This window comes from Humulus lupulus, chromosome 1 (assembly GCF_963169125.1).
Source record: "Humulus lupulus chromosome 1, drHumLupu1.1, whole genome shotgun sequence".
In the NCBI taxonomy this organism is placed as follows: domain Eukaryota; kingdom Viridiplantae; phylum Streptophyta; class Magnoliopsida; order Rosales; family Cannabaceae; genus Humulus; species Humulus lupulus.
Genome location: NC_084793.1, coordinates 222,381,186 through 222,525,364, shown reverse-complemented (window position 1 = coordinate 222,525,364; position 144,179 = coordinate 222,381,186). Strand labels below are relative to the sequence as shown.

The window sequence follows — 144,179 nt, the reverse complement described above, 5'->3', positions numbered from 1 at the left end:
AGCTTGGCTTTTTATAGTAGTTTGCGGCACGTATAGTATCTCAAATTGGCTGAGCACGATAGCCCATTTCAACAGACGCCCCGATGCTTCAGGTTTCTGCAAAACCTGCCTTAAAGGCTGATCGGTTATGACGTGTATTGAATGGGACTGGAAATATGGCCTGAGCTTTCGGGAGGTCGTAATAAGGCAGAAAACCATCTTTTCCATCAACGGGTATCGGGATTCAGCTCCGAGAAGCCTCTTGCTGATGTAATAGACTAGCTTCTGAGACCGGTCTTCTTCCCGGACCAGTACGGCGCTAGCCACATCTTCCGTGACAGCTAGGTAAAGGAAAAGAGGCTCTCCTGCTGTTGGTTTGGACAATACAGGTGGCTCAGCCAAATGTGCTTTTAGGTCAAGGAAGGCACGTTCGCACTCTTCGGTCCACTCGAATTTTTTATTTCCCCAAAGCAGGTTGTAGAATGGAAAACACTTGTTGGTAGATTTGGAAATGAACCGATTAAGGGCTGCCACCCTTCCTGTCAGACTTTGAACATATTTTCGCGACCGGGGGGATTGCATCTCAAGTAGCGACCTGATCTTATCGGGGTTTGCCTCTATTCTCCTAGAATGAAACCCATAAATTTCCCTGACGCAACCCCGAAAGTACACTTTTGGGGGTTTAGCCTCATGCCGTATTCTCTTAAAATCTTAAAGCATTCCTTCAGATTGGAGACATGGTTATCGGCATTTTTTGACTTGACCAACATGTCGTCAACATACACTTCCATATTTTTCCCGATCTGATTGGTAAACATCCTATTTACCAACCTCTGGTACGTAGCTCCTGCGTTTTTCAGCCCGAAAGGCATGACCTTATAGCAATAAACGTCAGTTGGGGTCATGAAGCTAGTGTGCTCTTGGTCTGCCGGATTCATGGCGATCTGGTTATAGCCCAAGTATGCACCCATAAAAGACATGAGCTAGTGCCCCGCCGTGGCATCCACCAATTGGTCAATCCTTGGCAAAGGGAAGCAATCTTTGGGGCAGGCTTTATTTAGATCGGAAAAGTCGATGCAGGTCTGCCACTTCCCATTGGGCTTCGGGACTAAAACGGGATTGGCGATCCAGATCGGGTACTTTGCCTCGCGGATAAAGCCGCACTTTAAGAGTTGGGCTACTTCCTCCTCTAGGGCCTCAGCTCGGGTCATACCCAGGTGCCTTTGTTTCTGGGACTTCGCAGGCACGTTCTTGTCCAAGTTGAGGGTGTGCATGATGATGCTCAGGCTGATCCCTACCATGTCTCCATGAGACCAGGCGAACACATCTAGATTTTCTTGTAGAAACCTAATCAGCTCTACCTTCCTTTTGCTACATGGGTTTTTCCCATGGTTTACCACCTTCGAGGAGTCTTGTGGGTCGATATTCACCACCTCGAGCTCTTCGATGGCCTGGAGCACGGATCTATCCTCGCCTATTCTGGGGTCGATATCTGTACGCCCTGATTTTCCCACGGGCTGATTAGCAAGCTGAGCTGCGGCCTAATCATGATTATCTCGTGGACCTCCCCAAAACCGGAGCTTCCGTCATAAGGTCGTACCTCCTTAGCTCGGGGCAACCCAAGGGTTCGCCAAGATTGCCTAAGACTTGAGCCTGGACTCTGAAGGCCGAAGGTCGAGTGAAGTATCCAGCTCGTGGTACGAGCAGAATATGGAGGCTATGACCCTTTGTAAAGTCAACGCACGCAAGGTAAACGTGCATATATCAGACATCACGTGTCTGATATGCCCCTGACTTCTCGGACACGCAGCAGGAACGTGCGTATTCAGACACCCACGACTGGGTTGGGCCGTGCGGCCCATTATCTCCTTACCTATTGATTTGACCACACTTATGTGTCAGGTTTAGGAATTAATCATGAATGTCACAAAGTTGACATGATAGGTAAGAAGGTCACGGGATGACCTTCTTACTAACTTCCAGATGCCTTCTCCTATAAATATGGGGACCCTGGGAGTTGATAGGGGTTGGATGATCTCTGGTAAGAAATATCCTGTAATCATATACCCAGAATAGAGCAATAATATTGACTAGTGGAGTAGAAGGATTTTAACCTTTGAACCACTTAAAAACTGTGTCTCGAGTCACCCTGTCATTTCGAAGATCATATATCTGTTTCGGTTCATTACTAGCACTAATCTCTTTCTCTTCTTTTCTTAAATTACCTATTGGTAAAGAACCGCGTCAACGGTTTGGTGCTTTCATTGAGAGCAAGTTCGATTAGTGCTGTCGCAAACACCCCCAACCATGGTGACTACTCGATCCAGGCACGGTAACGAGACAGAGCAACATGATGGGCAGGAGGCTCATCATACTGTCATCCCTGGTGAACAAATTCCTGAAGCCCCGTAGCGGCCAGGAAAGCAGCTGGTGGGCCAAGATGACACCGGAAGTTCGACCCCCCGGCCACCTAATCCAAACCCGTGTTATTACACGGCGGTGGAGATGGAGAACGCTCAGCTGAGGAGCCAGCTAGCAATAGCTAACCAGCAGATCAAGGATGTGCTGGCCTGACTACCCCCTCTCACAACCAACTTTAACGTCGGAGAGAGGCAAGGTGAGGCTCCTAAGTCTCGCTGGGGTAACCGGTCTAGGCATAGCCGATCAGATAGATTTCCGACAGCCGACTCCACTCCTTCATCACATCACCGAGAGGCAAACTTCGAAGTAATGCCTGAAGCCAGACAACAGCAATACAGTTGTTCGGTCAGAACGTCAACTCCTAGCTCCCAACCATCCTCGAGAGCGCCCAGGGGAGCTCGAGGAAGTTCCCGAAGGAGATCCGGGGAGGGATCGCAGCATCAGCCCGTCCCCAACAACCGTCCTGCGCCTCGTCCAGATTGTCAGGCGCGGGACCAGCAGGTTGGTAGGGCCGAAAGGCCGCCACCAAACTTTATTCGTCCTGATGGAACTAGGATCGCCTCTCCAGTCAGGCATCCTCCTTCTCCAATCAAGTATCCGTCTCCTCCCCGGCCCGTCCAAGCTATCCCAGCCTATGGGAGTAGTAGGAGAAACCCGCCATCAGTTGGACCTTCCCGGTGTAGCAGGGCGCCAAGGGAAAGCTCAGATCCTCACCACCAAAGGCGGACTCCAAGCCTATTCAGCAGGAGCCACTGGACCGGCAGTCGCCGGAGTGATCTCTCTGGGGGAGACCTACGTCAGCGTTTGAGTTCGACACAAAGTCATCAAACCACCCGGGGAGGCAACCTGCGAGATCGCCTCAACTCTCATAGAGGAGAACAGGCAGGAGGAGATGGCCATGCTCGCTCGGGGGGGGCTCTGTCCGAAGTGCGTAACGGAGGGAATGCCCCAGATAACCTATCTCAAGATAGAAGGGGCAATAACCCACCAAATATGTACAATGGATCCGGAGCTGTTGAACAGCCCCGGAATAACCAAGGACATTAGGACCAAACCCTCGAGCACCTGACTCAGATGGAGGAGCTGATGAGGAAGCTCCTGTCAGAAAAAGAAAAAGATGAATATGATTCAGGGGACGAGATGGAACTCTTCGCCCCCAGTATAGCAGCAACGGCATACCCATCTGGTTTCCGTATGCCTCACTTGTCAAAGTTCAATGGGGACGGAGACCTATCGGACCATCTAGGGATGTTCAACACCCTCATGATGGCCCACAACATTGGCCCCGAGCTGAGATGTTTAATCTTCCCTTCCACCCTAACTGGACCTGCCAGGCAGTGGTTCAAGCAAAGTAAAAGACAGTCAATCAGCTCCTGGAAGACTTTCTCGGTAGAATTCAAAAGGGCATTCCGAGCCTCCCAGGCCGCCCGTGTTCAGGCCGACTCCCTGGCTAACGTGAGGCAGCAGCACGGTGAGACTCTGAAGGCCTACCTGAGCAGATTTGCGAACGTCGCTACTCGAGCCAGAGACACAGATGATAGCTCCAAGCTCATGGCCATGAGAACTGGAATCCTCATTGGAGGAGATCTCTGGAAGGATATACAAAGGAAGGGAGTCAGCTCGGTTAACGAATTCCTTAACAGGGCCCAAGAATGGGTTAACTTGGAGGAGGGCGAAGCCTCAGTTGCGGGAACCAGCCAGGCCCCCGAACAGCTTGTGGGGACGGAGGTCATGGCAGCGACCCAAAATGTCACACAGAACAACCAGCCTAGTGGAGGCAAAAGAAAGGGAAATGGCGAAAACAGTCAGCACGGCCAAAAGAAGAATAGGTCCGTAGACAAAGTCAATCCCATCTTCGCGACTTATATAGAGCTCACCCAGTCTAGGGAGAATATCTTCCTAGCTAAATCTACTCGAGTCCCCTGGAAGAGGCCGGAGCCATTAAAGCACCACAAGGGGAAGAGAGACACCTCCAAGTTTTGCCGTTTTCATAACGATGTTGGCCACAATACCGACGATTGTAGGCATTTAAAAGACGAGATCGAGACTCTCATCAGAGCCGGACCCTTGGCTCAATACGCATGGAACAGGGTTCCAACAAGTCGACCTGCTCCAGAAGTCCCGGCCAGTCAGCCCGGGCCTCGGGTAGATCAGGACGTCCCTCCTCCCATGGTTGGAGGAGAGATATCCACCATCTCTGGAGGTCCGCATATGGCCGGCACGAGCATAGGCCCCCAGAAGAGATATGTGAACGAACTAAAGGCTCATAACGGAGTAGAATTCATCCCGGAGCAGCGTCAGTCAAAGCAGCAGCGATTGGAGAGGCAACCGATCATTTTCACGGAGGAAGATGCGAGCCATGTCCAGTTCCCTCACAATGAACCTTTGGTCGTGGTAGTTCAGCTCGCCAATCGGAGGGTGAGGAGGGTACTGATAGACAACGGGAGCTCGGTGAACCTCCTGTTCCGATTCACGTTGGAAAAGATGGGTTTGACCGTCGCTGAGCTAAAGGCGACCTCCATGATGTTGTATGGTTTTTCGGGAGAGGGGATCAGCAGCAATAGGGACGATCGAGCTGGTGATCACCCTAGGAGAAGGATCTCGAACAATCTCCAAACTTCTCAAGTTCGTGGGCATTGACTGCTCCGCTGCCTACAACGCCATTTTGGGACGACCTACGCTCATAGCTTTTGAGGCCGTCACTTCCATTCGCCACCTCGCGATGAAATTCCCTACTTCCACGGGAATCTGTACTGTTTATGGCGATCAGCTCACTGCCAAGGAATGCTACAGCATTTCCCTGAAGGGAAAGTCTAAACCCGGGCAGCTGGCAATGGCCATTCAAGATGGTGAAGAGAAATCTCAGGAACCCTTAGCTGATTCTGGGATTGAAAAACTTCAAAGTGCCGAAGGGGAAAATGTCGTCTTAAGTGAGGACATTGACCCCCAAGTAGGCGAAGACAGATCCGAGCTCCAGGTGATTGAGGAGCTCGAGGAAGTGAACATTGATCTGCAGAATCCATCACGGATGGTCAAGCTCGGGAAAAACCTCTGTAACAAAAGGAAGGCAAAGCTGACCAAGTTTCTGCGAGATAACCTGGGCGTGTTTGCATGGTCCCATGAGGACATGGTGGGAATCAGCCCGAGTGTCATCATGCATACACTTCATATGGATAAAAGCATTCCCGTCAAGTCCCAGAAGCAAAGACGCCTAGGAACAGCTCTAGCTGAAGCCTTGAAGGAAGAGGTGGCCCGGCTCAAGAAATGCGGCTTTATCCGCGAGGCCAAGTTTCCAATATGGGTCGCCAACCCCGTGCTAGTTCCAAAGCCTAACGGGAAATGGCGGACCTGAATCGACCTCTCCGACCTGAATAAGGCCTGCCCCAAGGATTGCTTTCCATTGCCAAGGATTGATCAGTTGGTGGATGCCACGGTGGGGCACGAGCTCATGTCATTTATGGACGCGTACTCAGGCTACAATCAGATCGCGATGAATCCGGCGGACCAGGAACACACCAGCTTCATGACCCCAACTAACGTCTATTGTTACAAGGTCATGCCGTTCGGGCTGAAGAATGCCGGAGCTACCTACCAAAGGTTAGTAAATAGAATGTTCGCGGAACAGATCGGAAAAACACATGGAAGTGTACGTTGATGACATGCTAGTCAAGTCAAAGACTGCCGATAACCATGTTTCCGACCTAGAAGAATGTTTTAAGATACTGCGGGAATATGGCATGAGGCTCAATCCACAGAAATGCACTTTTGGAGTCGCGTCAGGGAAATTCCTGGGGTTCATAGTCAATACCCGAGGAATCGAAGAAAACCCCGACAAGATCAGATCGCTGCTCGAGCTTCCCTCGCCCAGGTCGCGAAAAGATGTCCAAGGCGAAGAGTGGCAGCCCTCAATCGGTTTATTTCAAAGTCCACCGATAAGTATTTTCCATTCTACAACCTGCTCCGAGGAAACAAGAAGTTTGAATGGACAGTGGAGTGCGAGAGCGCATTCCTCGACCTGAAGGCACATCTAGCCGAGCCGCCCGTACTATCCAAACCCAAGGCAGGAGAGCCTCTTTTTCTCTACCTGGCTGTCACTGAGGACGCAGCTAGTGCCGTATTGGTACGAGAAGAGGACCGAGTTCAGAAGCCAGTCTACTACATCAGCAAGAGACTTCTCGGGACTGAATCCCGATACCCATTGATGGAGAAATTGGCGTTCTGCCTTATCACGGCTTCGCGAAAGCTCAGACCTTACTTCCAGTCCCACTCGATTCACGTCATGACCGATCAACCTTTAAGGCAGGTTTTGCAAAAACCTAAAGCATTAAAATGGGCGATCGAACTCAGTCAGTTCGAGATTTTTTACACTCCGCGAACCGCTATAAAAAGTCAGGCCTTGGCCGATTTTATGGCAGAATGTACGGGATTCCAGGAGGATCCCGCAGAAGACTCACCCCAAATAAGCTCACCCCAGGCTTCGGGGAGGATCTTTGTAGACGGTTTGTCCAACGGGAACGGCTCCGGAGCTGGAATCACTTTGATATCCCCCGAGGGACATAGATTCCACTCGGCGCTGAGATTCGAATTCAAAGCCTCCAACAACGAGGCCGAATACGAAGCTTTGCTGGCCGGGCTGAGGGTAGCTCGGGAGTTGAAGGCGAGCTCCGTCCAATGCTTCAGTGACTCCTAGCTCGTGGTAAACCAGGTTCTGGGCGAATATCAAGCACGGGGACCCAAGATGGCCGCTTATCTAGCAAAGGTAAAAGCTGAGCTGTCCGCGTTTGAGCGAGGATCGATCGAGCAGATACCTCGGGAGCAGAATGCTAATGCAGATGCTCTCGCCAAGCTCGCCACCTCTGGAGAGACGGAGACCTTGGGGTTAGTACCAATAGAATTCTTGGAAAAACCAAGTATAGAAGAAGTCAGGATGGAGGTTGAGATGATCGATGTCGGGCCGACCTGGATGACCCCCATCCTTGAATATCTCGTCGAGGGCAAGTTGCCTGAAGGGCGTAATGATGCACGACGAGTACTCTATCAAGCTCCCAGGTATACTATAGTCGATGGTGTGTTGTACCAACGTGGGCACTCCATACCTCTCCTCCGATGTGTTCTTCCAGGCGAAGTAAAGGCCGTCCTGCAGGAAGTTCACGAGGGATTCTGCGGAGACCACACCGGGGGGCAGAGCTTGGCCTTAAAAGTCCTAAGGCAAGGGTACTACTGGCCAACTCTGTCCAAAGACTCGCTCTCATACGTGAAGAAGTGCGACAAATGCCAGCGGTTCGCCGCAGTTGCCCGAGCTCCTCCAGTCGAGCTGAGGATGATCTCGTCCCCATGGCCGTTTGTTGTTTGGGGGATAGACTTGGTTGGCGCCCTCCCTACTGGAAAAGGCGGGGTCCGTTACGCTGTGGTAGCCATCGACTACTTTACGAAGTGGGCTAAAGCAGAACCTTTGGCAACGATAACGTCCAAAAAAGTGCTTGACTTCGTGGTTAAAAGCATTATCTGTCGGTTCGACCTGCCCAAGAAGATCGTTTCCGATAACGGCACTCAGTTCGATAGCGACCTGTTCACCGAGTTTTGTGAAAGGTACGGAATTGTAAAAAGTTTCTCCTCCATGGCCTATCCTCGGGCTAATGGCCAGGTCGAAGCTGTCAACAAGACTCTAAAGGCGAGCCTCAAGAAGAGATTAGATGAAGCGAAGGGGGTCTGGCCAGAACAACTCCCCCAGGTCCTATGGGCATACCAGACCTTGCATCGGACTCCTACGGGTCATACTCCTTTTTCCTTGACCTTCGGGAGTGAGGCAGTCCTCCCTGTGGAAATTAAGGTGCTTTCGCATAGGGTCTAGTCTTACGACTAGGACCACAACCATGAGCTACTGTGCAATTCCCTTGACCTAGTTGATGAAAGGCGAGAAGATTCGCAGCTCCAGCTCGCCCTTTATCAGCAAAGGATCACTCGCTATTTCAACTCCAAAGTCAAAAAGCGCGCCTTTCGCATTGGCGACTTGGTCCTAAGGAGAGTATTCTTAGCCGGTAAGGATCCCAAAGATGGAGTCTTGGGACCGAACTGGGAGGGACCATATCAGGTCATCGAGGTCATTAAAGAGGGAACTTATAAGTTAGCTCGGCTTGATGGAGGGGCAGTCCCACGAACTTGGAATGCCATCCACTTAAAGAAATATTATCAATGATTCACTTGTAAGGCCTAGGAGAGCCATTTTTTTATGTATTAATGAGAATCAGCTTTTTGTACATGTTTGTAAGTGTAATCTAAAGTAACCACGAAAGACCCTTTCCCAGTTACTTGAGGGGCATATGGTACCTGGATATAACCAGGTCTCCTTAATGACTTAGAAGTTGATTCATATCGATTGACCGTTGTTTTTCTTAAAAAACACGAGATGTTGATAAGAGTTAACACGAACTAAGTTTTCAAATTAAGTTCCTGGTCCTAACCGGGTCATAAAACTTAGAAGTTGATTTAAATCTATTGATCGTTGTTCTTCCTAAAGAGCTCGAGATATGGATAAAAGTTAACACAAACTAAGTTTTCAAATTAAGTTCCTGGTCCTAACCGGGTCATAAAACTTAGAAGTTGATTTAAATCTATTGATCGTTGTTCTTCCTAAAGAGCTCGAGATATGGATAAAAGTTAACACGAACTAAGTTTTCAAATTAAGTTCCTGGTCCTAACCGGGTCATAAAACTTAGAAGTTGATTTAAATCTATTGATCGTTGTTCTTCCTAAAGAGCTCGAGATATGGATAAAAGTTAACACGAACTAAGTTTTCAAATTAAGTTCCTGGTCATAACTGGGTCATAAAACTTAGAAGTTGATTTAAATCTATTGATCGTTGTTCTTCCTAAAGAGCTCGAGATATGGATAAAAGTTAACACGAACTAAGTTTTCAAATTAAGTTCATGGTCCTAACCGGGTCATAAAACTTAGAAGTTGATTTAAATCTATTGATCGTTGTTCTTCCTAAAGAGCTCGAGATATGGATAAAGGTTAACACGAACTAAGTTTTCAAATTAAGTTCCTGGTCCTAACCGGGTCATAAAACTTAGAAGTTGATTTAAATCTATTGATCGTTGTTCTTCCTAAAGAGCTCGAGATATGGATAAAAGTTAACACGAACTAAGTTTTCAAATTAAGTTCCTGGTCCTAACCGGGTCATAAAACTTAGAAGTTGATTTAAATCTATTGATCATTGTTCTTCCTAAAGAGCTCGAGATATGGATAAAAGTTAACACGAACTAAGTTGTAACGCCCTGGATAGCCAAGACCGTTACACTGTGTGTTTATAAAGTGCCAGACTTGCTAATCAAGTCATTTAAGTAAAAGCGTGTTACTGAAATAGTAGCGGAACTAGGGTTAAAAGTGTTTTGGTCTCAAAAGTACGTTCTCATTACTAAACATTGTTTACGAACATGGGATCCCAAAATTGACAGTTTAAAAGCCATTTACAAAAGTTACAACGTTTAGATACATCGACTGGCCATACTAAGGCAAAAGCGAGCTATTAGGTAATCTCTGTCCTGACACACTCCTCGACCTTGGTGATCGAACGGCTGGCTATGTACATTTCACCTCGGAGCTCTCCACCTCAGGCCTGGTCCAACTTGCCCTTGCCCTTACCTGCACCACGAAGCACCCGTGAGCCAAGGCCCAGCAAGAAAACACAGAAACAATAGAGCATGAACAACTAGCAACAAATCAATTACACATATAGCATCTCATCAACTCAAGTATATCATCAATCAAGTATTTCGTATACTAAGCATCTCAGCTCAAGCACATAATGCATAGACGATAACCAGGGCTAGCGCTCACAGGCAGCTCCCTCTGTTATCCTATTATTTCCGGCACTCAATAGCCAATTCGCGCCCCGTGCGCTAAACTCATGAACGGTACTCTTAGACCGCTTATACGTGTCCCTTGGCATAATACCAACGATGACACAATACAACTTTCGGGAGCACTTAGTCCCATTCACAACCATACATTCGGGTGCAGTTTTCTTACCTTTCAATTCAATAGCTTTAATCCCTCGACACCTTGAGCACGATCCCACTCGAGCCCTAGCGCTCACCTAAACACAATCATGGCCAAAGTCAACATCAACCCTTAAGTTCAAAACCTAGCCCCGGGGCCAAACCCGAGCCCCCCGGGATGTCCTAGTTCCACCAAACAAGGTGGTGGAACCAAACCCCAAACCTTAGGTCAAAAACCCTTGCAAATTACCCTAAAATCCCCTTCAGAAGGCAGGGTAGCGCTACAGCGCTCTTGGGAGGGCGCTATAGCGCTACAGACAGAACCCAAAAACCCTTCAGCAAGATAGCCTAGCGCTACAGCGCCCAAAGGCTAGCGCTAGTCACAGACAGCCCAACACCAAATTTTCCCCTTGTGCGATTTTCTCGAGCCAACCCCAACCAAACCTCTTCCAACTCTTACCCAAACCCAAAAACAACCTCATGACCACACTCCACTCATCCCAAGCACCCTAAACATCTAAAACCCAAGCACATGCACTCACAAACCCAAAATTCACCATAGCCACCTCCAAACTCTAAAACCCAACATAAACCAGCTGAACATCAGAATTAGAACTTAGAATTCATACCTTTGATAGAATTTTGCCCACAAGCTATCCCTAGGCTCCCTTGGCTTGCTACTCCTCAGCCTTAAGCCTGAATTCCCCAAAGTTCCATTCAATTCAGCTCAAGTACCACAACTTAAAAACCAGAAACAGAAATGGATGAACTCTAGAACCTTACCTCAAGTGTTGGTGAAACCCTGCTAAACCTCTGTCAATTCCTTAGTCTTAGGTCAAGATCCTTGATGTTTAGTTATCCCAGCTCTCCTCTAAGCTTTACTCCAGAAATTCTCAAGAAACAGATGAAGGAAAGTGTAAACCGACTTTAGAGAAACTCCCTCTGTTTTCCCTCTTCCTTTTCCCTTCTTTTTCAGACTTCCTTGATATTCTATAAATTCCACTAACTTAAAACCTCAGTAATACCCATCCTTAAGAGTCAAATGACCTTTATTCCCTCCCAATTAACTCTAATCCTTTAGTCCACTTAAGGGTATTTTAGTCATTTTGCCTAATTCCCGCTATTTCCTCGAATGTCTCTATTATTTCCCGCTTAGTTCCCGATACCTTACTAATCACCAATAGCATTCCTCAATGTCATAATAATCTCCAGCTTATCCACTAAATTCCCATTTACACCCCTGAGCTCACCCCGAGCCGGGTATAAATCCCCGCTATGACTTTTCCACTACTTTGCTCACTAGGATCGTCTCGAGTCACTGATCGCGAATATATATATATATATATATCCACATAATAATGTGGTCTCAACAATTATCACATATATCAAAGCAGTTATGCTCATAATGGCCAAAATTACGATTATGCCCTTCTAACCTAATCTGGGCCTATATGCATACAAACACGCATAGTCATGCATCTCAAGTGCTCAAGTAATCATATAACATGCTTTAAATCATAATTATACATCTAAATCACTAAAATCACACGTAATCTCCATTATGCCCTCCAGGCATACTAATCAAGGCCTTTAAGCCTTATTAGTGAATTTGGGTCGTTACAACTATCCCCTCCTAATAAGAATTTCGTCCTCGAAATTTACCTGAACAACTCGGGATACTGATCCCGCATCGCTGTCTCAAGCTCCCAGGTCGCCTCCTCGACCTTAGTATTCCTCCATAGTATTTTAACCAGAGGGATCGTCTTATTCCGCAATACTTTATCTTTCCGATCCAAGATCTGTACCGGTTGCTCTTCATAAGCCAAATCTGCCTGTAACTCCAAATCTTCATGCCTCAACACATGAGTCACATCTGAGACATACTTCCGAAGCATGGAGACATGGAACACGTCATGAACTCCAGACAATGATGGCGGCAAAGCTAATCTGTAAGCCACCTGACCAATCCTTTCCAGGATCTCGAATGGTCCAATGAACCTAGGGCTTAGCTTGCCCTTCTTACCAAACCTCCTCACCCCTCGCAGAGGTGAAACTCGAAGAAAGACGTGATCACTAACCTGAAACTCCACATCCCTACGCTTAGGATCAGCGTAGCTTTTCTGCCTACTCTGAGATGCGAGCATCCTAGCCCGGATCTTCTCTATAGCCTCACCTGTCCTCTGAACCATATCTGGCCCCAAATATCTCCTCTCACCCATCTCATCCCAATGAATGGGTGATCTACATCTTCTTCCATATAACATCTCGTAGGGAGCCACTCCAATTGTTGACTGATAATTATTATTGTATGAGAACTCAATCAACGGAAGGTACTTACTCCATGAACCCTCAAAATCAATTACACAGACTCTGAGCATATCCTCCAATACCTGAATCGTCCTCTCAGACTGTCCATCAGTCTGAGGATGAAAAGCTGTACTAAACTTCAACTGAGTCCCCAAAGCTTTCTGCAGACCTCCCCAAAACTTGGAAGTGAAGATAGGATCTCGGTCTGACACAATCGACTTAGGAACCCCATGGAGACGTACGATCTCTTTCACGTACAACTCAGCGTACTGATCCACAGTATAAGTTGACCTCACTGGAAGGAAATGGGCTAACTTGGTGTATCTATCCACTATAACCCATATTGAGTCATGAAACCCTACCGTCCTGGGTAGACCTCCTATAAAATCCATAGTAATATCCTCCCATTTCCACTCAGGAATACCCAAAGGCTGAAGCAACCCTGCCGGTCGCTGATGCTCAACTTTCACCTGTTGACAGGTTAAGCATCTGGCAACGTACTCTACTACATCCCTCTTCATCCCGGGCCACCAATACAAAGTTCGTAGATCCTGATACATCTTCGTGGTACCCGGATGAAGCGAGTACGGCGTCGTATGAGCCTCATCCAATATTTCTCGTCTGATCCCCTCATCAACTGGAACACAAATTCGTCCCTGATACCGAAGTAAACCAACCTCAGAAACAGAATAGTCCTTAGCTACCCCCGCCAAGACATCACCTCTAATCCCCTGTAACAGAGTGTCTACCAACTGCCCTTCTCTGATCCGCTCTAGCAGGGTCGACTGCAGAGTAATGTTGGCCAACTGGCCCACTACCAATTCTATCCCCGCTCTAACCATCTCATCAGCTAACTTCCTTGAGATCTGAACAGAGCTATACAACTGACCTGGACCTCGGCGGCTCAATGCATCAGCCACCACATTGGCTTTCCCCGGATGATAGAGAATATCACAATCATAGTCCTTTACCAACTCTAGCCAACGCCTCTGTCTCATGTTCAGGTCCTTCTGTGTAAAGAAATACTTCAGGCTCTTATGGTCAGTGTATACCTCGCACTTCTCCCCATAAAGATAATGCCGCCAAATCTTCAAGGCAAAAACCACTGCCGCCAGCTCCAGGTCATGAGTAGGATACCGCTGCTCATACTCCTTCAGCTGTCGCGATGCATAAGCTATCACTTTCTCATTCTGCATCAGCACGCAGCCTAAGCCCAATCTCGATGCATCACAATAAACAACAAACTTTCCTTCCCCTGAAGGAAGACTCAACACTGGCGCTGTAATAAGTCGTCACTTCAACTCCTGAAAACTGTCTTCACACTTATCCGACCAGATAAACTTCAAGTTCTTTCTTGTCAATTCTGTCATCGGTGCTGCTATCTTCGAGAAGCCCTCTACAAACCGCCTGTAGTAGCCTGCCAAGCCAAGAAAACTCCGCACTTCTGAGGCGTTCCTTGGCCTCGGCCAATCTCTAACTGCTTCTATTTTAGACGGATCCACTTTAATCCCATCTGCACCTACAATGTGTCCAAGGAATGTCACTTCAGGTAACCAAAACTCACACTTCTTAAACTTAGCATATAACTGATGCTCCCTCAACCTCTGAAGAACCAATCGAAGATGAAACTCGTGTTCTGCCTCTGAACTGGAATACACCAGGATGTCATCAATGAAAACTATAACAAACTGGTCCAGAAAATCTTTGAATACCCTGTTCATTAAATCCATAAAAGCTGCTGGGGCATTGGTCAAACCAAAAGACATGACCAAGAACTCATAGTGCCCATACCGCGTCCGAAAGGCCGTCTTAGGTATGTCCTCATCCTTGATCCTCAGCTGGTGATAACCAGATCGAAGGTCAATCTTTGAGAACACCGTCTTACCCTGCAGCTGATCGAACAAGTCATCAATCCTCGGTAGGGGATACTTATTCTTAATAGTTAACTTGTTCAATTCCCGATAGTCAATACACATTCTCAGAGTCCCATCCTTCTTCTTAACAAATAAAACTGGAGCACCCCATGGCGAATAGCTAGGTCTGATGAACCCTATATCCAGAATTTCCTGCAGTTGTATCTTTAACTCTTTCAGTTCCGCTGGTTCCATCCTGTACGGTGCCCTCGACACTGGCTCTGTCCCTGGTGCTAACTCAATAACAAACTCAATCTCCCTACGCGGCGGCAACCCAGGCAAATCCTCAGGAAACACGTCCAGAAACTCACAAACCAGTCTGGTCTCCTCCGGTCCAACTGGTAAAACTTTGGTGGTATCCACCACACTAGCCAAAAAGCCTATACATCCACCCTGTAGCAAATCTCTGGCTCTCAACATAGAAATCCTGGGTACGCAAGGTCCACGCATCGCTCCCACAAAAACGAAGGGATCCTCACCCTCAGGCTCAAAAGTCACCATTTTCTTTCTACAGTCAATAGTAGCTCCATATCTAACCAACCAGTCCATACCTAAGATCATGTCAAAGTCCTCCATACTCAACTCAATCAAGTCCACTGACAACTCTCTACCATCAACTAACACTGGCAGTGCCCTAACCCATCTCCTAGACACTACCAGCTCTCCCGTAGGCAATATTGTCCCAAACCCTGAAGCTCTAACCTCACTAGGTCTACACAACCTATCAATCACCCTATCAGAAACAAATGAATGCGTAGCACCAGAATCAATCAAAACAGTAAAAGAAGTGCCAACACTAGAAAGCTGACCTGTCACTACCGAGGGACTAGCCTCAGCCTCTGCCTGCGTCAAAGTGAACACTCGAGCTGGAGTCAAGCTGTCCACCTTTCCTGCCTCGCCCTTCTTCACTGTTGGGCAATCTTTCCTGAGGTGTCCCACCACCCCGCATACATAACAGGCCTTAGCCTGACACTCGCCCAGATGACGTCTCCTGCACCTCGGGCATTCTGGGTAAGTCCTCCATGAATCACCGCCTCCCCGACGGCCACCCTGAGTACCCCGACCTCCTCTATCAAACCTAGGAGCAATTGGGGCATCAGGAGCCTTCCTCTTCAAATCACTGACACCTCCACCTCTACTAGAACCCGAATATGGAGGCACTGGCCTACGACCCTCCCTTCTTGCTGCACTATCCCTCCATATCCTATTCTCTGCTTCCTCAGCAGTCAAAGCCCTCTCCACAGCCTGGGCATAGGTGGTCACTCCAGGAACCGTAGTAATCCTTACATCCCGGGCTATCATGACATTTAGCCCTCTAACAAATCTGTCTAACCTGGTCGCATCGGTAGGAACAAGATCCGGTGTAAACTTTGCGAGTCTATCAAATTTCAAGGCATACTCCGTAACAGTCATACTGCCCTGAACCAATCCCACAAATTCATTCACCTTTGCTGCCCTGACGGCAACATTATAGTACTTCTGATTGAACAAATATTTAAACTCCTCCCATGTCATGGCAGCAACATTTCTAGTCTGTGACGCCACCTCCCACCAGATTAGGGCATCCTCTCTCAACATATAAGTGGCACAGGCCACCCTATCATGTCCCTCTACTTTCATATAATCAAGTATAGTGGTAATCAAGGTCATCCACTGCTCAGCTTTTAGGGGATCTGGCCCACCCTCAAAGATCGGGGGCTGCTGTTTCCTGAACCGCTCATACAACGGTTCCACTTTGTTGCCAACATCGACAGGCTGTACCACAGGTACCAGTGCCGGTGGCCCAGCAGGGGCAACACTCCCAGATGGAGCTTGCTGCAACATTCTAATCAACTCATCTTGGCTCTGAAGCCTAGCTTGCATTTCTGCCATTAACTGCTGCCAGTTCTCAGGGACTGGCGGAGGGGTTGGGCCCTGATCATCCTCTCTAAGCCCAGACCTGCCGGCTTGTCGCGTAGATTTCCTTGAACGCATATCTATTCAAGTCAATCTGCAATCAACGACTCAGCAATTAGGCTATGATGACAAGGTAATAATTCTCTCATAATCCATCTCTGGAACTCCAATCATTCACAAACAATCAAGTACAACAATTTATCCAGATATTCATCCACATGCACAGCAATGCTAATAAGCACGCCTCAATAACATCATGCAATAGTCAAGGGCCAGGCCCTATCAGAATCTCATGCTCCCTATCCATCAGACAGATACCAACATTCATATCTCACTCAAATCATTTAAACACATAATCATGCATATACAGTTACCAAACCCTGAGTTGAGCTTGTCTCCCGCAGCGAATGTACATACCCAGCCAGTCTTCAGGACCCATAAACCTAGGACGCTCTGATACCAAGTTGTAACGCCCTGGATAGCCAAGACCGTTACACTGTGTATTTATAAAGTGCCAGACTTGCTAATCAAGTCATTTAAGTAAAAGCGTGTTACTGAAATAGTAGCGGAACTAGGGTTAAAAGTGTTTTGGTCTCAAAAGTACGTTCTCATTACTAAACATTGTTTACGAACATGGGATCCCAAAATTGACAGTTTAAAAGCCATTTACAAAAGTTACAACGTTTAGATACATCGACTGGCCATACTAAGGCAAAAGCGAGCTATTAGGTAATCTCTGTCCTGACACACTCCTCGACCTTGGTGATCGAACGGCTGGCTATGTACATTTCACCTCGGAGCTCTCCACCTCAGGCCTGGTCCAACTTGCCCTTGCCCTTACCTGCACCACGAAGCACCCGTGAGCCAAGGCCCAGCAAGAAAACACAGAAACAATAGAGCATGAACAACTAGCAACAAATCAATTACACATATAGCATCTCATCAACTCAAGTATATCATCAATCAAGTATTTCGTATACTAAGCATCTCAGCTCAAGCACATAATGCATAGACGATAACCAGGGCTAGCGCTCACAGGCAGCTCCCTCTGTTATCCTATTATTTCCGGCACTCAATAGCCAATTCGCGCCCCGTGCGCTAAACTCATGAACGGTACTCTTAGACCGCTTATACGTGTCCCTTGGCATAATACCAACGATGACACAATACAACTTTCGGGAGCACTTAGTCCCATTCACAACCATACATTCGGGTGCAGTTTTCTTACCTTTCAATTCAATAGCTTTAATCCCTCGACACCTTGAGCACGATCCCACTCGAGCCCTAGCGCTCACCTAAACACAATCATGGCCAAAGTCAACATCAACCCTTAAGTTCAAAACCTAGCCCCGGGGCCAAACCCGAGCCCCCCGGGATGTCCTAGTTCCACCAAACAAGGTGGTGGAACCAAACCCCAAACCTTAGGTCAAAAACCCTTGCAAATTACCCTAAAATCCCCTTCAGAAGGCAGGGTAGCGCTACAGCGCTCTTGGGAGGGCGCTATAGCGCTACAGACAGAACCCAAAAACCCTTCAGCAAGATAGCCTAGCGCTACAGCGCCCAAAGGCTAGCGCTAGTCACAGACAGCCCAACACCAAATTTTCCCCTTGTGCGATTTTCTCGAGCCAACCCCAACCAAACCTCTTCCAACTCTTACCCAAACCCAAAAACAACCTCATGACCACACTCCACTCATCCCAAGCACCCTAAACATCTAAAACCCAAGCACATGCACTCACAAACCCAAAATTCACCATAGCCACCTCCAAACTCTAAAACCCAACATAAACCAGCTGAACATCAGAATTAGAACTTAGAATTCATACCTTTGATAGAATTTTGCCCACAAGCTATCCCTAGGCTCCCTTGGCTTGCTACTCCTCAGCCTTAAGCCTGAATTCCCCAAAGTTCCATTCAATTCAGCTCAAGTACCACAACTTAAAAACCAGAAACAGAAATGGATGAACTCTAGAACCTTACCTCAAGTGTTGGTGAAACCCTGCTAAACCTCTGTAAATTCCTTAGTCTTAGGTCAAGATCCTTGATGTTTAGTTATCCCAGCTCTCCTCTAAGCTTTACTCCAGAAATTCTCAAGAAACAGATGAAGGAAAGTGTAAACCGACTTTAGAGAAACTCCCTCTGTTTTCCCTCTTCCTTTTCCCTTCTTTTTCAGACTTCCTTGATATTCTATAAATTCCACTAACTTAAAACCTCAGTAATACCCATCCTTAAGAGTCAAATGACCTTTATGCCCTCCCAATTAACTCTAATCCTTTAGTCCACTTAAGGGTATTTTAGTCATTTTGCCTAATTCCCGCTATTTCCTCGAATGTCTCTATTATTTCCCGCTTAGTTCCCGATACCTTACTAATCACCAATAGCATTCCTCAATGTCATAATAATCTTCAGCTTATCCACTAAATTCCCATTTACACCCCTGAGCTCACCCCGAGCCGGGTATAAATCCCCGCTATGACTTTTCCACTACTTTGCTCACTAGGATCGTCTCGAGTCACTGATCGCGAATATATATATATATATCCACATAATAATGTGGTCTCAACAATTATCACATATATCAAAGCAGTTATGCTCATAATGGCCAAAATTACGATTATGCCCTTCTAACCTAATCTGGGCCTATATGCATACAAACACGCATAGTCATGCATCTCAAGTGCTCAAGTAATCATATAACATGCTTTAAATCATAATTATACATCTAAATCACTAAAATCACACGTAATCTCCATTATGCCCTCCAGGCATACTAATCAAGGCCTTTAAGCCTTATTAGTGAATTTGGGTCGTTACAACTAAGTTTTTCAAGAAGTTGTAACCAAAACGCGTAAAGGCAAAAAAGGAGGATCAATTGGAAGCATGGAATCAAATTGTCTCGAGGTGGAAGCACCTCATGCAAGGGTTACATATATAAAAAAAATAATAAAATATATAGTGAAGGGCACAAGAAAAGAAACGCCCTAAGCTCCGCCAGGTGGCCCCTTGGAGGTCGCCGTCTCGCCTTGCTCAGGTGCGCCAGAGCCTTCCCCGGTCTCAGAGGGCGCCTCTTTATCAAGCCGAGCTTGGAACTTCATCAGCAAGCGCTCCCAGAGGCTCGCTGACATGAAGGAGAAGTCAGCATCTGGATTGTAGGCCTAGCAATGGCAGAACAGATCTTCCATGGACTTTTCCGAAGTTGTCCGCTCGGCCTCTAGGGCAGCCTAGGCGACCTGGACCTCAGTCTTCGCGGCATCTAGGTCTGTCCGTGAGGTGGCGAGAGAGGTCTTGAGCTCTTGGACCTTCGAGCGGGTTTTTTCCAACTCGACCTGCGAGGCCGCCAAGGCATCCTTAGCCGCCTGCAGGGTAGTCTGATGCTCGCTCCTCATGTCCTCGAGCTGAGTTTTGGTCCTGACGATTCTCCGGTGGAGGGCAACGGCGCTCTGCGAAGTTGAAAAGACAATTTCCTTAGAAAAAAAAAGGGAAAGAAAAAGCAGGGCAAAGTGTAATGATAAAAACCACAAAAAATTAAGTTAGCTTACCGTCATGGGCATGCCCAATGAAGACTCCAGCACGCCCACCGGGCTCAATGTCTCGATGGCCCGGAGCTCCTTCTCGATGAACTTGTATATGTGGCTGACGGCGTAGTTCGTCGACTCATACACCGTTCCCCGGAAGGCCTCGGGGATCTTCTCCAGATCCTGGGGATTGACTGGGATGCGTACATCGGAGGGTATGATGGCGGAAGTCCCGACCTCCGTTCCTGCGTCCCGGGCGGCGGCTGGAGCTCGCGGAGCTGGTGGAGGCATGTTGCTTCCCCCTGCAGCAGGTTGAACCGCTCCCACGACCTGTGCAGCTGAGGCTTGCTCCTTCTCCTTTGCAGGAGACTTGGTGGGGGTCCCGACGACGTTCTTGGACGTCCGGAGCCTCTTCATTCTTGGCCCAGCGGCCCCAGCTGCGACGTTCCCCCCAAAGACTGCACCTCGCAGGCTCTCCTCGGGCTGAGACATCTCTTCTGTCAAAACAAAAACATGGTTAGTACGAATTAGCAGCCATACAGAGACAAAAACAAAGGGGTAAAGAGAAAGTCAAGTATATGTATACTAAGGGAATCCTACCCCCTGAGCTAGAAGACGGATCTAAGTTGATTACTTCCCGAGCGCAAGTTTTGGGTCCGAGGCTGACTCAGGGCTAGATTCCTCTACATATTGCCTAAGCCCCGGAGCTACGACACCCCTCCGGAGTGATGGCCATGTCCGAAGGTTGGTCCCATACTCCTCGAATAGGATCGACCTAAAGGCTAGGGTATTATCTACTACTACGGTACCCCTAGGCCGGCTTTCTTGGTAATCCAGCACAAGCCGGTCAACACAATGGAGCAGGGTTGTATTCAGGTCCGGATCCCTTCAGTGACGATGGACGAGCTGCCTAAGATTGAACCTAGCCAGTCGGGGGTCTACTGTGGCCCTATCTAGATTCCTAAACATGTAAGGGTTACCCTGGCCAGAAGGACCTGCGGCTGCTCCAGATTGGATCCTCTCCTCGCCCGTCCTTTGGGCAGCCTCCAAAGCCTGCTTTCTGTTCCTCACGAGCGGAACTTCGTTGTCCTCGTCCTCCTCATCTTCATCCCCCGCGACCTCCTCCACGATGATGGGTCTGGTGTCGCGGACAGGGGGAAGCCCCCGGGGCCTCTTCAGGTTCAAAGTCTGATTTGGGAAAATCAGCTTGCAGGCCACCATCGTCTCGTCCGTTACGAGCACGCGGTAATCTTTCTCGCTGGGGGGCAAGCCCGCCAGTGTCTCGTATTGGGCCCCGAGGGTCACAGATTTCTCTGTCCTCGCGAAGATAGCTGCATGATTGATCTAAGTCAGAAAGGGATACAGGAGGAGCTAAAAGGACACTTAACTTACGAGCTAAGGATAAAAAACACTTACGAGGACGATTGAAGTAGTGGAGCTCGCAGTTCCTGAACCCCGTCGACATGAAGAACTGGTCCTTGAAGTCGTTGGGGTGGCTGGGCAGCTCGATAACCGCAGCCGTATTAGGAAATCAGGTTAAGTAGTAAAACCCGTCGCCTCACCCCCGCTGATCCGGGCTGGCCTTGAGGCAGAAAAAATATAAAATGTCCGCAGGAGTGGGGACCTCTCACTCGTGCTTCTGAAATAAATATCTCAACCCTGCCAACAACTGATAAGAGTTGGGGGGGAGCTGAAATGGGGCCAACCTCACGTAATTCAGGAAGTCGGCAAAGTACTGATCCAACGGGAGGAAGGCCCCCGCCTTAAAATGCTCGCCGCTCCAGGCCGCGAACGATTCGTCGAGCGGCGCATAGCTCCGCTCGCCTTCCGCGGGGGGTCGGGCGATCACTGACGTCCTCCCCAGCGCAATGTTGTGGGAGAGGAATATCTTATTGATCTTCGTCTGGTCGGTAATCTTTGAGACGATCCTCTCCATCTCAAAAAATGCATCAGGAGCCACCTCGAGCTCCTTCTCCACTGCCGGCCCAAAGCGGGGGATCGGGGAGTCACGCACCACCGCTTTTCCTTTTTCCTGCTGGGAGGCCGAGCTGCCGACGGTCTTCTATGGGGCATTCCTCTTTGGTACCATTTGGTTGCCTAACGAAAAAAAAGAAAAGATTTTAGAAAAAGGCGACCTAAGCACGAGGAAGAATCAAAGTGTTATTTGCACGAGCTGAGGTAAGCCCAGCCCGTGGAGAGTGAGACCACGCGGTTCTATGAACACGCGACTGTGCTCCCAACAGATCCCCGATTACTCGGAATTCGTGTGTCAGGAGGGTCAGGATAGAATTTTCCTTGGGGGGAAAGTTTCAGTAAGCAAAGAAGGCAAAACCGCCTGTGAAGAATGTCCCCTAAGCTACCCGGTTTTGCACCCAAAATACCAAAACTTCTACCCAGAAATTTTCCCCAGAAAATGCATCCTACAAACCATGTTCCCAAACGTTTTCCTACGAAAAAAATACCCTAACCTAAAAGGCTTTCACCCTTCCTACCCACAAAAAACCGTAAAACCTTGCATGTGGCTACAGTAAATATTTACCTAAGCCACAGTGAAAAATATTTGCAGAACACACAAGGTCAGGAGACTTACAGTGTTTGGCTGGGAAGTGGATGAAGGTGTCGCCTAGGTGGGAGCTTCGTCGGAGTGTTTGCTTCCAAAGCTGTGAGGAAATCCCTACGTCTGAGTTTCTTAAGCAACTGAGAATGGCGGTCGCAAAGAAGAGGGTTTCTTTTTCTTCTGAAATGAAGAGAGAAGAAGGAGAGAAGTTCTGGGAAATTTCAAATGAAAGGGTGGCCCATGCGTAGGGTGGCCACCCCTTTTATATACGCAAAAGGTCACGTATAGAGGGCCGTTGGATGGCCCTGATGAGGGATCCGAGGCCCTCCACTCGAAATACGAAACGACGGATGGGCATAGGCTAGGCCATTAAATGCGGTTCTCGTAAGGCATAACGTCACCAACCACGATGTTCCACGTATCAGGCGCCTGCGTAAGATGTGGAATGTGAAGAGTTCATGGGGAAGCCTAAAAGCCCCTACTGTGGCCTTATCCGACGTGGAATACAATGAGCAGGAGCTTGGGGGGCAAGTGTACGCCCTGATTTTCCCACGGGCTGATTAGCAAGCTGAGCTGCGGCCTAATCATGATTATCTCGTGGACCTCCCCAAGACCGGAGCTTCCGTCATAAGGTCGTACCTCCTTAGCTCGGGGCAACCCTAGGGTTTGCCAAGATTGCCTAAGACTTGAGCCTGGACTCTGAAGGCCGAAGGTCGAGTGAAGTATCCAGCTCGTGGTACGAGCAGAATATGGAGGCTATGACCCTTTGTAAAGTCAACGCACGCAAGGTAAACGTGCATATATCAGACATCACATGTCTGATATGCCCCTGACTTCTCGGACACACAGCAGGAACGTGCGTATTCAGACACCCACGACTGGGTTGGGCCGTGCGGCCCATTATCTCCTTACCTATTGATTTGACCACACTTATGTGTCAGGTTTAGGAATTAATCATGAATGTCACAAAGTTGACATGATAGGTAAGAAGGTCACGGGATGACCTTCTTACCAACTCCAAGGTGCCTTCTCCTATAAATATGGGGACCCTGGGAGTTGATAGGGGTTGGATGATCTCTGGTAAGAAATATCCTGTAATCATATACCCAGAATAGAGCAATAATATTGACTAGTGGAGTAGAAGGATTTTAACCTTTGAACCACTTAAAAATTGTGTCTCGAGTCACCCTGTCATTTCGAAGATCATATATCTGTTTCGGTTCATTATTAGCACTAATCCCTTTTTCTTCTTTTCTTAAATTACCTGTTGGCGAAGAACCGCGTCAACAATATCATTATTCAAGATGATACTCTCCCCCTAGCATTTTGAGGTTTTTCTATCTCTGGAGTAAATCCTACTTCTTGAGATTCCTCGTCCTCGCCCTGGATGGTCATCGTCTGCTGCCCGAGTCATGACTTTCACTTCATGGAAATGCTATGGCATTCCCTGGCAGCGAGCTGATCACCTCGGACCGTGCATATCCCCGTGGAAGAGGGGAATTTGACTGCGAGGTGGCGGATGGAGGTTACGGCCTCAAATGCTATCAACGTAGGCCGACCCAGAATGGCGTTGTAGGCGGCGGGATAATCGATGACCACAAATTCGAGGAGTTTAGAGACAGTCCGGGGCCCCTCTCCCAAGGTAATTACCAGCTCGATTGTCCCTATCGCCGCTAATCCTTCTCCGGAAAATCCATACAGCATCATGGAGGTGGCTTTCAACTCGGTGACAGATAAACCCATCTTTTCCAGCGTAGACCGGAACAGCAGGTTCACCAAACTCCCATTATCGACCAGTATCCTCCTAACTCTCCGGTTGGCGTGCTGGGCGGTTATGACCAGAGGGTCATTATGGGGGAACTGGACGTGACTAGCATCTTCCTCGGTGAATATGATTGGTTGCCTCTCCAATCGTTGCTGTTTGGGTAGATGCTGCTCTTGGACGAACTCCACTCCGTTATGAGCCTTCAACTCATTGACATATCTCTTTTGGGCACCCCTGCTCGTGCCGGCCAGGTGGGGGCCTTTGAAGATCGTGGATATATCTCCTCCTATCACAGGAGGAGGGGTGTCCTGATTTATCCGGGGCCCGGGCTGACTCATCGAAGCTTCTGGAGCCGTTTGACTGGCGGGACTCTGTTCCGCGCATATTGAGTCTAGGGTCCAGCTCTGATGAGAGTCTCGATCTCATCCTTCAAATGCCTACAATCGTCAGTGTTGTGGCCAATGTCGTTGTGGAATCGACAAAACTTGGAGGGGTCCCTCTTGGCCTTGTGGTGCTTCAAAGGCTCCGACTTTTTCCAGGGAAGGCAGGCAGAGTTTGCTAGGAAAATGTGCTCCCTGGTGTAAGTCGCGTATACTGGCTTAAATTTTTCCACGGGCTTGTTCTTCTTTGGACCGTGCTGGCCGCCCTCGCTGCTCCCTTTTCTCTTGCCTCCACCCAAATGGTTATTCTGTGTAACGGTTTGAGTCATTTTCACAACATCCGTTTCCACTCCAACGGGCTGATTAGGGGCTTGGCTGGTTCCCGCGACCGATGCTCACGCCTCTTCCAGGTTTATCTATCCCTAGGCCTTGTTTAGGAATTCATCCACGGTGCTGACACATTTCCTCTGTATCTCTTTCCATAGTCCGCCTCCAACGAGGATCCTAGTCCTCAAGGCCATAAGATTGGAACTATCGTCCGCGTCCCTGGCTCGAGCCGCAACATTTGCGAACCTGCTCAGGTAAGCTTTCAAAGGTTCCTTGGGTTGCTGCTTCACGTTCGCCAGGGTGTCGGCTTTTACGCGGGCAACTTGAGAAGATCGAAATGCCCTCTTGAAGTCAACAGAGAAGGTCTTCCACGAGCTGATGGACTGGTTTTTATTCTGCTTGAACCATTGCTGGGCCGACTCAGTCAAGGTGGAAGGAAATATCAAACACCTTAGCTCGGGGCCGATGTTGTGGGCCATCATCAAGGTGTTGAACATACCCAAATGATCCGACGGGTCTATGTCTCCATCGAACTTGGACACGAAAACCAGGTGGATACACCGTGGCCGCTATGCTGGGGGCGAAGAGCTCGAGTTCGTCCCCCGAGTTGTATTGATCTTTTTCCTTTTCCGATAAGAGCTTCTTCATCAGCTCCTCCATCTGAGCTAAACGCTCTAGGGTCTGGTCTTTACTTCTCTAGTTGTTCTGGGGCTGTTCAACAGCTCCAGTCCCATTGTACGCGTTAGGCGGGTTATTGTCCCTCCAAGCTTGAGCTTGGTTAGGTGGGACACTCCCGCTGTCACGTACTTCCAAAAGACCATCCCCTCGGCGGGCACGATTACCATTTCTAGCCGGATCTCCTCTCTGTGAGTTGAGGCGATCTCGAAGGTCGGCCCTCGAGGTGGCCCGAGGGCTTTGAGCCGAACTCAAGCGATTGCATAGGTCCTCACCAGGCATGCCACTTCGGTGACTCCCGGTCCAGTAACTCCCGTTTGAAAAACTCAGAGCCCGCTACTGAGGGTAAGGATCCACGACTTCCCCGTGCGCTCGGCTGCGACGGGAAGGACCGGCGGAAGGAGGATTCCTCTTGTTGCTCCCATGAGCTAGAATGTCCCGAATTGGATGGGGAGGAGATGGGTATCTTACTAGCGATGGGGGATGCCTAACTGGTGACGCGATCCTAGTCCCGTCCGGGCGGATCAAGCTAGGTCACGGCCACTCCACTCTACCATTCCCCGTGTCCTGCGCTTGGCGATCTGACCGAGGTGCAGGATGGCTGGCCGGAGCAGGCTGTCTCCGCGAGCCCTCCTCGGATCTCCTCCGCGAGCTGCCTCGAGCCCTTCTGGGTGCGTTCGATGGTGGAATCGAGCTAGGAGTTGAGGTTCGGATCGATCAGCTGAATTTCTGATTGGCCCTAGGAAACTCCCCAAACACAGTTTCCTGGTGGTGGTGTGACGTGGGGGTAGAACTCGGAGTCGAGGTTCTGACTGATCGGCTGGGTCTGGACCGATTATCCCGGTGGGACTTATGAGTCCCACTATGCCTCTTTCTGACATTAGCGTCGGTTGTAAGAGGGGGTAGCCAGGCCAAGACCTCTTCGATTCGCTTGTTTGCTTTGGATATTTGACTCCTCAACTGTGCGTTCTCCATCTCTATCGCCGTGTAGAAATCCGGGTTCGAATTTGGCGGCCGGGGTGCCGAACTTCCGGTGTCGCCCTGGCCCATTGGCTGCTTTCCCGGTCGTTGTTGGAGGGGTTTTGTTCATCGGATATGGTGGCATGGTGGGCCTCCTACCCATCATGTTTATCTGCTTCATTACCATGCCTCGAACGGGTAACCACCATGGTCAGGCTTTCTGCAATAGCACCAATCTAAATCCTCTCAATGAAAGCACCAAACTATTGACGCGGTTCTTTGCCAACAGGTAATTATACGATTAAACGGGATGGATTAGTGCTAAATAGTGAACCGTACTATGAAAATGTCGTAATTCTAAACTGGCGAAATTAGTATCATGGGAAGGTTATCACCCATTTCCTTTTTAGGTGGTTCGAAGGTTAAAATCCTTCTAGTCCACCAGCCAATATTATTGATATCTCTTGAGTATTCCTTACAGAGTGTTTCTTTACCACAAAAACGCCAGCCCTTTGCAATGCCCAGGATCTTGGTATTTATAGGGAGAGGATACCTGGGCGTTGGTAAATGGGGTCATCCCGTGACCTTCTTACCCATCATGTCATCTCTGTGACACTGATGATTAATTCCTAAAACCTGACAATGAGGTGTTGTCTAATCAATAGGTAAGGGGGGATAATGGGCCGCATGGCCTAAACCAGTCGTGGGGTGCCTGAACACGCACGTTTATATTGCGTGTCCAAGAATTCAGGAATGGAATAGACACGTGATGTCTGATATGTGCACATTTACATTGCATGGTAGCCTTTACAAGGATTCGAGTGTTAGATCTATGCAGCACCTCGAGCTTGATGTAGCGCCAGCTCGTGATATCCATACTGCTGATCCACTGCCTTTGAGTAGACTGTTAACTCTCTGATCAACTCGAGCTAGGGAGGTGGAGACTCGTAACAGCAGCTCCGGGTGGGCGATTTACACGTGGCAGACTGAATTATGTCCTTTTCCAGCTCGCTAATAACTCGTGGATATTTAGGGCGTACAGTTGCCAACACGATAATCAAGAGATTCTCCCCAAATTTGTCAGGCGCGAGTAATGTGGACGCACCAGTTATAGTGAAACACGTATATGTAGCATGATGAAGTTGAAAGGTCAGGGTTCACCCAAGCATCCTTGAAGTACACGAACCCGCCTCTTGGTAAATGAACCAAGCCATTGGGATTTAATCAGGGATATTGGCACAAACACTTTTCATGCGAGTTTACATCAAGCGGTCCCCCACGAAAATGGACCTGTTTCCCGAGGAACAAACCAGGATACTGAAAATTGATCCGGGAAATGAAGCAAGCCTCCAATGCGCGAACACAGATAAAGGCTTGGGGGGTAAATGTTATCCCCATTTCCTCCCCACACACATGGCACGATACTCTAGGTCCATGGGTTATCCCGAAGGGATCCAAGGTCCAGACTGAGCCCAAGGGACGGGGAAGGAATGAATCCTGGTGGCCCAAATATCAGCAAGCCCAACATTTTCCACTAGACATCCTCGCGTCGAGGAAGCCAAGACCATGACTTGGGCACAGTTCGTCAACCCGGACCCAGTATAAGGCGTCGTCCGAGGTGAGAATAAGGAGGGTGTTCCCAAGTCTAAGAATGGATCGGGATGATAACAGATGAACCCAAGCTCTGGTAAACGAATCAGGGTCATGGTAAATGGATTGGGACGTTGGTAAATGAACCCGGATTAGGCGTCCGGGTTGGATATGATAGACTATCCCCGACACTGACATCACCTCGAGAAACATAGAGTTTTGTCTCCTCAACTAACCTGCAGAAGAGGTTACATACGGAATGTCTGCCGTTATTGAGAACAGTACTGCCACTACTCTGATAAATCCTGTCCCCAACATCTCCTTAGAAGCCCACGTGGACCAGATTGAAGCTGCGTACTATTGTCAGTCGTACAGCATGGTTATGCTCGAGGCGGCCCAATGGGCCCTAATTAGTGTATTTTATTTAATAGAACCCTTTGTATTAAGCCTCCGTTAGTGAGCAAATCCTAATTACATCCGTATTGGGCCCAGTTAGTCCAGCTCAAGTCCAGAGCATTCAACTGCCTATAAATAGGGCCAGTTGTGCACTGTAAGGGGGATCCGAGTTTTCTTTTGTAAGCACATACTCTGCTCAAACTTACAGAAAAACTCCATTGTTAAAGCTCTTTAAGCTCTAATATAATAGATTCGTGGACTAAGACTCGTTAATACCCCAACTACGTATAAACTCTTGTGTTTTTCTCTTTAAATCCTTTCTTTTTGCTCTCTTATCTTTGATAATTCTACTTTCCGAAAAACTCGATACACAGCAGTATAAAAGCTCTTTTAAAATAAATATTAAATTTATCCATGAATAAATGTTTATAATAATATATGTTTTATGTCTGAACTCATTTGAAAATCATTTGTTCTTCTGAAGAAAAAAAATCAAATTGTATACATACATATGAATTAATATTAATTAATAAATAAAAAATCAGATTGTTTTTTTCAAATAGTAAGAAAAATTGAAACTTAATTAACAAAAAAAAATATTTTTTAAATTGAATTTTTAAATATAAAAATCTAAATGTTGTTAGAAAAATAAATTCTATATATAAAACAATACCAAAAAAAAGATCTGTTGACTGTGTTTTTAGCCAACGACGTGAGAACGTCAAAAACAATATAGCCTTCAAGAGAAATAAAACGACACAGACAGTTTATGAACAAAAAGTAAATAACACAAGAGATTTTATAGTGGTTCAGCCCCGATTATCGGTAATAGCCTAATCCACCTAGAGTTGTGATTTATAGATCTGTACTCAAGATCAGATGGACTGAGCCAACTGAGTTTCTTCAGTACAGATTGCAAAAATACAAGAGTTCTTTCAAATATCAGCACTTTCTCTCTCTAGAAAGAAGAAGCAGAAGAAGCCCCTCTCTAATCCCATAAGCCATCTATTTATAGGCTTAGGGTCATACATACGGTATCCCCTAGAACCGGGATATTTTATTATATTTATTACATTTAAATTACAAAGAAACATTCAAAATTCAAAATGTAACAAACCCCCCATTTGTGGGAAGAATGAGAGATTCCCGCATATCTTGTTGAAGTTGTTTCTGGGAATCTTGACTTAGTCTCCTCTAGCTAGTTGATCCACCTCCTACTGACCACCCATGCAAGTGCTGGTCGGACATGTGCATGGTGGTAGGACATACACTTGTTGGTCGGACGTGCATGGTGGTAGGGCATGCACTTCTCTCCTCATCCTTGGGGTCTCCTAGGTCCACTCTCTTGAGTTCTCCTCGGACCAAGGTCTCTTGGGCTCTCCTCCTCGGACCTCATCCTTGGGGTCTCCTAGGATCACTCTCTTGGGGTCTCCTAGGACCACATCCTTGGGGTCTCCTAGGACCACTCTCTTGAGCTCTCCTCGGATGCACTCTCCTTAGTTCTCCTAGGATGCATGCTCCTTAGCCTCCTAGGATGCACTCTCCTTAACTTTCCTCAGACCAAGGTGCACTTGGCTTGGTTATGACATCTTTCAAGCAGTCCAAATTCTTCGTCAGTCTACCGGGTCCTTTTATCACAACTCTGAGGAGTCAATGTATTTATTGACTATTAATATATCTTTTACTGATCATGCACTGCCACTTGTCACCATTATTGCCACGTCATTGATCTCCAATTTTTGGGTATAACAAGATCAAAAATAAAAACTAAAATGAATCATACTTAGTTACTTTTTTAGAAAATCAAATAGAATATTTTTTAAGAAAAAGAAGGGAATTTACTCATTTGATACCCTATGTTTTTGCAAAGTATCATTTTGGTACTCTCTGTTTTCAATAATGCTCATATGGTACCCTGTATTTTAAAATTATACATATTTGATACCCTAGACTTAGATTTGATAAATAAAATTTTGTTGATATGATTAAACTGTCATCAGTTATATGTAATTAAGTAATTAAATTTAAATTTAGAACTTACATAATTGACAGCAGTTTGATTAAATTAGTAAAATTTTATTAATTAAATTTGAGTTTAGGGTACCAAATATGTACAATTTTAAAATACAAGGTATCATATGAGCATTATTGAAAACAGAAGGTATCAAAATGATACTTTGCAAAAACACATAGTACCAAAATGATTACTTACAAAAAAAAAAAAAAATTATACTATATAACTGTTATCTAATAAAGATATATATATATATATATTTAAAAGAGGTATTATGAAAGTTTAATTAAAACAAAAAAAATATATTCCAGAATTTTTTTTAAAAGTCTTTCCTAGAAAAGTTAGTAAGTTATTACTTCTCTAAAAAAAACTACTTTAAATAAAAAAAAAACTATTTTTATATTATATCCAAACAACCCTAAAAATAATTTAGAAAAACTATTCCAAAATCAAGCAAAATAGTACAACATAAAATGGGGAGGATCAAAATTGAATAATGATGATAATGGAGGGTCACTATTGAAATTAACCCAAAATCAAAAAATGAAAACAAAAGTGGTATTTATACCAATCTACAAAGCATTGCTGTGGTGGCACTGCCATCCTTCTTACCCATATTCCAATCCTTCTGCAAACACCACTCAGGGTTCTTCGTACTGGTACTACTATGCTTATCTCTGTCCCTCGAGCCCCTGCGTTGTGTATTTCGTTTATATTTTATTACGAACGAAAGTTTTTCAGTTTTGGATTTTGATATAATTTGTATTTATTACAAATTCATTTTCATCTCTGTGTCTGGTTTTAGGTACTGGACCTCAAATGGGTCCTTTACCACTAACCATTGAGGCCAAAAGCTCTACACTGGCATCTACAGGTAACCCATTTCTTCATTTTTTTTTCTTTGGGTGAATAATATACATGACATGATGTATTGTTTCGTTGATAGCACTAATTTTTATGTAATATAACAATGCCTAATCAAGTATGGTATCTGGGTTCAGCTTTGTTTTCTTGCTTTTTAAAAAGAATGAATGCAAATTTAGTAGTATTGTAACGTGCTTATATTTTCTTTCATAAGAGTTTAGTCAGCTCAAAGGGGCATCCCAAATGCCCAACTCTTACTTCTCAGACTTGAGGTAATGTTGCTTCATTTTTATATTCAAATATTGGACATGCCCAACTCGTAATCTCTACTTCAGTTTTTTTTTTTTTTTTGGTTGATATTCTTATGTTCCTTGGGTAAATCTACTACATTCTTATGTTTTGAACTGACCTTAAATCTCTTTTGGCATCTGAAGAAACCAAATATTTTTTACACTCCATGGCTGTTATATTGCTCCCATTTCTAGCTGGTGTTGAATGATACTTTATATTGGGGTGGTTTCTGATCTGTCAGCAACAATGATACTATGATAGAACACAAAACTATTTCAAGGATCTCCTTATCCCTTAGATTGAGATTATACTATGGTAGTTGTTGAGTTTGGCTTACTGATCTCTAACGCTCTGAGAGACTTTTTAATTTTGTTTTTCGAGAGACTCCATCTTCTCTAGTGTAGCTTTTAACAAAATAAAGGAATGAAAAACCCATTAGGAACGCCAGGTGAGAAATTAATATAGTTTGATGGCTATAGATGAATAATCTCAAGAGGACTAAAAACAGAAAATTTTATGCAGATTTAAGGAGAAGAAAAATCATCCTTTTTCCTCATTTCTTTGTTACTGGTATTTTCATCACCAAAATTCAGCTTCTAACATGGCACAGCAGAATTTCCTGAATGCATCACAAGCTCTCAAATGCAGTCTCGAGTGCTAACTATTGACTTGCGTTCCTTTCTTTTTAGTACTTTTTGTATTCTAGACATTTGCCCTTTCTTTGACCAGATGATGTGATTTTGCAGATCCATATCACAAGAGCGGGCAAAACTTGTCACTTAAAACAAAGAAGACTTTTGCGGCTGCTAGCATGGAAGCAGAAAAGCCATTTGACTTTTTCCGCACTTTATTTGGTAGGCTACAAGTACTTTGATTGAAGATCTCATACAGACTATAATTTTTGTGCTCAAATTCCTTATATATTACTCTCACGTATTAAATCGAGGTTCATGAACCTCATTCTGCTCCTGCTCTTCAAGTTGATGATCATATTGAAAAAAATTACATGAACTTTAAATGATGACATATCCAAGTTACTATTCCAAGGAAAAGATGAGGTAAATCAGTGGCTGAAATCAATCTATACAGTTTCTATCTCTGTCTTTCATGTGCAAATTTAGTTATTATATTCTTTTTGTCATTATTGTTGTTATTTTAAATGATTACAGATTCATGTAATGCAGAGTTGGATATGTATTCTTGATTGGTTGGAAAGTTAGCTACCATTAGAAATGCAACAATGAAGTTTTGCATAGCTAGAAACTGCACATTTCCAATTTACTACTCTACTTAAGCTTGTGATGATGACTTCTCTAAGTTCTTTGATGACGATTTTAGAAAGAGTTCCAATTTTGGTTGGATGTAATGAGTCCCTGGCCTCTTAACTTTTAAAAGCTGACGTCGCTTAAGGAAATTATGAATTCATTGAAGATATATATTTCTGTGCTAAAAGGAATATTTTTTTCAACTTAATGAAAGCATTTTTTTTTTAATTTTGATTTCTCTAATGAAAAATCATTTCGAGAAACCAACAAAATTTGAGGATACTGGTTAGTTTTTTTATTAGGGGAATGCCATTTAAGTCTATACCTTGTGATAATTTAATAGAGAGTACAGGGGAGTGAGCTTACATTTGTTACATTGTCGATATCTTTGAGCATGCCTATGCTTGCTTCTGACTAGTCTGGTGGATTTTGCAGAGGGGACCATAGCAGGAGGGACAGCTGGGGTTGTTGTTGAAACAGCTTTATACCCTATTGATACCATAAAAACGCGGCTGCAGGCAGGTTAAATATGAATTTCAACATTTGAAATGAAACAGGATCTGCAATGAGGGGCTGTTTGATTTAGTGAAAACTTGTACTGTCAATTTATTGAGGCAGAATTCTGCATTGTTTACTCAGACTACATTCGCTTTTTTTTTTTTTTTTTTTTTTTAAATTGCTTTTATTTTTGTTATTTGTCTCTGCAAATTTTTCATGATGACTCTCATTGTCATTAATTTTATTACAGGCTGCTCGTGGTGGAGGTAAAATAGTTTGGAAGGGTCTTTATTCTGGATTGGCTGGTAATCTTGCTGGTGTCTTACCGTAAGTACTTTGAACTGAATTCATGCACTTGGACATACTTGTTTAAGCATGTCTATTGTGTTTCATAATAATTACTGTTCTATTTTGAATATATATATGTTCCACTTATATGAAGATATAATTTCTGTATATACAGGGCTTCTGCAATATTTGTAGGTGTTTATGAACCTACAAAGCAGAAACTATTGAGGATGGTTCCTGAAAATCTTTCTGCTGTAGCCCACCTGGTAAGAGAGTTATGCTAGTACTTTGGTGAATTTAATAAAGCGTTGTATTCCGCACTATATGAGCAACATATTTATGTTCATCTATAGAGTCTAGGAGTACATTCCTCGATTGAAAATTTACTGAAATACATATTTACAAATGTATATTTAGGATCATATCTAGCTATCTAGAGATATATTGAACAATATTTTGTATAAAATATACTTTAGGACCTCGTTTGACGGGTGAGATAGGATAATTTCGGATTAGATTATGAACAATAAAATGAAAAATAAAGTAAGAATGAGTATTATTTGCAATCAATAAATGATGAGAAAAGAAGATGGATACAAAGTTGCAAATATTTGGTGTTACAATATGAAGAGGAAGAATTGTGTAGGATTTAACAATCCTAAGTTCCTCAATGAGATTAACGTATCCTATTCTAGGTGGATTAATGCTCTAATATGTTAATTTCATAACAAAAACATATGAGAAAAATTGTCCAATCTTATCCTATCATATTCTACTCTCTAAACGTGACCTAGGGCATAAACTATCTTGAGTAAAGGCTTTTTTTTTTGCGTGATTGTTGGGCTTACTGTTTCTGAGTAAAAAGCTTACGTGGTGGGCAATCTAATGCAGACAGCAGGTGCTATAGGGGGACTAGCTGCTTCCCTTATTCGTGTTCCAACAGAGGTATCTTATTTGCTTTTCATGTTTTAGAAATACAATTTTTTTTACTGACCATTTCTGCCTTCAATACAACCTAGGTTGTTAAGCAAAGGATGCAAACTGGGCAATTTGCTTCTGCCCCTAATGCTGTTCGTCTTATTGTTTCTAAGGAGGGTTTTAAAGGATTCTATGCAGTGAGTGGTTCCCCACCTTTTATGACTTTCTTTCTTTGTTTAAAAAGACAATCATTCTAATTTCTCTGGTTGGAAAGGCTGATTTTATTTTTTCATTTTTTTCGAATTTGTTTATATATTTATAGGTGGAGCTGATTTATTATTACTGTTGCTGTTATTTATATTCTTATTGTGTTGTTGCTGTTGTTGTTATTATCATCTATGTAGGAGTCATTGAACTTAACTGCTTGCCAACTTATTGTAACTTTGAGTATAATGTTATGTCCATTACTGCCACCTTTTCGGATTGTAGGGATATGGATCCTTTCTATTAAGAGATTTGCCCTTTGATGCAATTCAATTTTGCATATACGAACAGCTTCGGATTGGTTATAAAGTGGCGGTAAGCTCCTAATTATGCATCGTATGATGTTTATAGGTGTATATTGATCATCCTGGTGGTGAAATATATATTAATTATATTGTTTTCCATTAAAGTATGTAATCCTTACCCTTTTTACTATAATATATATACATACAAATCAGAAGATACACATGAATAAGATATTGGAGAATAACAATAACTTCAGAGAAATTCTAGGCTTGCTACTCACCTAAAAAAATTATAATGTGAATGCCACAGAAGCTGGAAAGCTCTAACATATTGCCGTTTTTATATGCGTCTCCTTGTTAAATCTTGATCTGTTTTTATTGGTTTTGTATGCAGGCGAAGAGAGACCTGAATGATCCTGAGAATGCATTAATTGGTGCTTTTGCTGGTAAGATGACATTTAAGTCTTGTTTTTATATGCGGCCATCTACACTTTTATTATACTAGCATTCTATTACTATGTAGAATGTTTTCTGTTACCTAAGTTTAAATGATATGAACTTTGTCAGAGTCACTGGTTCATATGGATTATAGACTAGAAGACTCTTTGTCTACCATGACAGAAATGCAAACTACATTATTCTTGTGTAACCCTAGCTACAGAGTGGATAGACTGTACTCTGGATTAGTTTCGGATTGTGGTTCATAAAGTAGGAATGCAGGGGAAGGCAATATTGGGTCAGAATATCATTGTTAGTTACTGACAATGTTGAATGAAGGCAGATAACCAGAGACACCTTTGTTGTCCTTTTTAATAATTTGATTGGATCAGAGGAAAGCTAGTTTGTAACATCCCTAACATTTTCTTGTGCAAAGACATAAATCACCACTGCAAGAATTAATTGTTGCTTTTGGGGCATTGCATTTTATTGATCTTATTTTATGGAAGTATGCTCATTGAACTCAAAATTTTAAAGATGTGTACAATTTGGGCGCATGTTCTTGTAAGATCTTATTTGTCACACTTTTATGCATAATCTGATGTAGGAAGACTAGCCTTGTTATCATAATTATGTAGCTTTATTTATTATTCACCGTTAGTGTTTTATAATTTGTCATATTCCAATTCTGCTACATTTTTTGCTTCAGTTCTCGGGGATGGATGTCAGTGTTGATTGTGTCTGACATATCTTTCTTTTTGTGTCTGTATGTGTTGTTCTTTTATTTCTGAAATTTTGTTTGCTATCAATCTCATATTATGAATTTGTATTTATTCACAGGAGCACTAACTGGAGCTGTAACCACTCCCCTTGATGTGATTAAAACAAGGCTGATGGTTCAGGTAAATGAATCTGTTTTCTGCGTTATCCAGACATAAATTTTACTTATTGTTCTAAATATATTTGCACATTTATACACATTGATAAATGGAAGCGAGCAATTATGAAGCTTTCCTTTCGTGCAATCAATACAGATACCATTCAGCTTTAAGCCATAATATTGTTTTTTGTTTTTTCATTCTAAGGGATCTGCGAACCAGTACAAGGGAATCTTAGATTGTGTTCAAACTATCGTGAGAGAAGAAGGGCCTCCGGCTCTTTTGAAGGTATATATACGTTTCTATGTTGTCCTTTTCTGAACCCTCTTTTTCAAGGGAATTCAAGATTGTAGTGCTAATGGTGTTATTTATTTTACTTCTTTTGCTGATTTTGACGGATTGCACTGCATGTTTTTATTAGTTTTTAGCCTCGTGTCTTCAACTAATTATTGAAGAGGCCTAGCTCATAGACTGGCCCATCCCATGAGGTCTGGAGTTTTGTTGCTGGTGTAGATATATCTGACAATATGCTAGAGTTTTCCTGAAACAAGAACTAGTACTAAGCACTTGTTCTAGTATGTTATGACAAAGTACATAGATTAGAGATTGGCTTGACTATTAAAATCTAGAAAGGGGTCTTTAGGTACTTGTATAGCCACTACATATTGTAATGTTTCTCTCTCTCTCTGGAAATGAAACTAACAGTGTAAGCTGTAAAATTTATGCATGCTTATGATCATACTTTTCCTGCAGGGAATTGGGCCAAGAGTTCTGTGGATAGGGATAGGTGGGTCAATCTTTTTCGGTGTTCTCGAGCGCACCAAACGGTTACTTGCTCAGAGGCAACCTGCTGTTCAACAAGACTCAAAGAAGGATTAATTAACACATAGATGAAGTAGGAGGCTTAGAAATAGATTTTTAGGTGTTTTCATTGCATTGTTTTCAGTTTTTTTTTTCAACTCTTATTCCAGGCTTACCAGCTTCGTTGGTTTATTTGGTTTTGACTCAGCAATAAATTTGATATTGAGTTCTATCATTTTCCTCTAGAAATACTAAGTTTGATTTTATTTATTTGTAATAATATTTTTCCTTTCTAATTAAAAATGCAAGAAAAAGCTTGCAGAGATTGCTAGCTACTATTCTTGTTTCATTAAAAGCAGTTCCTAGACATGTTTTTATCGTTTAGAATATTATTTACTTATTTTTCAAAAGGTTATGGCCTTATGCCAAATCAAACTTTGATTTAAATTTTAAATCACCGTCATCACTAATATATTTATGATTTTGTGTAAGAACAAATGTAACTAATCCTTGGGCCGGCTTATTAGAAGAAGAATGATGAACGTAATTACTTATATTATAGATAATAAATCAGAATTGTGGAGTTGGAAGTAGACCATATGGATTATGGAATGAATGTATTTGACTAAATAGAGATGGGGTTGCTTCTTCATTGGTTGGAGTTGACTCATAGTCAAACGTTGGGTGCCTAAATCCTAATGGATTTGTGCCTTGACAATTCAAAATGTCACATGGGAAATTAACTGATTTGAAGTATTTTGTTTGATATAGGTGTAGGAGACTCAACTGGTATACAACAATGATTTAAGAATATTTTTATAGAAAAGTCAATTTCAGTTCATTCCAAATCTATTTCTTAATCAAATCTCATGCTCCACAATCCATGCCATTGATTATTGAAAGATAACTTTATAAATGTGACTTTTATAATAAGAATCTTAGATTTACAATTAAGTTGAAATAGCCAATTTTGTATTTTATATGTATTTTTTAAGAATAACGATAGTAGAAGTATTTGTTTTTATTTATTTTAAAAAAAATTTAAATGTAGTACCTATGTTGTAATCTTAGTACTTACTCTCGTGCTTGTACTATCTATTATATATTATTAGTGTGGTGATTTTTTTTGCTTCAATGAACTATCCTAAATTATGGAAGCTCTGAAAAATACATTCCGTCTAAAAATTCTAATGATTGGCTGACATAGCAAATAACATAACTTTTTTCCTCTTAAACTATGACACTTGCAAACTCGATCATCCGTCTCAAACAATGAAAATTATTAAAAATAATTTAAAACTTTATTTTATATAAAAAAATTGGATTTTAATTAAATAAAATTAAGAGAAATCTATTTTATTTATTTATTTATGCACATATTAGGGTGTTCCTATATCTATGCACAATAAATCAATTTTTAATTAAATTAAATTGCATTTGAATTGGAATGTTTATGGGTATGATTAGTGTTATTACATACTAGGCTATTCTTATGGATGGTTGAATTACAATTATGATACAATAAAAAAAAACAGGTTTATGGGTTCCACTGGCGGTTGTGATGAAATCACTGTTTCTGAAGAGAACTTATTTTTTTGGATTGAATATTATTATTTTTTTAAAATTGAGATTCTTAGATTGAAAGTTATGATATCTAAAAGTTTGAATATTGATTTTCATCGTATTTGTTTTGGAGATTGTATGTGTGCAATGTCCATAGATAAATAAAAAAAAATTATTGTTTTTAATTTAAAAATGGGTAGATAACCATTTGACACATTATGTTTTTGTAAAGTATCGTTTTGTTACTCCGTATTTACAATTATACTTATTTGGCATCTTGTATTTTGAAATCATACATATTTGGTATCCTAAACTCAAATTTAATTAATAAAATTTTACCAATTTAATCAAACTGCTCTCAATTATATGAGTTCCAAATTCAAATTTAATTACTTAAATACATATAATATAATTTATGGCAGTTTGGTTATGTTGATAAAATTTTATTTATCAAATCTGAGTCTAGGGTACCAAATATGTATGATTTTAAATTACATGGTAATATATGAGCATTATTGAAAAAAGAGGGTACAAAAACGATATTTTGCAAAAACACAGAGTACCAAATGAGTAAATTCCCTTTAAAAATCGCAAATAACTTCAAATTTTAGTTTATATTTTTATTAATTAAATTTAATTTTTTTAATAAAAATAATGTTTCAAATTATTTTCAACAAATTTTATTGTTAGGGTGGGGGGAAGAGTCTACAAAGTGTTACCCCCCAAATTATAGCACTAATAGACTCATGCCTCCCGAAATTTTTTGCTTGGCAAAAATACTCCCGAATAATGTAAATTGTTGAAAGCATCCCATTCTATCCAATTCTGTCCAAAACTTTAATGGAATGATGACGTGACAAATAAAAATATTATTATTTTTTTAATTTTAAAGTAATCTAAGGTGGTTTGGACCACCGGTGTCAGGCTCAAAATCTGAGGTGGCTCGGACCATCGGTGTCGGGCTCAAATCTGAAGTGGCTTGACGACGTAAAACTATGAGAGAAACGACAGGGTTGTTAAGGTGTTTTAATTCAAAATAAGAAGATGATTCTAGGCTGGGTTTGATTGAGTTTTCATATGTTGATTTACCCTTTTTTTCAATGAGTAGAAAATATAAAATTATTGGGTTGGAGTGTTATTATGAGGTTTTATAAATTTTGTTGGGATTGCATAATTTGATTTGATTTGAATGGCATGTATTTGAATTTATTGTTGAACTTGAACACATTATTGATTTATATGATTTTTTTTTGGAAGATGAACAAATCTAGATTTTATGAACCTGTATGATTTTTTTTTTATTTGAGCGTAAGATTGAGTTTTGTTAATTTAAGTCAAATATCTATAACTTAAAATGAATTTAAGATTTTAAATGGATTTTGGATAAGAATTTAACATAAATATTTTTTTATTTATATATTTATTAATTTAATTTAATTTAAAAAAAAAATATTTTTAATTACTTTAAAATTAATAAAAATAATATGTTTTTTGTGCCACGTCTTCATTTTGTTAAAATTTTGGACGAAATTGGATGGAAGGAGGTGTTTTTAATAGTTTACATTGTTCGAGAGTATTTTTGTCAAGTAAAAAGACTTAAGGGATAAGAGTCTACAAATGTTATAGTTTAGGTGAAAAAAACTATTTATCCTTTTCGCAAAGATAATATGTTATTAGGTAAGAGATTCCCTAAAAGCAACACTAATGATAGGAGGGCTCCAATTAGTAGCTATCCTTAATCAACACCAACACCAAGGCATAACAAGAATTTTTTTTAGGGGAGGCATGATAAAATTAATTTTTCTCTCTTCAATAAAATGTCGTCGATGTAGAAAAAATGAATAGGCAATAAACATAAAAATAAAGAACATATATATTTTACACTGAAATCCTTTCGAGAAAAAACTACAGGTAGAGAAGAGAAAACTCATTATGTCAAAATGAACAATACAAAATGAAAGTATTACAATATGTGTTCGAATTGTACAAAATGGAAAATCAAGTTTTTGTGGTTGACAATGACCTTTTTGCATACCAATAATTTTCTAGAATGGAAAATTATGTTATTGTGGTGTAAGATTATTTATCATAATCTAGTTAAATTATTTCAACTACACTAATAACTTTCTATTAGTTTGTTGTAAGAGTTTAAATTGAGGGAGCATTACATATAATTTTACTATATTTGACAAAAAAAATTCTATCATGATAAAAAATTGAGAGTGTATATGGGGAGTGAGCTCAGTGGCAGAACCAGCTGCTCATTACGGGGGTCATTTTGCATTCTGACTTAGTTTTGATAATTTTTTGCAAAATGACATCTGTCTAAAAATTTCAACTAGCTGTTTGGAGTGTCGGAGACCATTTTGCCAAAAACTTATCATAACTAGATTATAATGCAAAATGACTTTAAAAAATAGGTCATTTTGCCAAATGACCATTATTATTAACGAACTAAAATAGTTAATGATGGGGCCTAACTTTTATACATAAAAAATTTCACTACAACAATTTTTACTTTCAACGACTCCTTATGATGTCTTGCACACATTAAAAAGTATAAGAGTTTTTTAATGTCTTATGAGTGGAATCATTGTAAGTTTTTATTAATGAGCATAATTGTAAGAAATTGAATATGATGAGAAACGTTGTAAGTATGTCGGGTGGGCCCCACATTGTATTAATTTTTTTTTGGGAGGGGGTGTTAAGTGAGCTTAGCTATCAGATTTTTCTGTTTTGTCTGTAGTTAACTAAAGTTGTTAGTCGGTTACGTATTGTTAATAGTTTGTTAGCTTTATTGTAAATAGCTTGGGACTATATATATAGGTAATCTCTTGTAGTCTCATTAACATACAGTGATCAATACAACTCGTTATTCATTTCAATTACTTTTCTTTGTTTTTCGTTGATATGGTATTGAGCCATTTTTAGTCTTTCCCTGTGAAATCTTCGTCTTCTTTCTTGTTTCTGCCATGGCCATTGCAACTCTAGCTTCCGGATCGAACAATCCAGTTCAATTCAAGCACGCCTTGTCCATTCGTCTTGATGATAACAACTTTCTTCCTTGGAAACACCAGGTTCTTACAACTGTTCGGGGTAATCGTCTCACCTCCTATTTCAGATTTGAAGCGGAGCCGCAAAAGTACGCCACCACCAACGATGAGGAGCGCCGTCGTGTTTTGTTGAACTAGCTTGACTGGGAGGCTCAGGATCAACTGCTGCTCTCTTGGCTCCTTTCCTCCATGACTGAGTCGATTCTCACGTGGATGGTCGACAACGATACTTCGGCTCAACTTTGGGAATCTCTTCAAGAGTTCTACACATCCCAAACAAAATCAAAGATAAGTCAATTTAAAACTCAACTTCGTACTACCAAAAAGAATTCGTTACCTATTAGTAAATACTTGCTCAAGATCAAAACTCTTGTTGATTTGCTTAACTCAATTGGTCATAAGGTTACAGCATCTGATCATATTGAAGCAATTTTCAATGGCTTAGGCAAATAATTCGAAGTGTTTATTACTTCTGTGAACACTCAAACTGAAGAATATACTGTATCTGAAATTGAGGCCTTACTCATGGCTCAAGAAGCTCGGAATGACACGAGTACTACTGAACTTGACATTTCTGTTGGTGAAGCCAATCTTGCTGCCCAAGCAAGTGACTCTCGACCTTCTGGAAATCATAGAGGCGACTATACTGGTGGATCTGGTAATTTTCGTGGAGGTCACAGTCATAATCAATCACCTTATCCAAATGGTCCACATCAGTATGGAGGAGGATCTCCCTTCTTCCACAACCCTCAAATTGGCTATGGAGGCTATGCTTCCAAAGGTGATCTTGATCAACGAGGAGGCTATCATCCTAGAGGTGGATCTCGTGGATATGGGAATCGTGGTGGCCGATGGAACAACTCTGGTTGGAACAGCAAGCCCCTTTGTCAAAAACCAGGTCATATGGTGCTTCAATGTTTTTACAGGTTTGATAAATCATTCACTGGTCCCAACACCTTTGCTAGTTCGAGTGCCAACATTGCTGGTCCTATGCAAGCCATGATGGCCACTCCAGATACAGTAGCTGATTCAAATTGGTACCCGGACTCAGGCACCACCAACCACCTCACTCCTGACTCTCACAATGTCTTGAATTCATCGTAATTTCATGGTCAGGATCAGATCCTTGTTGGTAATGGCTCAGGTTTGGATATTAAGCATGTTGGTCAATCTTGTTTCATTTCTCCCTTGCATTCTCAACCTCTTGTATTAAATAATCTCTTACATGTTCCTGCCATTACTAAAAATCTAATGAGTGTTTCTCAATTTGCTCAAGATAATAGTGTGTATTTTGAGTTTCATGCTAATTGTTGCTTTGTGAAGGATCAACTTACCAAGAAGACTATACTTACTGGCCAGCGTGAAAAAGGATTGTATGTCTTCAATCGAAACCAAATTCATCTACTGTCTGCTCCTTTATCTATCAACCATTCAACTCAGATTTCGTCCACCTCCAATCCAGCTTCTGTTTGTAATAACTCATCTCATGATTCCGCTGCCTTAGTTACCATAATACACTACAAAAAAAAGGTTCAATACCGAGAACATTATACCGACAACATGTCCTCGGTATAGACATTTCATATGCGCGGGACATTTTCGCGGTTCTGAATAGGTTTAGTTGCTATACCGAGGACCTATACCGAGAACATGTTCTCGGTATAGGGTTTATAAATATCACACTCAGCCGCGAAGCCCCTTCTCCTTCCTCTCTGGTTTCTCTGGGTTTTCTCCGAAACCTCCGCCTCCCTCCGCCGATTATAGTCGTTTTCCTCCATAAAAGCTCGGTTTTAAGCCCCAAAATTGTCAAGGGTGAAGGAATTTCTGTGTATTTGTTGAAGGTATGGTTTATTTATTCATTTTATATATATATATATTTATGAAATTGTATAATGATATTTTCTAATTTTTGTTTGAAGGTTGGGTATTCGGTTTTTGTTGGATTATAGGGATTGCTAGCAAGATATTGAAGGCATTGGTAAGTTTTTTTTAATTTTTCTGTATTTTTTTAATTTTTTTTTTCAATTTTTGAATAATTTATGTTTTTTTATATAAATAATATAATATTAATTTTAATAAAAATCTGAAATAATTATATTAGATAGAATGTATTTATTTTTAGGTTTTCAAAATAAGTATTAGTAAAAATGATATTAGGAATTAGAAAATTGTTAAATGATTAATTAGTATTTTTTTTAAATAAATTCTATGTTGTGTTTGGTGAATTTTATGTGTATTAAACATATTAGTAAACATATTAAATATTTGAGTGTTAATTTGAAAATTTTGGTGGTAATGTTAGTATGTTGTTGTTGTCAATTTTAATTTTTTTGCTTATGTTAGTAGTAAAAATTCAGATTTTATGAATATTGATGATTAATTTGTTGTTGTTAATTTTTAGTAGAATTTTAATATTTTGGTTAGAAAATTGAATAATTAATAAAATTTAGACTAATAATTATAAATTATATAGTTATTTAAAATGAATTTGTAATGCTCTCTGCATGATCTGGGTCTGGATATTTTTTATGTGTTATTTGCAGGATTTTAAATTTTGGGATAGATGAAAATATAGTCGTTATGCTGCCGAATTTTTTATAGAATTGTAAAATTTAGAGATATTGTGAATATTAGTAGAAGTACTCAATAAAATTTCTAATTTAATAAATAGTGAATTGATAAGTAAAATCATTTATTTTAAAATTAAGATTAAAAAAATTAACATTAACATTATGCAACTAAATTTTAATAAAAATAAACATTAATTAAATAATTTAAGTAATAATTAAATCCTAAAGTAGTTAAATAAATTTTAAACAAATCTTAGAATTTTTTTTTAAATTAATCAAACTATTCAATAAAGCATAAGTAAAATATGTAATTTAATAAATACTAAATTAATATGTAAAAAAATAATATGTGTTAGTTCTGATTAAATAAAATTAACAAATATATTATTAGAAAACCATTATTAAAATTAAAATTAAAATTAAAAAAATTAAATTTAATATTTGTTAGTTTTAATCATTATTAAAATTAAAATTAAAAAAATATGTTTTTAATATTATTTGTTAGTTGTTTTTAATTTTTCTGTATTTTTTTTAATATTTTTTTTCAATTTTTGAATAATTTATGTTTTTTATATAAATAATATATTTTAAAATTAAGAATAAAAAAAATTAACATTAACATTATGCAACTAAATTTTAATAAAAATAAAAATTAATCCTAAAGTAGTTAAATAAATTTTAAACAAATTTTAGAAATTTTGTTTAAATTAATCAAACTATTCAATAAAGCATAAGTAAAATATGTAATTTAATAAATACTAAATTAATATGTCAAATTTAAATAAGTTTAATAATATTTACACTGAAATATATTATAGTTAGATATCATAAAACAACATAATTAACTTCAAAAAGCATAAGACATTAAAAAAACATATTTAATTATATTTGCTTTTTTCTTTGGTAATAAGAAATTATTACCAAAGATATAATAGTATTATTATCACATAGTGATAATATTATATTTTTTTAGTGTTCATCACAAGAAGCCTTAGACCCGTTTAGAGAGGGTGAGTCATTGAAGACTCTTACATTTGCCTCTCTCTGAATTAGGACACACACAAATTGATTGTAAGTTTGATGATTAGTGTTCCGTGCAGTGCTACATTCATACAATGTCGATCGACAAGAGTTGGATTAATTTGACAGATCGATTATCCGATGAGTATGAGGCTGGTGTGATGGATTTTCTCCAGAGAGCCCGGCAGTGCGTTGACTCAAGGGGATTGGTGAAATGTCCGTGTAGGAGGTGTGTCAACGTTGAATTTCAGACAATTGATGTATTAGAAAATCATCTTTTTGTAAATGGTTTTCTACGGAAATATACCAATTGGCATTGGCATGGAGAGGATGAAATAATACCAATGAGAGCTCGGATAGATCAAAATGATGAAGATGAGATGATGGATGTTCTCACTGATCTTATGCAAAATGACAATGACGAACAAGCGGAGAATGAGCGCGGTCAAGAGATACCTACAACTGACTACAGGAGTGGGCAACATTATAACGATTTGTTTGCTGAGATCGAGGCTCCATTATTCCCCGGGTGTCAAAATTACACTTCATTGAATTTCCTAGTGAAGTTAATGCATTTCAAAGTGTTGGGAAAAATTCCCAACAAAATATTTGATGGAATGCTGGAGTTGTTACATGATGCATTTCCAGCCCCAAATAAGCTTCCAAAATCGCACTATGCAGCGAAAAGGTTGTTGCGGAAACTTGGATTGGGCTACGAGTCAATCCATGTCTGCAAGCATGATTGCGCACTGTTTTGGAAAGAACATGCTGGAAAAAGCAAATGTCCTGTTTGTGGAGAGGATCGATGGGTGGACAAGAACACCAAGGGAAAGAAAGTGCCTCATAAAGTGATGCGTTATTTTCCTTTAACCCCTAGGTTAATGCGAAAATATGCATCGAGGCACATTGCTCAACATATGAGATGGCATCACGAGCAACGTATAAAAGAAGATGGTGTATTGCGTCATCCTGCTGATGGGAAAGCTTGGAAGGACTTTGACCGAAATAATCCAACATTTGCAATGGAACCCAGGAATGTGCGGCTTGGATTGGCTGCAGATGGATTCAATCCCTTTGGTAATATGAGTCTGTCTTATAGTATGTGGCCAGTAGTGTTGACGACATATAACTTGCCACCATGGTTGTGCATGAGAGAAACTAATTTCATGTTGAGTTTATTAATTCCGGGACCTCATTCGCCAGGAAAAGATTTTGATGTTTTCTTAAGACCATTGATTGATGAGTTAAAAGAATTATGGGTGACTGGTGTACAGACTCGAGATGCAGTCGATGGCAGTTTCTTCACTCTTCGGGCAGCTTTGATGTGGACTATAAACGATTACCCAGCAAGGAGTAGCCTTTCTGGATGGACTGCTCAAGGTTATCATGCTTGCTCTACTTGCAATGTGGCAACACCATCTATTCGTTTACAAAAGAAGGTTGCTTTTTATGGTCATAGACATTTTTTACCAATCAGACATGTCATTAGAAGGGACAAGAAGACATATGGTGTCGTTGAAAAGAGATTACCACCACAGCCATTAACCATGCAAGAAATGTTCACACAAATGAGTTTTATACCTGATTCTCTTCCTGGTAAGCATGTCAGTTATGGCGGCCAAAAAAGAAAGCGTACAAAAGAGCAAGTTGGTTGGCGGAAAAAAAGTATATTTTTTGAGCTCCCATATTGGGCCAACATAATGCTGCGACACAATCTAGATGTTATGCATGTTGAGAAAAATGTGTGTGACAGTTTAGTAGGCACAATAGTTGGGCTGGAGAATAAGACCAAAGACACAGTTAGTGCCAGAGTAGACTTGGAGAAGATGAAGATGAGACCAGAGTTACAGCTGAGGAAGTTGAATGGTCGGATACAAAAGCCTGCGGCCAAATTCACTTTCACTGTTGAAGATCGCCAAAAGTTTTGTCGATTTCTTAAATCAGTGAAGTTTCCAGATGGTTTTGGATCTAACCTAAGGAAAAATGTGATTGACAATGACAATAAGATAACTGGTTTGAAATCGCATGATTGTCACATCATTATGCAACGCCTTTTGCCAGTTGGTGTGCATGCATTCCTAGAGAAATCAATGAGTACAACTATTATTGAGTTATGCACTTTCTTCAAGCTCATTTGTGCGAGAACTCTAAAAGTCTCAGATTTAGAAAAAGTCCAAACTTCAATTGTTGAGATTGTTTGCAAGTTAGAGAATATTTTCCCACCTGCTTTTTTCGATATCATGGTCCATCTACTAATACATTTACCGGAAGAAGCAATACTTGGAGGACCGGTTCACATGAGGTGGATGTATCCTTTTGAAAGGTATATGAAAAAATTGAAGAATTATGTCTGTAACAAAGCACGTCCAGAGGGCTCAATAGCAGAAGGATATGTGGTTGATGAGGCATTAACATTTTGCTCCATGTACTTGAAAGGTGTTGAGACAAAGTTCAATCGTCCAGACCGAAATGTAGATGTTGGTCCATCACTTAAAAAGATGTCGGTCTTTCGATCTCAGGGTCGTCCAATTGGTAAGAAATCATTGACAATTTTGGAAGATGAAGTGAAGAAAATAGCAGATTGGTATATTCTAAACAACTGCAATGAGATCTTGCCATATCTTCGGTAAGTAATTAAAGTAGTTCATCATTTCATTGCATGTTTATTATAACTCTTATTAGTAGCTCTTAAATTAGTTGTTTTTGTTTTTTGCAGAGAGCATAGGGAAATTTTACAGACTAGAGGTGTTGAAAACCTAGACCAATTACATAGAGAGGAATTTCCTAATTGGTTTTATAATAAGATTTATCATCTTCGACAAACAGGATCCTTGGAAGTAGATGAAGAATTAATCTCTTTAGCAAACGGTTCTTCAACTCGTGTTGCGTCGTACCCTGGGTGTGTTGTAAATGGAGTAAGATTTTTGTGTTATGACAGGGACAAGAATCGCAAAACTCAAAATAGTGGAGTCTCTGTAGCGGGTGTCGAAAATAGTACTTATTACGGCCAGTTGGAAGAAGTTTTAGTGATGTCTTATCTTTCTGGTTGTTCTGTTGTATTATTTAAGTGCAAATGGTTTGACACTAATCGGTCTTCAGGATTAAAGTTTGAGCAAAACATAACGAGTATCAAAACCAGTTCGGAGGCCTTCAAAGATGATAAATTTATCTTAGCAACTCAGGCTAACCAAGTTTTCTACATTGAAGACCTTAAAAATAAATCTCATTGGAAAGTCGTCCAAGAAGTGCATCACAGAAATGTGTGGGACATCCCACTAGTTGAAGAACAAGCGGAGGATGTAGAAGTAGATGTTATGCACGACACTAGTTCCTCTAATTTCCAATTATTCGTTGATCTTGGACCGTTGCCACAAATCAGCTTTGAACGTACGGGGGCTCCATTACAATTTGTTGAGATAGATAATGTTGCAATTGAGGAGGAGAGGGAGGAGGAAATGGAAGAAGAAGAGGAGGAGGAGGAAGAGGAAGTGGAGGAGGAGGAGGAGGAGGTTGAATATGAAGATGATGAAGAGGAAGATGAACACATAGAAACCGATGATGATAGTGAAGATTATTATAGTGATAATTAAGTGGTAATTTTATAATATGTTGAAGTAATTATTTTTAACAATAAATAATTTTATATTGTCATTTTTAACTGATAAATGTAATTTTAATATCGATTAATTTGACAGATATGGCTGATGTTATTGCTCAATCTCACGGGGGTGATGGTGGAGGATGCGATCCTCCACGTGGACCGGCAGATATCCCAGCTGATTGTGAACGAGGTAATATTTTACACATTGATATACTCCTTAAAATTTAACAATTAATCCATATTAATTTTAAAATATTGAATTTGCATACAATAGCGCCTCCAAGTAAACGTGGACGCCATAAGGGATTGAACACGCGGGAAAAGAGGGAACAGTTGGGGCGTCCTCTCCCTCTCGAGTGGGATGTGCGGGGGAGAACATATAAAGAGATCGGAGAGTACAGCTCAAATTTCTCAAGAGAGCTCGGATTACTTGTTCGACAGTACACAGATCCGGACTGTCCTCAATGGTCAAAAGTACCAAATGCCTCGAAAGAAAGAATACTTGCACATTTGGAAGTAAGTAGTTTATGTATTTTTATCTTAATTCTTATTTTATGTTATATATGATATTTACTAATAAATGTTTGTAAATTAGGATGATTTGTTTGATATTGGGCGTACTAGATATGGAGAAGGGCATATGCCTGGGATCTTGAGAGGCATTGATACTTCGTGTGCTAAAAAGTATTCTGACTGGAAGTACGATATTAAAGAGCACTTAACGATTAATGGGCCACAAAATCGTTATGGTGGTTGCACGGATACGCAGTGGCAAAAAGCAATTGATTTTTTCCGTCGCCCAGAAATTACGGTATTAATTTCTTGCTAAACTTAACTATCTTAATTAAATATATTACTAACGATAACTTTTTGCAGAAACGTTCTGTGGTCAACAAGGAAAATAGAAAGAAATTGAAAGAGCTTAGCTATGGAGGTTCTCAGTCAATCCCAGCCTTACGCTATAAAAAGGTTAGTTAATTAATTATTTTTTAGTTTATTTTTCTTATTTACGTTTAATTATTAATTTTATAAAAATATATGTACGTGACAGCGCAATTTAGAGACTGGGCAACTTGAGTCCATCCCGGATAGCTGGATGGATACTCACCATAAATCAGGCACAGGGTGGGTGACAGAGACAGCAAAAAATACTTGGGTACGTTAAGTTTTTTTAAACATTTTTCAAATTTTTAATTGTTTCAAAATTTTAATTACATTATACATTGTATCACAGGAGGAATTGCGTGCATACCGCGACACACAGCAGACACAGGCAACTGATACTGAGAGTTCCACACCAGTTTCGAGTGCGCCTGAAGATGAAGACATATCTTTGGTACAAAATGTCTTCGGAAAACGACGGGGCCACCAGAAAGGATATGGACGTATCCTTAACATAAGGGACCGAACTCCATTTGATTTTCGTCCTTCACAAACTAGAGATGAAGAGTTGTCTGAGATGAGAGAGCGTCTTCGACAGTTAGAGGAGCATGTCCGGACTCATTGTATCACCCCGGGATCTCAATCTGCCCCACCACCACCACCCGATGATCCTGATGTTGGAGCACCGACTCAGTAGGACTTATGTATGAATTTTATTACAATTGACTATTACATTATCATGTTTAAGACAAGTCTTTATTTTAATTCAACGAATACACTCTTATGTTTTTTTTTATATCTTTAATATAAGTGTTTTAATTTTATTCTATTTTCTTATATTTAATTCAAAATAAATAAATAAATAAGGGAATAACAAATATAAAAAAAAATTGGGGACAAGTCTATACCGAGGACATTGTCCTCGGTATATACCACCAAGATGTCGGTATGTACCAGTACGATGAGAAATTGAGGTTTGTTGTACCGAGGACATTTGTCACTTTCTACCGAGGACATTATCCTCGGTAAAACGTATACCGAGAACATTTTTAATGTCGTCGGTAGACGTTTTGTTTTTACCGACGCGGCTGTACCGACAACTTTATACCGACGACATTGTCTCGGTATAAGATATACCGAGGACATTTCGGCTTATACCGAGGACATTTGTTCTCGGTATAGGCCCTGATTTTTGTAGTGATAAGAGCATCCCTAACAACATATCTTCCATTTTTTCTTTGTAGCATAGCAGGTTAGGACACCCTTATGCTCACACTGTTAAAACTGTACTAAAAGAATGTAATATTCAATCAAGCAATAAAATTGTTTCAGATTTTTGTCATGCTTGTTGTCTTGGTAAAGCTCATAAATTTCCCTTTACTAGTTCTGAAACAATATATACAAAACCACTTCAGCTCACTCATACTGATCTTTGGGTTCCTTCCCCTAGTGTCTCATCTAGTGGTTACAAATATTACATTAGTTTTGTGGATGCTTTCAGTAGATACACCTAGATATATCTCTTGCGCACCAAATCAGAAGCTTTCCAAATTTTTAAGAAATAGGTTGAGTTACAGTTTGACCTCCCAATTAAAGCAATCCAAAGTGACAGTGGGGGAGAGTTCTGTAACGCCCTAATTTCTCATAGATTACCGAGAACATAGTGTTGGGTCATAATCGTAAATATTGCTATTTTATTTAATAAAAACTTAAAAATAAATACATGGATCCATGGTTTTATAAAAATAAAATACTTGCCTTTAATATAAAAATGAGCAACATTTAAATAAAACAAACTTTAAAATAAATAAATAAATAATTTGACTCGCTTGATCTTGCTCGACTATATGGTCCCCAACGAATACATCACAAAGCTCTTAGGTCCCACTCGCCACTGACCTTTCTATCCTTAATTTCCTGAAATAACATCATCATAAGGAGTGAGCTTCTAAACCCAGTAAGGAAAATACAAACAAGGGTTAGTCATATAATCAAACATAACATATATTCACCAAAGTCATACAAACACAACATCTAGATCATATCATATCTTAAGTCATAATTCTAAATCATACTCTAAGTCATAAGTCAGAGGTCATAAGTCATAGATCATAAATCATAACTATAGGTCATATATCATAATAATAACTAAAAATAACAAATCAGATATAATAAAAAGATAAGTGCTTATACAGGGGTGGCAATTAAGCCCCAGACAAAAGTCCGTCATACACCAGACATAGGTCCATCATAAAGTTTTGGCAACTGAGCCTATCGGACATAGTCCGTCATACATCATTGGACACCTTAGGTCCAGACACACTTGCCCCTTTATTGTACCTGAAATGTTAGGTCACACAAACATAAACTATATCATACATTACATAAACTAGATCATAATGCTAAACTATCTAATTTTTCTTACCAACACTGGGATAATTGAGAACAAATGCAGAACTTGGAACACTCCTAAAACTAGCAATAAAAATAGTGAGTATTTTTAAAGGACAAAGATGAAAGGAATAGAACTAAACCACCAAGAGGAAACTTACCGAAAAGACACCTTAAGTTCAAAGAACTTAAAATCCTAACCACAAAACCATAACAAAAGTTAGAACCTGAATGAAAACTAAAGAAACTAAGGAACCAAACAGAATGAAACTTAAGAATAAGAGTACCGCAGTTGACCTTATGGATTAGTCTAACTCCAATACCGAAACACTCTAACCTCACTTCCCAAAGTGTTTTATAAAGCTTAAGAATAGAAAAGCCTTTTCCCAACCCAAGTGTTTATCACTCTTATGGTCTCACTAGCACCTTGGAGTCTGATCACAGTTGAAGAGTAAGTGAAAGGGCTGGGGCCTAAGTCCTATTTATAGAGTTCTAGGAATAAAAATCTTCTTTTTGGCTTGAATAAAAATAATGAATTTTATTGAAGATATTTGAATATTCGTCAGTCAAAGGCTTAGAACTTGGTCAAATTGTTCAGAGAGAGGTTTAAGGAGTCAAACCTTGATTTTTAAAATTAAAAACAAAAATAATAAAAACAAATAGAATCTTAACTTCTAACTTCCTAAATCTCGTAACTCTAAACTCACATGAAGTAAAATCAACATAACTGGATCTGTAGGACTTCGATTTAGACCATCTTTATACCATTAGAAATATAATTCAATTATCTACAACTTTCTAGAAATACTATTTTTTGAAATTCATAACATAACTAGGTCAAAAATAGGTTGGAAGTTATAGTACCCTAAAGTTACGGAAAAATCTATTTAATTATCTAAATAACAACCTAATCTACAAATAAATAAAATTGTGACAAATGTCATGCTCCTAACAGATTCTGGTGAAGACTAAGTCTTATATTTCTCTTATTTTATCATTAAAATAATAATTCATTAATAATCATGCATATGACAAGTGTCATAATCCTATTGGCTCTATCTAAACCTTAGGAATAACCATGCTCATGACAAGTGTCATATTCTTATTGGGTCTATCTAAACCTTAGGTTATAAAAATTATCATATTAATAACCAGAAATATTAATCAAACCTTATGTTATAATTCATATTCTTAAACTATAGGTTAAACTTATAAAATCCATAACTATTGCTAGGAGTTTCCAACTAAGTCCAGGTTTGAACCAAAATCCACGGAATCTAAAATACTACAACTACTACTATCTAGCTAACTAAGTAAAATTCCGGGACGCTACAAGTTCAAAGCTTATGATAATTTTTTCCTAAAAAATGGCATCCTTCACAAATACTGTTGTCCCCATACTCATGAGCAAAATGGGGTTGTCGAAAGAAAGCATCTACACATTGTTGAGAGCGGTTTGTCCCTCTTAGCTCATGCTCACATGCCCCTAAAATTCTGGGATGAGGCTTTTAGGACAGCTGTATACTTGATAAATCATTTACCAACACTAGTCCTTCAAAATCATTCACCCTTTCAGACCCTTTTTCATAAACTCCCCACCTATTCTACACTTAAAGTGTTTGGGTGCACATGTTATCCCAATTTGAGAACTTATAATCACCATAAGCTTCCGTTTAGATCACAAAATGCACTTTTATTGGGTACAGTTTAGCTCACAAAGATTACAAGTGCCTTAGTACAGATGGGCGCATATATCTTTCAAGGGATGTCATCTTTGATGAACATTCTTTTCCCTTTCAAACCAGTAAAACTCCAACACATACTCTGTCCTCTCCATTCATATCTCTACCATCAGCTTCATCTCCTTTAATCCCTAAGTCACATCACACCAATATACAATCTGGCATTTCCAACACCATTCAACCTATTATATCTCACTCACCATCACATAGTCAGCCTTCTCATGCATCTGACCAGCAAGCTATAATATCTACATCTGATTCATTAATAGCAGAAACTAATCCTAATCTAACTTCTGCTGTAGTCATTGACTTATGTGCAGGTACTTCTTCAACCTCTACAGATGCAAATGTCACAACTACTTCAGCTCTTGTTGTTCCTGTCACTAGTGCTCATCCCATGTAAATTCGCTCCAAAAGTGGCATTCACAAGCCTAAGGTGTTCATAGCAGCTATTGTTCCCAACACACCCAAGGAAGCCTGACTTGATCCAAAGTGGAATTTGGCTATGCATGAAGAACTAGAGGCTCTCTACAGGAATAACACATGGACTCTTGTTTCTCTTCCTACTGGAAGACAATCTGTACGCTATAAATGGATCTTCAAAGTAAAGGAAAATTCAGATGGGTCAGTAAACAAGTATAAAGCACGCTTAGTGGCAAAAGGGTTTCATCAACAAGCTGGCTTAGACTATCAAGAAACTTTCAGTCCAGTTGTAAAGCCAGTAACTATCAGAGTAGTTCTTACTGTTGCTCTCTCAAAAGGTTGGTCAGTTCATCAACTTGATGTGAACAATGCATTTTTAAATGGTGTTCTAAGTGAAGAAGTATACATGAGTCAACCTCCGGGCTTTGAAGACAAAGATAATCCAATAGCTGTTTGTAAACTTCACAAAGCCCTATATGGACTAAAGCAAGCTCCAAGAGCCTAGTTTGAAAAACTTGTTGTTCTTCTCTCTTTTGGGTTTGTTTCTTCTCGGGCTGACACCTCAATGTTCCTAAGGCATACTCCAACTCACACCACTATCATTCTAGTGTATGTGGATGATATTCTCATCACTAGTAGTTGTTTCCATGTTATCTCTACTCTCATTTCTAATCTGAAGAGAATATTTGCTTTAAAGGATCTTGGTGAAATTAATTTTTTCCTTGGCATTGAGGTTACTCACACTACTGATGGTGTGCTCCTATCTCAGTATAAGTATATCAAAGATTTACTAGCTAGAGCAAAGATGTAGTTCGCCAAACCACAGTCCACACCAATGAATGGAGGCCTACGACTCTCAGCTTTTTGGAGTGAACCAGTAGAAAGCCCTCAATACTACAGGTCTATTGTAGGGGCTCTTCAATATCTCATTGTCACTAGACCAGAAATCGCTTACTGTGTCAACAAAGTTTGTTAGTTTATGAACTCTCCTTTGCAATCTCACTGGTGTGCAGTGAAACGAATACTTCGGTATTTATCGAGTACAGTGGATCATGGTTTACATATCAGGCAGTCCACCAATCTTGACTTAGTGGGATTCTGTGATGCTGATTGGGCGTCTGACCCGGATGACAGAAGGTCTACGAGTGGCTATTGCATTTTCTTGGATCAAATCTTGTAGCTTGGCAATCGAAGAAACAACAAACTATTTCAAGGTCCTCAACAGAGGCTGAATTTTGAAGCCTTGCCAACATTACTACTGAACTTACATGGATCAAATCTTTGCTGAAAGAACTGCAAGTATGACAGCCAAGTACCCCAGTTGTTTGGTGTGATAATTTGAGCACCATAATGTTGACTACTAACCCTGTTCTCCACGCTCGAACCAAACACATTGAGTTGGACCTATATTTTGTAAGAGAAAAGGTTATGAGTAGAGAGTTAGATGTTAGACATGTACCTGCATTTGATCAAATTGTTGACTGCTTTACAAAATCCATCTCAAGTTCCAGATTTCCAATTCTACGAGACAAATTCAAAGTTGAAGCACTTTCAACTGTGAGTTTGAAGGGGGCTGTTAAGTGAGCTTATCTATCAGATTTTTCTATTTTGTCTGTAGTTAACTAAATTTGTTAGTCGTTTACGTATTGTTAATAGTTTGTTAGCTTTACTGTAAATAGCTTGGGACTATATATATAGGTAATCTCTTGTAATCTCATTAACATACAGTGATCAATACAACTCGTTATTCATTTCAATTACTTTTCTCTGTTTTTCATTGATAGGGGGCATGGCTACTTCCACCCTTGCCCAAAACACGTTACCAAGGCTATGAGCAGGCTCATTAATAGATCTAGACACATGACAAATCTTTGGTAAAAATACAAAGATTTGTGGAAGAATCACAAATAGTAGTGACATTTAAAATCATTCAAAATATATTAGTATCAAAAAGCCATTTTTTTTTTCAAATTGCAAAACTTTTACTTTTGGAGGTTTAAAAATTTTAAAAATTAAAAAAAAATCTCATAAATGAGAAAAATACAAATTAAAGTTAAAAAAAATCTCGTTAACTAGAAAAATTCAAGATTAATTAAAAAATCTCTAAAAAGAAATTCTTCAAAACAAATAAATTAAAAAAAATTCCTAAAATCCCAATCTAATAAAATATTTTAGGAATTTATAATCAATCAGTTCTAGAGCTTTATTGTAATGCCCTACTACCCAGAGACCGCTACGGTGTGCATTTAAACAGTGCTATACTCGCTAATCGAGTCATTTGGCTATAATCGTGTAACTAAGTATGATTAACGATTTAGGGTTAAAATTTTTGGTTAAGATACAACATTTCACTAAAACGTTTACTATATACATTGGGATCCCAAAATATAATTTAAAGGTTAATTACAATAAAATATTTACAACCGGCCCACCTAAGCGGAAAAATAGGGTTTAACCCTAATTCCTCTTTAAACCATCGACCGTGGTGGTCGAGCAGCCGCATATGTACACATTATCACCTAAGCTCTCCAACTCAAGGTTGGTCCAGTTTTCTTTTGCCATTACCTGCACCACATAGCACCCGTGAGCCGAAGCTCAGCAAGAAAACTTAATATGCTCATGAACAGGTAATAACATGTTACTAAATCATAATAGGCATGCCTAGCAGTAATAACCCTACTCATGCATGCAAGCAAGTCCAAATAAATGATTATGGGGTTCTGCGTCTAATGAGTCAATCTCTGGGGACTTGCTTATTGAATAGATGACTAATGAGTCAATCTCTGTGTGGGTGACTAATGAGTCACACCCTATATAGGTGACTAATGAGTCACACTCTGTATAGATGACTAATGAGTCTATATCTGTTAGATGACTGATGAGTCTATCTCTGAGGTAGATGACTAATAAGTCTCTCTGTATAAATGACTAATAAGTCTTCCCTTATGTAGATGACTGATAAATCTATCTCTGTATAGATGACTAATAATTCTATCTCTGTGTAGATGACTGATAAGTCTATCTCTGAATAGTTGACTAATAAGTCACTCTCTGAGATAGGTGACTAATGAGTCACACTCTGAATAGGTGACTAATGAGTAACACTCTGTATAGGTGACTAATTAGTCACACTCTGGATAGGTGACTAATGAGTCACACTCTGAATAGGTGACTAATGAGTCACACTTTGGTCTATGCACCCTAATCAGATAAGTGACTAATGAATGAGTCACGAACTTGGGCTCAGCACCCACAACCATGTGACGTTACAGTCACCTGAGCCTTTTGGCCTTGGCTCTAAGTAACTAGCCTTTAGACTAGACAAGCGCTTTTGTTTTCATCGAACTTAAGGTCGGTCAAGCATTTCATGCTTATGATGATAAAGCTTATGTGTAATGCCCTAAACTCCAGGGACCGTTACAGTGTGCCTTGTAAATAGTGCTAAACTCGCTAATCGAGTCATTTGGCCAAAATCGTGTACTAAGTATGATTAGCAGTTTAGGGATTAAAATTTTTGGTTAAGATATAACGTTTCATTAGAACATTTATTATATACATTGGGATCTCAAAAATATAATATAAAGGTCTATTACAAGAAAATATTTACAACCAGCCGGTCTAAGCGGCAAAACAGGGTTTAATCCTAGCTCCTCTCCTTCAAACCTCGGTCGTGGCGGTCGAGCAGCTGCATATGTACACATCATCACCTAAGCTCTCCAACTCAAGGATGGTCCAGCTTTTTTTTGCCTTTACCTGCACCACATAGCACCCGTGAGCCGAAGCCCAGCAAGAAAACTTAATATGCTCATGAACAGTTATAACATGTCATCAAATCATAAGGCACACGCCTAGCAGATATAGCTCTAATCAAGCAGGCACATGAGTTCACGTAATGTTGAGTATAACACGTCAACCAATGATCATAATAATCATCCAGGGCCTTTAGCCGAAAATAGAAGAGTGACAGTTGTAATAGTCACTAAGGTGGGTTTATTCCCAATAGCCATGTGACGATAGGGTCACCAGGGCTCTATAGATAAGTGATCCTTTCACTAGCTTAAACAAGATAGGTATCTGGTGAAATAGTCACCAGCATAAACCTGTCGAGTAGATAAGTGATCCTTTCACTATCTTAGATAGGATAGGTGCATGATGATTAGTCACCAACATAACCTTCCTCATGACCATAGAGTCATAACCCTGGAACATCGTTCCCTAGCCATGTGACAAGCAGTCACCTAGGCCTTAGGCATTGGCTCTGAGTAACTAGTCTTAGACTAGCCAAGCGTTTATAAGTTTCGTTGACCTTAGGGTCGGTCCATCATTAATGCCTTAGGGTCATTTAACGCTGATATCGATTAGATCTAATCTTCATTCGGCCCTGCGTTCAGGACGCTTATGCCGTTTCTGACCTTTAGGTCAGTGTCCCTGACTAGTTAGTACCATAAACAAGTAAGCAATGCCACCAAACATATATCATATATCCAATATTCGAATACAGGGCATTAATCATGCTTACTTAACAATTACTAGCATAATTAGGACCATGCATAAACACAGAGACTCAAGCTTTGAACATTCTCATATTCAATAATCATAGCATGCCCTAATCATATGTTTCTCGTGCAACATATGCATCACATTTAATCACTTGACATGCCTCAACAATAACCATGCATGTAACATTTAAGCATCCAACATGCATCAAGAATAACCATGCATGTCACATATACACAGGGTGCAGTTTTCTTACCTCAGATTCGAGCTAGAATGAATAAAAGAACGACCCTTGAGAATGATCAACTTTTAGTCCTTTAGCGGTCACCTAGTCATAACCAAATACGGGACATCATCAATAAAAATGATCAACATAGGTTTCCAAACCAATATCTAGCCTCTGGGACATCAATCCAAATTAATCCAAGTAGTAGGAACAATCTCGAGGCCTAAAACTATGTTCTCGGGGTCAAAACACACAAATGGGCTCAAACCTGCCCAAGGGCTGCGGCCCTGGCACCTTGTGCCACGGCCCCCAGCCATTCCTGAAGCAAGGGCCGCGGCGCCCTATACATAGGGCTGCGGCGCCCAGCAAGCACAATCTCAGCCACCTGCTTCTTCGAGCTAGGGCCGCGGCACTCCAAGAACAGGGCCGCGGCCCCCAACCCAGAACATGCCCAAACTCGTTTTTCTTCATTTCAAACCCTCCAAAAACATACCTAAACACTTTCAAATCATCAAATTAAAGTCCCCAAGCTTCTCAATGGTCCAAAACCATCAAAACCCAAGGCTCAATCGAATAAAAAACTCAACGATTCACAAAATCCAATTCAAAGCTTAGAAACTCTAAAAACTCAATACTTACACTCAGATTACCTTCGATTGGGTTGTTTTCCGTCAAATCCTTCGGTTAAGAAGCTTCTAATCTTTCCTAGAATCGCTATGCCTCAATCCTCGCTTGATTCTGACTCCTAAAACTCGAGATTCCTTCAAAAAGGCTTCGAATGGTAAAATGAGCTAACGAAGGAGGGAGGAAATGTTTTCTAACGTACGTTCTATCTGATAAGCTACTTCAAGCTCAAGTGACCTCAAATAAAACCTAATGCTCGGGGTCCCGAAAACACCCCCGAGGACATTATAGTCAAAACTTCCAGAATTTCCTCCTGACCTCAAATACTCCAAATTTATCATAAAATAAACATTCTTATTACCCAAAAATTGACCTCGTTATGACAAAACCGCTAACTCATAATATAAGATCTTCTCATGTCGAATAGCTCGAATATATCTCCATAATAATGGAATCTCATTCACACGTTACAATATGCACCCAAATATACAAATATGCCCTCAATAGGCCAAATTACCAAAACACCCCAATAATCAAATGTGGACCCACATGTATGCATATAACATCATATTATAATATAATTCACATAAACATGCATATAATCATTAAGTATCATAATAAATCAATTATGGCCCTCCCGGCCTCCTAATCAAGGTCCTGAACCTTGTTAGGAAATTTGGGGCATTACATTATGTAGATTAGATCTAATCTTTTCGGCTTGCGTTAAACACGCTAATACCGCTCTTGACTCATAAGCCAATACCATACGACCAGTGCTCAGTACTACTGCCGAACTTGACTAATGAGTCACAACTTCACAGTCAATACTGACACCATTGTTGATTCTGACTAATAAGTTAGTGCCACTCACAAGTAAGCAAGATTGTTAAGCATTTAATATGCAACCAATGTCCACATTTAGAACACTCAACATGCCTCATCAATAACCATGTATGTCACATACTGGGTGCAGTTTTCTTACCTCTGGTTCGAGCGTGAAACAATAAAAGAACGACCCTTGAGAACGGTCAATCATTTGATCCCTTAATGGTCACCTAGTCATAACCAAATATGGAACTCCATCAATAAAATCAATAATAAAAGGTTCATGGTCTAAACCTCACTCCCAAGACCTCGAATCGTACTCAAACGGTTAGTAGATTCGACCCCGAGCCAAAAACCCTCAAAAGTACTCGAAATAGGACCCTGGAAAAACAGGGTAGCGCTACAGTGCTGCCCCCTTGGCACCTAGGCGCTACAAGCAGGGCTGACTTGCCTTGGACAGCGCTGTAGCGCCCTCCCTTGGGCGTTGTAGCGCTAGAGCCAAGGTGATTCAGCCCTGGTTTTTCCCCTTCGACTTCTCCAAATTCCAATCTTCAAAAACTGATTCCAAACCTCAACCAAACTCACAAATGAACCCAAAAACCTATTCTACAAGTCCTAGGCATCTTAACCCAACCAAACTTTGCCAAAAACTTCCATGAATTCTCAACTATCCAATCCAAAGTTCCAGCTGAAAAACAATAAAAAACAGAGCAAAAAACCAGAGTTTCCATGGTTGAAATCTTACCTCAAGCTCAAGGTTAAACCCTCTTCAATGGCTGGACACAATCCTAAACCCTCAAGGCTTGATTCCCTAGCTTGAATCCTCAAAAGGAGCTTCAAAATTTCAAAGGAAAAAGGAAGAAAAGGAAGATCGAGAGGAAGGGGAAGATGAGCTCTGTTTTTGGTTAAGTTTAATCCACAACCTTCTAGTTGAATATATCCCTTGGTCAAATGACCAAAATGCCCCCAAGCCTATTTATTTCATTTTTAAGCCACCAAGGGAGAAATTGTCATTTCCCGTCTATCTCGTTAATTATAATTAATGTCCTCCAATTCCCGTTATTTCCAATATTCTCAAATACTAATAAATCATATCCCATTACCCTTTAATTCCTGGTAATGTACTAATCATCAAATTACCCCGAGACTCACCCCAAGCCCCGAAATTAACCCTGTTATGACCGAACCGCTAACTTGCATTCAGAGATCGTCTCATGCCGAATAGCTCGAACAAATCCACATTATAATGTGGCCTCATTCATAATTCACCAACATGCATGAAAATATACAAATATGCCCTCAACGGGCGAAATTACCAAAATGCCCTTATAACGAAAAGTGGACCCATATGCATGCATTTATCATCATATAATAATATAACTCACATAATCATGCATATAATCATTTAATGCCATAATAAATCAATTATGGTCCTTTTAGCCTCCTAATCAAGGTCATAAGCCTTATTAAGAAATTTGGGTCATTACATTTATATTTAATTATGATATTTTCATGTTCTAATTAATTAATATTTAAAAAAATGTTTTGTGAGGATTTTAAAGCTTATTAATTAATAATTTTTAGCATAATTTTTATGGATATTTAATAAATCACATTTTTTTATTAATGGGCTTTTTTGTTTTAATTATACATTTGAATCTTTGTTTTGTTTTAATTATATGAGATTCCTTAACTACTTTTTTTCCTACAAATTTTCAAAAAATTTAAATCCCCTATAACTAAAATGCTACAATTTTAAAAGAATTGGTATTCATCATTGATATTCCTTATACATCAACATTACCAATTAATAATACTTAACATAATAACATAGTAATTATAACATATGCATTGAAATAATAATGTTTTGCTACTAACTTTTTTAGAGTAACTGGTGGTTGTTGACCGCGTTTTTGGCCAACGACGTGTGAACGTCAAAAACGATAAAACCTTCAAGAGAAAATAAACGACACAGACGATTTTATAGTGGTTCAGCCCCAATGTGTTGGTAATAGCCTAATCCACTTAGAGTTGTGATTATAGACTTGCACTCAAGATCAGATGAACCTGAGTCAACTGAGTTTCTTTAGTGCAGATTACAAGAATACAAGAATTCTCTCAAATACAAGTACTCTCTCTCTAGAAAATTCGGATCTGAAGTTCAAAAGCCCAAAAGTCCCTTTTATGATGCCATAAGCCTTGTATTTATAGGCTCAGGATCGTACAGATGATATCCCCCATAATTGGGATATTTTATTATTCTCATTATATTAAAATTACAATAATATTCAAAATATAACAATACACTAAATTTGTGTGATAAATTGAGAGATTCCTGCGTATGCCAAGACCGATTCTTGTTGAAGCCGTTTCTGGGAATCTTGACGTAGTCCTGCTCTATCTAGTCAATCCATATCACATTCAGTCTGGTCGCCCAAACCTTTACTGAGCAGACATGCACTTGGCTGGGCAGACAGGTCATGACTGGTCGGACAAGGTCATGACTGGTCGGACATGATCACGACTGATCGGACATGGTCATGACTGGGCAGACAAGGTCATGCCTGGGCAGACAATCATATGACTGGTCGGACAAGGTCATGCCTGGTCGGTCATGACACTTGACTGGCCAGTCAAAGCTCTTCATTGGTCTACCGGGTCACTCCTAAGCCAGATCACTTTATCACAACTCTGAGGAGCCAATATATTTATTGATTATTAACGTGTCATTTACGGGCCATGCACTGCCACTTGTCACCTCTATTGCCACGTCATCGATCTCCAATTTTTGGGGATAACAGTGGTGAAAATACTTAATTTTTTTTATGACAAATACCTTTAGTGAACATTTCTTGACAACATAAGTACCCGACGTTAAACTTTCTATTAAGTGTCAATGATCACTTATGAGGCAATACGTGATTGGTCCACATTTAAATATTTTTTAAAAATTCATTTTAAAAATTAAAAAATAATTATAAACTAATTAAAATTTATCTAAATATTTAAATTCTAATAAATAATTAAATATTACAAAAAACACTATTCTTAATTAAATTTAAAAACTCAACCCATTTTAATTACATGTTCTTAACATTATCAAATCAATCTCATATGTCATGTTTTATATACATTCTGGGATGATTTGAAAAAAAAAATTAATTATTTCATCTTCTTCATTTCAACTATCTGTTCATATTCTAATATACACAACCAATCTCATTATCTTCTTCAACATTATGCTTCTATCATATATTTTTTTAAATAGAACAAAAATATGAACAACAATAAAAAAAAACCCAAAAAAGTATGAACAATAAGCAAAAAAAGACCCTGAAAAATCAGACCTGCCTCTTTAGAAATCCTGATCACCGACGCCACTTATCCCCTTCAGATCTTGACCCCAACTAAGCAAATTTCTCGACCTTGACACCACCCAACTGTTAGGAACGAGTTTCCTAATACGCAGCGAAATAGTGATGGGTTAGCCCAGTGTACAACAAAATTTTTGTAACATATTTAAACTACTTTTAAATGTGCAGATCCATTAACATACATACATTAATCATAAACAAGAAAAGAATAAAGAACATACATCTTGATGCCTATCAAGTGTCCTTGCTATCTTTTCATAAAATAAACGATCTTCCTATCCAAGCTGCTCCCAGGTACTCACACCAAGATCTTCCACAACGTTCTCTACACCTCAAGAAGTGTGTGGGCACTTTGAGAATAAAAGATGATATATTTCTGATTCAACTTGATGTACTCAACACATGAGATCAAGAGAATAGGCCTGAGATTGGTTTTGTATCTTTTAAGGGAAAGATGGAAAGTGTCGTTCTTTTCTTAGAGCGAATAAATTCAGTATCTTATAATTTTTGATAAGTCTAACTTAAATAGAAAATATTTAAATTAAAAAAAAATATATATAATAAATTACAATCTATCTTTTAATTAATTAATTATCTTATTAATGAAAATATCAAAACTAACTTTTTGAATTTTTCAATAATTAATTACTTAAATAAATAAAAGTGAAATTTTTTTTTCTTTCTTTTTAACGATTGAGAAAACTATGCAAAACCAGCTCATTCTTATTTTTCTTTCTCATATTACACTCCCCCAAACTTTAATTTTTCAAGAGATAACAGTTTGGGAGTGTAATCATTTTGATCTTTCTTTTCTTTTCTTTCTTTAACTTTTCTCAATCACAAGGAATTTTCTGAATAACACATGATACATACATCCCATTACACATTCACTCCCCTCATATAATAGTTTTCATGCTCATGGTATGGGTCAAAAAGAGTAAACGGTAATCCAATTCACAGGTAGGCTCAAAAGGATGTGTTAACAAGAAAATAGTTATAAGGCTAAAAAATGGTTAACTAAGGATACAATTTAATAGGGATAGCTTGAAAGGCACAACCAGTCCAAAAAATTGCCTATATCCTTTTCCTAAATGTGCATTGTTTCAAATTTCATCCCAAATAGTAAGCAAACAGGTTCTAGAATTTTTTCAATCTTTTTCAATCCACAATCCAAATTCGACATGCATAAAATTCTCAATTATAACATTTGCAATTTATGAGCAATAGATCTCTAATGTCAACAAATCATAGAGAAAAAAAACAAAGTAATCTAACCAAGCACACAGATTGTTTTCAGAAGCACATCAACTTTTCCTTTGGATTATACAACATAACAGTCAATCATATTAAAATGGCAATTATCATCAACTTAATTCACACTCTAAAACACAACTCAATACAACTAATTAAAAAAAAAACTGAAAAAAATGCATCAAATAACACTAAAAATAAATCTCTCCCCCAAACTTAAAACCTAACATTGTCCGTGTAGCGTCCCAAATTTGCTAATAAGGCTTAGGGCCTTGATTAGCATGCCTGGAGGGAATTAAATGATTTATTAATTTAATATGTGAATTTGATGAGTCTGTGATTAGAAATGCATGTTTATGTGAATTAAATATGCATGTGGGCCCCATTTGGCTATTAGGGGCATGTTTGCAATTTTAGCCCATTGAGGGCATACATGCAATATGTGTGTATATTGTGATTGTCACCACGTGTGAGGGGTGATATATTTGAGATGCACAATTTGAGACAGTCCTAGGGAGCGGTTTAGCTAGGAAGTCACAACAGACCTGAAACCCGACTCGGGGCAAGTCGAGGGGTATTTCGGGTATTAGACATTTTATTGGGTTATCGGGTTATGAAAATAAATATTTAGAGATATATTTGAAGTTAGAACGTAGGGGAGGGAATATCGGGGAAATTTACCATTTTTCCCTTGGGGACAGTTTTGGTACCCCGAGCCTTGGAGGTAGCTTAAGTGACTTAGGATAAGTAAGACAAACATAAGAAACACTGAGAAGCTTGGCATAAACTGAACCTCTCCCTATCACTCGGTTTCTCTCTCTCTTTGGGAGCTTGAAGGCTAAGGAAAGTTCTAGGGGAATTGAGCTAGGGATTCAGAAATCTAAGGCTTGGATTGTGGGAGGGGTAAGCTTGAGAAGTTGAAGAGCAAGTGTGGCCTGAATTCATCTTTGAGGTAAGAGGTTTAGTATTAAAATTATCTGAGTTTATGCTGAGTTTTGCTAAAGTTACAAGTTTCTGCATGTAAGTTGAATGGTGGATCACTCTTGATTATTTACATGAGTTTTGGGATTAGTTTTGTTAGGTATTGCTGTTGGGATCATTCTAGAATTATTGTAATGATTAAATTGAGATGTGGTATTGATTTTGGGGTAAATTAGCTGGGTTTTGGTTGTGAAAATGGGAGATTTTTCTGGGTTCGAAGGGTCGGGCCGTGGCATTGTTCTTGGTGAGTCGCGGCCCTTTAGAACGTTTGGGAGGCCAGGAAGAGGGGTGGGTCGTGGTGCGCATAGGCAAGAATGGAGGCTGAGCCTCTGGTTGAGGCGGGCCGCGACACTTAGTGGGGTTTTGGACCCTAAGAAATTTTTAGGCTCAGGATGGATTTTATCACCCGAATTGATATAATTCAAGGTCCCAGAGACTAGAATTATAACCCAAATTTATTTAATGGATTAGAACTTGATGGATGGATGTTGTTGATACATTGTGACTAGGTTTTCAGCGAGGCTCGGACTAGAGGATTGTGCTCGGGAAATCGGTTCTCGGAAAGCTTGGGACATAGGTAAGAAAACGGTTGTACCCGTAGAGCAGGTCGTGGCCCTATAGTTTATATTGCAGGGCACGACCCTATGTGATTGTGTTGTAGGGCATAGCCCTATTAATTATGTTTGTATTTGTTTAAGTATTTGTTAAGTTTATGCTATGTGTTGCATATCTGTAAATGTACGGCAAGGGCCGGGAACGACGAAGGCCGAGAATGGCAAGGGCTGGGAAACGGCAAGGGCCGAGTATGTCAAGGAGCCGGGTGCAGTGTTAAGCACGCAAAGTGCAAGTTTCCAGGGTGAGATCCCTATTGGATACCTGGGATATCCTCACGGTGTAGACCGCGAACCCAGGGCCTGGTAAAGTGCCTCGGACAGCATGGCTGTTATGTGTTTAGCCTGTTGGCGGCTTTGTTATATGTTGATTGATAGATATGCATATGTTGATTGCTTTTGTGGAGTTTTCTTGCTGGGCTTCAGCTCACAGGTGCTCTATGATGCAGGTAAGGGCAAGGGAAAGGTCGATCAACCATGAGTACGGAGAGCGTGAAGCGGCGTGTACATGTTCGGCCTGCCTGGCTGCCACGGCCAGGGGTATTTTTGGGAGATGTTTTGTATTAAACCTAATTTTTTCATTTAGTCGACTTTAATCATATTTTGAGTTGTAAATATTTCTAAATGGTGTTTTGGGATCCCAAATGTATAACGCTTTATAATTTCAATGAGTGGTTACATCTTTAAATTATATGATTTTTATTACAATTTAGCTACACTTTTAACCTAAAACCTCAATTAGCGAGTTAATTGCACATTTAAAACACACTTAGTAACGACTCCAAGGAAGTAGGGCATTACAACTTGGTATCAGAGCGAGCCATGGTTTATGGTTCCTGGAGATTGACCGAACATGTACGCCCTCTATCAGTGACAAGCTCGACTCAGGGTTGGTTTGTAATGATTGAATTATATGCTTGATTATGTGTTTAAATGCCCTGTTTTCCTGATTATTTATATAGAGCATGATGAATAAGTTAACATATGCATAATGCTAGGGCATGGCCCCCTTGAGTGTTGTATGTTGTTTGTGTTATGTGGATTTCTATTTATGGTTGGTTAATGTGAAATGGGAGGTGATTTTGGATGTTGTTAACATGCCTGATGAGCAGCGTCGTGATTGCAGACATATTGTTGAGATGCCTCGACAATCATCTAGACTCCGCGGCAGTAGGGCCAAGGATGACAACCAGGGTCAGGACCCTCCACCTGCCCCACATAATTGGCAACAGATGTTTACCAAAATGGAAGCTAGACTGCATCGAACAGAGGAAGAACTTCGACAGCTGAGGCAGCAGGCCCTTCCTCAGGGCACTGGGTTACAAGTTCAGCAAGCTGTGGTGTCTGTGCCAGTTCATCCTGTTATGGAGAATAGGGGGAACCTTTGTATGAGAGGTTCAGGAAGCAACATCCTCCCACCTTTGAGGGTGGACCAGACCCACTATGGGCAGAGCAATGGATTAATATGACTTCCTCCATCCTGAATTTCATGAGGGTGGAAGGGAATGAGAGGGTAGCTTGTGCCGGCTTCATGTTCAGAGAGGATGCCCGCATCTAGTGGGATGTAGTGACTTAGAGAAGAAATGTTGTCGTTATGACTTGGGAATAGTTCAAAAGCATCTTTAATGAGAAATATTACAGTGTTGCAGTCCGAGCTGCGAAGGTTGACGAGTTTATCAACCTAACCCAGAACCGGTTGACAATTACTGAGTATGCTTTGAGATTTGACAGGTTAGTGAAGTTCGCACCGGATTTGGTGTCGATTGATGCGGCAAGAAGGGATCGATTTGTACGGGGGTTGAATGTTATGATCACCCGTGATGTAATATTACTTTGGATCCAGAGACTACTACATATTCTCAGGTAGTGGACAAGGCCCTTACAGCTGAGGGGCCGAGGATCAGATTTGGAGAGAGGGCGCTGCTAGGCGTGATGCCAGGAGGATGGTGCCTCCTTTTACTGGATCTAGTTGGGGTGGTGGCCCCAATGAACAAAAGAGAAAGGCCCCAGATTCTTTTGCTTCTCTTAGCTCGGAGAGGAGGGCACGGGGTGCTTTTAGCAGCCGTCAGGGCAGGAGTGACAACTGGAGGAGTTTTCCAGTGTGTCCTCGATGCAAATGACGACATCAGGGAGAGTGCAGTTTGTGGGGGTATCAATCATCTGAAGAAGGTTTGCTTGTGACAGTTAGAATCACGTGATCCGCAAGGGGAAAGACCGGGTAAAAAGTTGTGCAATCCCACACCGCCTGGGGAAAGTCAAGTGTGATGATTCTAAGACTATGTAGGTATGGGACTACATAGTTGAAGATGGCTTAAATGGATTGATTGATACTACCTATATCAACAAGATGCATCTTCTTTTTGGAAGCCCATCACTTGAGAACTCCAAAGTTAAGCGTGCTTGACCTAGAGTAATCTCAAGATGGGTGACCTCTTGGGAAGTTTTTCCAGGAAGCGTGCGAGTGAGGACAAAGCACGCTGGAAAGACTCGTGTTGGTTTGTAGGGACAGTCGTCATTCTAGGAAGCAGCCATAGTGAGGTGGGGCGTTACATCCCACAAGCCAGGAAAAAGGAGCCAAAGCATGGCGACGGTCTCGCTCCTGCCAGAGTATTCACCTTGACTCAGACTGAGGCTGAGGCTAGCCCCTCGGTTGTGACAGGTCAGATTTCTAGTGCTGGTTCTTCTTATACTGCATTAATTGATTCGAGAGCTACTCATTCATTTATGTCTGCTAGAATGATAGACTAGCTGTGTAGACCTAGTGACTTGTATGCTAGGGATTTTCAGACTTTGTTACCAATTGGGGAACTGGTAGTCTCTAGGAGATGCATTAGAGCGTTGCCAGTAGAGATAGATGGTAGAGAGTTGTCTATTGATCTGATTGAGTTAGAGATGGATGACTTTGATATGATTCTAGGGATGGATTGGTTATCCAAGTATGGGGCGACGATTGACTGCAAGCACAGGATGGTGACTTTTGAACCAGAATGGGAGGTACCCTTTGTATTTGTGGGGACAGTTAGTGGACCGCGAGTACCTATGATTTCAACACTGAAGGCTAGAGACCTGATGCAGGAAGGTTATATAGGATTCCTAGCAAACATTGTGGATACCTCTAGGGTTGTGTCGGTTGGACCGAGTGAGACCAGATTGGTATGTGAGTTTCCAAATTTATTTCCGGCAGATTTTCCAGGGTTACCGCCACAGCAGGAGATCAAGTTTGTTATAGAGTTGGCACCAGGGGCGGAGCCAGTATCTAGGACACCTTACAAAATGGATCCGACAGAGTTGAAGGAATTGTAGATTCAGTTGTAGGAGTTATTGGATGTGGGGTTCATCAGATCGAGTTTCTCGCCATAGGGTGCTCCAGTGTTGTTTGTTAAGAAGAAGGATGGATCTTTAAGAATGTGAATTGACTACAGAGAGCTGAACAAGTTAACCATTTCCTAGGATTGACGATTTATTTGACCAGTTACAAGGAAAGACAGTATTCTCTAAGATTGACCTTCGGTCAGGTTACCATCAGTTAAGGATTAAAGAGGAGGATATACCAAAGACCGATTTTCGCACAAGATATGGACACTATGAATTCCTGGTTATGTCCTTTGGATTAAGCAACGCTCCAACAACTTTTATGGACATGATGAATAGGGTTTTCAAGGACTATTTAGACAAGTTCGTGATTGTATTTATTGACGACATACTGGTGTATTCCCAGTCAAAGTCAGAGCATGAGCAGCATTTGCGTTTGGTATTGCAGCGTTTGAAAGAGCATAGGTTATATGCTAAGTTCAGCAAGTGCAAGTTTTGGCTACCGCAAGTCACGTTTCTGGGCCATATTGTCAGTAAGGAAGGGATTCTGGTTGACCCAAGTAAGATTGAGGCAGTGAGGGATTGGCCTAGACCGAGCAGTGTACCAGAAGTTAGGAGCTTTCTGGGATTGGCAGGATATTATCGGCGGTTTGTTGAGGGGTTCTCCAGGATAGCCACACCGTTGACTGAATTGATGAGGAAGAAGACTAAGTATCTGTGGACAAACATGTGTGAGAACAATTTCAAGGAATTGAAGCGGCAACTGATCACCGCCCCAATGTTGAGTCTGCTGACAAACAATGAGAAGTTTATAGTTTATTGTGATGCTTCCAGACATGGTTTAGGGTGTGTGTTGATGCAAGAAGGAAAGGTGATAGCTTATGCATCAAGACAGCTAAAGGAGAATGAATAGAGATATCCCACGCATGATCTGGAGTTGGCAACGGTGGTATTTGCACTTAAGGTTTGGAGACATTATTTGTATGGTGAGAAGTGCGAGATATACACTGACCATAAGAGTTTGAAGTACTTCTTTACTCAGAAGGATCTGAATATGAGCCAGAGACGGTGGTTGGAATTGGTAAAGGATTATGATTGTGATATCCTATACCATCCTGGGAAGGCTAATGTAGTGGTTGACGCATTGAGTCGGAAGGGCCCAGGACAATTGTTTAGTTCGAGCCAGATATCTGATAAGTTAGCTGAGGAGATGACTAGAGCGGGTATAGAGTTAGTGGTTGGTCAGTTAGCCAACATCACTCTTCAATCTACACTTCTTGAGAGGATCAAGGAGGCGTAGGGGAAGCATCCCCAGTTGAGAGGGCACAGAGAGAGTGTCTTAGTCGGAGCGGCTAAGGACTTCTCTATCTCGGAGATGGGACTACTGATGTACAAGGGCCGGATCTGTGTTCCAATGGATTCTAATATCTGGCAAGAGATTTTGGATGAATCACATCCCACTCCCTATTCTTTACATCCAGGTACGACGAAGATGTACCAAGATTTGAGAGCCTTGTATTGGTGGTCAGGGATGAAGAGGGACGATGTGGATTATGTGGCTAAGTGCTTAACTTGTCAGCAGGTAAAGGCTGAACATCAGAGGCCAGCGGGGTTATTGCAGCCTCTAGGGATTCCAGAGTGGAAGTGGGGGATATAATCATGGACTTCGTGGTTGGTTTTCCGAAGACCGTGGGACAACATGATTCAGTGTGGGTGATTGTGGATAGATATATCACATCCCACTTTTTACATGTCAGGACGACTTATACTATGGAGTAGTATGCCGAGCTGTATGTGAAGGAAATTGTTTGACTTCATGGGGCTCCGAGGTCGATAGTATCCGACAGAGACCCCACCTTCACCTCCAAGTTTTGGGAGAGTCTGCAGAAGGCTATGGGCACGCAGTTGCGGTTTAGTACCGCTTATCATCCTCAGATGGATGGAAAGTTTGAGAGGACGATTAAGATATTGGAGGATATGTTACGAGCCTATGTATTGGATTTTGGGCGGGTCTTGGAGTAAGTATCTCCCATTGATTGAGTTTTCACACAACAACAGTTACCAGACGACTATCGGGGTGGCTCTATATGAGATGATATATTGGAGGAAGTGCAGATCACCTATCCATTGAGATGAGACGGGTGAGAGAAGGTACTTAGGTCCTGAGATGGTTCAGAGGACTAATGAGGAGATTGAAAAGATTAGAGCATGCTTGCCTCCCAGAGTCGCCAGAAGAGTTACTCGGACTTGAAACACAGGGGCGTAGAGTTTCAAGTCGGTGACCATGTGTTCCTTAGGGTTTCACCCTTGAGAGGAGTGAAACAGTTTGGTGTTCGGGGCAAGCTGAGCCCTAGGTTTTTTGGTCCCTTTGAGATTTTGGAATGGGTTGGAGAGGTAGCTTACAGATTGGCAATGCCTCCAGCTCTATCAGGGGTTCATGATGTCTTTCATGTATCAATGCTCTGAAAGTATGTATAAGATTCGACACATGTATTGAGTTATGAGAACTTGGAGTTGGACCAAGATTTGTCATATGAGGAGAAGTCGGTTTAGGTTCTTGACCGGAAGGATAAAGTCTTGCAGAGCAAGACCATCGCCTTGGTGAAAGTGCTGTGGAGGAACAGCAAGGTTGAGGAGGCGACATGGGAATTTGAACCAAATATGCGAGAGCAGTATCCCGAGTTATTCAGGTAATTTCGAGGACAAAATTTTTGTAAGGAGGGGATATTAGGGGCATGTTTTTAATTTTAGCCCGTTGAGGGCATACATGCAATATTTGTGTATATTGTGATTGTCACCACATGTGAGTGGTGATATATTTGAGATGCATGATCCGAGATAGTCCTAGGGAGCAGTTTAGCTAGGAAGTCACAATGGGACATGAAACCCGACTCGGGGCAAGTCAAGGGGTATTTCAGGCGTTAGACATTTTATTGGGTTATTGGGTTATGAAAATAAATATTTGGAGATATATTTGAAGTTAGAACGTATAGGAGGGAATATCAGGGAAATTTACCATTTTGCCCTCGGGGATGTTTTTGGTACCCCGAGCCTTGGAGGTAACTTAAGTGACTTAGGATAAGTAAGACAAACATAAGAAACACTGAGAAGCTTGGCATAAACTGACCCTCTCCCTATCACTTGGTTTCTCTCTCTCTTTGGGAGCTTGAAGGCTAAGGAAAGTTCTAGGGGAATTGAGCTAGGGATTCAGAAATTTAAGGCTTGGATTGTGGGAGGAGTAAGCTTGGGAAGTTGAAGAGAAAGTGTGGCTTGAATTCATCTTTGAGGTAAGAGGTTTAGTATTAAAATTATCTGAGTTTATGCTGAGTTTTGCTAAAGTTACAAGTTTCTACATGTAAGTTGAATGGTCGATCACTCTTGATTATTTAGATGAGTTTTGAGATTATTTTTATTAGGTTTTGTTGCTGGGATCATTCTAGAATTATTGTAATGATTAAATTGAGATGTGGGATTGATTTTGGGGTAAATTGGCTGGGCTTTGGTTGTGAAAATGGGAGATTTTTCTGGGTTCGAAGGGTCGGGTTGCGGCATTGTTCTTGGTGAGTCACGACCCTCTAGAATGTTTGGGAGGCCAGGAAGAGGGGTGGGCCGCAGCACCTATAGGTTGGGCCGCGGTGCGCATAGGCAAGAATGGAGGCTGAGCCTCTGGTTGAGGCAGGCCACGGCATAGGGCCTTGGGGCCGCGACACTTAGTGGGTTTTTGGACCCCAAGAAGGTTTTAGGCTCGGGAATCCAAAAGTTAAGGCTTGGGATGGACTTTATCACCCGGATTGATAAAATTCAAGGTCCTGAGACTAGAATTATAACCCAAAGTTATTTAATGGGTTAGAACTTGATGGATGGATGTTGTTGATACGTTGTGACTAGGTTTTCAGCGAGGCTCGGACTAGAGGACTGTGCTCGAGAAATCGGTGATCGGAAAGCTCAGGACACAGGTAAGAAAACTGTTGTATCCGTAGAGCAGGGCGTGGCCCGATATTTTGTATTGCAGGGCATGACCCTATGTGATTATGTTGCAGGGCATAGCCCTATTAATTATGTTTGTATTTGTTAAGATTATGCTATGTGTTGCATATCTGTGGCGAAGGCCGAGAATAACAAGGGCCGGGAACAGCGAAGGCCGAGAACAGCAAGGGTTGGGAAACAACGATGGCCGAGAAACGGCGAGGGCTGATAAACGGCGAGGGCCGAGAAACGGCGAGGGTCGAGAATGGCAAGGGCCGGGTGCAGCATTAAGCACGCGAAGTGCAAGTTGCCATGGTGAGACCCCTATTGGATACCTGGGATATCCTCACGGTGTAGACCGCGAACCCAGGGCCTGGTAAAGTGCCTGGGATGGCATGGCCGTTATGTGTTTAGCCTGTTGGCGGCTTTGTTATATGCTGATTGATAGATATGCATATGTTGATTACTTGTGTTGAGTTTTCTTGCTGGGCTTCGGCTCACAGGTGCTCTATGATGCAGGTAAGGGCAAGGGAAAGGTTGATCAACCATGAGTACAAAGAGCGTGAAGTGGCGTGTACATGTTCGGCCTGCCTGGCTACCACGACCAGGGGTATTTTTGGGAGATGTTTTGTATTAAACCTAATTTTGTCGTTTAGTCGACTTTAATCATATTTTGAGTTGTAAATATTTCTAAACGGTGTTTTGGGATCCCAAATGTATAACGCTGTATAATTTCAATGAATGGTTACATCTTCAAATTATATGATTTTTATTATAGTTTAGTTACACTTTTAACCTAAAATCTCGATTAGCGAGTTAATTGCACATTTAAAACTCACTTAGTAACGACTCTAAGGAAGTAGGGCGTTACAGTTCGCAATGTTAAAGTGCATAAAGAATGAGAGAACAGACTTACCTGAACAGTCACGTCAGTATGGCGGTTGTGGAGATTGGAACGAAGGTCCCTCAAATGGTTGAGACAGCGGATGCTGTGGTTGCGCTATAACCACCTAAACTTCAATTTTTTTCACGTTTTTCACGGGTTACGAGTTACAACACTATTTTTCCAGAATAAAACTAAACACAACTACAATGAAATCTCTAAAAACATTGTTCCAATAAAAAAAAACAAAAACAAAAACAAATAACATAAAATTAAAAATTAAAAATAAACATAGGAATGCCTCCTAAGAGCGTTGTCTTTAACGTGTTTTAGCTGGACTCTTGTTTTCTTTCATATTTTAACTTGGATCAAGTACACCCCTCACATCCTTGAGAGCCATAGTGTCATGAGTTGGCCCTTGTTTCTTATGATTAGATTTTATCAGAACTTTACCTCGCTCATATAACATTTGAATCCTTTCATTAAAGTATTTTTTTAACCAGTTACGCCCCTTTCTCATTCCGGTTTTAAATATGGAGCTTTTCTTAGAGACTTCCAACATGTTCCCTTCTTGGTTTACCACTTCAACTCTACAACAAGTTGGAATTTCTATTGCTGCAAAAACTTTAAATATAACTTCCTCTTTTTGCACTCGCAGCTTTAACCCACCTTTTTGTACATCAATTAAAGCCCTACCAGTTGCTAAGAATGGCCTTCCAAGTATTATTGAAATATTTTCATCTTCCTCCATATCTAAAATAATAAAGTCCGCAGGAAATATGAATTTACCCACTTTTACCAATACGTCCTCAATCACTCCAAGAGGAGATTAACTAATCTATCTGCCATCTGCAAAGATACCGTAGTTGGCCGAGCTTCTCCCAAATTCAGCTTCTGAAAGATTGATAGAGGCATTAAATTCACACTGGCCCCTAAATCACATAAAGCATTTGTTTCTACTAAACCCCCTATAGAACATGGGATATTGAAACTACCAGGATCTTTAAGCTTTGGAGGTAGTTTCTTCTGAAGTATTGCACTGCATTCTTCAGTTAATGCAACCATCTCATAATCCTCTAATTTCCTCTTCCTTGACAAAATTTATTTCATAAACTTCACATAACTTTGCATTTGTTCTAAAGCCTCTACAAAAGGGATGTTAATGTGTAGTTTTAGAAAGATATCCAAAAATTTAGAAAATTGTTTGTCAAGATTAGCCTTTCAAAACCGTTGAGGATATAGAATTTTTGGTGGAGGCTCAATGTATTTTGGCTTCTCTTTCTTTGGAAGGTCTTCAGTAACCTCCTCTTGTGCTGGACTAGTGACATGTTGATCCTTTATCTTCCTGTCCTTGTTTTCTACTGTAGGCCCTTCATACTTAGTCCCGCTCCTCAAAAGTGACAGCTGGACATTGCTCCTTGGGATTCACCACAGTTGAACTAGGTAAAGCCCTTGATTCGATCCGCCATCAACTTTGCAAGTTGGCCAACTTGTGTTTCTAAGCTCCAAATAAATGATATGGTTTTTGTCATAAATTGGCTCAATGAATCAGTAGATACCTCTAGTTTAGTCATTTGAGGTGGTGGTTGCTGATGTTGCGGCATTTGTGGCCGTTGAGTATTATAAAAGGGTCTTGGATTTAGCCCCTAAGATGGTCTATTTGGAGGATATTGAGGTGGAATTGGATGATACTGTGGTTGGTGCCTTTGATTATTACTCCACGACAAATTCAAATGGTTCTTATATGCTGGAGTATAAGTGTTAGGGTATGGGTTGTTATTCGGTTGCCTTGGGAAATTACCAATGACTTGAACCTGTTCAAGTGGGATATCATCTACCGAATAAGAACTCGTCACTGGACATTGCTGAAAGTGATGAGGGCCTCCACATGTCTCACAACTGATAGGAGCGGGTTGTAGTTGCATCACTTGACCTGAGATGTTGTTTTGTTGTTGCATTTGTTTCGTTAGCGAAGCAATTTGAGCAGTGAGCATAGCAATAGGATTAACTTCTAGAACTCTTGCCACCTTCTTATTTTCTCGCTTAGATGACCAATTATAATTATTCATGGCCATCTCCTCTAAAAGCTCACAAGCTTCGTTAGCTCTTTTGCTCATAAATGCTCCACCTGTTGCTGCATCTATTATAGTCCTTGTGTTTCCCCTCAGTCCATTATAGAAAGTGTGCACCAACATCCATTTCATTATACCATGATGTGGACATTTTAGAAGCAGCTCTTTAAACCTTTCCCAAGCATCATATAATGATTCCCCCTCAAATTGACAGAAATTATTTATTTCACCTCTAACCCGTGTTGATTTAGCGGGAGGAAAATACTTAGCGAGAAATTTTTGAGCAAGATCTTCCCATGTCACAATGGAATTGGCTTGTAGCGAAATCAACCAACTTTTAGCTCTGTCTCTCAATGAAAACGGAAATAGTCGCAAAAGGATTGCATCATTACTTACTCCGTTCATTTTGAAAGTATCACATAACTCCAAAAAGTTGGTAATAAGGAGGTCATTAGGTAGCCCCCCAAACTGAACGCAATTCTGAACCTTTTGGATAATCGAAGGCTTGATCTCAAAATTGTTCACCTCCATAGTAGGTGGGCGAATACTAGAATGTACGCTTGTAACAGTAAGGAGTACATAGTCCCTCAGGGGTAAGTCTGCCTCAGCTGCAACGTTCCCTGCATTACCCTGATTCAAATTGTTATTAGCAACATTATTAACAACTTGGGCCATCTTTTCAAGTCTTTTTAGTTTTCTTTCTCTTTTGCAGGTCTTCTCAATCTCAGGATCAACATGTACTAGTATTTTCGAACCCTTACGTGACATAAAAATAGGTCACTTGAAATTGAGAAATTTAAAAGCAACTCGATTTAGAAAACGTTAAATTAAAACCAAAGTACATTGAAAAACAATTATATTTGATATTGATTATTAGTCCCCGGCAACGACGCCAAAAACTTGATCTGTAAAATCTGTACGCAAGTATACGTAGTCGTGTCAAGTAATAAAGTCTGTAAGAACAGAGATCGTCCCACAAAGACTATTAACCAATTACCAATAATCGTTTTTCACTTTCTATTTGGTGATTAAAATAAAGATGAATAATTCTAAACTATGAACACAATTTAAATAACTATAAACATAATAATAAATCAACGAATTAATAATCAATAATAAAAAGACTAGGAATTAATTTCATCAACTTTTCATTCTATTAAATTTACTAATCAATTCTAAATCTATTCTTCCTATTCTAATAGCAGGTTAACATAATCAATTCCTATTCTTTTTCATGATATAAAATCTCAGCCTATATGCATGTTTTCTACATTTTTGTGATAAACTTAAACATATAGAAGACATTAAGCATAGAAGCCTAATTACTACACAAGTCATACATGTACTTTCGTACAATATGCAACCTATGTCTATATAATGATAACATATTTGTACGCCCTGGTTTTCCCACGGGCTGATTAGCAGGTCGAGCCTCGGACTAATCAAGGTTAGTCCGAGAACTTCCCCAGGTCAGAGATTTTGTTTTCCAGGTCGTACCCACTTAGCTCGAGGTATCCTCAAGAACTCGCCAATGCTGCCCAAGACTGGGGGAAGGAGTCCTTAAGGCCGAAGGTTGGGTCAGTGAAGCAGCTCGTTGTGCGAGCTGCTGCTCGTGGATCTCTGACCCTTTGTAAAGTCAACACACGCAAGATAAACGTGCCTATATCTGACATCACGTGTCCGATATCTCCCTGACTTCCCGGGCACGCATCAGGAACGTGCGCATTCAGACACCCACGGCTGGGTTGGGTCGTGCGGCCCATTATCTCCTTACATACTGATTAGACCACACTTATGTGTCAGGTTTAGGAATTAATCATAAATGTTACAGAGTTGATATGACAAATGGTAAGGTCACGTGATGACCTCCCTACCAACTTCCAGGTGTCTTCTCCTATAAATATGGGGACCCTGGGAGTTGATAGGGGTTGGAAAAAACCATCTCTGAAGAGCCATATACTTTGTAAACCAAATACCCAGAATACGTGAATAATATTGACTAGTGGAGTAGAAGGATTTTAACCTTTGAACCACTTAAAAACGTGTCTTGAGTCACATAGTTCATTCTCTAAGATTTCATATCTGTGACGGTTCTACTTTCAGCACTAATCCCTTTCTCTTCTTCTCTTAATTACCTGTTGGCGAAGAACCGCGTCAACGGTTTGGTGCTTTCATTGAGAGCAAGTTCGATTAGTGCTACCACAAACATCCAACTATGGTGACCACTCGATCCAGGCATGGCAACGAAATAGAACAACATGATGGGCAGGAGGCCCACCATGTTGCCATCCTTGATGAGCAAATTCCTGAAGTCCAGCAGAGGCCAGGAAAGCAGCTGGCGGGCCAGGACGACACTGGTAGCTCAGCACCCCGGCCACCTAATCCGAACCCGTGTTATTATACTGCGGTGGAGATGGAGAATGCTCAACTGAGGAGCCAGTTGGCAACAGCCGGTCGGCAAATCCAGGATATTCTGGCCCGACTACCCCCTCTCACAACCAACGTTAACGTTGGGGAGAGGCAAGGTGAGGCTCCTAAGTCTCGCCGGAGTAATCGGTCCAGACATAGCCGTTCAGATAGGCCTCATGCAGCCAACTCCGCCCCTTCATCACACCATCAAGAGGCAAACTTCAGGGAAATGCCTGGGGTCAGACAACAGCAATACAGCCGATCGGTTAGGACGTCAACCCCTAGCTCTCAACCTTCCTCGAGGGCGCCCAGGAGAGCTCGAGGAAACTCCCGAAGGAGATCCAGGGCGGGCCAGCAGCGCCAGCCCGTCCCAGAAGACTGTGCTGCGCCTCGTCCAGCTCGCCCTGCGCAGGACCAGCAAGCTGGCAGGGCCGAAAGGCCCTCGCCAAATTTGATCCGTACGGACGGAACTAGGATCGCCTCCCCAGTCAGGCATCCTCCTTCTCCAATCAGATACCCATCTCCTCAGCCCATTCGGGACATCCCAGCCTACGGGAGTAGTAGGAGAGACCCGCCGTCGGCTGGGCCTTCCTGGCGCAGCAGGGTGCCAGGGGAAGGATCAGATCGTAACCGCCAAAGACGCACTCCAAGCCTATCCAGCAGGAGCCACTGGACCGGTAGTCGCCGGAGTGATCTCTCGGGATGAGACCTGCGTCAGCGACTGAGTTCGGCACAAAGTCACCAGACTACACAGGGAGGCGACCTCCGAGATCACCTCAACTCTCACAGAGACGATCGAACCGAAGATGGTAGGCAGGCCCGCTCGGCGAGAGTCCGATCTGAAGTACGTAATGGAGGGAATGTCCCAAATAACCTATCTAAAGATAGGAGGGGCAACAACCCACCTAATGTGTACAATGGGTCCGGAGCTGTGGAACAGCCCCGGAATAACCCAGGATCTCAGGACAAAACCCTCGAGCGCCTAACTCAGATGGAGGAGCTGATGAGAAAGCTCTTGACAGAAAAAGAAAAAGACGAGTATGACTCTGGCGACGAAATGGAACTCTTCGCCCCCAATATAGCAGCAACGGCCTACCTATCTGGTTTCCGTATGCCCCATTTGTCAAAGTTCAACAGGGATGGGGACCCGTAGGATCATTTGGGGATGTTCAACACCCTAATGATGGCTCATAACATTGGCCTGGAGCTGCGTTGCTTAATCTTTCCTTCCACACTGATCGGACCTGCCAGGCAGTGGTTCAAGCAAAGTAAAAGACAGTCAATCAGTTCCTGGAAGACTTTTTCAGCTGACTTCAAAAGGGCATTCCGCGCCTCCCAGGCCGCCCGAATCCAGGCAGACTCCCTAGCTAACGTGAGACAGCAGCCCGGTGAAACGCTAAAAGCCTACTTGAGCAGATTCGCGAATGTCGCTACTCGAGCTCGGGACGCTGACGATAGCTCTAAGCTCATGGCCATGAGAACCGAAATCCTGGTCGGAGGAGACCTGTGGAAAGATATTCAGAGGAAGGGAGTCGGCTCGGTTAACGAATTCCTTAACAGAGCCCAAGAATGGATAAACTTAGAAGAAGCTGAAGCTTCAGCCGCGGGGACCAGCCAGGTTCCGGAGAAGCCCGCTGGGGCAGGGACGGAGATCGCGGTGGCAATCCCCGGCGACGCGCAGAACAACCAGCCCGGCGGTGGCAAAAGAAAGGGAAACGGTGAAAACAGCCAGCACGGTCAAAAGAAGAATAAGTCTGTGGATAAATTCAAGCCCGTGTTCACAACATATACCGAGCTCACCCAGTCCAGGGAAAATATTTTCCTGGCCAACGCTGCTCGGGTCCCCTGGAAGAGGCCGGAGCCATTGCAACACCACAAGGGAAAGAGAGATACGTCGAAGTTCTGCCGTTTCCATAATGACATCGGCCACAATACCGACGATTGCAGACATCTAAAAGATGAAATCGAGACTCTCATCCGAGCAGGCCCCTTGGCGCAATATTCACGAAACAGGGTCCCAGCGGGTCGACCAACTCCAGAAGTCCCAGCCAATCAGCCCGGGCCTCGGGTAGATCAGGACGTCCCTCCTCCCGTGATCGAGGGAGAGATATCCACCATCTCTGGAGGGCCGCATATGGCTGGCACGAGCAGAGGCGCACAGAAGAGGTATGTGAATGAGTTAAAGGCTCATAACGGAGCGGAGTTCGTCCCGGAGCAACGTCAGTCCAAACATCAACGGTTAGAGAAACAACTGATAACTTTCATGGAGGAAGACGCAGGCCATGTCCAATTCCCTCATAACGATCCCTTGGTCGTAGCAGTCCAGCTCGCCAACCGGAAAGTAAGGAGAGTGTTGGTGGACAATGGGAGCTCGGTGAACCTCCTATTCCGATCCACCTTAGAAAAGATGGGTCTGACTGTCGCCGAGCTAAAGGTAACCTCGATGATGCTATATGGCTTTTCGGGAGAAGGATCAGCAGCGATAAGGACGATCGAGCTGGTGATCACCCTAGGAGAAGAGTCTCGGACAGTCTCCAAGCTACTTGAGTTCGTGTTCATTGACTGCTCCGCTGCCTACAACGCCATTTTGGGATGACCTGCGCTCATAGCTTTCGAAGCCATCACTTCCGTTCGACACCTCGCAATGAAGTTCCCTACTTCAACAGGAATCTGTACCATCAAGGGCGATCAGCTCGCTGCCAGGGAATGCTACAACATTTCCATGAAGGGAAAGTCTAAACCCGGGCAGCTGGCAATGGCCATTCAGAGCAAGGAGGAATCTCAGGGACCCTTGGCAGCTCTTGAGATTGAAAAACCTCAGAAGACCGAAGAAGAAAAGATCGCCTTGAGCGAGGACATTGACCCCCGAGTAGGCGAGAACAGATCCGAGCTCCAGGCTATTGAGGAGCTCGAGGAGGTGAACATTGACGAACAAAATCCGTCACGGACGGTTAAGCTTGGGAAGAACCTCTGCGACAAGAGAAAGGCAGAGCTGATTGCGTTTCTGAAGAATAGCTTGGACGTATTCGCCTGGTCCCACGAGGACATGGTGGGGATTAGTCCGAGTGTCATCATGCACACACTCCACCTGGATAAAAGTGTTCCTGCCAAATCCCAAAAGCAGAGGCGTTTAGGAACGACCTGAGCCGAAGCCCTTGAAGAAGAAGTGGCCCGGCTCAAAAAGTGTGGCTTTATCCGCGAGCCAAATTTCCAATTTGGGTCGCTAATCCCGTGTTGGTTCCAAAGCCCAACGGGAAGTGGCGGACCTGTATTGACTTCTCCGACCTGAATAAAGCCTGCCCCAAGGATTGCTTTCCATTGCCAAGGATCGATCGGCTGGTGGATGCCACGGCGGGGCACGAGCTCATGTCCTTCATGGACGCGTACTCAGGCTACAATCAGACCGCGATGAACCCGGCGGACCAGGACCATACCAGCTTCATGACCCCAACGAATGTCTATTGCTATAAGGTCATGCCATTTGGTCTGAAGAATGCTGGAGCTACCTATCAGAGGCTAGTAAACAGAATGTTCGCGGACCAGATCAGAAAGAACATGGAGGTGTATGTTGATGACATGCTTGTCAAATCAAAGACTGCCGACAACCATGTTCCCGACCTGGAAGAATGTTTTAAAATACTACGAGAATACGGCATGAGGCTCAATCATCAGAAATGCACGTTCGGTGTTGCATCAGGGAAATTCCTGGGGTTCATAGTCAATACCCGAGGAATCGAGGCAAACCCCGACAAAATCAGGTCACTGCTCGAGCTTCCTTCCCCCAGGTCGCGGAAAGACGTCCAAGGCCTCACAGGAAGAGTGGCAGCACTCAACCGGTTCATTTCCAAATCAACCGACAAGTGTTTTCCCTTCTACAACCTGCTCCGAGGAAACAAGAAGTTTGAGTGGACAGTAGAATGCGAAAGCGCATTCCTCAACTTGAAGGCGCATCTGGCTGAGCTGCCCGTGCTGTCAAAGCCCAGGGCAGGAGAACCTCTTTTCCTATACATGGCCGTCACTGAGGATGCAACAAGCGTCGTGCTAGTGCGAGAAGAGGACCAAGTTCAAAAGCCAGTCTACTACATCAGCAAGAGACTCCTCGGAGCAGAGTCACGATACCCACTGATGGAAAAATTGGCGTTTTTCCTAATCACAGCCTCGCGAAAGCTCAGACCATATTTCCAGTCCCACTCGGTGCACGTCATGACCGATCAGCCTCTAAGGCAGGTGTTGCAAAAGCCTGAAGCATCGGGACGTTTGCTAAAGTGGGCGATCGAACTCAATTAGTTCGAGATTTTCTATACTCCACGAACTTCCATAAAAAGTCAGGCCTTGGCCGACTTCATGGCGGAGTGCACGGGATTCCAGGAGAATCCATCAGAAGGCTTGCCTCAGGTCGCTTCCCCACATTCGTCGTGGAAGATCTTCGTTGATGGTTCATCTAACGAGAACAGCTCCGGGGCCGGAATCATCCTGATATCCCCCGAGGGACATAGATTCCACTCAGCGCTAAGGTTCGGGTTCAAGGCGTCTAACAACGAGGCAGAGTACGAGGCTTTATTGGTTGGGCTGAGGGTAGCTAGTGAGCTAAAAGCGAGCTCCGTCCAGTGCTTCAGTGACTCCCAGCTCGTGGTGAACCAGGTTCTGGGAGAGTATCAGGCGCGAGGACCCAAGATGGCTGCCTATTTGGCAAAAGTAAAAGACGAGCTGGCCACATTCGGGCGAGGGTCGATCGAACAGATACCTCGGGAGCAGAACGCCAATGCAGATGCTCCGCCAAACTCGCCACCTCGGGAGAGGCAGAAACCCTGGGGTTGGTGCCAATAGAATTCTTGGAAAAACCAAGTATAGAAAGAGATCGAGCAAAGATCGAGATGATTGATATTAGGCCGACCTGGATGACTCCCATTCTTGAGTATCTCGTCGAAGGCAGGTTACCCGAAGAGCGTAACGGCGCACGACGAGTCCTTTACCAAGCTCCTAGATATACGCTAGTCGAAGGAGTATTGTACCGACGTGGACACTCCCTACCTCTCCTCCGGTGCGTTCTTCCAAGTGAAGCGAAGGCCATTCTGCAAGAAGTCCACGAAGGATTCTGCGGAGACCACACTGGGGGGCAAAACCTAGCCTTAAAGGTTCTCAGGCAAGGTTATTATTGGCCGACTCTGTCCAAAGACTCAATCTCATACGTGAAAAGGTGCGACAAGTGTCAGCGATTCGCTGTGGTTGCCCGAGCTCCTCCCGTCGAGCTAAAAATGATCTCGGCTCCTTGGCCATTTGCCGTATGGGGAATAGATCTAGTGGGCGCCCTGCCCACCGGGAAGGGCGGGGTCCGTTACGCCGTGGTAGCCATTGACTACTTCACCAAGTGGGCCGAAGCAAAGCCATTGTCGACAATAACATCGAAGAAAGTACTCGACTTTGTGGTGAAAAACATCATCTGTCGATTTGGCCTTCCTAAGAAGATCGTCTCCAACAACGGCACCCAATTTGACAGCGATCTGTTCACCGAATTTTGTGAAAGGCACGGAATTGTGAAAAGTTTCTCGTCCGTGGCCTATCCCCAGGCGAACGGCCAGGTCGAGGCTGTGAACAAAACTCTGAAGACAAGCCTCAAGAAGAGGCTAGATGAGGCAAAAGGGGTCTGGCCAGACCAGCTCCCCCAGGTCCTGTGGGCGTACCGGACCTCGCATCGAACTCCCACGGGTCACACTCCTTTCTCCCTAGCCTTTGGGAGTGAAGCAGTCCTCCCCGTGGAGGTTAAAATTCTGTCGCATAGAGTCCAATCCTACGACCAAGACCGGAACCACGAACTCCTATGCCATTCCCTAGACCTAGTTGATGAAAGGCGGGAGGATTCGCAACTCCAACTCGCCCATTATCAGCAGAAGATCACTCGCTACTTCAACACCAAGGTCAAAAAATGCGCCTTCAGCGTTGGCGATTTGGTCCTAAGGAGAGTTTTCCTAGCCGGAAAAGATCCCAAAGATGGGGTTTTGGGACCAAACTGGGAAGGACCATACCAGGTCATCGAAGTCATCAAGGAGGGAACTTATAAGTTAGCTCGACTTGATGGAGGGGCGATCCCGCGGACTTGGAATGCCATCCACTTAAAGAAATACTATCAATGATCCACTTGTAAGGCCTGGAGGGCCACTTTCTATGTATAAATAAGAATCGAATGTTTCTTTTTATTTGCAAGTATGATTTTAAAAGTAACCACGAAAGACCCTTTCCCAGTTACTTGGGGGGCATATGGTACCTGGATATAACCAGGTCTCCTTAACGACTTAGATGTTGACTCTGATCTATGGATAAGGGTTAATGCGAACTAAGTCCTATCCTGGTTTTAACCGGGTCATAAAACTTAGAAGTTAACTTAAATTTATTGATCGTGGTTCTTCTTAAAGAGCTCGGGATATGGATAAAAGTTAACACGAACTAAGTTTTCAAAATAAGTTCCTGGTTTTAACCGGGTCATAAAACTTAGATGTTGACTCTGATCTATGGATAAGGGTTAACGCGAACTAAGTTTTCAAAATAAGTTCCTGGTTTTAACCGGGTCATAAAACTTAGAAGTTAACTTAAATTTATTGATCGTGGTTCTTCCTAAAGAGCTCGGGATATAGATAAAAGTTAACACGAACTAAGTTTTCAAAATAAGTTCCTGGTTTTAACCGGGTCATAAAACTTAGAAGTTAACTTAAATTTATTGATCGTGGTTCTTCTTAAAGAGCTCGGGATATGGATAAAAGTTAACACGAACTAAGTTTTCAAAATAAGTTCCTGGTTTTAACCGGGTCATAAAACTTAGAAGTTAACTTAAATTTATTGATCGTGGTTCTTCCTAAAGAGCTCGGGATATGGATAAAAGTTAACACGAACTAAGTTTTCAAAATAAGGTCATGGTTTTAACCGGGTCATAAAACTTGGGAAGTTAACTTAAGTTTATTGGTCGTGGCTCTTTCTTAAAGAGATCGAGATATAAATAACGGTTAGCATGAACTAAGCTTATATAAAAAAATATATATATATATAAGTTAAGGTGACCAAGTAAATCGTCTCGAGGTGAAAACATCTCATTAAAAGGTTACAAAGACAAAATAAAAATAATCACAAATGCATAAGGAGGAGTGCCCTAAGCCCCATCAGCTGGTCCTTTGGAGGTCGCGGTCTTGCCCTGCTCCGCCGCGCCAGAGGCTTCCCCAGTCTCCGAGGGCGATACCTCTTTGTTTAGGCGGGCTTGGAGTTTCGGCAGCAAGATAGCCCAGAGCTCCGGTGACATAAAAGAGAAGTCAGCATCCGGGTTATGGGCCCAACAGTGATAGAACAGGTCCTGCATTGACTGCTCCGAGATGGCCCGCTCGGCTTCCAAGGCGGCCTCCAGGGCAGTCTGGGCCTCGGTCTTCGCTGCCTCGAGATCTGCTCGCGAAGTGGCAAGGGAGGTTTCAAGTTCTCGGTTCTTTGAACGGCTCCTCTCTAGCTCGGCCTTCGAAGTCGCCAGCGCATCTTTCGCCACCTGAGCTTCCTGAAGGGCGGCCTGGCGCTCAGCCTCCATCTCCTCGAGCTGAGCCTTGGTCCTGGCGATACCTCGATGAGTGGCAGCAATGCCCTGCAAGAAAGGAAGGATAAGTTGGCTAAGTGGAAAAACAAGGCATTGTGTAAGTGTTACAGCTTTAAAAGAGTGGGGCAGATTACCGTTAAAGTCATGTTCAGCGAAGACTCTATGACTCGGACCGGGCTCGTTGCTTCGATAGCCCGGAGATCCTTCTCTTTGAGCTTGTAGAAGCGGCCGACGGCATAGCTCGCCGACTCATACACCGTCCCCCGGAATTCTTCGGGGATCTTTCCCAGATCATGGGAGTCGATCGGTATGCGTACGTCCGGGAGCATGGGAGCCCCGACCTCTAGTACCACGTCCTGGGTGGATGGTGGAGATCGCTGGGGTGGCAGGGGCATGCGGCCTGCTCCGGGAACAAGAAGGATCGCCCCCTCGACCTGGGATGGCGGGGTCTTTTCCTTCTCCTTAGCCGGGGATTTGGTGGAGGCCCCGGCAGCGCTCTTGGACTCTCGGAGCCTTTTTAACCTTGGCCCTGCTGGGGGATTCCCGCCGAAGACTACACCCCGCAGATTACCCCCGGGCTGAGACATCTCTTCTGCCAAAAACAAAAACATGGTTATTACAAGTTAGCAAACATGCAGAGGTTAAAAGCAAAAAAGTATACGAATATTAAGGGAGCCCTACCCCCCGAGCTGGAAGAGCCTAGGACAATTATCTCACGAACTGGCGTGGATTCTAGGTCCGGTTCTGACTCGGGGCTTGACTCTTCTACATACTTTCTAAGCCCCGGGGCATAGGCACCCCTCTGAAGTGATGGCCATGTGCGTAAGTTGGTCCCATACTCCTCAAAAAGGATCGACCTAAAAGCTAGGGTGTTATCTACTACTATGGTACCCCTAGGCCGGCTTTCTTGGTGATCCAGCACAAGCCGGTCAACACAATGGAGCAGGAGTGTATTCAGGTCCGGGTCCCTCCCATGACGATGGACGATCTGCCTAGGATTGAACCTAACCAGCCGGGGGTCTGCAGTGGCCCTATCTACATTCTTAAACAAATAAGGGTTACCTTGACCGGAAGGACCCGCGGCTGCTCCGGTGTAGATCCTCTCCTCATCCATCCCCTGAGCGACCTCCAAGGTCCTCTTTCTATTCCTCACGAGTGGAACTTCAGCTGTTTCGTCCTCCTCGTCCTCCTCTTCCATGACCTCCTCCACGGTGATAGGTCTGTTTGCGCGAGCTGGGGGCGACCCTCGGAGCCTCTTCAGGTTCAGAGTCTGATTTGGAAAAATCAGTTTGCAGAACACCATCGTCTCGTCCGTCACGAGCACGCGGTAGTCCTTTTCACTGGGGGGCAAGCCCACCAGTGTTTCATATTGACCCCCGAGGGTCGCAGACTTCTCGGTCCTCGCGTAGATGGCTGCAAGATTGGGCTGGAATCAGAATGGAGTACGGAGGAGCTAAAATTAAACAAAACTTAAAAGGCGAGCTAGGGTCAGGGTTCACTTACGAGGACGATTGAAGTAGTGGTGCTCACAGTTCCGGAACCCAGTTGACATGAAAAACTGGTCCTTGAAGTCATTTGGATGACTTGGCAGCTCAATGATCGCCGCCGTATTGGGGAAACAGGTTAAATAGTAAAACCCGTCACCTCGCCCCCGCTGATCCGGGCTGGCTTTGAGGCAAAAGAAATATAAAATATCAGCAGGAGTAGGGACCTCCCACTCCAGCTTCTTGAACAAGTACCTCAACCCCGCCAGCAGACGGTAGGAGTTGGGGGGGAGCTGAAAAGGGGCCAACCCCACGTAGTTCAGAAAGTCAGCGAAGTACTGGTCCAGGGGGAGGAAGGCCCCTGCCTTGAAGTGCTCACCGCTCCAGGCCGCGAACGATTCGTCTAGCGGCGTACAGCTCTGCTCTCCCTTCGCAGCAGGTCGGGCTATGACTGAGGCCTTCCCCAGTGGGATCTTGTGGGTGAGGAAATTTTTTTTGATCCTCGCCTGGTCGGTCACCTTTGAGACGATTCTCTCCGCCTCAAAGAATGCGTCGGGGGCCACCTCGACTTGTTTCTCCACGGCCGGCCCAAAGTGGGGGATCGGCGAGCTGGGCATCACCGCCTTTCCTTTCTCTTGCTGGGAGATCGAGCTTCCCACGTTCTTCTGAGGCAGATTCCTTTTTGGAGCCATCTGGTCGCCTATCGAACAAAAGAAAACACTTTAGAAAAGGCGACCCAAGCAGAAGGACGAAGCAATCATTATTAACACGAGCTGAGGTAAGCCCAGCCCGCGGAGAGTGGAACCACGCGATTCAATGAACACGCGCATATGCTCCCAACAGATCCCAGATTACTCGGAATTCGTGTGTCAGGGGGTTCAGAGTAAAAATTTGCCTTGGAGGGGAAGTTTCAACAGGCAGAACGTTGCAAAACCTCTTTTGAAGTGTATCCCCTAAGCTACCCGGTTTTGCACCCAAAATTCCTAAAGATCCTAACCAGAAATTGTTTCTGGAGGAGCATCTTGAAACCCATACTCTAAGGCGATTTCCTACAACAAGCGTGCCCTAGCCCAAAAGGGGCTGTCACCCTCCTACCCTCGCAACCCAGAAAACCCTTGCATGCGGCTACAGTAGAAATTCTCACCTAAACTACAGTGGCATGCTTCCAAAATGAACAGGGTCAGAAAACTTACAGTATATGACTGAATGGTAAACGAGAGTGTTGCGTTGGCAGGAGCCTTGTCGGTGCAGTAGCTTCCAAAGCTTTGGAGGAACTCGTGCGCCTAAGCTTCGAGAACAAGGAGAATGGTGGCAGTAGAGCCGAGGGTTTCGTTCTTCTGAAAGTCAGAGAAGGAAGAAGGAAAGAGATTTGGGAAATATTTGAATGAAGGGGTGGTTCGTGCGTAGGATGGCCACCCCCTTTTTATATAAGGGAAATATCACGTGAAGAAGGCTCTTGGATGGCCCTAGTGAGGGATCCGAGGCCTTCCACTCGAAATATGAAACAGAGGCTGGGAAATAGGCTAGGCCATTAAATGCGGTTCTCGTAAAACGTACCGTCACCACCCACGACGTTCCACGTATCAGACGCCTGCACAAAAAGTGGAATGTGAAGGGTTGTAGGGAAGTCTAAAAGCCCCTACTGTGGTCTTCTATATATGACGTCATATACCACGAGCAGGAGCTTGGGGGGCAGATGTACGCCCTGGTTTTCCCACGGGCTGATTAGCAGGTCGAGCCTCGGACTAATCAAGGTTAGTCCGAGAACTTCCCCAGGTCAGAGATTTTGTTTTCCAGGTCGTACCCACTTAGCTCGAGGTATCCTCAAGAACTCGCCAATGCTGCCCAAGACTGGGGGAAGGAGTCCTTAAGGCCGAAGGTTGGGTCAGTGAAGCAGCTCGTTGTGCGAGCTGCTGCTCGTGGATCTCTGACCCTTTGTAAAGTCAACACACGCAAGATAAACGTGCCTATATCTGACATCACGTGTCCGATATCTCCCTGACTTCCCGGGCACGCATCAGAAACGTGCGCATTCAGACACCCACGGCTGGGTTGGGCCGTGCGGCCCATTATCTCCTTACATACTGATTAGACCACACTTATGTGTCGGGTTTAGGAATTAATCATAAATGTTACAGAGTTGATATGACAAATGGTAAGGTCACGTGATGACCTCCCTACCAACTTCCAGGTGTCTTCTCCTATAAATATGGGGACCCTGGGAGTTGATAGGGGTTGGAAAAAACCATCTCTGAAGAGCCATATACTTTGTAAACCAAATACCCAGAATACGTGAATAATATTGACTAGTGGAGTAGAAGGATTTTAACCTTTGAACCACTTAAAAACGTGTCTTGAGTCACATAGTTCATTCTCTAAGATTTCATATCTGTGACGGTTCTACTTTCAGCACTAATCCCTTTCTCTTCTTCTCTTAATTACCTGTTGGCGAAGAACCGCGTCAACAATATTCAATTCTCATATTTCGAATTTTGAATCAAAACCATTAAATCAAGTAAATAGTGATCAAATATATACTAGCATTAAGCAAACATCATATAAATTAGAATAGAGAAGAAGTATCAATAGAACATCATAGTAAAATTAAATTAAAATTCAAGTGACTACATTAATCCTTAGATAAAAAATTTAGTTCATAGATAACATAATGACAATAAAATCCAAATAATTGTTCATAGAAAATAACCTAAAGAATTTAGATGAAGAAGAAATCTAGAAAGTCAAAAACCAAAAAAAGAAATCTAATTACAGCAGTCTTTTCTAGATCCAGGGTTTATAAAACTAAAACTGCCTCCTAAATTCGCAGATTAATGTCTCTTAAATAGTTTTCCAATGCCCCTAAGTGAAAATACCATTTTTTTTTTCCTTCTAAAAGTGGCTTCAGATTTCAAAATCGCGTCGATAGCGCTGTAGAGCTGATAACAGAGCCAAATTCCATAAAAAAATTGATGTACTAGCACTGTAGCGCTATTGACAGAAACAAAAGCTTTAAGGTCGCCTTTCTAGTGCTGTAGCGCTATCCACAGAAACATCACTCAAACCTATTGCTCCCGAAAGACTCAATTTTTTCCAAAATAACTCCATTTTCTTCCACTTTCACTTCATTCCACTCTTTTCACCATCTTAGCATCAAAAACCTGAAACATGAACAAATAAGCATAATTCTGTAATAAAATAGCCTTAAACTAATGAAAACCTTCCTAAAAACTAGACCATAAATGAGCCTAAAACTCGTTTATCAGCTGCACGCCACACACAGTCCAAGGACTGTGTGCGTCGTGCAGTACCCTATAAAATAGGGATATCTATTTTCTCAACTATTATTTAATTATTTTAATAATGTAAACATCAAAACTAACTTTTTTGACTTATCCATTAATTAATTAATTAAATAAATAGAAGTGAAAAAATACAATCTTGATTTTTTTATGTGCTACACGCCCAAGGGAGTCCCTAAGACAGCTTAATGCGTGTAGCTTCCTACAAAATAGGGTCCAAGATTTTTTTTTTCACAATTATTTAATTATCTATTCAAACTACCTTATCAGATAAAATCCAACAACCTGATAATTAATTCAAATTTGAATCAATTATCTTTTTAACTAATTATCACATGTAATTAATTATTTGAATAAATATTAATATTTTAAATTCAAATCCAATTTGAACTTATCAGATTATTATCTCCCACTCAAATAAAGATATTTAATTAATTCTACTAATTAATTAAAATCAATTTTAATTAAACATCAATTTCAAAAATTTGATATTTATTTTATAATTTTAAAAATTATAATAAATTAGTTATTTATATAATTTCAAAAATTATACAATAATTAATTATTAATTAATTTTGATAATTACAACTATTTTGTAATTAATTAATTATTTAATCACTATTATCACATAATTGCATATTTGGCTCGAAGAATAAATTTCTTCTTAAATATGTAGTTTTACCATTTTACCCTTTATATCAACTCTTGCCTTGAATAGTGTTGATAGAGCCGCTATGGGGACCTATAATTCCAAGCTCCAATAAATTTGTGATTATTAATTAAATTATCTTAATTTATTAATCTCATGATTACTCTACTATAAATATGAGACTGCACACTTGTAATTATAGACATTTCATTTACTGAGTACTTTATAACAATAAAGCGTCAATTGATATAATCATTACATACAAATTAACCCTCTAATAATGGTTCATAATTAACCGGGAATAAAATTACCATTTTACCCTTTTAATTATATCTTTTTCCTTAAGTACCATTGACTTTACTAGTGAAGGTTAATTCATAACTAAATTATGAATTTGAGCTCAATAACCTTTCAGTCTCAAAAGTCAACCCTTAAGAGAACCATTATTCAATCTCTTATGAGAAGGTATAGGTTCTTAATCTGTATACTATGTCCCCAGCCATTTACATTAATGAGTTCCCAAAACAAAAGTTTCTAGCATGATCATTCTGACAAACCCTAACGAGTGAATCAAATAACTCATATAACATCAACAGGAGTTCATATTAACTTCAGGATTAAGATCTATTTGTGTATGATCATCAGTTGATATATTTAATTAATACTTTGAAACAGTATTTAACTAAGTATTAATAAACATTTCTGGTCCAGTTCTATATATTCTCTAATATATAATGCACCTCCACTAAAGTGTCCTACTACACTAGTAATCCGGATCTAGATCACATGTATTCATAATACTAGTGAAGCATACTTGCAGTAATTAATCTAAAGATTCCATAACTTTATTTGACTGCGAACTATTCAAGTTCATTTATCTCAAACACAATCCTCCCGTACCAATACGTGATTGAGATCACATTTATGAACTTAGGAATTTTTATGATATTTACTTAATATTATCACAGAATAATATAGTCCATAAAATATATGGATAACAAATTCAATTTCTTTATTTATTTCTTAAAACATGTCTACTACATATGCTTTTAGGGCACAATTCCCAACACCAACCCCTTTAAATCTTCAGATTTACTAGTTTTACTCCTGACAATTCCCGTTGGATCTCACAAAATTACCCACCCTGTCGCAACCTTGGAGCTCACAGAACCGTCTTCTCCGGCCTCGACTCTTAGTCCCGTTCTTGTTAATCAAAGAAACTAGAAAACCCAGACCCAAATAAACAAATCACATACATGGAGAAAAACCCAACATTTTCACAATCCCAAAACTGTCGTTACCACATTCAAACACAGAAAATATAAATAAAAAAGGCTCAAAATCAAACTAGATTTGATCGAAAAATAAGTCCCATCTTTCGCCAAAGCTAAGCCCCCAGCAATGTAGCCACCTCGCCGCAACCTAGAACCATTGTCTTCTTCGCGTAGCACACATAGTGAAGCTTGGAGGGATAGGGCCTCAGAGCAGAGCTGGGACTCGAGGAGTTGATGGCTTGGTGAAGCTTCTCGACGGTGGTGGTTGTTGACCCGAAAGAGATTTAGTATTGGTTGTGAGGCTGGCTGTGTTTTTGAAGGTTGAGAGACGTTGAAGAGGGGAAGAGGAAGCTGAAGAGCATATTTTAGTTTTAGGATTTGAGAAAATACCAGTTTGACCCCTGTTTTTCGCTCGAATACTCCATTGGCCCCTATGTTTTGTTAAATAACAAAATAGATCCTGTGTTTTACAAATGGAACAAAATGATATCCTGAACCCGATTTTGTTCAAATATTTTTTTAATATGACTAAAATGCCCTTGAGTTTTTTTAATTAATGAATTAAATTATATGAAATAAAAAATAAATATAAAATTAAAAAAATAATATTTTAATTAATTAAATTAGAATATTTTTTTTCTTCATTAAATCGAAATTTAAACAAAATCAATAATCTAAATTACATGGGAAAATACCAGTTTGGCTCCTTTGTTTTTCCCAAATACGCGATCGGCCCATGTGTTTTGTTAAATGACAATTCGGACCTTGTGTTTTACAAAGTAGATCAAAATAGTACCTTATACCCATCGAACCACGTCAATTTTCTACAGATTTCAAAGTTTCAGATATGAAAAAAATCGCAAAAAAAAAACCCAAAAATCATGTCCAGATCTGTTCGAAATGTAGTATTTTAGTGCCCTAAGTGAGGAATACTTGCCATTACATTGAGTTCTCTTATATTTTACCTTACCCATGTTTTTTTTCTTTCTAGAGAGAGAGTTGAGATGAATGGGTTGAGGGAGAGAGAGGGAAGAGAGAAGAGGAGGTGGATGAGAAAAATTATGGGAGAAGTATTTTGGGTATTGTCAAAAGATTTGACATTTTTTTTAAATGATTAGAAGACCTATCATTTTTTTTATTTAGGGCACCTCATTAAGCATAAAAACTCAAATTTCCCTTGTTTTAATTGATTCTGATTTATTTTTTTACATTTTATATTAACTTTTTTTATTTTTTTTGGGTTAAAATAATTAAGTTTGTATAATGAATTAAAAAATATATATTTTTAAATAAGTATAATATTTATTTTAGATTTTAATTTGTTTAATTAAATAATTGATAAAATTAAGGACATTTTAATCACATTGAAAAATTATTTGACCAAAATCGGATTCAGGGTATCATTTTGTTCAATTTTGCAAAACATAGGATCTGTTTTGTCATTTAACAAAACATATGGGCGATCAAGTAATTAGGCAAAACACATGGGCTAAACTGATATTTTTCCTTAAGGAATTTCAATTTTTTTTCAAAATGTTTAATCATATTTCTGTCTTATTTTTTATTAGACTTTAATGTTTCACTTTTATATTTTAAAACAAGTTTTTAATTATTTTACTTTATTACTTTTTATGTATATTTAATTAATTTTAAAAAATTTATAAAAAAATTTTAAATATGAATTTAGAGAGTTTTAATAAATTGATTATTAATACGATTTTTTAATATTTTCATATCATTTTTTTATTTTTTTAATATCTAAATGATATTTAAAATAATTTTCTTAAAAAAATATTAATTTGGACCAATCAGACTACCATGTATGTGCTTATATGGCACTTAACCACCAGATGCCTTCAATTGTTAAGAAATATTGACTGAATATATTTATGTCGTTAAAAAAATCTTAAGTATTAAATTGCTAATTTAAAAAAATATTTTCGCCGTCAACTATTATTTTTTTTTTAAAAAAAATGAATCTTGTACGTTAGTGTTACAATTTGAAAATAATTAATTTACTTTTCTTACTAAAATTCTTTTGGTTTTTTCTCTAACTTTTCAAACTACAATTTTGTTATTATGAAAGATATAGTTAAATGCTTTTTTTTTTTTATAAATATATATATATTTTAGTAGTCTAGGAGGAGACTTTGAACAACACACTAGAAGATTTTTATACACTCATATTTTTAATGATCAAGTATTCATTTGCTAACATGATTAAAAGTCAAAACTAGAAAGAATATACCAAATTGGAATTCCAAAAGTTAAAGTTTGACCTTCCATACCTTGCTTCAAGGAACTTACCCATGCATGCAAGCTAGTTACTTGTTTCCGCGATGTGGCTTTCTGTTATTATATTTTCTATATACAGTTATTATTATGAAAAAAAAACTCTATTTATGCAAAATCTTTTTTTTAAATAATAATTTCATATTTGAAATTTTGTCTATGTACCTTATAGTTTACAAATGTGGGTATTATTTATCCTAATTTTTATATATTTTGCTTTTATGCAAATGAACTATGTTACCCATAATATTTTGTCGTTAATTACTAAGAAAAAAAACCAAAACCCTTCTTTCTTGATAAGCAATATAAAGCTTTCAGTTGAATTTGAATTTTGCTTTAAAAAGTGAAAAGAGAAAGAGGGTATTTTATATTATTGAAATGCTTGCATTCACGAGCCATGAAGCTATAACAATTCATAAGATATCCTAAGTTGACCAAGCAAATGTATGTATGATAATGTATTACTTCATAATCACTTAAAGATGCAAATCAACTAAATAAAAAAAGGAATAACTTGAAAGTTTAGAAAAGATACATGTGAATAAACAATTTAAAAAAGAATCAACTTGGTGTCATTCATTATTTATTTATTAAAATAAAGTTTCAAAATAAAACAAATGGGTAAGAGAAGTAATTTCTTTTTCAAAATATATATATATATATCTCTTGTATATAATAAGTGTGTACATCACGGAAATTCTTGGTTTTAATGGTTTTTATTTTTTTTCCGCTAACTTTAACGGAATATTCTTATATTTAATAAAATATTTTTATATGTAAAGGTAGATTATACACATGACTTAAAATTAAATAAATAAATAATTAAAAAAATTAAAAAGAGATATTTTTGAGATATTTTACAACGATAATTATTTATAAATAATAAAACCATATATTTTTTTTAACTTAAATAAAATTGAATTAAACTTAAATTTAATATTATATTAAACATACAATATATAATATTTTGTTGTCACTACCAAATTTAAAAACTAGAATTAACATAAACTCAAACAAAAATTAATTAATTAAAATATATAAGATATTTTTTTAGATATTTTATGATAATTTAAATAATTAAATCATATTTATTTAAAAATAATAAATGTATACATATCATTTTTTTTTATCTTATAAATTTGTGTGATAGTTTATTTTTTATCAAGTGATTGAAACTCTTTTTCTTCATCAAATTCAGGACACTGCGAGACACATTAGAAACTAAAAATAGTTGATGCACATATACTACTGTCTACACTATGACTTTTTCTATTCTTATTTTATTTTTATTATTAATTTTTTTTAAATATTAATGTATTTTATATATATGTCATGTAGTCATGAATATATATATATCAATGTTGTGTTTAAATGTCATATATGTAGAGATTATTGATATAAATATTTATATATACTATAGAACAATAATTCATTCTATTATATATATTTTAAAAAAATAATGAAGAGTTTTTATTAAAATTATTGATAATATTTACAATTTTAAAACTAAGCAAGCATACATACATGCATTATACGTTGCTCCTACCTACTATATATATTTATATATATAAAAGAAGAAGGGAAAAAACAAACCATATGTGTAATTTCCAATAATATTGTGGTCTCATATTTTGACTCATCCAAAGGAAAAAAAATCTTAAATAGATACCAAATTTATTGGGACCCAAAGAAAAGAACAATTCATACCTAATAAAACTTATTTGAATGAAAGAATAAATGCCCAATTTTTCCTTTGAGGGATAGAGAGAGAGAGAGACCAAGTTGAAAGACTTATAAAACTTATTGTGCCATTTTCTAACAACTTTCCATCACACATTTATCATCAAGAAAACAATAAGAACAAGTGTAATATACAAATATAAATATTTATATATATATATATATTATATTAACAGATGTGTTGATAATTTAAGAGTAGTATGTTACCTTCACAATGATATATATATATATATATATATAGTAAATTGGAATAGAATTTCTTCCAATAAGATCAACATAATTATTGTTCTTCTTAAAGCATATTTAGTTATATTTTGTGCAACATTGTATTTTTTGCATGTACATGAACATAGACACTTATGAATCTGAACCAAAAAAATAAAAACATATTTTCTATTTTGGAAATATTAGATTCAAGAAGGGAAACAAAAAATATATATATTCTTTGATTTTTAATATAGTTAGATTTATTCATTAATGATAGGTTGAATTCCTATTACTGCCCCCGCCTCTTTCAATTGAAGATTTATGTTAATTCATAGACATATTCCAACGTTTCAACAATCAATTGGGTGGGAATATACCATCTAGCTCATAAAACCGTACCTTTTAATATTAAGGTGTTGTTTGGTAATACTTAAATTTTTTTTTATTTAATTAATTAAAAATTTAAAAATTAAACATAAAATGTGTTTGGTAACTCTATTTTTATTTATTATTTTTTTAAATTTTAATAAAATTTTATTAAATTTTGAAAATAGAATTTTTCACTTTCAAATTTTTTTTAAACATTTTTCAATTTTTTTTTCTTTTTTTCTTCTCTTCTTCAAACCAACACTTTATATTGTTAAACAAAAAATATAAATAAAAATTATCAAACGCCTTTATTATTTTTTATTTTTAAAAACAAAAAACAAAAATAGTTACCAAACATATTTTTATTTTTTAAAAATAAAGAAACAAAAATAAAATTTTATTTCTATTTTTGTGTTTAAAAAATCCAAAAACAAAAATTTTATCAAAGACCCTAAATGTTTGCTTTTAAATATTAATACCCAACGAAATTGCAACCAAATTTCATTTTGAAGTGATTGCTAATCCCACTTTACTGTACTATTGATGTTGAGATTAATTGAGGCAACGTCTAACATTTTAAAAAGTGTAAAGATATGATAAAAATATATAGAGATTTGAGATATAACTAATCACAAATCTAACCAAGTAATTACACACATGTATATGGAAGTGTTTTAATATACATGCTCTTACAATTTCACACAAAATAATGCAATGCATATATATATGGAAGTGTTTTAATATACATGCTCTTACAATTTCACACAAAATAATGCAATGCATATATATCCATGCAAATTTAAACATACACATGATTACATAATAATACAATTCTATATAATTTTATTAGTTATAATGTATTGCAATGGAAAATTTATGATAAAAATAAGCATATTAGGAAATGATATGAGTTGCCTAATATGTTCTGATCATTACTTCCCCTCTTTTTTTTTTGACAAAGATCAGTACTTCCCCTTTTAGGTATCTAATCTAATTAATAAAATAACTCGAACTAAAATGATGGTATTTATACTAGACTTTTTTTTTTTGGACAAAACTTAGTCTTATACTATACATTTTTGATCTCATACTTTTTTAAATAAATAAATCAAAGATAAATTATATTGTTATAAGTACTCTACAATAATAAAAAAAAAAACACAAAGGAGGAAAGATATCAAATGAAATGATTACAAATCATACAATTTTAGTGAATACAAAACAAAATAAGTATTGAACATTATTTGAATTCAAAACTACCAACCAACCTAGATGTTGATTTTAATCACATCCTATAAATATTTCAACTCCTAGATCATGTAACTTTTAATAATTATTTATTTGCAATAATTAAATTTTTATACTCCTAATTTTTTTTTTACTTTTTTTTGTCCAAAAAAAAACTTAATTTTTTTATTTAAAAAATAATATAAAATCAAGGAAACGTTGAGTTTCTTCTAATTGGCAGTCTACTTCTCTCTAGCATTTTCTCTCCTTTAATTGCTTCGACGCGGCATTGCAATCCCATAACCGCTATCGAAACCTCAACCTTCTTCTCTCATATTTGAGGTTTGTCTTTCTCTCTTCACCAATCTCCAGGATTCTCTCTTTCAAATTTCATTCATTTGATTTTCTTATGTGAGAATCGTCTTCTTTTTTCCTTTTTCTTTTCTTTTTTCCGGGAAATTGAAATGTGGAATCGTCGTGATTTTTTTTTTAATTATTATTTGGATTTGGAAGAATTGGATCTCTGGTTGATTTATATCGAAATTGGCCAGTCATTGCGTTATTCTGTGGAATGTTGTTAGATTTGATGGATCTATATAGGAACAGGGCAAATTCAGATTCAATTCAACGTTTTTCTTTTTTGAGCTGTGATCTTTTTCTTTTTGTCTCTTTGTTTTTGGTAGAATTTTTTAGTACTTTGATGGAAACTCAGTGGAGAGTTCAAATCGAGAATTTGTTTTTGCTTTTATTTATTTATTATTATTATTATATATATATTTTTTAAAAATATAGCTGAATTTATCGGAATATAATGGGGGGAATGCTGTGGAACAGTGTGAGTAAATTGTATGATCTGCATTACATATATTGAAACATAGACGTAAAAATTTCATCATTCATGTTTATATACATTATATGGGCGTGTAAACGTGGTTAGTTCAGCTGTTACTCACCATTGGGTGCCTAAATTTCTGAGATTTTTAAGGTTTTGTCTACATCTACTTGTCAGTGAATGTATATTGCATCGCCCTTGATCTGCCTTAACTGTAGCTGTTTTTGTTAAATACTGCTAACAAAATTTTATAATTTATGTTTTTTTCGGTTTTCATTTTGAGTAAATTATTTTTTTTTTTAACTCCACAGGTGAAATTTGTATTGAAGCGTAATATTGGGTTTATGAAGACTGAGCAGTAAAGAATTTGGTGATACTGATACATTGCACATCAGAAGCCATCGGTACAAATGTCTTCGACTATCAAAGCTGAGAGGAAGGCAACCCTTGATGCAGCATCATGGATGTTCAATGTGGTGACATCCGTTGGAATAATTTTAGTCAATAAAGCTCTTATGGCAACATATGGTTTCAGCTTTGGTATGTTCCTTGTGTCTTCCTGATTGTTTTGCCTGTTTATGAAATTACATTTTTCACTGGTTCCCATAATTACTTTCTTACTTGAGGTATATTTCTTAGAAATAATGTGAAACTGATGCAAGTAGGGAGAAATTGTACTCATTCTTATAATATAAGCAAGATTATAGGTGAAAAGTGTACAATCAAAGATGTGATTGTCTTAAAAGGACTGTGTCTCGTAAAAGTACTACGATAATCAAATCAATAGAAAGCTCAGAGGATTAATAGAGCCAAAAAAGGATAAAAAAATTACAAGAAGTACTTTTTTTTTTGTTGTAAAGTAACTTTGTATCATATATATAACTATATATTTACACAGAATTTCTTGCGTTTTACAATATATGGGAAAGCCCCATTAATTTTGAATTTGTAGCGTAAAAGGTCGTGTAATTTGATACTTTGGTTCAAATCATGTCAAAAGTTTTTTTTTTTTTTTTGTCTATTTTATTTTTACCCTCCAGGGAAATAGTTAACGTTTGGACTATACTCTGAGGAGGAAACTTTGGGTGAACAAAACAGAATTTACTTTTAAAGGGAAGATATATATGGCATGAAAAGATACTAGAAACAAGTAGTTTGGATGGGTTAAAGAATTAGTAACCAATGTGAGGTGTGATACATCAACTTGTGCATAGTTATCGAATAGATGCACAGAATCTTTTTATTTATCTAAATTTTGAGTAAAAAATGATTATGAAATATGATTTCGGTTGTAGTAGTCTTTAGTGATAGAGAAAAAATTGTGACAACTTTACTTCAAGTCTGACATTGTGTGCCGTAATTGTAGCTACAACATTAACTGGTCTGCATTTTGCCACAACAACCTTGTTGACATCTTTCCTAAGGTGGTTGGGATACATCCAACCCTCTCATCTGCCGTTTTCTGAACTTTTGAAGTTTGTTTTATTTGCAAATTTCTCTATTGTTGGGATGAATGTAAGTTTGATGTGGAACTCTGTGGGATTCTATCAGGTGAGTGCCGGTGTAACTTGGAATTGAATTTCTCTGTATGTTTTACTCATTAAATTAAAATTAACATATTTTTCCATTTAAATTTTATTTCAGATTGCAAAGCTAAGTATGATCCCAGTATCTTGTTTTCTAGAAGTTGTCTTGGACCATGTGCGGTACTCAAGGGATACAAAACTTAGTATTTTGTTAGTTCTCCTTGGTGTTGCAGTTTGTACTGTTACTGATGTGAGTGTCAATGCAAAGGGTTTCATCGCAGCTTTAGTGGCAGTTTGGAGCACTTCGCTGCAGCAGTATGTAAGTAATCTTTTAGCAAATGTTGTCTTAATCTCTTTCTTTAAAGGTTTTACCACTATGGAATGTGTGGGACAAAGCTATTTCTGGGATTTGAGATTGGTCTAATTTTGTGTCGTTTGCATTTTGGTACATGCAAAGCTCAAAATTGTTTACTAAGTAATTATATAAGTTGGGATGATCCCAACCAACATATTAAATTGAATGGTTTGTCTGTTTCATTTGATCATAGTATTTGGGTATTTTATTTGATCAAGTTAGTTCCATGACTGGATTGTGTTAAATTATTTCATTTTCTATCTACACTTGAGCTTATTTATTTACTCTTTCATTTTTATTTTTGTGCAGTATGTGCATTTTCTTCAACGCAAGTATTCTCTTGGATCATTCAACTTGTTGGGGCACACTGCTCCAGCACAAGCTGCATCATTGTTGGTTGTAGGACCTTTCCTGGACTACTGGTTGACAAATAAAAGAGTTGATGCTTATAATTATGGCACAACATCTGTGGTAAGCTTTATATATTATTGCAGATTAATTTCCATTAGCTTGTTGATTTCACTTTGGGATGATTGTTTTGAGTAGTTGAGTTGCCTGGAAAGTGTAGAGGGACTTAGGATGGAAGTAATATTAAATTTTTGTGTACAAAATTGTTCACTTTATCTTTAAAATACATGTGAGACTCACACAAATTATTAACTTTACCCTCTTAAAATTTAAACATTTAGATTCTCATTCCCACCCTTACTTTACCCTATACCAAACACCCACTTTGTATTATTAAAACCTGAATTTGCTTGTTCATGGATCTGGTGGCTGATCCTGGACTTCATTCCAGTGGGGCCATAATGAGAAAATTCATTTAATAAAATTATGACATTTGAAGAACAAAAATTATGATGTATATGAACATTTGAAATATGTCTTTACAACTATTCAAGATTATTATTGAAAAAAAGTACTGTTATGCAAGATTTAATAATCAAATAACCAATTCTACATCATCAAAAGTAAATAAATAAATACCAAGTTAGTATTCCCAATAATTTAAGAATACTTTACTTACCAATAATTATCTAACTATTTGAATAATAAATCCTAAATAAACCAAAATGCAATCTAGGGTATCAACTACGTAAAATAAAAGTAAATTAAAATTATAGAAACTTGGGTTGTAGGTCCATCACCTGAAAAATGCCTATGCTCTGGAAACAAACACCGTTACATGTTTCCACCCCAGTGTTTTTCTGCCCTCAGCTTGGATGTCTCTTTATTCTAGTATGTATATCAGTTCATGAATAATGATTTATTTGATTTTGAATTATTTTAATATTTTTAAATGATTTAAATATATTTTTAGAATTCATAAAATAAAATAAATATTTAATTAAAACTTTTTAAAAATAAATTTAATTAATTAAAAAACTATAAAACTAATTGAAATCTTATTAATTAACTTTAAATAAACCTAAATTTTAATTTAACTAACAAATCATTCCAACTTTGAAACAAAAAAATGTTGGTGAGATTGGGAGTGTGAGTAACTGAGATGGTGAGGGTGAGATTGGGTGAAGTATGAGCAGACTAGTAAGAAGGCTGACCACATAGGCAGGTGGGCCAGGTCAGTTCGGGGCAAGCGGATCATTTATGATGAAGAGGATGGGCTTCAATTTGTTTTTTTCATAAATTAAATTAAAATTTAACTTTATTTGAATTTAATTAATAAGATTTTAATTAGTTTTTTAATATCTTAATTCCAATTTTTGTTTGTTTTTAATTAATTAAATTTTTTTACTAAAATTATTTAAAAAATTTAATTAAACATTTATTTTATTTTATGAATTTTGAAAATATATTTTAATCATTTAAAAATAATAAAATAATTGAAAATCAAATAAATCACTAAAATGATGGTGAGATTGGGAGGGTGGGGAACTGAGATGGTGATGATGAGATTGAGTGAAATATGAGTTTTTTTTTTCATTAATTAAATTAAAATTTAGGTTTATTTAATGTTAATTAATAAAACTTAAATTAGTTTTTAAATTTTTTATTCCACTTTTTTTTATTAATTAAATTTATTTTAAAAATAATTTTGTTTATTAAAATTATTTTAAAGTTTTAATTAAACAATTATTTTATTTTATGAATTTTGAAAAATCTATATAAATTATTTAAAAATAATAAAACAATTGAAAATCAAATAAATCACTAAAATGAGGGGTAATCTATGAATTTTAAAAATTTAAACGCACGGAGGGTACCAAAATATGTAGTTTTTGTAAATAGAGTATTGATTGATGGTTATCAGAAATAGAGGGGACCTAGTTTGTATTTCGATAAAACTACAAAATGAGTATTTACCCAAAGATTTTTAAAAAACAAGCTAGAATTATATTATGAGATGAATTTTTTTTCAAAAAGAGCCATAGCTTTTCAATTTTTCTATCAGGCTGAAATTTCCTTCAACCAATAAACTCAAGGGAACACAAAAATAGTATAATTCTTAAGCACCTTACACTTGTGCCAGACATACTTCCATTTCGATTTCATGTGAACACTGAAGAGAGTGTTGACCTACTAGAAAACAGCCTACATATGCGTACAAGAGACAGATCAAGCAATCAGAGGGATGTGAAAATATTCCTAAAGGTAAATGTCCAGATGTGTACAAATTTGATCCCACAGTCCTACGAGTGCCTGAAGGTGGCCCGGTGGCCCACATGAAAGCCTTATTGTTTCTTGAAAGATGCCAGTAAAGGGTTAATCCTTTAATAAATGGTTCAATAAGGTAGCTTAATAGGTTTCCAAATCAACTTATTCTGCCTTGTTTTGTATGAAAACTTGATTATTTTAACATTTTTAACAATAAGGATAGTGATGATCATTAATCATTATATTCTATTCAGTTTTTCTTTTGGAAAGTTTTTCTAAGTAAGATCTGTGGCTAAGTGAACTAGCTGAATGGGCCTTGAGAAATCGACAAGACACCGTTTGGAAATCTTTATGCTTGTTTGTTCACTTATTTTAAGCTTGTCGAACATATATACAACGGAAAGGAGCTCTCAACAATTTTTCTTTCTTGACACCTTATACTTGTGGCATATGAACCAAAGAAACACATAATATCTCATGATAAAAGCTCAAGCTGATCAACTTAGAGTAGAGAAAATGTTGCTTTGGTCAATAATGATTCAGTTATGAAGACAGTGGGTCATGATTTGTTTCTGTTGTATGGATCATAAGAGGATAGGGCCTACATAGACCGTCTCTTGTATGTGTAAACCTTTTCTCTTGCAGTTATAATTGCTATTACTGATTCAGGCTTCTCTTTGTCATCTGCAGTTATTCATTATCCTATCCTGCACCATTGCAGTCGGGACCAATCTTAGTCAATTCATCTGCATCGGCAGATTTACAGCAGTATCTTTTCAAGTTCTCGGTCATATGAAAACAATTCTGGTCCTTATCTTAGGATTCATTTTCTTTGGCAAGGAGGGTCTCAATCTACATGTAGTCTTGGGTATGATTATTGCAATCTTGGGAATGATCTGGTATGGCAATGCCTCATCAAAGCCAGGAGGAAAAGAGCGCCGTAGCTACTCTCTCCCCACAACCAAATCCCAAAAACATGATGGCTTATTAGAATCCTCTGACACAGATGAAAAGGTATAGAATTCAACAAAAGGCTCTGAAGACAGTAAGAACAAAGAAGAAAAATAATATATATTTTGAAGAAGACGACGAAGAAGAAAAGTAATAATTTAGGTCAGTGGATTAAAAGAGTTGCTTCACATTACTTGGCAGATCACTTAAATTTATCACAATTTTTTTTTATATTATTTTTATTAAATTTTGTCATAAATTCATTTTTACGAACTCAGATTCAGATTTGTGAAAGTTGATAGGTTTTTGTTGAACAGGTTAAAGTTCTGCCAAACACATTGTTCTACATTTATTTTTTCATAGTAATTTATTTCCCCCTAGTCAATTTTAACCCACTTTTCTCAGTTATTTAACTTGCATGTATATGTTATTCTTAATAATGTGCTTGAGATTCCTATTTTTTTTTTACTCTTTTTTTTTATCCCTGGTGAATATAATTCATCATGGACCAGAATCCATGCCTAATTTTCTCTGTGGTTACAGGATTTCTCTTGACAGAAGCGAATTTCATTGTCTATGCATATGAGACATACGAAATAGTGTTAAATATTAGTTTCTTGGATGCATTATTATATTTTGTTCGCTCTGAGCATATCATCAGAACTTAAATAAAAAGCACATTGAATGTGTTACTTCAGTGTTAGGTAGGCACTTACCTTACCTTAGGAGTAACCTGAATAATTGAAGTCGTACAGGAATTTATTAACAGACTTACTTGTGGACCCTTTATATGCTAGATCTGCTTATTTAACACTAACACTATAAACACTGTCACAAGCCCCATATTTGCAATTTATTTTAGACAATAGGGTGCTCTTGCAAACAGTGAAGTTTCTGTTAATATGGTTCATTTGTGGTACCTTTTTTTCCCCTGAAGTATTTATGGTACTTATATCTGCATCTGGTTGTGTGACTGGCTTTATTTATCTGGCACTATGGCTACCATTCTTTAGAATTTTGAAGTTTTAGAAGTTGCTCATTACTCTGGTTTTTGGTCAAAGTTTAACATGCGTGATAATTTGACTGCACTATTAGCAGCGTTATAGTAGCTATGATTTGCAACATTGTAAAATAATAATTCCATCCCTCTTGTGTCTATATTATGTCAGATACAGTGGTGTGTGTACTACTTATTAGCATTGTTTATAGCACAAAGGCTCTGCTTACTTTAGTGGGTTTTGAACAGTATAGCTTTATTCCATCGTAATAATTCAATTAAAATGACTCATTTTGGTACGCCGTGCATTATGAAAGTAAATGAGAAAATACTTGCATTGTTGCTAAATTGTGGAGGAAAATTACTCTATCTCTTTCTCTTGCAACTGTTTTTTGGGAATTTTTTTTAAACCACTGGATTTTTTGATAAATGCCATACCAGGCTTTAAAAACTCTTGGGAAAAGTGGTTGCTATGGTTAAAATGACAAATTAGTATTGGTATTTTGTATTGAATGAACCCTTTCACCATCGAGAGAGATTGTAGTCTTATCACATTAGATATGATTGATGAACTTAATGCACAAAATTTCAGCTAAAGGTCTCATTACCTTTCTCTTTTTGTAGAGTATCTAAATTTTACTGGTTTTTTATATGTTTACGAGTGATGGTATTATTTATTGAAACAGTATTGAAGGCAATTCCCACACTCAATTAGTTATTGGCCTCAGTTTTATACTAAGCATTTATTTCACCTTAAAAGAATTCATCACATCACGTGTTATTCTCTTTTTTTGATAATTTAAAAAATATATATGCATTTTTAATATAGATCAATTTTTTTTGCCGCATGCAAGCAAGTCGTAGTTCCTTTCTTCACTAAAGAGTACTCAACCATCACTAAATTCTTGTGGAACTCATTGGTTTAAATCATGTAGGCACTATTAACCAACTAATAATAACTTATTAATAATTATAAACACTCCATAAGGAAATAATGTACACTAAATAATCTGATCAAAGAAAAATGGTTGTTGGATAAATTTACCATTATGAATTCTTAAAACAAATTTTTTTTTAGTCATAGTTGAAAGTGGGTTTGCTACTCTAATGACTATTTCAAATTTCTTATTGAAATCAAAGAACCTTATACACAATGAACACAAGCATTAAACGAACATGAATAAATTATAATCCTTCAAGAAGATTTATTATAGATCTGAAATTATTCAAACAAAGTTTACAAAATCTTCCCACAAACAAAAATAAAGAATATAGATTGAATGCACAATCCAATCAATCTACATACAACAATCAGTAATCAAACAAGATCTAGAGCAAAACTTTGACAGAGTACATTCTTTGAACTCCCTTCAAAGACTTGACTGAAATCCCTTCAGTTGATGTCTGTACCAAGCTTTTGCTTCTCCTCTTCAAAAACCCCAAATAGATCACCAGCTTCTTCTTCAACCTCTCGCTAGTCTCTGCATCACAAAGATAAGTCCAAGAAACAAGATCTAGGGTTTTTCTCAAAGAGTTAGTTCATTGTGCTATCTGTCACGTGTGGACTACCAGCTGGAAAAGATCATTGTTATTTTAACTAACAACTAACCTGTCAGAACAATGTTAACCCTTCATAATATTGAGATAAGACAGATCGTAACCTAGACAGGACAAGATGCATAATTTTTGACAACAAAATGCAAGAACTAAAAATCAACATTAACAATCTCTCCCTTTGACAAAAATTATGATTAGTGCAGAAACAGAGTCAGTAAATCAAACATAGAAAAGTAGCCAAAAAAAAGATTACACAACCAACATTTCAAACACAACCATAACTTTCAAAATCTTACGACTAACGGTATCCAAAAGTCTGAACATAAAAACATTGGACATCTCCCCCTCAGTGATCATAATTGCAGCCCATGTTACTGAGACAAAGGTCTATCTGGAGACTCCCCCTGCACAGATGAGCCAGGAGCAAGATACTCCCCCTGAGACGAAGCACGAATTTGAGCCAATTGAGCCAAAACCCTCCTCTCAAATTGCAACAAGCGTTGCCTATCCTTTTTGTAAGTAGCCACAAAATCATTAAAACTTGCACGAAACTGATGCAGATAATCAAACAGCATAAATCACCATCCAGAGGTTGGAAAACCAGGCAGCATATTTTCAGAGGCTGGGTCAGGTGAAGGTAAAACCTGAGGAACTTTAAGACTACGAAGATTGCTGTCAATGTCAGGAACAGATAAAAAGACTTCTTGAGCAATAAACTCTGGAGAAATAGACAAAGCCAGACGATGAAGCAGACAAGGAAATGGTAAAAATGACCTAGTGCCATGAGCAACAGCCTCACTATAAATTCGATCAAATATAAGTGTAGACAAGTCAATGGAAACTCCAGTGTCAACAGCAAACATAAAACGAGCCAGTGAAGTACCAACAGTAGACTTGCGAGTATTAGGCAACCAATTGGTGAGAGCAACCCGAAAGAGAAGTCTATAAAAGGATGTGACTCAGTGGGAAAGGACTGATATCTAGCACACAAGCCAACACTAAAACAAATGTCAGGTCTACTAGCGGTCAAATAAAGAAGACTCCCTATCATACTACGAAAGAGTGTTGGATCTATAGGTTTGCCTGACATGTCTTTAGTAAGTTTAGATGTTGTGCCTATAGGAGTTCTAGCATGCTTAGAATGTTCCAGACCAAATTTTTTTAACATGTTAAGAGTATATTTCGACTAGGAAATAAAAATTCTATTGGACAACTGTTTGATCTGTAACCCTAGGAAAAATGAAAGATCACCTATCATGCTCATCTCAAATTCAGACTGCATTAAATCAACAAAATTATTTATAGCGACAGGGCAAGTAGATCCGAAAATGATATCATCTACATAAATTTGTGCTACGAATATACCTGGATGCAAATGTCTGATAAACAGAGTTTGATCTGCATTTCCCCTGACAAATCCATTGCTGAGAAGAAAAGAAGTTAACCTGTCATACCAAGCTCTGGGTGCCTGTTTTAGTCCATATAATGCCCTTTTTAATTTGTAGACATGATTTGGTAAATGAGGATCAGTAAAGCCCATTGGTTGTTCCACAAACACTTATTCCTGAAGAATGCCATTCAAAAATGCACTTTTAACATCCATTTGATGAAGCTTCATTTTGAGGTGACATGCAATAGCCAGAAGCATACGAATGGATTCAAGACGAGCTACTAGAGCAAACGTTTCTTCAAAATCAAGACCCTCCACCTGATTATATCCTTGAGCTACTAGACAAGCCTTATTTCTAGTAATATTTCCAAACTCATCTAACTTGTTTTTAAAGATCCACTTAGTCCCAACTATATTTGACTCTGCAGGCCGAGGAATAAGCTCACAGACATCATTTCTTTTGAATTGTTCCAGTTCTTCCTGCATTGCACCAATCCAATGTTCATCTAGCAAGGCCTCCTTGGCAGTTTTTGGCTCTAACAAGGATAGATAACAGGAGTGACTAATTTCATTTGCTACCTTTTGCCTAGTCACCATGCGCTCAGCTGGATTACCAATAATGACTGTTGGAGGATGAGCTTTTGGAATCCATGAAGGAGCACCATTTTTGTACAATCGAGCATTAGATGGAACAGCTGGATTTGAACTAGTAGACTCTTCAGGGTCAGAACTGGGAGAAGATTCATCCCCAAATTATTATTAGATTGATCTGATGAAGATGTCCCAACTGACTGAGAAGGGGATGGATGTTCTTCAATGACAGGCTCAGTGGGAACAACCGGTGGAACAGATAGAACAGGGGGGTCATCATCTTCACTAGTTTCAACTTTATCTTCAGATTCATCAAATCTCACATTTACAAATTCCATGACTGTATGAGTGCGCTTGTTGAAAATTCGATAAGCTCTACTGTTTACTGCATATCCTAGAAACATTCCTTCATCACTCCTAGGTTCAAATTTGGCCAGATGTTCTCTATCATTCAGAATAAAGCACTTACATCCAAAAATATGAAGGTGAGCTAGATTTGGTGTCTTACCCTTCCAAATTTCATAGGCTGTCTGAGTTGTTCCTGTTCTGAGATGAACTCGGTTGCTAATATAACAAGCTGTATTCACTGCTTCTGCCCAAAAACGAGTGGCAATCTTCTTTCCACAGAGCATGACCCGAGCCATTTCTTGAAGAGTTCTATTTTTTCTCTCAACTACATTGTTCTGTTGTGGAGTTTTAGGAGCTGAGAACTCATGAGCAATACCGAGGTGATCACAAAATTTAGCAAAAAGACTATTCTCAAATTCCTTCCCGTGATCACTCCTCACCCTGTAAACTTTCATAACCTTTTAGAGTTTTTCATTTTGAAGTTTAAGGACAAGAGCAGAAAATACTCTAAACGTATTAGACTTTTCTCTGATAAAGTTTACCCATGAGTATCTGGAATAATCATCTACACAGACCATCATATATCTTTTCCCACTTATGCTCTCAGTCTGCATGGGTCCCATCAAGTCCACATGTAAGAGTTCTAAAACTCTTGAAGTCTGCAGAAACTTCATTGTAGGATGAGTGACTCTTGTTTGTTTACCTAATTGACATGGCCCACCAACCTTTTCTCGACTGATTTTACACTCTAGAACCCCCCTAACTGCCTTGAGCTTGATAGTTTCTGAAGATCTCTGTAGTTTAGGTGGCCCATTCTATGATGCCACAACTTTGATTTTTCCAGAACAGTTCTATTACACAGAATTTCACTATCCAGCTTATAACAATTGTCAATTGATCTTTTCCATGTTAAAACTGTACTTCCATCTGACGAAACAACAGAACAACAGCTGTTAGAAAAATTCACAAAATATCCTGAATCACAAAACAAGTTCCTCTTTTCCTTGTATAGCTCCTTTGTTCCCATCACCAAAAGTAACAGCTCCTTCTATCTTATCTTGGTAGTTGATCAATAAGTGTTGGTTTCCAATCATGTGACGTGAACAACCGCTATCAAAATACCACTGGTTATCCTTAAATGCAGATAGAGATATATGAGCCACACATACTTTTGTATCGTTAGAACTTGTTTTAGGACAAATGTCAAAAGGAACCTGAACAATCTTCTCGGAAGACTTCAATCCCTCCTTTCTATCAAATAACTTTTGGAGATAGCTTTATAACTTGAAACACTTTGGACGTATATGACCACATTTGTTGCAGAAATGACAGGCAGGGACAAATCTTCCACTAGTTGATTTTTTTAGCATACTTGGCCTGCTCCAGGATTCATCTTCTTGAGACTGAAAATTTGCAGATAAAACTGCATTGGATTGACGACTTTTGGAAGAAGAGGGATCATCAATCAGAATCTCCTTTCCACATTTATTTAGTAGCCTTACCTTGGTTCGAAACCCCTCTACTCTTGATTCATTACATGGTTTTTTAACTTTCAAAACTTCAAATCTTAAGGCCTGCAACTGCATATTCTTATCGTCAATCTGCCTTAGCAGTCTTTTGACTTTTCCCTCAAGATTTTTATTAACAAGAATTAATTCTTGATTTCTTCCTTCAACCTGCTTTACCTTCTTCATCATATTCACCCATTGTTCATACATCTGTTCATATGCAGATTGTTGATCCAGACTCTCTATATCAGATTCTCCAGACTCTTCATTCTCACTTTCATCCTTACGATTTGATGAGTCCATAAATGCAACCACACATTTATCTTGATCTGAGTATTCACTACAAGATTCTTCTTTCTCCTCATCACTGTCACTCCAAGTTATGGCCATGGCCTTCTTCTTCTTTAGAGTATTGGCACATTCAGCTTGAATGTGACCAAAACCATCACATTGACGACACTGAATTCCTCTATTTTTCTTCTCTTGTGAAATCACAAATCTTTGATTAAAGGGCACAATCTTTTTGGGACCATTCTCTTTCCCACCAAGATTACCTCTCCTCACATTCCTTTTCAGGAACTTGGCATAGTTTTTCGTAAGAAAGGCCACTTTATCTTCAGTCAAGCATTCTAACATATCACCCTTCTCTACTTCCTCTTTGTGTACGAATGCAAGGTTGTTGCTTCCCTTATCCTTTTCTTTTTCATTTTTCTCTTTGCCCCATCTTTTTAAGGTCATCTCATAGTTTTGTAAAGACCCTATCAGCTCATCAAGATCCAGTTTCTCTACATCATGTACCTCTTCAATAAGGTAACTTTTGCTTTAAAAGCTCTTGGCTAGACAGTAAGAACCTTCCTGGCCAATTTCGTGTTTGAGTAAGTCTTTCCAAGAGCATAAGACTCATTTGAGATGTCACATAATTTGGCATGAAAATCTGCAACATTCTCTCCATCCTCCATATTCAAGTTCTCAAACTGAGTAGCTAGAGCCCTTAATCTTGCTTTCTTGACAGCTTGAGTCCCTTCATTCTTTGTCTTCAATTTTTCCCAAGCCTCCTTAGCAATTTCACAGTTGGCTATGACTTTCATTTGATTTGTAGAGACTGCATTGAAAATAGCATGAAGAGCTTTGGAGTTGAAATTTGCCTTCTCAATCTCAGTTTCAAACCATTCACTCATTGGTTTAACAATTTCAACACGATTTTTAGTAATACTTGGGGCTTTCCATCCATCCACCACAGCCATCCAAACTCTTTCGTCCACAGCTCTCAGAAAAGCCCTCATCTTGGTTTTCCAGTAGGGATAATTTGACCCTTCTAACATAGGAGGTCTAGAAGTAGATCTCCCTTCTCTGAACATATCCATTTTAACCTGCACACAAGGAAAACAGATACAACACGAAAAAGAATAGACAGAACACGAATTTACTAGAAAAACAGATCCACAAAAAAAAAAATCACTAAAGCAAATAAACCCAAACAAAATATCAAACAGATAGAGATCGATCTTTAGTAACCATGCTCTGATACCAATTTGAAAGTGGGTTTGCTACTCTAATGACTATTTCAAATTTCTTATTGAAATGAAAGAACCTTATACACAATGAACACAAGCATTAAACGAACATGAATCAATTATAATCATTCAAGAAAATTTATTATAGATCTGAAATTATTCAAACAAAATTTACAAAATCTTCCCACAAACAAAAATACAGAATATAGATTGAATGCACAATCCAATCAATCAACATACAACAATGAGTAATCAAACAAGATCTAGAGAAAAACTTTGACAGAGTACATTCTTTGAACTCCCTTCAAAGACTTGACTGAAATCCCTTCAGTTGATGTCTGTACCAAGCTTTTGCTTCTCCTCTTCCAAAAACCCCAAATAGATCACCAGCTTCTTCTTCAACCTCTCGCTAGTCTCTGCATCACAAAGATAAGTCCAAGAAATAAGATCTAGGGTTTTTCTCAAAGAGTTAGTTCATTCTGTTTAGCACAATGATATTTATATATATATATATATAGAAAGGACAGAACCAAGTGACAACAGCCTGTCATGTGTGGACTGCCAGCTAGAAAATATCATTGTTATTTTAACTTACAACTAACCTGTTAGAACAATGTTAACCCTTCATAATATTGAGATAAGACAAATCGTAACCTAGACAGGACAAGATGCATAATTTTTGACAACAAAATGCAAAAACTAAAAATTAACATTAACAATAGCATCTCTTAGAACTCGCATATTATGATTTGGATCTTTTTAACTTTGTAGAATGTATATTAATCTTTCAATGAAGGAAAGAAAATCAGATCAGGATGATATATATCTACCCTTCCGCCCAAGACATTAGTTGCAATTTTATTTTTCCAAGTTGTATATCTTGGTTAGTCAGTTCATAAACATGAACCTTTTATATTTGTACCATCTAATGTCCTAAAGAATTCTACAAAAATAAAAACCTAATTATTGAATGTGCTTAATTATGCATGGAATTAGGTTTCAAATCAACATCATGCATGCCTTAAATAAATTTCAATTTAGATGTTAATTTTTTCATGACTGGCTCAAGATTTTTTCAAAATTCTTTCTGACATCTAATCAATGTCCTTAACATTCATGAAAATATATAATGATTGTTTGTCCCAATATTTTTAAATTGAAACTAATAACTCGATTATTAAAATGATGTGCTAAGATTTATAATAGCATTGCAAGCTTCTCTTTCACAGAAATATATTTTTAGTGCTTACTAATTCTCCCTTCTTATAAGGTAATTTAAACATTTTTCCGAATGTTTCTCTATCCATTGTTAACAGTGATATATTTTTTGTGCTCTCTAATCCTCTCTTTTCACTAAGTAATTTACAAAAAATTTCAAATGTTTCTCTATCAATTCTTTATAATAAACACTTCACGTCACTACATAAATCACACAAATAACTCAATTATTAATAAACTCTTATGGCCGACTTTAGATTTTCCCATTCGTAATTCATGCATACGTATAATAAGCATATAGTAGTACATACAATTATTATCATTTGCAACATCATAACCAATTTTCGTATAATGCATATTTGCTTAATTTCAAAGTTATAAACATGTTTATTCAAATATGTATTTATTTTTAATTATCATATAAATTTTAAATAAATAAAAAATATCATAAAAATAAATAAAATATGTTTAATATAATATATGACATAAATGTATTAAAAAATTAGGGCAAAACATTGTCTATAATTTTAATAAAAACCAGTTCACTTTTTTTTCTTCAATATTTAATAGAATGAAATACAATTCTTTAGTATATATAAATATTTTATATCAATAATCTCTACATATATGACATCTAAACACAACATTGACATATATATATATATTTACATGCCTACATGATATATATATATATATATAAATTACAATAATATTTAAAAAGAAATTAATAATAGAATAAAATAAGAATAGAAAAAAATCATAGTATAGAGTAGTGTACATGCATCAATTATTTTTAGTTTCTAATGTATCTCGCAATGTTCTTTAGTGATTTTGATGAAGAAAAAGAGCTCAAATCACTTTATAGAAAATAAACTATCACACAAATTTATAAGATAATGATATGTATGACTTTATTATTTTTAAATAAATATGATTTAATCATTTAAATTATCATAAAATATCTTAAAAATATTCTATTTTAATTAATTAATTTTTATTTAAGTTTATGTTTATTCTAGTTTTTAAATTTGGCAGTGAAAACAAGAGATTATATATTATATGTTTAATATAATATTAATATTATATATGAATTTTAAATTTAAATTTGTTTCTAGTTTTTTTTAAAAGAAGTTTGCTTCTAGTTGATAATAGATTATATTATGTTATATATTTATTATGATATTATTCTAATAAGTAAAGTTTAAGTTTAATTAAATTTTATTTAAGTTATAAAACGTATGGTTTTATTATTTTTAAATAATTGTCATGGTAAAATATCTAAAAAATATCATATTTTAAATTGTTTAATTATTTATTTATTTAATTTGATTTAAATTTAAATCATGTTTACAATCTACTATTAAATATAAGAATATTGTGTTATATATATAAGAATATTCTGTTAAAGTTAACGGAAAAAAAAATAAAAAACTTTTAAAATTAAGAATTTTCGTTATCTACATACTTATTATATAGAAGAGATATATAAAATTAAATAATAAAAATATCATGTTCATCATATTTAAGAATGTACATATGCATACATTAAATCATTTCTCTATTACCTGTAGAAAATAGTTATATAAATATATACAAAATATAACTATTAAAATAATTTTATAACTGATTTTAGTTTTCTCAGCACAAAAGATATTTTTTATATCTTATATTCAAAACAAACATCTTCACAAAAATAGAAAAATTAAAAAAATTATCTCCACAAATAAGAAAACAAAGTTATCTCTATCCCGTAATTCTAAAAAATAAATCCACAAAATTAGAAAGAATAGAACACTATCTCACACTCACAGATGATCACAAGCATATACACCAATTTAAAAAAAAAAAAAATCATTAGCTAAATGCAAAATTAAGATAAAATTTTATCACATACAATAATTTCTTTTTGCTTTAACCTAATAAAAATACGGCAGAAATTGAGTGATGTTGAGACTTGTTTATGAACTAGAAATTTTTATCAATAGGGTTTTAGTATAATTTTTGTTCAATTTTAGTTTTTAAAATTAAAGATAAATTTAATAAGGGGTAATGAGAATGATAATCCCCCTAGGCCAATCATATTTCTTTATCCTAAATTTATTTAAGATCCATATTATTCATTCTCATTCTTGAATAAATTTAAATAAATAAATAAGGGTAATCATACCCTTTACACGTTCTCATTTTCTAATCTTATAAATAAACACACCATAAAGGTGATATCTATAAGGCTTATGACATTGTTTTTCAAAACTTCGTTCCATGTGTCGTGTTTTTGACAAGCAATGCAAAATTAAGTGATCGATCCTTATACCATACCTTTTGTGTTATTTGTTTATCTTCTCAATATTGCATAAGAATTTTTTGTAACAAACAATCAAATTTTACAATCATCAATTGCATTAGGCAAAATTAAAGTTTACCAAACATATGAAATAACTTTGTTTTTTCTGGATTGATTTATGACAGAATGCATAAAGTAAAATTAATTGTGATTAAAAAATAATATTTCTCAAGAGCAGCCACAATGCATCCCTTAATTTAATTTATAAGTAAGATTTATATAGGCACGGTCAACACTCCTCCATTGCCTTTATACTTGAAACAATTCCAACATTTTACACTATCCTTTCATAGCTCAACATTTGGATAAAGTACTAATATCATAATCATATCATACTATCACTTTTGTAATAAGATTCCCATGTGGAAAAATGAGAGCAGAGAATTGGATTAGAGCTAATTCAATGCATATACAACACTATTGTTTCTTACTATTTTGTAATCAAATGAAACAGCGATACGAATATTTGTTGATAAAGTAGAGTGACATATAAGAAAATGTCTACAAACTTGAACTTGTTAAGAGAATCATGTATTCTGAATTTCTGATTATAAAGCCAAAAGTTTGGTACAAAAATACAGTTGCTATTGGTCCCATGTCTTGTACCCCAGTGAGTTGGTCTGACCTTTCTAAGCCTAATATTTAGGTGAAGGAGAGATTGTGAACGACTTCTTACACATTATTATTGACTTTCAAAAGCTTGCTTAATTATTTTGCTCCTTAATTTATGTTAGTAAAGTATTATCTCAAACATACTTACAAACATCACTACCTTATTAATAAGATAGATATATCACTATATGTCTTCAATTTCCATTCTTTATTCCTCATGGTTATAAGCCATATATATTGGATTTGCATTAATCATGTTTCAAGCCATAAAAAAGGGTTTTCTTTTTTATTCAATTTTTTTACAAAAATAAAACTAAAATTCATGCTAAATATTTTTTATAATTTGAATAGTCAAGGGAATTGTAATAATGTTTGGTACATATTATGAGGGGAATTGTTATTTGTCTTATCTTCACAAGGATTTTGAAATCTAAAAGATTTGTTGTTTCATTTTAAGCATGACCTGGAATAGTGAAGATAATAAAAACAAATAAATTCTTTAAAACCTTTGGCACAATATTAGAACAACAATTTTGACCATATGTACATTTATATAAATAAATAATGACACATACAAGTATTAGCAAGCTAGCTTCTTTTCTTATATTTGCCAGCAATAGAAAATTGTTTGATATTGCCAAGTTGAGGTTTGTGACCAAAATGCACCTCAAGATTTTCTTCAAGTAAATGACATGCAAACTTTCTTCATTACTACTACTACTACTACCATAACTTGATATCAAAATTGATTAATGATTTCCATGGATTGGATTATGCATTTTATTTTAAAAACATCAAATTTTGAATCCAACATAGAAAGAGAAGATCCTTTTGAAATGATTTCATTTCATTTCCTTTTTTTTTTTTGAGGAAATTACAAATGAAAGAGGTCAAAAATCTCATGAGAAAAAACAAATGTGGGAAGCAAGGAAAGGAAGAGCATCCATCTGTAAATGTAATCTCTCTTTGGGTTTTGGGCTAGCTGGGCCAGCCAGTGGCGTCCAATCTTGCTTTAGTTTACCATAATTGAATATAAAGCATAGCTAGCCAAACACTTGGCCCATCTCTCTCTCTCTCCAAAATAATTTGGTAGGGTCATTCCTCTTCTTAATGATCACTCTTCCCCTCGTGGCATTGATTTTCATTCTCATTTCCATTTTGTACTTTGCATTTGATACAAAGAAAGACCAAAGAGAATGTGAGACCCACAATACAAGCCACAACTAGTCCACACACACTTTCCCTTTTATTTTCTATTCTCTCTCTGTCTCTCTCTCTCTCTAACCAAACACAACTCACAACCTTTTAATCATTTAAACTTAATTAGCACTCACTTAATTACAACCACTTTGAATTATGATCTAATGATTTTTTTTTTATTTCATTTTTTTTCCTTCTTCTGTTCAAGTGCAATCCTATCCCCCAAACTTCAAGGTCTAATCTTTTGCATTTATTATTGTAAGAAAAGAACTCTATTTTAAGGAAGAAATAATACAATAAGTAAACATATTGGGCCCTACCCCATTCAAGTGGGCCCCCATAAACTCTCAAAATTATTGCTCCATAGTTTGTGCACGTGTGTTGTTTTTTCTTTCTCCTCTTCTCCTCTCTCTCTCTCTCTTTAATTTTCAATTTCAACTCTTTCTCTGCTTTGAAATAGTATTTTCCAATGAAAGCGTTGCCTTCCACAAACAAAAAAGATGAGATTGTTAGGCTTAAACAGTTAAAATTAGGTTGAGAAAACAGTAAGCAACCTGCCCTAATTCAAAGCAAGGGTTGAGCTAGAGTAACCGTGACAGACTAGACAAGCTGTCGGTGACCAAGCAGTCAAACCCAGTTGTTCAACAACCAAAACGTGTGTGATTGGTCCACGTCATTAATCCGGACACTACCACGTGTTGATAGCAGCTTGTAGGGCCCTCAATAGCACACCCTTATAACCCATCACTCAATTTTTCAGTGCCCATTTTTTTATTCAAATTGGGATATGAGAAAGGGAAAGAGAAAGAAATGAAGCATTTTTTAGAGATTAGAAAGAGAAAGAGAAAGGGAAACTCATCAAGTTATATGGGTGGGTCCCTCATAGCTCTCCCCCATTTTGAGAAAACGACACAAAGTGGGTCCTCGTCGTATTACCTAGAGAGATAGAGAGAGATGCATGGTGACTGACTCACAGTCATATCATATCAATATCAACACTTCTAACTAATACTAATAATATCAACACTTCTCATACTTACATTTGTTGGGGTTTTCGGTAAATTTTGCAGTTAAAACTTGTTTCCATTAAACGACACGTCGTATGATCCTTCTCCTTTTTTTTTTCTTTTTTCTTTTTTGGGTAGCGTAAAGGGTCAGGTCATCAGGTCGGGTCAGATCAGGTCAGGCCAAATAATGTAATAACGGCAGTACAAACTTTTGTTCAGAGAGTTTTTGCAATAATTTGTTTTTTAATTTTTAATTTTGGGAAATTGGAATATTGTTAGTGAATATTTTACCTTTCCCTTTGACAAGAGCAAAGATCCAAAGTAACTGTAAAAAAATAAAAAAGAAGCTGATTTACCAGCTACTTTTCTGGAATTGCGATATTTATTCCTTTTGTTTTCGTCCTTTCTACTCCTTTTTCTCAATACTAATAAGTTTCCCATCAAATATTAATCGCTTTTCAAGAGCTAATATTAGGTTTTGAAGATAAATATATGTATGGTTAAGAATGTTATCCCTAAGAAAGTTAAATGAAAATTAACAAGTCATTTACGAAGCAATGATTCGAGAAAACAAAATGTGAGTTCTGGGTATCGCATTTTCTTCAATAATTATATATATACTAGATATAAGCAAAACAAAGTACATTACATGTTTGATTGTTTTTATTTATAAAATTTATTAATTATTTTTATTAAATTTATATCTTTATCATATATATATAAATTTTAAATAAATATACAATATTATATATAAAAGAATGAGATAAACATATTAAATTAAACCAAAACATTATTTATAATTTAAAAATTTTTATATATATAATATTGTTTACTCAAAAATGGCTCCTGATGACATGACAATAATTTATTACATATGGTTGGCATGTGGCAGCGTTAAAGTGAAGGGATGCTGCTCGCCTATCGACCAGATGTCTATTGCTTCATTAGATCTCGCAATTAGAAGCGATCAGTCTGGTCGCATGCTTCGGTTTATATCCTTTAAAGATATGTAATATTGTAATAATTACATTTATGATATTTTCTCTTTATTGCCTTGATATGCTGATATTAATGATAATTAAGGCCTATTGGCCCATGTAACCCCCTTGAGCCTATAAATATACGTGAGAGGGCTCAAGGAAGGGACTTTTGACTTTTGAACCTGGAACTTGAATACTCATAGAGAGAACATTGTGTGATTATCCACCGAAAAGTTGTAATTCTCCTAAGGCTGGTGAAACTCAAGAACCCTAGTTCTTTGATCACAACATTAGGATTCAACATCAATAAGAACACTAAGTAGACGTAGGTTATTACCACACAGTTGGGGCCGAACCACTATAAATCATTTGTGTCACCTTCTTCCCATTTGATTTCTTTCTTGATTTCCTTCTTGTTTCTTTGTCGTTATTTTGACTCTATGTCGTTAGCCAAATCGAGGGTCAACATTCTAGTGCTTTCATTGAGAGATTAGTCAAGAAGCTTAAAGAAAATCAAATGGCGAAGACATCCAAGAAAGATGGGTAGGCTGCTGGCGCCGCGTTGTCTCAACCTCCTCCTCCAAATGTGGCTGAAAATGAACCACACTTGGATTTTAAAGAGGAGGAAATGGATTTTGAGACGTTGAGGGCAACACTAGGCATGTTGCAAGATGAGTTGGCCAGTCTGAGGGCTAATCAGGAAAATGCGGCAAAGACCTTGGCGCTGTAGCAAAGGGAGATTGAGCGTCAGCGCTAGGAGCTAAATGAGCGGCAGGCAAAAATGGACCGTCGGCAGAGAGATGCCACGGCCGCTCTTGAAGCAGCCATTCAGTTGGCCAGAGAGCATGCTGCGCCGGCCTCTCAACCGGATCAGCTACCAAGTGCACCACCACAACGGGCCCCAAATTCGAGTCCTCCGATCCATCCAGCAAGCCCACAAAGGTCGGAGCAGCCACTTGTTGCTTAGGATGATGCCCCAATTCGGGATCCTGAGCAATAACCACCTTCTCAGGCTGGTCGTGGCAATCCCCAGCGCCAGAGGCAGAATAGGGCTGGGCAGTCGCCCTGTAGCCCTAGACGCCTAGGGGACGATGAACAAAATCCACCGAGTAGGGGGCAACGTCCTTTTGCTAACAAAGGCATAACGAGTCAGGCTCTGTGGTCAGGGCCCCCCCACGGCATAATAATGCATGGGGACCCACCGACCAGCGCAGGCCTCCCCCTGACGCTCGGGAAATGCCAGCCAGAGGAGGAAACAGCGTGACCAGCCGGTCGCGCTAAAGTCGACAACAATTTAGAGACGACCATGACTACAATGAGGCCGATTCTGGCAGGGGGATGTTGGTCGAAGGCATGAAGAAAGAGGTGGAGACAGGAACCCCTCACCAAGAGACAATAGGCCTGTAAGCCATAATGCTGGGGGGGCAACCTAGACAACATACGTCTTTGATCGGCTAGGAGTTAGCGAGCAAAGGCACCGGGATGATGACTTGAGAGACGTACTCAATGACAGGCGCAAGAGGCACAATGAGTACACTCCTCTAGCACCAGTCACCCCAGCAATCCCAGATGCGGTTCAGGCTCAAATTGATGCTCTAAACCAAGCAGTACAGCAGCTGGTCGAGAGTCGAACATCCCACATAGAGTACGACCAGAGGAGAGGCACTCCGTTTGTGCAGAGGATTATTGTGGAAGAAACCCCCAGCAAGTTCAAAATGCAGTACTGCCAAACTTTGATGGGTACGGGGACCCAGTATCTCATGTCAACAAATTTGAGATACAAATGGATATTCAGAAGGTGTCGGACGATGCCTGCTGTAGGATCTTCCCCGCCACTCTATCTGACACTGCCCAGGAGTGGTTCTTCAAGTTCCCTCCTGCTAGTATAGTATCGTGGGAGATGTTCGTAAAGGAATTTTATGGACAATTCTACGCGGGTCGCGTACACCCCACTGAGGCCAACCAACTGGTCGAGATACGCCAAAAGGAGGGAGAGCCTTTAAAGGAGTATGGCTAGCGCTTTATGCGAGCAGCGACTGGAGCCAAAACAGTGGGCGACGAGGGAAAGATGATGGCCCTAACTGCCGGGGTTAGACGCCATTCCCCCATCTGGAGCAGCCTGAGAAAGAATGGGGTAAGAAGTACCCAGGAATTCCTGGATTGAGCTGATCGATACATCAAGCTCGAAGATGCGATTGCCAACGAAGGGAAGTCGCCCACGAAAGATAATGGACCGAAGGAAGATCTCGCCAAGGCCGCCAATGGGTCGGATAAACCCAATGGAAATGGTAAAGGCAACGGGAATGGAAATGGCAAAAATGGTGGAAAAAGGGCAAGCAACGAGCCGTCAACATCTGAAAATAAACGCCCCAAAGGCAATAGATATGAGCCAAGATTCACCAACTATAAGACCCTTGTCGAAAGTAGATCAGAGGTCTATCAGGCGACCAGCTCTAATGTCCCTTATAAGCGACCAGTGCCTATAAGGAAGGATATCTCCAAGAGAGATACAACAAAATTTTGTCGTTTTCACAATGACTACGGACATGACACCAATGAGTGTAACCAGTTGAAGGACGAGATCGAGTTCCTGATCAGGCAGGGACACCTAAGGAGATACGTACGAGCTGCAGGAGGGTCTTAGCGAGAGGCTTAAGGTGGCAACGAGCAGGCGCCTGCATGACAACGCTCGCCACCTTTACAGCCAGCTCCTGTGGCAGGTACATTATTCACCATCTGTGGTGGCCCACACCTCGCAGGGGATAGTGGGAAAGCAAGAGAGTGATACGCTTGGATCTTACGCCACGACCAGGACATCGAGATGATGAGTGTGGAGGATCACGCACCAAAGAAAGCTCGAATAGAGGAGGAGTTGATAACCTTCTCTAAAGACGATGCTCAACACGTCCGATTCCCACACTCTGATCTGCTGGTCGTTGACGTCCAAATTGCCAACATGATGGTTAAAAGGGTGTTGGTTGACACAGGAAGCTCAGTCAACATCTTGTACAAGTCCTCACTGGAAAGGATGAAGTTGTCCGTCAAGGACCTGGAGCCGTGCAACTAAACCATATACGATATTTCTAGCGAAGGGCTCGCCCCGACAGGGTTGATTAGACTCCCAGTTACAGCAGCAACTGCACCTGCAAACAGGACATTACTCAATACTTTCATAGTAGTTGATTGTCCTTCAGTGTATAATGTTGTAATTGGAAGGCCAATTTTGGTCGACCAGCGAGCCGTTACCTCGATATGGCACCTTGCCATGAAATTCCCAATCGACGTAGGGATAGGATGCATCTTGGGAAACCAGTGGGAAGCAAGAGAGTGCTACAACGCCTCAATATCTAAAGCGAAGAAAGGTGTATCGAGGGAAGCTGCCGGGAAAGAGTTGCATGTGGCCATTGATATGTAAACCCAATCAGGTGATTGTGTCGCCAAATAAGGTGTTGCCCAAAGTGAGGATATGGATTTGGATCTTCACTTTTGGGGATTTAGATGAAGAGATAGGTCCCATTGACGACCTTGAAGAGGTCCAACTCGACGAGACAGATCCGACCAGGGTTGTGAAAGTCAGTAAAAACTTAGAGACAACAACGAAACAAGAACTGGTGGAATTTTTAAGGAAAAACTAGGAAGTCTCTGCTTGGTCGCATAAAGACATGGTTGGAATAGACCCTGAAGTTATTAGCCATGTCCTGAACGTAGACAAGAGTTTTCCACCAATATAACAGAAAAGGAGGTTGCTCGACAAAGATAGATCGAAGGGTCTAAAGGACAAAGTCAAGAAGCTAAAGGAGAATGGATTCATTCGGGTAGCATTTTATCCATCATGGGTCTCTAATCCCGTGCTTGTTCCCAAGCCGAATGGCAAGTGGCGAACGTGCGTGGATTTCACAGACCTTAATAAAGCCTGCCCTAAAGATTGTTTCCCACTCCCTAGAATCGACCAGCTAGTCAATGCCACTGCAAGGCATGAGATTCTCTCATTCATGGATGCATACTATGGATACAATCAGATCAGTATGCATCCCCCTGACGAGGATCACACTAGCTTTCAGACCGATGCAGGGGTCTACTGTTACAAGGTAATGCCCTTCGGTTTGAAAAATGCTGGTGCAACTTACCAGCGACTAGTCAATCACATGTTCAAGGAGCTGATCGGAAAAAACATGGAGGTATATGTCGACGACATGCTGGTTAAGTCGAAGAAGGTAGAAGGACACATAGGGGACTTGCAAGAGTGCTTCAATGTCTTGAACAAATACCAGATGAAGCTGAATCCCCTCAAGTGTTCCTTCGGAGTTGGATCAGGGAAATTCCTGGGATTTATAGTAAACTCACGAGGAATTGAAGCCAATCCCAAGAAGATCAAAGCCCTGGTTGATATGAAATCGCCAAAAAAAATCAAAGATGTTCAAAGCTTGACCGGAAGAATTGCTGCTCTCAGTAGATTTATTTCCAAATCGACAGACAAATGCGTCCCATTTTTTAATCTACTCAGAGGCAACAAGAAATTCGAATGGATGAAGGAGTGTGAACATGCTTTTCAAGCCTTAAAGACTCACATGTCGCAGCCACCGATTCTATCAAAGCCAGTTGATAAAGAAACTTTGTTCATCTACTTGGCGATCACAGAATACGCTGCTAGTGCTGTCCTAGTAAGAGAAGAGGAAGGCGTGCAAAAGGCTGTTTATTATTTAAGTAAGAGGCTAATAGGAGCGGAGCTGCAGTATCCACCTATTGAAAAATTAGCCTATTGCCTGATCTTAGCCTCCAGAAAATTGCGGCCATACTTCCAAGCTCACCCAATCACAGTTTTGACCGACCAACCTCTACGACAAGTTCTGCAGAAACTAGAAGCCGCAAGCCGATTGTTGAAATGGGCTGTTGAACTTGGGCAATTTGATATCTCTTATTTACCACAAGCAGCAAGAAAAGGACAAGCTCTGGCCGACTTTGTCGCAGAACTCACTGGACTTCTCGATAGCGAGCAGCCAGAAGAGCCTGGAGAGCCTGAACCTCGAAACCAAACTCCCTCATGGAAGTTGTTTACAGACGACTCTTCTAATGAGCATCACGCTGGAGCCGGAGTGATTTTGATAATGCCTGAAGGGCATCGATTTCACTGCGCAATCAGATTTGACTTCATTGCTTCTAACAACGAAGCTGAGTATGAAGCACTGCTCGCAGGATTAAGGTTAGCCAGAAGCATGCACATAAAGTCACTTGATATCTACAGTGACTCTCAGTTAGTGGTCAATCAAATCATTAGAGAATACCAGGCCCGAGGTTTAAAAATGGTCGCTTACTTGAATAAAGCGAAGGATCTATTGGTGCAGTTTGATAAGTACACTCTCCAGCAAGTACCTCGTGACCAAAATTCAAACGCTGATGCTTTGGCCAAGTTGGCGAGTGCCAGGATGATGACACCCTAAACATAGTGTCAGTTGAACGACTATCTACACCAAGCATCCAAGCAGAAGGGGCCTCTTTGGTGATTCAAGCAGCGGATACATGGATGGCACCTTACATAGAGTACCTGATGAAGGGTGTGTTGCCAACAGACAGAAACAAAGCCAGGACCCTTCAGCGACAGGCTGCTAGGTATATCCTGATCGATGGAATCTTGTACCGAAGGGGATACTCAATGCCACTCCTTAGGTGTATTTCGAAAGAGAAGGGCAAAGAATTGATTAGAGAGGTCCATGAAGGCTTTTGTGGGGACCATGCTGGGGGGCAGAGTTTATAAAAAAAGATTCTAAGGCAGGGATACTTCTGGCCAATAATGAATGAAGACTCGATGGAATTTGTGCGGAGGTGTGACAAATGCCAGAGGTTCTCCAAATTCCACGAGCAGCCCCTAATGAGCTAAAATAGATGCAAAGTCCGTGGCCGTTCGCAGTCTAGGGTATAGATCTAATCGGATCTCTGCCCACAGGAAAGGGCGGCGTCAAGTACATCATAGTGGCCGTCGATTACTTCACTAAATGGGCCGAAGCTGAGCCACTTGCAACCATAACGACCAAGAAAGTGCTGGATTTCATAGTCAAAAACATCGTGTGTCGCTATGGATTGCCAAGAAAAATTGCCTCAGACAACGACACCCAGTTTGATAGTGATCTGTTCACAGATTTTTGCGAGCGACATGGAATTATCAAGAGCTTTTCTTCAGTTGCTCACCCTCAAGAAAATGGACAGGTCGAGGCAGTCAATAAAACGTTAAAGGATACTCTGAAGAAAAGGCTTGAGGAAGCAAAGGGGGCATGACCAGAGCAATTGCCTGAAGTCTTTTGGCTGTACATAACTTCCCATCGAACAGCAACAGGCCATATTCCATTTTCCTTAGCTTATGGATATGAGGCTATGTTGCCTGTTGAGTTAGATCTGCCATCACATCAAAGAATAACGTACGATCAAGGCTCTAATAGCCAACTATTGATGGAATCTCTAGATTTGGTCGATGAAAAGCGATAGCAAGCCCAACTCCGAGTAGCAGCTTACCAGCAAAAGGCCGCCCGATATTTCAATTCTAAAGTACACGAAAGGAAATTCAATGTCGGAGATCTAGTACTTCGAAGGGTTTTCCTCAACACCTGCGACCAGGTTGCTGGATTACTCAGACCTAATTGGGAAGGACCATACCAAATTGAAGAAGTCCTCCATCCACGCACTTACAAACTTGCTCGCTTAAATGGAGATCTCATTCCTTGCTATTGGAATGGAGAACACCTGCGCAAGTATCAATAAACAATTCTTCTTAAAGAATTGGCTTGTATTAATTTTACTTTTTACAAGTTATGAAAAAGGGTTGGTCATTTTATGTGACTAATTGCTTATAAGTGTAAGAACATTTTGTTGATCACTCGTACAGACACAATTTTTCCATTTATTACGAGAAATAAAAGGGACTGTGCGCAACCAGTCATTCTTGCCAACTATTGTATTTATTACAAGTATTTGCTCATTACGTGTGTTATTTTGCTGTATTATCATTTTTACAAGTCTTTATTACGAGCATAAATGTTCGAACAAGTTTCGGTCAAGGCAAGTGACCGAGGACCTAAAGCTCCTCCATCACTTGGGGGGCATATAAGGTACCTAGTAAGAAAATCATATCAACAGGTATGAAAACACACGAGCAAAATAAGTGAAAGCATGCTACGGTACTTAGAGTATTTTTCAAAATTTTGTATTTTGTTAAATCAAACCAAAGTACTATGCTAAGTTCGGTCATGTGAACATATGTTATGGTAAAATGCAAGTATTATAATATCAAAAAGGAAACCTTTTACACCGCAAGCAGCAACTGCTCGGATGTAATTGTCTGTTAAAAGTTAAAGCTGCCCGTGCAGCAATAAATATAATTGTCTTGAAGTACACATTAAAAAAATAAAATAATCATGAGGCAGGAGGGTCTTGTGGATTTTCCTGGTCGACTGCAGCTTTGACTTCATTCTCTATGCCTTCAACGCCAGTGGCCAAAGAGATCTCAGGCGAGGCTGGGGTTTTCACTCTCTCTTCTTCCTCTAAGCGAGCAACGCATCGGGCTATTTTTTTTGCCTCATGCGCCCTGAGAGATAGCTGAATTAGGCCCCTTCGTTGTGTTTCCAGAAATCATAGAAGCACTTGGACGTGGCGCCCTTGTACCTCTCCAGATTGCTGACATTGGTTTTTTTGAGATCATTGATGCGAGCCTCCAGCTTATCAGCCTCTTGCCTGCTCTCAATCAGGTCTGCCTCGAGTCTTTTGGCTTCGCGAAAATTGGTGAGGTGGGACTCTTTTTTACTTCTCCGTTGCTTCAAGGGCTTTGTTCAGAGCAGCCTACTATTGCTTTATCTCCTCAGCCAGTTTATTTTCTCCTCTAGAAATGCTGCATTTTCCTTCTGAGCCGCCTCAAGCTGCTCTGTATATATCACTTCAACGACCTTAATCTCCTCAACGTGCTGTTGCTCGGACGCCTTGGATTGCTCAGTAATGACCCCCAAGCAGAGCCAGCCGACAGCCATGGTCAGCATTGCCTGCGATCAGAACAAAAGTTAAAATGACTATAATAGATAAAAATATTGAGTCTCAACAGGAAGAGGCAACTTACACTGGAAAGCTCGTTTAGTGCATGGTTCAAGATCTGGTCGACATCCATCGACTCTGTCCCAGCCATGGCTTCTCGGCTGCGCTCGTGGCTCAGGATCCTTGTCATCTTGTCCTTGGCCGATCTTAGAGCGCAACTCGATAAGTCATCCCCTGTTTGAACAGGGGCAGCTGACTGTGTCTGATCGACAGGAGCCGGTGGAGGAGGGGTCGACCCGACCGGTGTAGGTAGAGATTGTTGCTCAAGGTGAGATGGAGGTGGTGTTGTATTTTTTAAAGGACTAGCTGCTGGAGGGTCCCCAGTGCGGGTTTTCTTGACTGGAGGCTCTTTGCTGCACTCCCCGCGATGCCGCCAGCTCACCTTCTTCTTGCTCGCAGGAGCATCAGGCGCACTGTAGAGGTCTAACATGTCTTCGGATGGCATGTCTGCAAGAAGGCAAGTACACGAACAGTTAGACAGTATAAATAAATGAGTGTGCTATGTCAAAAAGGGAAACAAAGGCAATCGTAAGTAAAATATCCGAGCTATAATTACTGGTCGCTACATTATATACTTTAAAAACCCAGTTTTCTACAAGCTTAAAAATCAAATTTTTACTTCGATTTTATGCCCTAAACTCATGATCCTAACTACCAAACTAATTCTTAACCCCAGCAAGCTGTTATTTTCCTACCATATTTAGCATAGATCAACATACCCATTTACCCCGAAAATCATTTTGCAAGAACTGACAGAGATATTCAAGAACTCAGAAATCAAAAATGAAGGAAAAACAGGCATTGCACGACACAACATAACAGAAAAAAATCGACTAGAAAGCTTACTTGGATGAAGGATTGGAGTAAAGATTTCAGAAGAATGGACGGGCGCACCTTGAATCATCGAAGTTTTCTGGGTTTGTTTTGCTTTGTTCTTCAGAGTTCTTGAAGACAAGAAGATTGGTAAAAAGTGAAAAGTGAAGAAAATGGGTTATTTATATTGATCATGGCACTGTAAAAGAAGTAATAATGAGATTAAATTTTTAAGACATGGGGAAACGCAATAGCTGTCAGACAACTTTTTGGAAACTGAAAAGACATGATTGGTTGCCTTTTTCGAGAAGGCATGGGCGGCTCTGATAGATTTGGTGGGGTATGTGAAGGGTTGGTCTCCTAAGTTTACTTGATGCTGGTCGCAGTAAAATAAACTTGGGGGGAAAATGTTTACCCAAAAATGGCTCCTGATGACATGACAAGAATTTATTACATGTGGTTGGCACGTGGCAGTGTTAAAGTGAAGGGATGCTGCTCGCCTATCGACCAGATGTCTATTGCTTCATTAGATCTCACGATTAGATGTGACCAGTCTGGTCGCATGTTTCAGTTTATTTCCTTTAAAGATATGTAATATTGTAATAACTACATTTATGATCTTTTCTCTTTATTGCCTTGATACGCTGATATTAATGATAATTAAGGCCCATTGGCCAATGTAACCCCCTTGAGCCTATAAATATACGTGAGAGGGCTCAAGGAAGGGACTTTTGACTTTTGAACCTGGAACTTGAATACTCATAGAGAGAACATAGTGTGATTATCCACTGAAAAGTTGTAATTCTCCTAAGGCTGGTGAAACTCAAGAACCCTAGTTCTTTGATCACGATATTATGATTCAACATCAATAAGAACACTAAGTGGACGTAGGTTATTACCACACAGTTGGGGCCGAACCAATATAAATCATTTGTGTCACCTTCTTCCCATTTGATTTTGATTTCATTCTTGATTTCCTTCTTGTTTCTTTGTCGTTATTTTGAATCCGTGTCATTGGCCAAATCGAGGGTCAACAAATATAATAACCTTAAATGATAATTTATTTAATAAAAATTAAGATTATGTATTATATGTTATTATTATCATGATAAATTATAATATTTAAATTTATATTAATATAAGTATTAAATATAATTATAATAATAATATTTGAATTCATATTAATATAATTAGTAAAAAATTAGGATTATATATTATTATCTTAATAATATTTCATAACATTTGAATTTATATTAATATAATTATTAAATATTTAGTATTATATATTATTATAATAATAATATTTTATAGCACTTGAATTTGAATTTAAATTTATATTAATAATTTTTAAATAAGTAGTCTTATATTAAATATTATTATAATATTTAAATTTATATTAATATGATTAATAAATATATATTTTTAATTAGTTATTTTTTGAGGTAATTTTTAATTAGTTTTAAAGATATATTCCATTAATTATTTAGAATATTTTGTTAAAGTTAACAAAAAAATCGTTAAAACTAAGAATTTTCGCTATCTACACACTTTTTATATAACACTAGATGTAAGCAATGTGCAATGCATGTTTGCTTAATTTTATTTATAGAATTTATTAATTATTTTTATTAAATTTGTATCATTGTCATATAAATTTGAAATAAATAAACAATATAATATATAAAAGAATGACATAAACATATTAGATGAGAAATTAAACCAAAACAATGTTTATGATTAATATGTAACATTTTTAAACATAAATGATAATTTTTTTTAATAAAAATTAAGATTATGTAATATATATTATTGTTGTAATGTATTTTATAGTATTTAAATTTATATTAATATAAGTATTAAATATCTAGTTTTGTATTAAATATTATTATATTAATAATATTTTATAATAGTTGAATTCATAGTAATATAATTAGTAACAAATTAGGATTCTATATTATTACCATAATAATATTTTATAACATTTAAAATTATATTAATATAATTATTAAATGTCTAATTTTGTATTATATATTATTATAATAATGATATTTTATAACATTTGAATTTATACTAATATAATATTAATAAATATAGTTTTAAAGATATATCCCATTAAATATTTAGAATATTCCGTCAAAGTTAACAAAATAAATCGTTAAAACCAATAATTTTTGTTATCTACACATTTTTTAAATAGAAGAGATATATTTATTGAGAGTTTCTTAAGTAGAGGCATCTTTATGTTGGGGCAATAACTGTTAGAGAAATATATATTTTAATGGAAAATAAAAGAAATCAAGATACAGCTCTAGACAAGTGGATACAAGAGACAAGGTGATTCATTAAATAAAGATATAACTTGTTGTACCCAAAAAATACAAGCTCACATGTCATGTTCGTAGTACAATCTTACGGTGAGCAAGTTGGGGAAACATGTTTGTTAGGGCGATTAATGAGGATTCTTTAAATCTAGGTCCACAACTCTGAGTTCTAGATATCTTAGGTCAGTCCAAACTGAGCTATCACCAGGGAAGTAGACTGATCGCCTGGATGGTTCTTAAGGTCGCCTAAGGTTAGTTCGTGTGACATAGTGAAACAACTCAAGTTCTCCTAAACTTGTCTGAGTTCGCCTAAGGAGATTCCAACTCATGGAGGATATAATGAAGGCACAAAAATAGATCCCTGAAGATCCGGGATTTACATCTCTAGAAGGAGGAATGATATGATTTTGTGTATTGAATATAATCAATTAACAATTAATAGAATATATTGTAATAACAGGTAGTTACCCATTCTTGTAAGTGACCCAAACTTGTTCATTTTCACCTATAAATAAAGAGGGAATGAATAGGAAAAGGAAGGAAAAATTTTAGATACCAAAACTCTGGAGAAATTGTATTAGACAATTCTCTTGAGAGAATATTCAGAAATAATATTGACTCGTGGACTAGGTGGATTTAACCATTGAACCACGTAAAAAATGTATATTCTTATTTTTTTCATTTACGGTTTGTTCAAGCCTAAAACTCTCATTTTTATTGATAATTCTCAGTTGACGAAAAGCTGCGTCAGCACAACTCTATAGCAAAAGATACAAGTAAATAAGAAGAAAAAATAATATTGTGAAGAAAAGATACAATTCGAAATAATAATAATACAAGTAGATATAGAGACTACAAAAGGAAATAAGAACAAAGAAGAATTTGGCTATTTTTGGCCTACACTAAAAAAGGATTCGACCTTGTACGTACAGGAATGCGACAAATGCCAACGCTTTGCCACAATAGCTTGGGCAGCGCCCATTGAGTTAACCATGATCTCATCCCCTTGGTCGTTTGTAGTATGGGGGATCAACCTGATTGATTCATTACCAATAGGGAAAGGAGGAGTTCGCTATGCAGTTGTCGCCATCAACTACTTTACGAAATAGGTCGAGGTCGAGCCTCTGGCCACCATAACCTCAAAGAGAGTCCTGGATTTTGTTGTGAAGAACATCTTGTGTTGTTTTGGGCTCTCGAAGAAGATCGTGTCTGATAACGAAACTCAGTTCGATAGTGATCTTTTCACAAAATTTTGTGAGAAGTACGACATAATCAAGAGTTTCTCTTCAGTGGCGTATCCGCAAGCTAATGGACAGGTCGGGGCCATAAATAAAACCATAAAGGCAAGCTTAAAAAAACGACTAGATGAAGCCAATGGATTATGGCCCGAGCAGCTCCCACAAGTGTTATATTATTTTATAATATAATGTAATATTATATTATTTTATAATATAATGTTTTAGATTAAATACATGTGACAAAGAGTGTCACATATTGTAACATATAATAGATAGTTACATTATTTAGATATATATGAAATATCCAAATATGTAGCATATTTGGTGTTACAAATTCAATCACAAATTTATAACTTCTAAATATTACCCATTATTGTGTAGATTTGTTGTTACACAATATTGAGATGAATTTCTTAAAGCCATATGTGAAATGGCTGTTAGAGATGTGATTTTAACTCCCATAATGTGTATGGAAGTTACAAAATAAAGTGGGAATGAATTTGGAACGTTTTGGAAAATTTGGAAAATTGGTTGCTGAAAAAACGTCTTGGGCCGCAGCCAGTGTTTTTCAGGCCACGGCCCAAGAGGCAGAAAAACATCGTGGGCCGCGACCAATGTTTTTCAGTCCGCGACTAGAGTGGCTGACAACATTTTCCAAACTTCGGTTTTATCCAATTTTGAACGTTTCCAACAACCAAGTAACTCCCAAATCTCTATTTTAATTCCATAAACATCCAATTAATCATTGGTAACAACCATGGGGGTTGGCGGAATTTGAAATTCAAAGGGGTGTCTCAAAACTCTATAAATAGGAGCCTATTGCTCACTTGAAAGACACAACTTTTCTATCCATTAGAGCACTTGGCTAAAAAGCACCTAGAGGCTTGATTATTCTAGAAAGTATTTCCAAAATCTGTGAGAGATCCCTTAGTGCTTGAGTTAGGGGGAAATAAGCTTTTGGACAAAGGTTTCAAACCTTGTTCAAGTTGGTGATCCCCAACACTCTTCAGTTTCGTTGTGTGAGTGAGGGTTCTTTGTTCATTGTTCTTGTTTTTATTCTTTTTCTATTGCTTTTCATTTCTTCTATTATTCTCTATTTACTCTTTTGTTTGTATCTTTTGTTTTAGAGTTGTAATCTCATCTATATATTTCATTATACTACTTCTAGTTTATTTGTATCTTTTTGTCTTAGAGTTGTATTTTCTACTCTTTTATTTGTATCTTTTGTTTTAGAGTTGTAATCTCATCTATATCTTTCATTCTACTACTTCTAGTTTATTTGTATCTTTTTGTCTTAAAGTTGTATTTTCTACTTCTATCATCTTCTACCTCTTTCTCTATATTTACATGTATTTTTTGTCATAGAGTTGTAACACTTTTTAATCAATAATTATTTATTTGTAATATTTTGTCTAGAGTTGTATTTTTCTTGCCAATTTCCATTGAGGCAAATTATATTTTCATAACAACAAGTACTTTGGGCCTATAGGACCTCACATCGCACCTCCACGGGGCACACTCTCTTCTCTTTAACCTTTGGAAGTGAGGCTATGCTCCCAATTGAGGCGCTAGTGACGATACATAGACAAAAAACCTTCGATCAAAATCGAAACCATGAATTGCTCGATGCATCCCTAGAAATAATTGAAGAAAAGTGGGAAGAATCACAATTACAGCTCGCCCGTTATCAGCAGAGAATTACGCATTACTTTAACTTGAAGGTAAGAGGACGTAGATTCGAGTTGGGTGACCTAGTGCTTCGAAGAATGTTTTTGGCAAGTAAGGTTCCTAAAGATGGTGTATTGGGAATGAATTGGGATTGACCATACCAGATTGTGGAGATTTTACATGAGGGAACATTCAAACTAGCTCAGTTAAGTGGAGAGTTGGAACCACAGACCTGGAATGATCTTCATCTTAAAAAATATTATCAGTAATAAGAAAATTTTGTTCGTTTTTGATGTTTTAAGTATTTTTTCGTGTAAGGCTTGTTTATAAAAGCCATTCAAGTTAAATGACGCAGGATGGCTACGTGTTTATCTTATTCTCGCGATGTATCACATACTCATTTTGAAAAAGTGATCTAGAATATTCATAAATTCTGATCGCTTGGGGGACATATAACCCTCGATGAGTTTAAAAATATTTGTGTGATTGAATATTTTTTTCTTTTTTGAAACTTAGAATTTGGAAAATTGATTATTCAAGAGCTTTTTATATCTGAATCAAATTTTCAAAGAAGTTCCAAATACGAACTAAGTTAAACAAAACTCAACTATAAACTCTTGGACATAAATAGGTCCGAGACCTGATTCCTAATAAGTATAATGCTGTTAAGCAGACAAAATGCTGGACATAACTAGGTCCGAGACCTGATTCCTAACATGTATAATGCTGTTAAGAAGACGAACTCCTGGACATAACTAAATCCGAGACCTGATTCTTAACATGTATAATGTTGTTAAGCAGACAAAATCTTGGACATAACCAGGTTCGAGATCTGATTCCTAACAGGTATAATGCTATCAGGTGGGAAAATTCCTGGGTATATCCAGGATATTGACCATAATTGATTGGCCAAGCCATCAGAAACCTATCTCGATCTAAAAATAGCCCCCATAATTGTGAGTGTACAAGAATTTGAAATTCATAAGCATAACAAGATAATGGAGTAAGGGGAGCAAAAATAGATCATAAAGTAATAAAAATACAAAAAAAGGTATATGAATATCACGAGGAAAAATAAACCTCTAACTAAGCCCGAAGGCGATTGTTTTAGCTTGTAAAATCATAGTTACAAGGGATATAAAAAAACGGAATAAGAAAAAAGAAAGATGAGGTAACTCGCCATAAAACATCACTTAGCTCTAGTAACTTGCCCATATGATGACACCTCATCGCCATCCCCATCACCAGCTCTAGAAGCATATGCGGTCTTGGAGGGCTATTGTGAGAGTCGGCTCTGGAACTTGGCAAGATAACGTCCCCAAAGCTCCACATCTAGAAAGGAGAAATCCCCTTCCTTGTTGTATGCCCAACATCGATACAACATCTCCTCCAGGGCATTCGTTTCTTCTGCAACATCCAGCTTTGCCTATTTAGCATCCTGCTTCGCCTTCTCGACATCTTGATTTGCCTTCTTAGCACCTTCCTTGGCTTTGGCCTCGACCTCAGACAACTGGTATTTTATTACATCAACCTCCTCAAGTTTCTTGTTGAGGTTGTCGATCTCGGCCTGCAGCTGATTTCGTTGCTGGCTCACCTCAACAATCTATCCTTGGCTATTCACTCGTTCTCCTGGGATGCAGCCAGGGAGATCTTGAGCTCTTCTATTTGAGCTCGGAACCGAGCGATGCCATGGATTTTAGCTAAAGTAGAATACAAAAAGAAAGACGCAAGACAGGGTTAGCTCGCAAAAGTAAAAACACAAAGGGAAATACTATAGGAGGAAGAAAGATAACTAATAGTCAGGTTCATTCCCAAGGCAGACTCTAGGACATCCCCTGTGGAATGCTCCTCTATGGCCCTTAGGTCCTTAACGTTCGCTTGGTTGGAGTGACCCAACATGTGGTTCACCATGTTATGGAGGGACCCTCGAAGTGCCTCTGGGATCCTTGCCACTTAGAGAGGTTGGATTGGGAGCTAAAAAGATGGGGCTTTGCCCTGAAAAACTTAGAGAACCAGAACTGGTTCATCGTGAGAATGAGGAACCTCAAGAATGGTAACTATAGTTACTAGAGCTGGTGGTTGCGTCTGATGCTGCTGTTTCTGAGTGGAGCTGGCACCTTTATCCTTTGTAGGAGAGTTAGTGGTAGCTTTGGATTTGGGGGTACTCTTCTCTTATATTCTTGCCTTCTTTACTTCGAGTCTAGTTCCAGCCCCACCAGATTTGAAGGCACCCTTCAGTTCCATATCTTTGCTTGCAAAAGGACAAGCAGAAAATTCAGATCCAAGAAATGATTAGTCAGGGTTGTGGATGCTCAAAATTCCATACTTCTTAAAAACCCAAATCTCGTGCTAAGGTTCCGTAAATGCCTAAGTACATACCTGTACCAGAGCTGACACCATGACCTTCTGCACCACTGCTACCTGTGCCACCACATGGACGATGTACCCATGTATTATATGATCCCTCGGGACCACAATGTATCATGAGCCATTAGAGCTCCACTATAAATTTATCTTGACCCCTCAATCAAAGGGGTTGGAAAAATTCTTGTAAGATCATATTAATCTAAGAGCAATATACGAGTTTTCTTTCTATTTTTTACTTGCAATTTTCCTTTAAGTTTCTATAAGTTCATTTGTGTTCGTTAGATATTGATTTAAGTTTTTGAGTTTTCCATCCATATTCTGTTGACGAGTTCTTACTGTCAACAGTTTGGCGCTGTCTGTGGGAACGATAAGTGCCAAGCCATTGTTCTTCCATTGATTCCGGTAGCAAAGATGCCGAGACGCTCTAAGCGGTTGAGAGAACCACGGGAGGTTGAGGTACACCTCGATGGAGATCAACTGAAGGCCTCCATGAAGAATCCTCTGCCACCCAAAAATGTGAATGCATCAAAGGAGCCCAAGGTTCCCGAAGATGAAAGGGAGGACTCTTCCCTCGCCGTCGCACCTGATGAGCATCGTCCGAGGTCAGCAGCTGCCCCCGCGAGAGATGCCAGTGAGTTCCCGCCCCAAAGCCGCCACAAGTGCCGAACTCTAGCCGGCAAGACCCGGGCCCATCGACGTGCAGGCCTGACAAGAATCCCCGAGTCCATTCCGTGAGCTCGAGTTCCAGGTCTTGATTTTACGAAGATGAGATATGCGAACTGCACTGGAAGAACCAAAGGCTAGAAACCACCTTAGAGAACATGCAAGAGGTGTTGAATGGCCTGCTACAAGGGAAATCAAACATATCTCTTCCTAGGCAAAAAGAGAGAGGTCAAGAGGGGGCAGAAACCACAGTCCCAGTGGACGATGGAAGGACTCGACTCTCCACTAGTAATAACCTTCGGACAAAGCAACGCGAACGTCCCGGACCACTGAAATAGCCCCAGAGGCCAGAGCAGAAGAACAACGTTGACCCTTGTAACGAAGTCGAGGTCACTTCAAGGAAAACACCCTCAGACTTATGGGAAGAGCTCAATAAGAAAAGGATGGGTAAAAGGACTACTCCTCCTATGGCACCTTAGGAAGACAAAGGAAAGGGAAAGGCTAACCCGTCCATGTTGGGAGACTCCTTAAACAAAAGGAGATAAGACCTAGACACAGAAATGAGGAGCCTTCGAAGCAAGATAATCACTACATTTGGAGGGCAAGCCGTCGATGATGAGTTTGACTATGAATCACCTTTCACTAAGGAAATCCAAGCCGTTCGACCCCCAACCAACTTCAAGGAGCCTCATATGACCCCTTATGAAGGGAATACGGATCCCAAGTACCATCTGGATGCATTTAATGACCTGATGAAATTGAGGGGAATTAGCAGGAGAGCCAGATGCCATTGCTTTGCTGTCATGTTGAAGGGACCTATGTACAAATGGTTCAAAGTCAGGGTCCATCAGATCTTGGCAACAATTTTCTGATGAATTTCTCCAGCAGCATCACGCCGCGCGTGATTACAAAATGCCAGGCACCAGCCTTGCTAACGTGAAACAAGGAGAAAATGAGAGTCTAAAGAGAGATATACATAGGTTCAATATGGAGGTAGCCAAAGAAGAGAGCTTGACCCGAGGGGAGTTAAAAAATGGCCATCACGGCCGAAGTGCACCCGGGAAGTAAGCTGTGGGATAACATGCTTAAAAGAGAGGTCACAGACTTGGATGATTTCTACGAACGGGCACAGAAACATATTCGTGTCGAGGATGGTCACGAGAACCTTAAGGCCGGAAAAGCCCGGTCCCCACCAAAGCCCTAAATCCGGGAAGGCCAAAGCAGTGCAAAGAAGAAAAGGGTCTATCAAGGATCAAGAGATGATCGGCCTCAGAAGCCCCAATGCATTGATGAGCATAAACAGGCCCCCTACACCTTTTATACCGACCTCACACACGCTAGGGAACATATCTTCATCACGAATGAAAATTAGGCCCCTTTCAGGAGGCCCCCGGCAATGAAAAAAGACCGATCAAAAAGAGACCCCAGTAAATATTGTCAGTATCATAAAGATATCGGCCACACCACCGCAGAATGCACTCATTTGAAAATAGAAATCGAAGAGCTTATACACAGGGGACATTTGGGCAGATATGCCAGCAAAGAAAACCAAAGGCCGAAAGAAGGAGTATCCCCGCCACGGGCACGGGACGTAGTCCCAGAGGTGCAAGGAGAAGTTAGGACCATCTTTGGAGGGCCAGGATTCGAAGGCGAATCAAGGAAGGGGTGAGACAAATACGCTAGGGAAGCTAGGCAAAGTCCACCGCCATGTGTCTTAAGTTTGGAGAAACGCCCCCGAAGAGTTTTAAGGGGGAGAACGACTTGATAACCTTCATCAAAGAAGACGTGCGGGGTGTGCATTTCCCTTATAATGATCCCTTGGTGTTGACTGTCCAACTTGCAAACATGAAAGTGCATCGGGTCTTGGTGGATAATGGAAGCTCTGTAGACATCCTGTATCGCCCAGCTTTGGAGAAGATGGGACTGAACATCTGGCACCTAAAGCCCCGCAATACCTCCCAGTATGGATTTACAGGAGATTCAATACAGCCCCTAGGTGCAATTGAGTTAGCCCTCACCATGGGAGAACAACCCAGACAAACCACCATAATGGCAAACTTTGTCATGGTAGATTGCGCCTTAGCCTTCAATGCAGTATTAAGGAGACCCTCCCTAAGAGAATTGAAGGAGATAGCTTTAGTGTATTACTTAGCCATGAAATTCCCAACTACTGGGGGAATAGAAAGCATGAAAGGAGAGCAGAAGGAAGCAAGGGAATGTTATAACACATCCCTCCGCACGTCCATAAAGCCATTAGTGCCTATGGAAATGGTGGTGCATGGAAGCACAAACCTGCATGAGTTGGACCTGCGGGTCGCGGAGGAACCTAGAGCCAAGCCAGTAGAGGAGTTGTAAGAAGTCACAGTCATGAATGAGCCGTTGAGGAAGTTGAAGGTAGGATGAAACCTTCCGGGTACAGTGAAGGAGGAGCTGGTAGAATTTCTGAAAGCCAACCTCAACGTATTCGCCTGGAGTCACGAGGACATGGTGGGAATAGACCCATCAATCATGTGCCATCACTTAAACATCAACCCAAAAGCAAGGCCTGTGAGGCAGAAAAGGAGAGCGCTAGACCTAGAAAGATACGCGGCCCTAAAAGAAGAGGTTGACAAGTTGAAGGAAAATGGGTTTATCCAAGAAGCATTCTACCCAATATGGGTATCAAACCCGATTTTAGTCCTAAAGCCCAATGGAAAGTGGAGGACTTGTGTAGATTTTACTAACCTCAATAAAGCTTGCCCTAAGGACAGCTTCCCACTTCCTAGGATAGACAAGTTAGTAGATGCCACGACGGGGCACGAGCTACTTAGCTTCATGGATGCATATTCTGGGTACAATCAAATACCCATGAACCTGGCCAATGAAGAGCACACTTCGTTTATAACAGACAAGGGGCTTTATTGCTACAAAGTGATGCCTTTTGGGTTAAAGAACGCAGGTGCTACTTATCAAAGGCTGGTGAACAAAATATTCGCGAATCAGATAGGGAGAAATATGGAAGTATACGTAGATGATATGTTGGTAAAGACGAAGAAGGCAGAAGAGCTCACAAATGACCTCAGAGAGATGTTCGGTACCCTCCAAAAATTCAGAATGAAGCTAAACCCGCTCAAGTGCACGTTCGGAGTTGCGTCAGGGAAGTTCCTAGGTTTTATGGTGAATTCTTGAGGTATCGAGGCCAATCCTGAAAAAATCAAGGCATTGTTGGAAATGAGCCCACCACGGAGCAAGAAGGAGGTGCAGTGCTTAACCGGGAGAGTAGCAGCCCTCAATAGGTTCATCTCCAGATCCACTGACAAATGCCTTCCTTTCTTCAACATCCTAAAAGGGAGCAAAAAGTTCGCTTGGGATGAAGATTGTCAGGAAGCCTTCGCTAAGCTAAAGGAACACCTTGGAAAACCACCCCTTTTAGAGCATGCTATAAGTGCCACTCTGGTCAAAGGAGAAAAGAAGTATCAGTAGCCCGTGTACTATGTAAGCAAGCAGTTGGTAGATGCAAAAACCTGATACCCAGAAATAGAAAAGTTAGCGTATGCCTTGATAGTGGCTTCGCGAAAGTTGAGGCCCTATTTTGATGCTCATGCTGTTGAAGTGCTCACCAACATCCATTTTCATCAAGTCTTGCACAAACCGGAGACTTCGGGAAGGTTGTTAAAGTGGTCGATTTAATTAAGTCAGTTTGATATCACTTACACCCCAAGGACCTCAGTCAACGGGCAGGTACTTGCAGATTTTATAGTTGAATTTGTACACCGACCCCATGAGGAGGGATAAGTAGAAGAGAATGAACCGATGGGTGAAGGGGAAAAGCAGCCTGAAGAATGGAGCCTCCATGTAGACGGGGTGTCTAACAAGGGAGGAGCCGGCGCTGGCATCGTAATGACAGGACCTGAGGGGCACAAGATGTATTGTGCCTTAAGATTCAGATTTGAAGCTTCCAACAACGAAGCAGAATATGAGGCACTATTGGCTGGCTTGTGACTAGCCAAGGAATTGAAGGTAACCCATTTCCATGTCTTTAGTGACTCACAACTGGTAGTGTTTCAGGTGAAAGGTAAATACCCAGCTAGAGGCCCAAAAATGGCTGCATATCTCGCCAAAGTGAAAGGGTATTTGGGTCAGTTCGAAAAATACACCATAGAACAGATCCCAAGGGAGCAAAACACAAATGCCGATGCTCTCGCAAAACTCGCCTCTACCCAAGACGAAGACATGCTTGAGTCCATCCCTGTCAAATACCTCTCCAAGCCGAGCATAGCAGAAGAGGAAATCCATGTGGTCGATAACCCTGGGGAGTCATTGTTTGCACCCATCTTGAGGTACTTAAGTGACAGGACATTGCCTTTGGACAAAAAGATGCCTGTAAGCTGACTTACAAAGCTGCCCAATACACCCTAGTAGATGGAGTTTTATATAAGAGAGGCTTCTCCACCCCACTCCTACGGTGTATAAATAAGGGGGAGGCTTTAAAAGTTCTGCAAGAGATACACAAAGGGGAATGTGGAAATCATGATCGGGGGCACTCCATGGCAAAAAAGGCCATACACCAGGGGTATTATTGGCCTACCATGGAGAAGGATGCAAGCGATTTCACGAAAAGGTGTGACAAGTGCTAAAGACATGCAAATTACCCCAGACAGTCACCAAATGAGCTGGTGAGCATGACCAGTTTGTGGCCCTTCGCTGTGTGGGGGATTGACTTGATTGGATCATTGCCAGCAGGAAGAGGAGGAGCAAAATATGCGGTTGTAGCAATCGATTACTTTACTAAATGGGTGGAAGCAGAGCCTCTAGTCAACATAACGACTAAGCAAATCACCACCTTCGTTAACAAATTTATCGTCTGCAGGTTTGGAGTACCCTACAAGATAATCTTCGATAATGGGACACAATTTGAAGGAGGAGTATTCGAAGAATATTGCAGGGAAAAGGGAATCAAGAGGAGTTTCTCCGCTGTAGTACACCCACAAGCCAATGGACAAGTGGAGGCCATCAACAAGATCCTAAAAAGGAACCTGAAAACAAAGTTCGAAAAGTTGAAAGGGGCCTGGGTCGAAGAAATGCTTAATGTGCTTTGGGCCTACAGGACCACACCTCGTTCCACCATTGGAGAGACGCCTTTCTCCTTAGCCTATGACTGCCAGGCTATCCTTCCAATAAAAATGAAGATCAACTCCATCCGCATACAAGTGTATGATGACCAGGCTAACCTCGCAACATTAGCCAAAAATTTGGATCTATTGGAAGCAAGGAGAGAAAGGGCACAACTGAAGTTGGCAACGTACCAGCACCGAGCTGCAAGATACTATAATTCAAGGGTACGAGAGAGGGCGTTCAGGGTTGGAGACCTCGTGTTAAGGAAAGTCCTGCCCAACACTCGAGACCCGAGCGCGGGTGTATTCCTACCAAGTTGCCCAGGTGGTGCCCCCTAACACCTACAAGCTAGCATGTTTGGATGATACCATGGCACCTAGATCATGGAACGCAGAGCATCTAAAAAAATATTATCAGGAAGACCTCCATGTCTGAGGTAAGAGTGTTATTGTTCTGTCTAAACGTGCAAGTTTAATGTAATAGCTATGAGGTAGAAGGCTAACTTGGACTCTTTGATAAGCATTAAGAACAAAGTCAACATAGGTTACCATGTACTTCATCCATTTCCAATGA

At 39.5% G+C, this 144,179-nt stretch overlaps 5 protein-coding genes and 1 non-coding gene across 8 annotated transcripts; 5 read left to right on the top strand and 1 right to left on the bottom strand.

Annotated features, from left to right (window-relative positions):
• The first annotated feature begins 31,213 nt into the window (after positions 1–31,213).
• LOC133803614 (S-adenosylmethionine carrier 1, chloroplastic/mitochondrial-like) lies at positions 31,214–37,800 on the top strand. The gene is made up of 13 exons (XM_062241719.1): positions 31,214–31,354; positions 31,501–31,569; positions 32,597–32,704; positions 33,551–33,633; positions 33,864–33,940; positions 34,077–34,167; positions 34,793–34,846; positions 34,921–35,016; positions 35,309–35,398; positions 35,723–35,774; positions 36,607–36,668; positions 36,852–36,932; positions 37,398–37,800. The coding sequence occupies exons 2-13, from the start codon at positions 31,515–31,517 to the stop codon at positions 37,521–37,523; spliced, it is 975 nt and encodes a 324-aa protein (XP_062097703.1). The 5' UTR covers positions 31,214–31,354; positions 31,501–31,514; the 3' UTR covers positions 37,524–37,800.
• Positions 37,801–43,897: 6,097 nt separating this feature from the next.
• LOC133803590 (uncharacterized) lies at positions 43,898–50,958 on the top strand. 2 transcript variants are annotated; one of them, XM_062241696.1, is made up of 7 exons: positions 43,906–44,039; positions 45,732–47,031; positions 49,527–49,768; positions 49,848–50,063; positions 50,129–50,221; positions 50,304–50,408; positions 50,487–50,958. In XM_062241696.1, the coding sequence occupies exons 2-7, from the start codon at positions 45,747–45,749 to the stop codon at positions 50,829–50,831; spliced, it is 2,286 nt and encodes a 761-aa protein (XP_062097680.1). In that variant the 5' UTR covers positions 43,906–44,039; positions 45,732–45,746; the 3' UTR covers positions 50,832–50,958. The 2 variants fall into 2 exon arrangements, with proteins under 2 accessions (XP_062097672.1, XP_062097680.1); XM_062241688.1 differs by lacking the exons at positions 50,129–50,221; positions 50,304–50,408; positions 50,487–50,958 and having other exon boundaries at positions 43,898–44,039; positions 45,732–48,056; positions 49,527–49,953.
• LOC133803605 (uncharacterized) lies at positions 48,063–49,501 on the top strand. The gene is made up of 3 exons (XM_062241707.1): positions 48,063–48,277; positions 48,368–49,244; positions 49,347–49,501. Exons 1-2 carry the CDS (start codon positions 48,075–48,077, stop codon positions 49,239–49,241), a joined length of 1,077 nt encoding a protein of 358 aa, XP_062097691.1. The 5' UTR covers positions 48,063–48,074; the 3' UTR covers positions 49,242–49,244; positions 49,347–49,501.
• Positions 50,959–76,886: 25,928 nt separating the features above from the next.
• LOC133829893 (uncharacterized) lies at positions 76,887–77,987 on the bottom strand. Its single transcript, XM_062259724.1, has one exon. It carries the CDS (start codon positions 77,985–77,987, stop codon positions 76,887–76,889), a length of 1,101 nt encoding a protein of 366 aa, XP_062115708.1.
• LOC133813257 (small nucleolar RNA R71) lies at positions 77,446–77,555 on the top strand. The gene has a single exon (XR_009884290.1). It is a non-coding gene; the product is annotated as a small nucleolar RNA R71 (small nucleolar RNA).
• Positions 77,988–100,060: 22,073 nt separating the features above from the next.
• On the top strand, positions 100,061–106,501 carry LOC133803576 (UDP-rhamnose/UDP-galactose transporter 4-like). 2 transcript variants are annotated; one of them, XM_062241680.1, is made up of 6 exons: positions 100,061–100,168; positions 100,970–101,198; positions 102,025–102,209; positions 102,303–102,503; positions 102,849–103,010; positions 105,846–106,501. In XM_062241680.1, exons 2-6 carry the CDS (start codon positions 101,069–101,071, stop codon positions 106,173–106,175), a joined length of 1,008 nt encoding a protein of 335 aa, XP_062097664.1. In that variant the 5' UTR covers positions 100,061–100,168; positions 100,970–101,068; the 3' UTR covers positions 106,176–106,501. The 2 variants fall into 2 exon arrangements, with proteins under 2 accessions (XP_062097664.1, XP_062097657.1); XM_062241673.1 differs by lacking the exon at positions 100,061–100,168 and adding an exon at positions 100,219–100,237.
• The last annotated feature ends 37,678 nt before the right edge of the window (positions 106,502–144,179 follow it).

What these genes read in the sequence shown, in the direction of transcription:
- LOC133829893 (XM_062259724.1), bottom strand. Translation starts at nt 77,987, where the DNA reads ATGGCCCAAGTTGTTAATAATGTTGCTAATAACAATTTGAATCAGGGT.
- LOC133803590 (XM_062241688.1), top strand. Translation starts at nt 45,747, where the DNA reads ATGTCGATCGACAAGAGTTGGATTAATTTGACAGATCGATTATCCGAT. An exon ending in AAGGATATGTGGTTGATGAG is followed by an intron (nt 48,057 to 49,526) that starts GCATTAACATTT and finishes TGCATACAATAG; the next exon opens with CGCCTCCAAGTAAACGTGGA.
- LOC133803614 (XM_062241719.1), top strand. Translation starts at nt 31,515, where the DNA reads ATGGGTCCTTTACCACTAACCATTGAGGCCAAAAGCTCTACACTGGCA. An exon ending in TTATTCGTGTTCCAACAGAG is followed by an intron (nt 34,847 to 34,920) that starts GTATCTTATTTG and finishes AATACAACCTAG; the next exon opens with GTTGTTAAGCAAAGGATGCA. An exon ending in AAACAAGGCTGATGGTTCAG is followed by an intron (nt 36,669 to 36,851) that starts GTAAATGAATCT and finishes TTTCATTCTAAG; the next exon opens with GGATCTGCGAACCAGTACAA.
- LOC133803576 (XM_062241680.1), top strand. Translation starts at nt 101,069, where the DNA reads ATGTCTTCGACTATCAAAGCTGAGAGGAAGGCAACCCTTGATGCAGCA. An exon ending in GCACTTCGCTGCAGCAGTAT is followed by an intron (nt 102,504 to 102,848) that starts GTAAGTAATCTT and finishes ATTTTTGTGCAG; the next exon opens with TATGTGCATTTTCTTCAACG. An exon ending in ATTATGGCACAACATCTGTG is followed by an intron (nt 103,011 to 105,845) that starts GTAAGCTTTATA and finishes TGTCATCTGCAG; the next exon opens with TTATTCATTATCCTATCCTG.
- LOC133803605 (XM_062241707.1), top strand. Translation starts at nt 48,075, where the DNA reads ATGTACTTGAAAGGTGTTGAGACAAAGTTCAATCGTCCAGACCGAAAT. An exon ending in GAGATCTTGCCATATCTTCG is followed by an intron (nt 48,278 to 48,367) that starts GTAAGTAATTAA and finishes TGTTTTTTGCAG; the next exon opens with AGAGCATAGGGAAATTTTAC.